Below are 144,179 nucleotides of genomic sequence, written 5' to 3'. Positions count from 1 at the left end.
TATTTTTATACCTTAACGGAAGAAGATGTACGGGCAAGAAATGTCTAATTATAAATATTATCATACCCGTGCTACATCTCCAGTGAATATTTTAAAATGATTGTAACTTCGAAATAACAGTTTAAAAGTTGTCATCGACCAGTATTTTATGAGAATTTAAGTTCTGAGTGATAAATCAATCACTCTATATACTGAGTGACATTTAACTGTATAAATTATTTTTTGTCATTTGCCAAGGCCAAAGTATTTCAATTTAGTGTTTTTATATACATATATCAATCATTAATACAATAATAAATTTCAACCGTAACTCTCAGTCAAAATTATTATAATTTAAAAATTACAATACAAAACATAAAACACCTTCATACTTCACAAAATATTTTTTTATATTTTTGTTTTTATAAAAAATTAACCTTGTTATGGTGTTGGCTATAAGGAAAAAATTTCTTAAATTCAAATGACTATGAGATCCTGAATTTCTATCTAAATATTGAATAGTGCACCAGTCCATATACTAACTTTTATTTCACTAAAATATTGATTCTACAAATATAATTTTGGAAAAAAATTCACATTATCTTTTAAAAACTTTAGACAACTTATTTTGAATCATATGACTAAAAAGGATATTAACAGAATTTTTGTTTTTTGTATTAGTTGATTTTATTTTTTTTTTTATTTTGAAATTCCTTTAAGTAAAATTTAAAATAAAAAATTTAATTTTATCAAAACTACAATATTAAATGTTTTTTAAACTGTAATTTTTTAATGTCATGTAAAATTAAATAAAGCATGTGCTGCAATTATTTTAAAGGATATCGTTCAATGAACTCGTGATTTATAATATAAACATATGGTTTTATTGAAATACTATGACAATTTTTCAGTTTATTGATAATTATCATAGTTTAAAATACTTATCAATATTAATATTGAATTACTAATAATTTTTTTTGTATTGGCAATACAATACATTTCTCATTGATATATTGATACCTATATAGATTTCTCATTCTATAACAGTTTTAAAGGTAATTCTATTTTTTTAGTTGATTACCAAGTGTATTTGTTTCGGATGGTAAAGTTTAACTACTTACTAAATAAAATTTTACAGCAATTTTCTTTTTCTTGAGAGCTCAATATTAAAAAAAATTAATTAAAATAATGTAAACGTTAGTTTAACATTTTAAAATTCAATTAATTTATTTAAGTTTAAATTATGTAATTAATTTTGGAGGTCTGATAAAAAAAATGTCACAAATTGTTCTGTATACGTTAGCTTTATATCTTAATCCGATTCTTCTAATCTTACTATATAATAAAATATTTTAAAAATTTGCAAATACTGTAAAAATTACTTTTTCAACAATTTTTTTATTAATGAAAGAATAGAACATTTTTTTAGCGTTCTTCTAGCGTTTAAAATGATCAGACTTTTTAAAAGAAAAACGCTCATTGCGTTTAGCGTTTATAAATTTAATACCTGTTATTATTACCAGGCTAGCCTATAATCAATCAGAGATACCCAAAATATTTGGTGGAAATCAGTTGATTTTTAACCGAGTTATAAGCTTTTTTTTTTTAAGTCCACGTCCAAAGTTTTTATTAGGATACGTTTTTATATCAGCGTATTGCAATATATTATGTATATTTTATATTATAATTATAAAATTATCTTTTTCATACCTGCTGTGCTAAATAATTAACATTCTATTATTATTTAATATATTTGTGCATACACCGATGTTCCTTAATATTTTTGTAGCAATATTATTATTATATATTTTTTTTCAAGTAGATATTTAATTAAAAAATATTGGCGAAGCCTAGCCACAAAAAAATGACTTTATTTTTGTAATGAACACACATTTATAGCTTCAAACAATGTACAAAACATTTTTTATTTTTGTTTCTTTCATTAAAATTACATTTAATATTGCTTATAATGGGTTATGAGAAATATTTGACTATTTCATGAAAAACTGTTTTATGGTTAATATGACTTCTTATCCGTCGAAGATAAAAATACAGTACAATGTAGTGAAATTTTCAAAATATCTGCTTTATAATTTTAACGAAAAATCTTTAATTTTTTAGTTTATTCATTAATGTAGTTCTATGTCTGAATTATTTGTTGTCATGAAGTTTTCACATAAATCGTGTAGTGATTAAAGTGGGAAAACTAAAAAAGGGAACAATAGTTCCTCAAAAAAGTGGAACGTTTTCGAGTCAAACCGAATTGTTTCCCCTTAAAGGCTAAAAATGATATTCGTCATAAGCAAATATACTTTAGCTTGTAAAAAAAATTTATCTCAATAAAGTAATGGATTAGTTCCTACTTATAATTTTTGTTTTTCATTAAAAATCAATTAGAAATGAATATTATACAAAACATCACAAAGTCAGTATCAACATTTTAATATTATATGAAAATAAATGGAAAACTGTATTTTTAAATTTTAAATATTATATTATAACAGAAACAAGTTGAGAAAATAATATTGACAGTTACCAATTTAGGTAGGTATCTACGCATAAAAATATGAAATAACAACTATTATAATATAATTTTTTAAGTATTCAACAAATTAAAATATATCAACAATGATAGTAGGTTCTATTCATATAACAAATATAAAAGTACATTTAATTTTTATTTTTATCACTTTGCAACCCTTAATATAATTTAGTTCTATTTGTAGTCATAAATTAATTACATTTTCTTTTAAACTTATATTAAAAAAATAATTAATTAACATTTCGAATAATCCAAAAACAAATAAATAACAATTATTACGTCATAGTTGACTGTACTCTATGTACTTATATTATCACAGTCATATTGTCATATTCTTATAATTTCATAATTTAAGTTCTTCTGCAATTCATTTTTTTTAACAATTTTAACCATTCGAAATAAATATTTTATATTAACGCATTTCACTCTTCAACGCTCAAAATTAAAACTTCCCCCAGTATTTTGGATTCTACTTAAAGGAGACACTAGATTATACTCCAAATAAAAAGGGGCACTCCGTCCTCATCCGCCTATCATCATTTTAACTACCGAGATAATGCAGAGTAAAGATTTTTTGTAAAGATCACCAACTTAATAAAATTATTAATTTTTTTCAAGTAAATGAAAATTTAAAAAATAATTATAACACAAATTTTGTTATTGAAATAACCGCATCTAAATTTCAATACATTGGAATTCAATACGTATTAGCAATGTTTAAACGTATAATCCACGTGTGGATAAGTATAGTTGATATCTGACAGTGATTTAAATCGCAATCATAAGAAACACTTTGATGAAAATCTGTAGATATTGTTTAATTGTAAGAAATTGATGGATTATTCCAAAAGCAAAAAGGTTTTTTGACTTATAAATATAATATATGTAAAATAAAGGGTCAGATTTTCAGAAAAATTATGTCAAATAAAAGGGAAATACGTAAAATGTTTATATAAAAAAATTATTTTGGTACGTTAATCTTTAAAAAAGTTATGGTAGCTTTAAGTATCAAAATAACATAACAATAAAAGGTGATTTTTTTAAACGAAAATTACATATTATGTTCAACTTCAACGGCCATTTGCACATTAAAGATAGATCGACAGGATAACATTTTTTTTATTTATAGTACGTAATATAAGATTTCATTTAACATATAATTAAAAGATATATTTCCGGATCATTTTCACAGGTTAAGTTGAAAAAGTTCTACTTTTTACTCGAATATTTCAAGATTTGAACTTACTCTATATAAAGGAATCAGGTCTGATTTAACAAAAAAGTACGTTGGATGAAAGAAGATTATATAAAGTATTTATAAAAAAAATGGTGTATATTCATTTATTTATTATAAAAGTTATAACAATTTAAAATTGAAAATCTAAAATAAAAAATTTTAACACAAAAATAGCTTGTTTTTTAAGTACGGAAGCTATTTACACATAGAAGATAAGTCGTCAGGATAATTTTTTTTTTATTCATAGTACATAATATAAGCTTTAATTTAACATATTTTTAAAAGATGCAGTATTTCCGGAACATTAAAAAATCTCAAGTTGAAAAAGTTAAATTTTTGTTCAAAAATTACTATTTAGAATCCTCCCTTGTAGGCAGACTAATTGTCAGATTTAAAAAGAAAGGAAAGTACATTAAATATTTATTAAATGTAAACATTTAATAAATGTTCAAAGTTTTGTAGTATTTCCGAAACATTTTCAAAAATTAAGCTGAAAAGCTTAACTTAAGTAGCATAATATCGAATCTCCCAGTGGACAGGTTAAGGGTCGGATTTTCAAAAAGTAATTATTATATCTTAAGAAAGGAATTATCTGCGGTACTTAAAAAAAAATGTTTTGATTCATTCATTTTTAAAAAAGTTATGATTGTTTTAAATAAAAAAAAGTATTAAAAATTTCTTAATTTATAAATTTTAAAAATAGTAATTTTTTGGGGATTTTCACGATTTACGAGGAATGAGGGAAATTTTTTGATTTTATGAAATATAATGTTGATTAATATCTTTAACTATTTGTGATATTTTGTCGTATTGTTAAAAAAATCGATTCATTGAGAGCTGAAAAAAGTAGTGATAGAGAAAAATTTTTTTTTTATTTTGTGAACTTGGTGAAAATATAAAAAAGCTAACAATAATTTATTATAGAAATATACGCGAAATTCTATGATTATTATACGAATTATCAAATAAGGTTGCACTTATTATAATATAATTAATGAATAATTAACTACTTCTTTTTGAAGTTGGTTTCTTATTTCATTTGTAAACCTATTTAAAAAAATGTTTAAGTTGATAAAATACAATATTATTTTTACCTGTAAATTAATTAAGCGTTATGTTAGTTCATTAAAGCCAATGAAAAAGAGCTACAATAAAACGCACAAACGAGCACATATTAATTTGAATTAACTCTATAACACTGTCCAATAACTTAAAAATAACAAGTTATAATATCTTTGAAATGATCCACTTAAATATACAACTACACGAACTCAACTATCGCGTTCAACGTACACTATCCAACAATCAGGTGTTGCACAGGTATAACTATTAACTGATCTAAAATAGCAGTCGATGGCTTACAGTGTTTGTTCGTATGCCATTAATTTAGTGTGATCGACATTGTGACGAAATAACCGCGCTGCTTAGTGTCTGATCATACTGGTCAGGAAGTGTAATGAAATAACAGATTATACACCTAAATAATATGTTATATGATATCGTTGTATAATTATAAATCAAACATCATTAATAATCAATCATCAATTTTTAATGTTAATATAACATAATTCTTTTACTGATACTAATCTACACAATTAAGTTATAATGTAAACTTAAAAACTTCTTTATTAGAAATAACAGAATTACATAATCTTAAATTTAAGTAAGGTCAATGACGATAAATGATATCAACAGCATGTTTGATCAATATTTATTTATTTATATAACATGAACGGGTGAATCGCCCTTTTTATAAACAATATTTTCGCTGATTTCAACTCTTAATCTTTCGTATGATTCATCTAGTTATAATTTTATTGTGTAAAATAATATATAATTCTAAGTTTTAAATATTAAAATGAAAAATTCAAGAAAAAATTTTAATAGTCCAAAAAATCAAAAATGTATTGAAAGTCATTGTCCAGACGAAAAAAATGGTTCCCCGATTGTTAACATTCTAACAGAAGTAAGTTGATATTATTCATGTTTTGAATTTATATATATATTGTAAATACTTCATATACACAATATTATAATTACCAATTAAAATGAAATTTACAAAATGAAGAATTCAACACACAAATTAGAAGTTATTAATTTTTGTTATAAGATAATCAAAATAAGAATTGTTACACTATCGCTTTTTGTTATGGGAAAAATAAACATATTTATATAAAAATACTTCAAATTAATTTTTTGTTTTTAAATTATAACGATCATTTTTAACAATTTGTTGTATGATTTTAAAAACCTTGTATTTACAAAAAATTTAAATTTTGATAAAATATATTAACATTTTAAATTTAGAAAATATCAATTAATTTAGATAACACGAAATGCATATTTCGTTTTTTTCACATAAAAAGTTTGACATGCCAAACTACGCAATACTATTTCTCAACCCTTAGTAAAAATATTTAAATTTTGTCAAAATATACTAATGATAAATGTTATTTTTGAGAAATAAGTCTATTACAAGGACAATCCAAGAGATAATCATTGGAGGGCGTTGAAGAAATTTTGCTAACTAGAAAACCTTAATGACTAAAAAATAAATTGTTATTTTCAACAAAATTTTTTCAATTTATGAATATGTTCCTAAATTGTTCATATATTTTTCCAAATAAGTTTTTTCAATTTATTCGTAATACTTGAGGGGGAGAGAAATTATTAGGTATATTAGGTAAAATTCTAATTTCCTCGTATTCCTTATACATCGTTTGATAGAGCAAATGTTTAACTTTTTTTATTGGAATTCACAGGTGAACTCTAATACTATAAACTCATTCATGGTAAAAGAACCTATAGCATCAGATGATAGTTCAAGTTATAGCATGACACTCAGTGAATTTGAAGAAGATCGATGGCACAATCCAACATCTTTAACCAATGAGACAACTGACGTAGAGAATATTCAGCGATTAATTAAATATATACGAGTAAATGCATATCTATACATAATTAATTATATAGGCGAAATCGTGCAACGAGTATTTTTTTATGAAAACCTTTTTGATTCATTTTTAAAAATGTGAATAGTTTTAAGTAAAGAAAATTAAAAAAATTGTCCAATTCTAAAATTTAAAATAAAATTATAATTTTTTTGAGGACATAGATAAATAGAGGAATTTTTTCAAATTTTTTAAGTTTACCTCTTCAACTAGATATGATTTGTGATCATTCAACGTATCGTTGAAAAAATGGGCCCAGTAGGAGCTCAAAAGAAGTAGCATCAGACCTAAAAATAAAATAATAGTAAAATTAATACTTAATCAGCTTCGAAGTTAAAATATTGAAATCATCTTTCTCTTAAAAATGATGAAATGTTGAATTACGTGCTTAAACCATAATTTATCACCTAATTAATTCACAAGATAGTAAATTGTACTACATTATACTAATAAGTATAATTATAATTAATTAAAAATCATTTTATATTTTACCTAATAGTACTTCCTTACAGGTAGGCAACCAAACTGCCACGGCGATAGCACTGGCAGCTCTAGGGGACTATGATCTAGGTGATGAAACTATTCAAAGTATTGTAATTTCATTTGGAGGAACTGATCTATTAATCAATTTATTAGAAACGGATCACAATGAATGTCGGGTAAATGTTCAAATGATGTTATAATAACTAAAAATTTTCGTAAAATTACAACATAATAGAATTTTGCATCATCAAAAAATGAACACAAATATTGACGAAGCAACTGAATACACACACACTAACTTACGTATACAAAAATTCAGTTTACTTTATCATGTGATGACAAATTTTTTTATTATATGGTAGCTTATAACAATAATTTGTTATAAGCACCAAGAGGATTTTATACATTTCGTTTTGATCTATTATTCTTTAAAATAACTAAGGTGATTCTTTTGAAATTTTCAAGATTTATAATAATTAGAGTTATTTATTATACAAATAATAATCGTTCAAATAAACTTAAATATATTTCCTCCTGTACTAATAATTTTATCTCGCCAATATTTTTTCTAGTCTTAAATAATTTTTTTAACACTTATTTTTACTTCAAGTTATGATTGTACATCAAAAAAAAAAAAAAAATACGCATATTTTTAAATATATATTAACAGTTTTTTTCAATCTACAGTTTTCCATCAGCTGAATAACTCAATATAATGCAAATATTATCTGTAATGTTAGGTGTTGTATTGGATATTATTATCTTTATTCCGGATGGATTTATGATTATAATATTATTATTGAATATTACTTTTATAATTTTTAATTAATTTTTATATTAATAATTTTATTTAGTTATTTAATTATATAAATAAGTATATTTTTCTTGACTTTTGTTTCATTTGTTACAAATAAAGGGATGTTAAAAATATACTAAAATTCTATAGTAAAAAGTATGGTCAAAATATTCATGAAACATAAATTTATTTAAAAAAATACATATATTGCAAATTAAAGTTGATTGCATTAATTTATGAAATTCTTTGAGTATTATTGAATGATAAAGAGTCTCTCTCTATGGTTTCAATCCGTAGATTGGTTTGCAGCCATCTTCCAGTCTTCCCTCTTATCCGCCTTCCTTTTCATTTCCACATATGAGTCACATCCTTGGTCCTTTATTATCTGTTGAATGAATTCCAATCTTGGTCTACCCCTACGGTTCTTTCCTTCTACTGTTCCTTCTATTATCAATTTCAACAATCCTTCATGTCTCATTACATGACCTATCCATTCGTTGCGTCTTCTGACTATGTTATTCCATAGTAACTTTCCATCTGATATTCTTTCCAGTACTTCTACATTGGTTACTCTGTCCATCCAACTTATCCTTAGCATCCTTCTATAGCACCACATTTCAAACGCCTCAAGTCTTTTTTTTTCTTCCATTGCTATTGTCCAGGTTTCACACCCGTACAGAGCAATGCTCCATACATACGTCTTTAATAGGTTTTTTCTTATTTTTAGACTCATGCTTCTTGATGTAAATATAGTTTTCTTTTTGTTAAAGGCTATTTTAGCTTGACAGATACGTTTTATAATTTCACTTCTGTTTCTTCCATCCTTGCTGATTGCGCTTCCCAGGTATGTAAATTCATCTACTTGTTCTATTGATTGGTTTCGTATTTTTATCTGTATTCTTGTATTATTTTCCCTTTCACATACCATTACTTTTGTTTTCTTCACATTTATTCTCATTTCCAACTCTTTTTCGAATGTTTTATCCATAGCTTTAATTAGTTGAGCCAGATCTTTCTCGCATTCAGCAATTAAAGCTATGTCATCGGCAAAGCGTAACATACTTATTTTTTGACCGTTAATCTTTATCCCTAGATTGGCATTTTCCTTTATCATATCTATTGCTTCTTGAATATATGCGTTGAATATAATTGGGGATAATGTACAACCTTGTCTAACTCCTCTGTTTATTTTTACTTCTTCTTCCTCATCTTGGATCCTTATAACTGCGGATTCATCCTTGTATAGGTTATACAGAAGTTTCCTATCTGTGTATTTTAACCCCAATCTTTTCATCATGTTAAACATTATCTTCCAATTTACGTTATCAAATACTTTTTCGATATCCACAAAAGCTATAAATGTTTGTTTGTCTTTCCTAATCCTTTTTTGAATGATTATCCTTAACGCCTATGATAAAGAGTAATATAATAAAATTTATTATTATAAATTGAATGACTTAATCATAAAATCTACGAAGAGTGTTAATTTTCTTTTATATAAAATAGAATTTATAAACAAAGAAATTGATCATTTTTTTTTTATTTTTAATTAAAACATTAAATCTATGTCTAAACAAAACACTAAACTAAAATAAAACATATTTATTTTTAAAGACAGAGAGATTTGCAGAATTATTTTCTCAGTTAAAGAAAGATAATAATGTACTTTACTGACAATGTTTCTTACCTTTATTGTCGATATATAATTTAATAATTTTAATAAAAGAAAGTTAGTAACTGTAATACAAGTATTATAATATTTTTGAAATTTATAAAATATAAATAAAAACTAAATAAAATGAAATTTTGATGGAATAAAAAATTAAAATTAATAATAATTTGAAAAAAACAATTAACTTTTACCTATAAATGTTTTTTAATACTATAAATTCTGATAATATTTTTATTTATTTTTTTTAATTTTAAATTGTGAAACAACATTTTGTTTGTTATTCCTATGGTTTGCGAATTAAAGAACAATTTTTTACCAACAATAAGGAATGAAATTATTGGTTAAGGATTTTTAATATTTTCGTGAAAGTTTTCAGATGTTTGGATGTTAAAATTGACTATAATATGATATCCAAGTTAAATGAATTATCTGCAAATACAGTAACTCTAAAAAAATGTAAGCCAGAAATTCTTCATTTTTCAAAGGCATAGTTTGAGTAAAATATTTCCCAACTCTCAATATATATTAAGGTGTCTTAAACGATTTATTTTTAGAGGGTTCTAAAATGGCTCTAGTTAAAAATTAATTAGTTATTATTATTATTATTATTATTTTTTGTGTAGGTATCATAGGTATCATTTTAAATATTAACTTTTACATTTTTGTTATATTAATTCAAAAGGCGGTCTTAAAATGCTTCCCTAGTCAAAAAGTAACTTAAAAATTAATTTATTTTTCTTATTATATTACTACATTTTTATAATATATTTTAAGTAATAAAAACATTTAAAAAAAAAATGTAATAGTGTATTCATTAATAATATTACAATAATTAATTTTTTATTTAGGATCCTCTTTAAACCTGCTTCCCAAAAATCTCAAAGGTTCTAATCCCTGCATTAGCAAAAACTCTTGGGAAAATAAGTTTATCTAAACTACGACTCTCAAAGTGAAGAAGTGCCCACTCACATACTTATGAAGAATACTTTATTTCAGATAATTAATTTAACTCGGACATGACATCATTGTTAATCATGATGATCTAATCCAATCATCTGAAAATTGATCAGAAAATATTAAAAAATTTTAAACAAACATTTCATTGTTTATTGTTAATAAAAAATCGTCCTAAAATTCACAAAACACGGAAACGACTAACTAAATGTCGTTTTATCACTTAAATAAAAAAAACCATTATCAGAACTCGATCATATAATATTAAAAAACATATATCGGTATGCTCAACGAATAAGGTAACGACTTACTTTTTCTCACTTCTTAACAGGATATCGAAATAAAAATTACTCTCTGACTACACGCTATATGTTTATCAATTTTCTTAGTAGTTTAATCCAAATGATTAATATTATAATGAAAGTTATTATAAGAAGAGTAAAACCTAAATTCAAATACCTTATAATCTCAAAATTAATTTTTTTGAGTTAGTGTCATTTTTGTTGCGCATAGAGATATGAAAATTTTTTCAAATTAATATCAATTTCGTTTTCCAAGTAAAAATTTTCTTACTTAATTACATACAGATTTTACTCACTGAATCTAATTGAAAAAATAAATTTTGGAGATATTACTGCATAATATAATAGAACAAGGAAAAAAACGCTTTTCTGGAAAAATTACTTAGCGTGCTTGGATTTTCAAAATTTTTTTTTTCAATGAAAGTACTCGGTTATTATACTCCGGAAAAATTATTGGCGAAGGTCGGAAAATTTTTACCGATCGCCCGCGAGCGTTTTACGATTTAAGATTTGAAATTTTCATCATACCCGCCTAATAACAATCCTGATATATGACAAAAAAATCCGTTCATTATTCACCGTTTTACAAGCTTTTTTTTTTTTTTTTTAGTCCATGCGCATGGTTTTAGTATGCGCATTGATTCATTTCTTCTCATACGTTTATTATGAATCTTAATTATATGGTGTAATATAAATTTTTATTAGGACACTATTTTGCATTTGCACATAGCACTATATTTTATCGAGGAATATTATATATTATATATAAATTTCAAGACGGTTATAATTATATAAGTTTGTACATTCATTATCAGAACAGTACATTATTAATAATCTTTTTTTTCTCATGTATGATGTATGAGTCTATGAGTTTATTGATTAAATTGGGATTCATCTATTCATCTATGACAACTATGCTGTCCAACGTTAAATCGCAGTTACCAATATTTTTATCAACATTTAATTTTTTACACAGTCCCACGTATAACCTGCTGAATTTGTTTGTAATTATTCTATAATATAAACACAATTATTATAATTAGAATATTAATAATTTGTGTGTATAACAGGGGTGTATTCAAGGGAGATATGGGCCCCGTTGAACCAGCGCTATCAATATTTTTTTAGGCAACTTCTAATAAATAAGGACCTATGTCCTTTCTTTTCAACATATCTTTGATTTTTAGCAAACAAAATTCTATAACATGTTTAACAAAGAAAAAAATATTAAATACCCTCCTAAAATAATTTTTGAATAGGCCTAAAGGGAATACCTCATTAACAAATGTCAACCTTATACCCAATACATTTTACTATATTCTCTTTTTGAATTTTCCTGATTTTAAAAATAACATTTTTAATATATTTTTGTTACACTGATTCTTATGTAATATTTTTTCTGCAAAACGCTTATCTTTAGTACAGTCTGGGTGGCGATGTAATAATTACACAATAACAAAAATACCTTAGATAATCTAAAATATGAGTTCATGGGTAAAAATTGAAGGATGCACTATATTTTTATTTTATTGATTAATTAAATATTGTCATGTATATATTATTATAGTAAATATAATTACATAATTCACATTACTTTACTTGTGAATATAACATAATATGAATTTGCAATCATTTATAACATCGTCATGTAACTAATTGATTTTGATTGAATACAATTCATTCAACTTTATTATATAAATGTAACATAATTACAATATTAATTAAAAGTAAAGCATATGTCATGAAGCATCAAAATATCATCATATAGACACAAATTTGTTTCGTACTACAACGAATTAAAATCAAAAATTTCATATTGCATATTTTTGTATACTTAGTTTTTTTTATTTTTCATCAAATTTTTGATAAGCAAAATTGTATTTTATGTTTTTCCTTTTTAACCTTTTTACTTATTTTTGTTTGAAATGTATAATTTTTTATTTGTGTTGTATTATTAAGCATGGTGCCTTAGCAATTCTTCATGAAATGTCATTTTTATTGGGTACTAGAAGAAATCTAACCAATTTGGGTGCCATTCCAATTTTAGTAAATTTATTATCAGATAGATCCTCCGATATTCAGATTTTAGCAGCAGAAACATTAGCAAATATCGCTATGATAAGAAAAGGTCGAAAGTTTATACGAAAAGCAGGTGGTATAAAATTAATGGTATGTTTGAAATAATAAATTATTGAAATTAAATATATAAAAAAGAATTTATAGTATAAATATATTTTTTTAGGTAAAATATATGGACGTACAAGATCATATTTTGAAAACAGATAATGACCTTTTACTTCCTGCACAACAAAAATCATTGACTTTATTGTGTAAGTGTTCACAAGCCATATGGTTTATTTCAAAGTCTGATAAAAATAAAGATGCAATGAGATATTCAGGTATCATACCAGTAATGGCAAAACTTTTAAATTCAATACACAAAAATGTGGTTAGCTCTATTATGGGAGTTATAGTTAACTGTGCAACTCAAGTAGGTTGATTTGATAAAGTTATTTTGGACACGTTTAATATTTACTAACGATTTTCATAAGAAATATACATTATTTTTTTTGTTTTTAGTCTGTTTTTCGAAATGCTATTAAAGAAGAAGGAATGTTAATTGATATACTTAAATTACTAAAAAGTCCAGATCCTTTAATGTTACAAAATGCAGCTGAAATAACACTTTATGTGAGTAAACTTGGCTTTTAAATCTAAATAATAAATTTTTAACACTCGAGATCCACTAATAGTGTGCTGAAGATCTTGAGAGCCGGAAGCTAATAAAAGAACAAGGAGGCTTAAATTCATTGGTGAATATTGTAAAAGTTGAATCACATAGATCAGATGTAAAATTAATGGAAGCTGCAACTGGCGCAATATGGAAGTGCTTAATGAATTCAGATAATGTTAAACGATTGGAAGATATTAATGGAATACATGTTTTAGTGAAGCTGCTAGATTCTGATAGCGAACAAGTTAGAAAATTAAACAGAAATTTTTAATGTCAAAAGCATAAGATTCTGTGTATTATGACTGAATGATGATATAGTATTACCCTTAAGTGAAAAATAAGTAACATCCCTTTTCTGAAATTTTTAAATTAGCTCTTTAAGTTAACTTAACATTTTAATGTCTATGTAGAGTTGCTTACACCTTTCATTATGTAACTTTAAAACTTTTACTACTATACGATGATATTTTTAAAAAATCGTTGAGTAATTATTTGTTAAAGTTTTTATAAATATCACCAGTTCGATTTTCCTAAATCTAATGTCTATTTGAATATTCAAGTATAACGACTACTGGCAATTAAAATATTGCCGTAGCAAAAAAGTTTAGTAAAGTATAATGTGGTTATAAAAACTTGTGAGAACATTTATAATATAAATATACAAAAAAAAATCATGTCAATATTATTAATTATAAATAGATATTGACCGAATAATTTCTCTGGGTCATCTTTATAACATCACAAATATATCACCCCTATTATACACTCAACAACTATTTAAGAAACCATAAAATGCACAGGTAATGAATCTTACACTATGACGTATGCATGACATTCAGTGTCACGCATTCCGAGTGTTCACATTGACAATTGATAACTGATTAAAATGTACAATAATCAACATACTAACTAATGAGGGATACGCCTTGATTATTGAGTTTTTATGTTAATAAAGAATATTATAGAAAGTAATAAGTGAAATGTAACATCAAACATTACAAATTGGAATGTAATCAAAAAATTAACTTAAACATGATATCTCAATATCATCACATAGATTTCTTTATAACTTTTAAAAACTTTTGAGTTCTATGCGAAGTCTTTTAATTTCAAAGTAATAACTATTAATCTTGCATAGTACAGTTTTTATGAACTTAAAATATTTAATATTACTCGACCAGGCATTTGACATATCAGGTATATTGCAGAGATATTAATAGGCTTTTTTTTTGTAACTTCACATCATTAAAAAATAACTCTGTGTAACCTCTATTTCATTGAATTATGCACATAGGGACTATACTAAAAAGAAAAACTAAAGCACACATGAATCTTAATTTTTGCCAATTTTACTATGAATTTGAATATATTAATTAAAAAATTATAACAAATAAATTAAATAAATATTTTATTTGAGGTTATAGCTAATACTGTGGCATCAATGGCAGAATGCACCAAAATTTGTCGAAATAAAGTAGCTCTAAGAGCAGCTGATGGATTGGTTCCTATGATTAAACTATTGCAGAACTCTAATCACGAACAACTTCTCATAAACGTATGTCGAGTGGTCAACAATTGTGCTACTGATCCACAGTGCATTGAACAGATAATTAACAACGACGGTATACGTTTGGTGTGGTCTATGATGAAGTTCGACTCTACAATGGTTCAATCCACTGCTGGTCACACATTAGTGACATTACTTAAAAATACTAAAGTATGTAGATTAAGATTTGTGTGCCCAATTAATTTTATTAATATGCCAATTATTATAAATGCTGAAGAATTCTAGCGATATCATGAGTTCATTAGTGACTGGATTAGTTATGTTAGTTGATCTATTAAAATCATGTGATACGGATGTTTTGGCAGCTACTTGTGCCGTTATTGGAATATTAGCTAAAGAATCTGAGAACTTAGCGATCCTCACTGATTATGATATTGTACAACGTCTCTCAACCTTAGTGTATACGGTACAATCAAACCGACTTAGAAGTAATTATAGATTATTTTATGATTCCATGATTATTTCATAGAACAATGCAGATCTCCAAGCTCATTTGTCACGAGCTATAGGTTCATGTTGTCTATTAAGTCGTAACTGCCATATATTTGGGAAACTCGATGTAGTACTGCCTATTTCCAAATATATTTATTCAACTTCTGAATTAGTGAAAGAAAACGTTACTTTTGCTTTATATGGTCTATCTGGAGATGCATCAAATTGTATAGCTATGGAATCATGCGGAGTCGTTCCAGTGAGTTTTTCGTTAGTATGATAAAAAAAACTATTTAATTAATAAAAAAATACAATTTATTTAACAAAAATAGTATTGTTCATATATAAAATTGAGTTTATTTTACTGAAAAGTTCTTTCATGATACGAATATTAATACAAGATTACAAGTTATTAGTTTTAAGTTTTATATGATGGAAAAAAGTTAAGAATATAACCAAAACTACATATTACACTTAAATAAATTTACTCCTTATATTTTTATGTTTAAGTGCACTATCTCAAAAAAAAAATTTTCTCTTTTAATTAGTATACTTATTATTTATTAAATTTTCTATATTATTACAAATCATCATTAAAAAAATTAGTCTTTCAAACGTAACGTAAAATTAAAAATTAAATAATTAATTAAAAGATAATAATTTTCTATTTTATAAAGCAGTTTTTAATGGAAACAATTTCATCAAAAGATCCTGATGTTCAAGAAGCTTCTGCTGGATGTTTAGCTAATATTCGAAAAATTGCTCTAAACATTAGAAATTATCAATAAATAAATATGATGCAACAAAAATGAATCGTTCTATTTAATTCTTACTTTGACCTATTCCTACTTTTAAGCATGTCTTTGCAGTATGCGTTTTTTTCGTTGATTTTTGAAAAAAAAAATAAAAATGAATTTTACAAAAATGAAAAAAAAATTTATGTGTACATCGAGTTCATATAATTTAACATAATTATACGACCTGAAATATTTTAATATAAATATAAATTATTTAATATAAGACCAGAATTATATGCATTTATTAATATCGTTTAAATTATTTATAAATGCATATAGTCCCCTGGTCCCTAATTATGTTAAAACCTGAGATGTATTTAAAAATGTTACGCTTAAACTATGAAAAAAACATTTCGAATAATAATGATTTGGAATCACTGTCAATTATCATCTATACTTTACTATGCGACGTCCACACGTGCTGCGATCCCACTATGCAACCGTTTTTAGCTTCGATGCGAAGCTGAGAAGGTATTAATTTTACCATAATGTATTTTTTTTTTCTTATGTCTGTTGCCACTTTTTCTCAGCTCTCACTAGACCGATTTCTTTCAACAATACGTCAAAAGATCACAAATAGTATCTAGTTGAAGACATTACCCTTAAAAATTAAAAAAATTTTGCCTCGTTCCCCGCAAATGGGGAAAATCTCTAAAGTAATTACAATTTTTAAAATGGGTAAATGTTGTCATTTTTTTCACTTTTTTTTCTTAAAACTTCCATAACTTAGTCAGAAATCAACAAATAAACATAACTTTTTATTATATTAAAACCTTAGATATTTTACTTTCATTTGATATCATTTTTTTGAAAATCTAACACTTAAACTGCTCACAGGGGTGGATTTAAAATAGCAACTTTTTTACAAAAATTAATTTTTTCAACTTAACTTTTGAAAATATTCCGGAAATATTGTGTCCTTTAAACATATACCAAATAAAAGTTTATGTCATGTACTATAAAACTAAAAAAAAAAATTTGTCCCGACAACTTATCTTCTATCAAAAAATGGCCGTCGAATTTAACAAAAAATGTTAATTTTTATGTAAAAATCACTGTTTAACATGAAATATTTTAATACTTAAAAATTCCATAACTTTTTAAAAAATTAACAAATCAACAAAATTTTTTTTTTTTATTTGAAACCTTAGATATTTTCCTTTCATTTAATATCATTTTTTAAAAAAACTAAAACTTAACCTGCTCACAGGGAGGGATTTAAAAAAACAATTTTGGTTCACAAGTTAAGGTTTTTCAATTAAATTTTTAAAAATATTCCTGAAATATTAACACTTTTATTTAATCTTAAATTAAAGCTTATATGATATACTTTACTATGAAAAAAAGAAAAAATCGAAATATAGATTTTCTTCTTGGTGAAAATGGCTACCGTATTCAAAAATATGCTATTTTTGTGTTAATATTCTGGGTTTTGTATTTCATTTTATTTAAAAACATCTTACAAGGAGAATCCACTGACTGATTTTCATGAATATTATATAATTTAATTGACATAGAATAAAATTCATAAGACATAAGAAGTTAAACTTATTTAAATTTTTTTGCTTTTTTAAAGTTGAAACAGTAATTTTATAATTTGAATTAACTTAAATTGTTAAATTTATTGTCGGAAGAAAGCGATGTACAGTTACCGAGTCGGTAACACTTATGTCTATCAAGCTTACGGTAGGAGGTTCGAATCCGCCTGTGGCTATTATATTTTTCATCTTTTTTTTAGTTAGAGAAAAATGTTGAAATCATTTGATTTTTATCTCGTTTAGATTTAATAACTTCAATAAATATCAAGGTCCCACCACTGTAGTTTCCTTAGTAAGAACAAATTTCTTATTTATGTTAATATTACTTTATTATTTGTTTTTTTTTGTGGCTACGATTTATTTTCCCAACCTTCACTTGACCTACTTTTTTCAAATGATTACAATTCGTATTTAGTTGAAGATATTACCCTTAAAAATTGAAAAAAAATCCCTTATTCAAATAAAAAGTAGCCTAACCCGCTTTTTCCATACAAACAATTAAAATCATTCATTTCTAATATTTTTAAAGTATTTATTGTCGAATTAGATTTGATATGATAAAAGTATTCAACTACAAAAGTAAATTATTTTATTTTGTAATTTATTAATTTTTTAACTCAATTTGTGTGTGCTAATACCAGCCTATAATATTCCAATTTTTTTTGTAATATGTTGCTATATAAATCATAAATCTAAAAAAGAAAATGATTTTTAGTTTCACCTGAATTTAACAATGGATTTTTACAATTATAATCAAATTTTATAATACACGCAATTAAATAGATCTTTTTAACAACTTTTTTTTTATTGGTTCTTTTAGTTAATGTAAATCATTAAAATTTATCAAGTTCTGAATATTTCCATGTAGAATCTTTTTAAACACCAAATGTTAATTAGAAATGATTACTATGATTTTTATTTAAGCGATCTATTGAAAAAAATCAAAAAAAAATCGACCTTTTCTGATAAATTTACTGTAAATAAAATAGTAATTATAAAATTTCCTGACTACTTATTAATCTTAACAATTTCATTTTTTTCTATTTAATAATGTCCATTTTAAACTTACAAGTTGAGCTAAAAGTTATTGTAATAAATTCGTTTTTTTTTTTGTATTATAAACTTTTACTTTAAAGGACGAAATAAAGAGGTTAATAATTATTACTTTTAACATATTATAAATCAATATCAATAATAATTCGAAAACAATTCAATATAACAATTAATTAATATATAATTTTATATTATATTTTTGAATCTAAGAATTACTAATCTGGATATAATTAAGGAAATAGTTGATGTTGCTTTTGTAATAATCCACCAATTTCTTAGAATTAAACATTATCTACAGATTTGGATCGAAGTGTTTCTTATGATAGTGTGTTTTTAATCACTGCCAGAGTAAGTCTATACTGGACCCAATTATTCCACGCCCTCACTGTGCCGCAATCCCACTGTGCTAGGTTTTTTTATTAGTAATTTAATTCAAATAAAGTTCATACTTAACATATAAATGAAAAAAAGGAACTTCCATAGTAATTAAATTTTAACTTCGATGCAATGCTGAGAAGGTATTGGTTTTACTATAATGTGTTTTTTTTGTGTGTGTCTGTTACCACTTTTTCTCAGCTCTCACCGAACCGATTTCTTTTAACGATACGTCAAAAGATCTCAAATCGTATTTAGTCGAAGTCATTATTCTCAAATATTGAAAAAATTCCCTCGTTTTCCGTAAATGGGAGAGGAAATCTCCAAAAAAAATTACAAATTTAAAAATCGCTAATTATTTCATTCTAAAATGATCAAATCAATATAATTTTTTTATTAATATATTGTCTTTATCTATCATTTGATATTTTTGTATGAAAATTATCGATTTTATTTTTTACATTTTTAACTTTATAATGTTATAACTTATTGAAAAGTGTATGGACCAATACAATTTTTTCAGCAGAAGTAGTATTTATAATACATCTTTTTGATTCCAATCAGACCCATCCAGACAAATTTCTGACCATTCTGTATGTTATTTTTTTTCATGTCTATAAGCATATTTTTAAGGGGATGTCTGATGTGTGCATAATATGTACTGCATATTTTCATTTTCCCTGAATTTATTTTTTAATAACTAATTCATAATAAAATTAACTTGTTTTGATGTATAATCATTTATATGAAAATTTCAATGCAATGTTATCTTTTTTTGCATACTTGGTATGCAGTGAGCAATCATTTTTATGTATTTTATCGATGTCTTAGTGTAAAAAGAAGAAAAGTGTATTTTTACCTTTTTTTGAAGAGCAGCCTAAAACATTTTTTTTTCTATAATTTTTTATGCAAGCTACAGACTTAATATTGTGTTTTTATTTTTTAAATTTATACAAAATTCATTTTTCTCTAAGGTTAATAAAATTAAATGATTATGTCAAATTCATTAAAAAAATACTTAACTCTTAAAACACTTAATTATTTTTCCGTATCTCTTTTATATATTTAATAGAGGTATTTTAAGTGTTGTACCACAGATTACATTTCATATATTCTTTGTATATATTACTGTAATAATACAGTGATAATCAATAATTGATTATCACTTTGCTCTCGAACACTTATCGAGACTGTCGTTGCCGGGTCTCCTAGAAATTACTGTTCTATCGAGAGAACGGGACGTAGGACCTAGCACATTGCTGGCACTTAATAGTTAATGTTTAGCTATGTATGTTAAAACAAAGCAAACAATTTTTTAATATAAGTTTGTTAATTAGATTAGCTTATTCTCTAATGTATTTGCAAATTTGATATGTGTTCAAAATTCATACTAAAATGTGTACATGTATTCAACCTTTTTCAACAATTCGACTCTTGAATGCATAGCAAAAAAATTGTACTAAAGAAATTATTATTTAGAAGAGCGATGTTAACAGCTGGACTATTGATTATTTTTAATCGTTATCACCGCTTTCATAATTTCCTGATAACAACAATGTCATAAAAAACATTCTGTCATATGATGAGTATGTATGAACAGTTATCAAATTTTCATTAGAGAAAATGTGAAGCAATATATATTAATAAAATTTACATTTATTAATGATTGCGCAAACTGTTGTAATAATTTTTGATTGGTGAATAGTTTGCTTACTTTCATAGTAAAATTTTAACTGTAATTATCAGACTGTTTAGTTTTTCTTTAATTTGTACTTATATTTAAAACAAAACAATTGTAATGACATGTTACAAAATTGTAAGCCGTCATAAAAAGCAAAAGTAAGTTTACCTATTTAAAATTTATTTGATTTTGAAATAATAATAGCTAAATAATTTAATTAATCTTTATAATTCTGCCAAAATAATCATGACACTTTATTGTTGACCTAGAATCTTAATTTTATCTTTAGCTATAATATTTTTTCTCATTTTATTTTAACAATTTTGCTATCCAAATAGCATAAACTAAGGTATTAAAATTATATATTATTCATATCTCTTAAAAAACGTAAATATTTATTGAATAATTAAATTAAAAAATTGATAGTTTTTATCCTAACAATAAACAACTGTTTATGAGTAACTCTTTTTTAAATAAAAGAAAGGCTTATTTCATTGGTCATTTCACCTGATTTATTAAACCTAAGATTTTAGGAATTAAATATAGATTAGAGATTCATAATTAAGAAATAGGTACAATTACAGCATCAAAATAATTTCAAATAAATCTAAAAATATAGCTATTATCCTAAGAAGGAAAATTAAATTTTCGATTTTATTTATTTACATATAGGTCTTTAATCTTATTAATTCAACTCTTTTAAACATTAGATTTGATTCTTGATACATTTTTGAAAAAAAAAAATAATACAACTAACTACTTACTTTAAAAAAAATATCAAAGAACATTTTTATTTTATATTTGAAATTGTTGCTATTATTAAATAATTATAATAAAATTTAGACCATTTATTTATAGTTTCTTTGTAATAGAATCTATAAAATTTTTTTTTAATCATATTTTCTATTTTATTTAAGTTACTGATTTTGTGGCCTACCTAGCTCAGTCGATACACTTCATACCTTAGAATGTACGTACCAGTGATTGATTGTATTGTGCTGGGCAATATAGGTTTAACGATTCTTTATGGCACAAGCAATAGCTTTTAGAAAAGATTTTAAACATAGGTAAACATTGAAAATTTAACATTTCTCTTATAGAAACTTTTGTGAATCTTTTCTTGTTTTAGTTAGCAAGTAATAATATTTTTAAGTTAATATATTTATATACAGTATTTATATTTAGTTCATATACAGAGGGATTACATTAGTCAATTAATATATTTTAAAATAATTATTTTTATGATTTTTTTCTTTTGTTATGACATATGTTATTCTATTTATCTTATAAGTATGCCAACTTAATTTTTTTAGCAAAATAAATAAATAATTATTTTATAAAATAGAAAAAAATTAATTAAGATAATGATTGGTTCATGATTAAAATTATTAACATTTTCTTACCCATATAAGAGGAGAAATGAGGTCATAAAATGTCTAATGATAAAAATAAACCCACCTTTTTTTTTAATGTAGAGAAATTACACCAGTTAGTTAAATTAAAGTGTCTAATTCATCTTATAAGAATATTGAAGAAATTCTGATTAGAATAATAAAAAAATCTTGGAGTGACATCCCCTACACTCTCCTTGCAGAAGCCAGATGTATTTATATTTTTATTTAAATGCAACTCTTAAAATATAATGTATTATTTTACATTATTTATTTTAAATTATTGAGTTACAAGGATTTTCGTACATAGAATGGGTATGATGTTTTACAGTAAAAAAACTTGTTTTATTTGAAATTTATAATCCATACTTCACTCACTCTACACATATTAAAATGCTTGTACCTCAATAACTATTTGTTCTAAAATTGTTATCGACCCATTAAATTTTTTGCTAAAAACAGGTTATTTTGACATTAAAAAAAACATAGAAAGAGACATTTTCCAAAACAAAATTACAAAGAATTTTTAATTGTTTTAAAAGTTCTCAATTGAATCAGTGCTACTCAGTATATATTTAAACCCAACCCTCTATATATGTACACATATTTTGACCCCTCCCGAAAAAATATTCTGGATACGACCCTGAGGGCATCTTTTTAAAGATATAAATGAGAGTAGCCAAAAAATTTTGCTTGGGTAGCAAAATATTTTTGGTTTTTGTATTATTTCTCACAATTAAATCCAAAACACTAATGTTCAATTATTTTGAGTACACACAAAATCTAGAACATTTATTACACTATTAAAAGTAATTATATTATTGATTAAAGTTTAAGGTAACTTCTTTTTGCTTCGTACTTTTTTTACAACTTTTTAACCTAAAAGTTTCCAAACACACTATTCTTATTATAATATAAGATAGGAGCGTATTTAAGGGGAGGACAATGGGGGTAACCGCTCTTTCAGACCCGCGCTATCAATACTTTTTAAAGTTAAAATTTACAAAATATGATCTCAAGACCTTATTTTTCACTTTACTTTTTAGCAAAATAATGATCTCTAGTATGCTTTTATCTAAATAAAAAAAATAAGTCAACCCCTTAAAATGTATTCTAAATACGTCCCCCTTTATAAAAGTTGTACAAAAGTCAATTAAACAGTATTATGCTTATCATATAAGTCCCAGCGAAAAATTGTTATCAATGTTATTTAACTTTTTTTTAACCGTTTTTTAACAAATCGAGACGAGAAAAGTTTTTACTTCATTTTTGTTTCTTTAATGTATTTTATTAACTTTTTATGGTATATTAAAATATTTTTTGAATTGCATTGTACAATCTTTCGTATTAGTTTAACTACATTTCACTCCTACTCTTCAGTATTCGACATAAAAACTGTGCGGCACATTTTTCTTTCAGTTTACTGAACGTAATACACACATCCGGACCGTCTTTGTTTACTTTCTTCTATTTAGCAACTACTTTCTGATTATTTAACGCCTAATAGAAATTTTAAATCGAGTTGATTTTTGTTTAATCTTTTATGTTTCAAATGGTGTCGTGTAGATTGTTCATTGTTGGTGTTTTGACCTTCATATGACCATTTATATGTTATTCAAATTGAGAAAACCTAAATTTTGATATAACATACTATTATAAAAAGGTAACGTACAACAATTAATAAATACCATTGATATATTAATGATTACATATAATTTTTCACTCGTTATATTTTTATGAGTAATTATAATTATAAAGTCTGATAGACTTAATTTAAATTAACAGTCTCAAATAAATAATAATTTATCTTATGACTAAATCATATTAATCATATTTTGCTTAGTATATTAAAAGTTTAATTTTTCATTTCATATTAATACAGTTAATTTTTTCGGGAATTTTTCGATTCAACGAGATTACACACACATACACAAATGTTGTTTAAAGAATAATAAAAAAACTAATCATTTTATGTGATTAAATAATATGAAATGCACTCTAAAATTTTAAAACGGAAAATGTGAAATCTCTAATAATATTAATAAAACATCTCTTTCTAAATGATAATAATGCAGAGTTGCATTATGTTGGAGTTCAGAATTTTTTCATAGGATTAATTCATTTCCTAGTCTTCCATTATATTAAGTTATTAATTTGCAAATATTCGTGTCTATTTTTATTTTTTAAATGTACGCCTTTACATCATCATTAATTATAAATATTAGACTTATTAAGTCATTAATTACTGCTGGTGCAAAAATCTAAATAGGGAATTTTTAAATTCCTCATTTGTCATTGTAAATAAATTTGTTATAATATTTGCTTATTGTACAACAGATGTATAGATTGTAATTTTCCTATAAATAAAAAAAAGAAAAATAATTTTTCGTTCCTTAGAAACAATAATTCATAAATGATTTTTAATCTAAGTTAATGTGACATTTTTTTAATTTATGATTATGAGGATTTTTTTGCTTCTTTCTGAAAAATTCTTTTAAAAAATATCTGTTGAAAATAATCATTAATGTTTCTAATAAAAATTATGTTAAATATTATGAATTTTACTATTTTTTGTTATGTAGTAATTTTGTTACTTTTTTAAAAGTGCTTACACATTGTGTTGTAATTCGTTGTTTATGAATGACAAAATTACTGTTAGAGTATCTAAATTTTTTTAAATATTTAAAAAAATGTTCAATTTTCAGTATTTAGCTTCAATGCGATACTAAATAAGGTATTTGTGTGATAAATTAAAATGCCGAATGACATACTTTTGCCAATTTTCGTGTTTTTACCAGTAAATGATCTTTTAGTCATAATTTACTGTACATTTGAAGTGTTTACGCGTATTTGTAGTACAATATAGAAGCAGAACTAGAGTACGATACAGTCTTTTGTTAAAGAACAATAGATAACTGTGTATAAATCATAAATACAACAATATAGTATAACTAAAGGTGGCGATAGAATTATGGAACAACCAAAATGGATACTTAGCAGAAAATTATACGTGAATAAATTTTGTTGTTTAAAAAATTATTCATTGAGCCATGAAATAAAAAACGAGTTTAGTCTCAATAATATGTTACTAATTTTTGATAAAATATACCAATTTGTACATCAATTTTAGTCATATTTATTTTTTTTAATTGAATATTATTACAGATTGATTGATTCCTATAACTAGTTTATCTTTAGAAACTTTAAAGAGTAATTTGTATATTCGATTTCTATAAATTATATTTACTGTATCGTAGAAAAATATGAACTTAAAGAAATCAATTATTTAAATTTGCTATCATACATTTGTGACAGGAATGGTCCGGCTATGGAGGCAAGTGAGCAATTTCTTCTTATCCATATACCGACGAGGGTCCCTATGAATAGGGCCGGCTATATTTAATATGTAATATTTATTACAAATATGTGTGTATGTACTAAATTTTCATACTTGAAAACATAAAAAGATGGATTTTTAATTTTAGTAAGAAATTTTAATTACAGGGTGTTATAAAAATGTTGAAGATTTTTTTCATCGCATTTTTTTTTTTTTTTTGAGTAATGCAAACACTTTTTAGGACGAACAGGACCGCCACAATTTTTGTGCTTCTGTATCGTTGGCCTCATTTTCTGCTCCTGTCTTGTAATAAGATTTTAGATCATTGTGAAACACCCTATGTTTATAAACAATAAAAGTTATATAAAATGTAAGTTTATGACTTCTCATGTTCTACTTAAACATTCAATTACGTCTTAAAGTGTAGAAATTATTTTGAATGCACAGGGTTTTTTATTTATTTATTTTAATCTTCTTTCTCCTCGCTTTTATTTTGGGTCGGTCACCCTTCGTTTATTTTTTTATTCCTTTAAAACTATTTTGTGAATAATTTTGAAATATACAATACATTAATTGTCATTCTTTAAATATATAAAAGTATAAGTTTTTATATAATTAAATTTTATAAAATAGATAAATTGAAGTTCATTAAAACTAATAACATTGGATGCTGATGAGTTTTGTTAAAAAAAAAATCACTTATAATTGAATAATTAAATATTATCAATAATAAAATGATTGTATTTTTTTAAGTATTGTGAAAATTATAAAAAAACTAAATAATTACTTAAATTTTATTTTTAATTATTAGTTGGTTTCTCTTAATTTATAATTGTTTAGAGTAGCCTTTATAATTTATTTATTTATTATATTTGTATAAAAGAAAAAATCAAAAATAAAACATTTTAATCCTATTACATAATATATTACCCAGTTATATAATTGATTATTATAATAAAATAGTTTTAATATTGTCTAATCGATTAGTATAATTACTGGGAATCGTTTTCCAATGCATAGGGATATACAAACTAATTAAAAGCAACTAAAAAGCAAGTTGTAATAACGAATTGGTAATGGCTTTTGTTACATCATGCTACTTCAAAGTACAATTAACATAAAACTTATATTATATGTGTCATATTCGTTTAATAGTTACTTGATAAAAATATTCGCTGGCAGTTAATAATACTTATTTAATTATTTATACTTTATTTGTTATATCTTAAATATATTATTCAGCGCCAACTGGTCAAATGATTTGTGTATTGGATTTAAATTTTATTATTCTGTATAGATATGCACCATTATATTGATTTTAATTTTTAATAAACAGCTTACTATTTAGTTTAAATACTTTTGAGTTTTAATACCGGTACACGAAATTTCAGGTATTTCAGTGTAATATTCCTATACATTTGAAATTTGATTCTAAATAAGTTATATAGTATAATATAAAAACCATTTATTCTACTTTGTCCACTTATTTTATTTTCGTATAATTGATTTAATAATTCACAATATTAACAATGAATTATTATTAATAATTACGTATAAATCTATTTTCAGAAGAAAAAAATATTCAAAAATATTAATCTGGTACTTATTGTAGTAAATTTAAAACATATTATAACAATTCTTAAATGATACAATGAGATGCGTTTTTTCAGCAGACATCGAGTTAATTTTTTAATTGAACAAGAAAACACAAAAATAATATTAGTATTCTTTCCGTTTTTTCCAAAGCTATGCTTATTTAATATTTAGATCATCTTATTTTACCAAAGTTATGCTCTATGGAAAGTAAACTGCGCTTTCGGTTTCTTGTATTCTGTATGAATATCCTCGATTAGATGCTATTATAGTTTACAGACTTTTTTAGATGATTTGCTCTTTTAAGTATCTTTTAAAAAACTGAGTTTTAAACACTTAGAATAATTAAATGATGCTTTTTACTTAAAGTCTTTGAAGCTCTATGACTTATTTATCCAAAACTAGTTGCTAACTGTAGAATTTATATATAAACTTAAAATTATTTTTAATAAAGGTTTCTGGTTATAACTACTTATAAGAATTTTTATGGGTTGTATTATATTTCAGTTTTTATAATTGCACACTGTCCCCTGTTTAAAACCAATGATACAGCTTAAGATTCTGATAAATTATTAATTTTATTAATTAATCTTAAATAAATTATTAGATTTATGAAAACTTATTATTTGCCAAATTACTGAAAAGTAATCTAAATAATTTGTTTTTAATTTTATCATAGCTTGTAATAGCTTGTAACAAGCTATTAGCAATTTAAACTGCATAGAATTAATCTTTCATTTTTTTATGAAAGTTAAAATGTGTAAGAAAACTGTGACTACAAAACAGAATCAAAAACAAAATAGTATTAGTAGTTATAAGGTCGATGTATAGTACCAAGGTAAACTACTTTCACTTTCTCTTCCATCTCTTTTTATAGTACTTATTTTTTATAAGTAATAGAGAATCTCCGTATTTTTTAAGCCATTTGAAATTTATATTTAGATAGTCTGTAGTATATAACTACAAAAAATTGTATAAGACGATTGGGTTTAATTAATTATAAAAATGGATTTTAGTGTCGTAGAATGTACGTTTGATATTGTTCATTTTTTTTACTGTAATAGTGTTGCTAATATTTTAAGGACTAAGAAGCTCGTTGACCATTGCTAAACTAGGCCGCATTTCTAAAAACATGTACTTGGCCTGGTTATGATTTAGAGTATCCTGAGGGTCAAATTTCTGTAGTTATTGATCTGTATGTTTTAATTTTTAGATAGATAAATTTAAGTTTTATATATTGGTCTTAACCTAATTTTGGAGGTGAGCATCTTCTTAAAAATAAACGATGTATTTTATTATTTTTTGGATGTAATTTTATGGTCTATGATTATTATTTTTAATTAATTCTACCATGTATTCAACTTATGATGAGTGATATTGATTAATAGCAGTTATAATAGGCTGTCGTATTGTCTTGCGTAAAATTATAAATTTGATCCATGCGAAGTTTTGAATGACTGGCCTTATTTTTTTTTTATTTAGGCATAATTCGACAAATATGTAGTTTAATATATGTACCTCAAATACTGTCACGAAAAGAGATTTTTATTCTTATTCTATCAATCACGTATGAACATTTTTGTTTCAGTGAATTTATTAATTATTTTATATTTAATTTAATTCCATCGTTTAGTCAAAAATGTTTATAATAAAAAAAAAATTTTTTATGATTGATTTTTAAAATTTTATTTTTGTAAATATTCTTATAAAATATTATTTGAAAAAAAAAATTATATTTTGAGTGAGTTGAATTTCTGAAAGAGTTAATCTTAAAATGAATTATTCTTGTATTTTCAAATAACTTTTGTAAAAAAAAGTTCTTTAGTCGTAAGCAACCTTCTAATGTAGGTTTAAAAAAAATATAATCCACGATTCATTCTTATGATTTAGTTATACCTTCGTTATTCAGTGGCGTAAATAGCCAAATAATTTTGTGGGTGCTAAGTATCCTCAAATACCTCCTGAATATATAAATTTAGTACGTTTATAGTTATGTATAAATATATTAAAATTTATGTATACTAATATGTTTACTCGTATTATACATTTCATGAACAATAATTATTTTAAAAAAATATTCATTAATAATTGCCATAGAGTATATGAAATATTGATACATTAAACAAAACTATAAATTTTGCCTATAAAATTGATGACCTCATTTTTAATTATTTAAATAAATATCACCAATATTCATTGTTTTCTAAAGTGATTTTTTATTATTATTTATTATTTATTTTAACTGTAAAATTGGTACAAATAGAGTTAAACCACAGATTTAAAATAATATATATATATATTATAAAAATATAAAATATTTTTTAAATATAGACTTATATATAAACATATTAACTCAATACTACTATTAATTAATTTTCAATAATTACTTTTTATTCATTTTTGTTCAATAGATATTTATTTGAAGAATTTATTCTAAAATGTTTTTAAATTAAATTTTTTTTAGATCTCACCAATATGTTTGATAATATTTTTGGTGGTATTGGAAAAGGCTGTGCCAGTCATCCATGGGAGGTGATTGTGGGTGTTTTAACCATCACGGCTTGTATGCTATCTATGGACAAAACACCAGACCCAATACTGTCAGCTGTTCCAAATATACCTCTGCATAGTTCAAAAATTGATGTAAGACATTTTTATCGTACAATTCATAAAAAAAATGGACTATTTATAATGGAAAAAATGTATTGCAGGATGAAACACATGCCATAGATGTAATTTTTATGACATTGATTAGATGCATTGCAGTTCTATATTGTTACTATCAATTTAATAACCTTAGACAATTAGAATCTAAATATGTCTTGGGTAATATATACTTTATTTATTATTTTATATAATACAAATTATTTATAAAATATTATTGTGCTTAAAATAGAGATTAAAAGTGTAGTATCGAATAAAAGCCATTAAATTTGAAAAAAACCATTAATGTAAAAATGTCAATTGCTTTTAATAAAATAATAAAATTAATAATTATGAACCACTCTTTAAAATTGTTCTTTTGTTTTTATTAAAAAGATAATTAAATTATTAAATTTTTTATTACATAGGATTTTGAAAACAAAATTATTTTAAAATCATTTTTTCACTTAGAAATGAAATAATATATCTATCAGTTGTAATAATAATATAAATAAAAATTTTATTGATGAATTTTTTTTAGAAAATAATGCATTGATTTTAAGAAATTAGTCATTAATTAACAAGGTCAATGTAAAAAAAAGCATTGTAATGTCTACTGTTAGCTTTTTATTTTGTTTTGTCATTAAAGGATTATAATTCTCTGATTGATATAGCCTTCTTTCAATTCATTTTGAAGGGACTTAAATATATTGTTTTTTTCTTAAGGGCATTTGTCTTTTCAAGGTTAAAAATGTAAAAAAATTATTAAATCTCAAGGAATTCCATAAAATTGTTGAAAAATGATGCATTTAATTATTAACAATTATAAATATTAACTAACAATTTCTTTTAAATGATTATGTAAAAAATATTTTTACTAAATTGCTGATTAAACATAATTTATCATTATTCATATAATTTTTTTTTTACAAATAATATGGTTAACAATAAAAATTAATTTTTAAAATATATTTTTCTATAGGAATAGCTGCTATGTTCACTGTGTTTTCAACATTTGTATTTAGTACTATTGTAATTCATTACTTAAATGGAGATTTAAAGTGAGATTTAAGTTATTTATAATGGTTTCATTTTGTTATATTAATTAATATACTATTAATTTTTAGAGATGCTATGTTCCTGTTCCTATTAGTATTACTTGTAAACTTAAAAAAAGCTAGTCTATTAGCACAATTTGCATTAAGTGGTTGTTCACAATCTGATGTCATAAACAACATATCCAAAGGAATGTCATTGATTGGTCCATCATTTTCATTAGATTCAATTGTATGTAGCTTGGTTATTAGTGTTGGGATGCTCTCAGGTGTTCAACGTCTAGAAACACTGTGCTTATTCACTTGTATGTCATTTATTGTAAATTATGTTGTAATGATGAGTTTTTATCCAGCGTGTTTGTCACTTGTGTTAGATGTAAGTTAATTTTCCTCATTAAAAAGGAAAATTAAAGATAATAAAAACTTCTATTACATTATTTAACAGTTATTAAGAGGAGGAGACGAAAATGGCATGCCATTTTGGGGTGATAGGTCTCAAATAACAGCTATTTGTAATGATCACAAAACTGATCCAATCACGCAACGTGTGAAGGTGATAATGTCAGTTGGTGTTATGATTGTTCATGCTCAGAGGTAAGGATTCTTTTCATAGTTTCTAAAAATAGTGACTAGGATTTACATAAGAAACACGACCTATCGTCTTAAATCCTTTTTTATATTTTCAATACTTGTATGTTTTCATTATTATTGTTATTATTACTATTTTTTGGACTATTTGTTCTTTGAAGTATTATACTAAAGATTGCTAAACATAAGAAAAGTATTATTTAAATAAATATTACTACAATAGAATGTATTCCCATAATATTTTTCTATTTTTAAGAATAGTAGGGTGATATCCGGTTTTATTTTAATTTATATTATTTACATTGTAACTTTTAGTCGTTGGGCATTAAGTGGAATGGAAACAGAGACTGATAATATGCTTGGAATTCAAGTTACAAAATTTGCAGCTTTCAATGAGACTGAAGAGAATAATCAACGTTCTGTTCAAAACTCTATTATACAGTATGTACAATTTGTTTATCAATTACTATCATTATCTATATACATTAATGATCAAAATATTTTTTTTTTTAATCTTAGTTGGATGGCTAGTGGTGCTGATCATATAGTTATTTTAATTCTTTTGCTGTCTATGATTGTGTGGTTTTGGTTTTTTGGTGATCGAGATGAATTAGCGAATCATTTTGCATCAGTAAACCAACCATTATTATTTAACACATCAAGTATGCAGATATCATTTTTTAAGCAAATTTTTGAAATATTATAAAAAATATTATTTTATCCAAGTATTTGTGAAATGTGTTAAATTAATGTTTTTATTTTTAATCCAAGCAGAAAATGTACTTATAAGAGATGTATTAAAAATAACTCAACACTCAGAAAGTCAAACAGATAATTATATTCAAAATAGTGAATTGTTAGATAAAATAGTACAAACTGATATTGGAAATAATGATGAACATGAAAAAGATTCTATTTTAAGATCATTTGATGAGTGCTTATCAATTTTTAAAACTCAGGTATCATTAAAAAAAATTACAATTTTAAAATAAGATATCTTGTAACTTGGATAAGTTAGAAAAAAAATTATTAAGATATTGTAACTTTGCATTTTTACATAATTTCTTTATTTGCCTCTTATTAATTAATGAAATATTTAATGTTTATTTTAATTCATATATTAATTCATCTTAAAATGTATGTTTAGAAATCTGCTGAAAAGTTAAATGATACTGAAGTTATGATGTTAATAAAAAAAAATTATATTAAACCCTATATGTTAGAAAAATGTGTTAATGATCCTGAGCGAGGAGTTGGTTTAAGAAGAAAAGTTATTTCTGAAGAAAATAATTTAGAAAATGCTTTAAAAAAATTGCCATATGTTGGTTATGATTATTCAAAAGTAAACCAATAAAATTCTAAATTTAGCCAACTTATTAATTGGTAAATTAATCTTCATTATAGGTATTGGGAACAAATTGTGAAAATGTCATAGGTTATGTAGCAGTACCTGTAGGGGTAGCAGGACCTTTACTCGTAGATGATGTATTTTATCAAGTACCAATGGCTACAACTGAAGGATGCTTAGTTGCTAGTACTAATAGAGGTTGTCGAGCTTTAACACTATGTGGTGGAGTTGTAACAAGAGTAGTTGATGATGGTATGACAAGAGGGCCTGTTGTTCGATTTTCATCAGTCACCACTGCTAGGTATAATTTTTAATATATAACAAAGTAAATGTATATTAGTTCATTATTCAATCATTTAGTGAAGCTAAGCTTTGGATGGATAATCCAGAAAACTTCCAAATTATCAAGTCAGCATTTGATTCTACTAGCAGATTTGCTAGACTGACCAAATTATTAGTTCGTATTGCTGGTCGACATTTATTTATTAGATTTACTGCATTTACTGGTGATGCTATGGGAATGAATATGTTATCAAAAGTAATTATGGACAAAATAGTATTTTTGTTATGAATATAGTTTAATAAATATGTACTATTATTAATTAAATTGATATATTTGATAGGGAACAGAGGAATCGCTTAAAGTTATCGGAATGTATTTTCCAGATATGGATGTCTTAAGTTTAAGTGGAAACTTTTGTTCAGATAAAAAGCCAGCTGCAGTTAATTGGTTATTAATAAAAATTGACATTTCTAAATATTACAATTCATCAATTGATTCTTTTTACAGGATTGAAGGTCGAGGAAAATATGTTGTTAGTGAAGCTGTTGTACCATCTAAAATCGTAACAGACGTATTAAAAACTACAGTTAGAGCTTTAGTTGACGTTAACATAAGTAAAAATTTAATGGGGTCAGCAATTGCTGGTAGTATTGGAGGAAATAACGCTCATGCTGCTAATATCGTTACAGCTATCTATATAGCTACTGGACAGGTAATATATTGTGTAAAGTAATTTTTAGAATGAATTGTAGTGTAATTATAGTTAATTTTAAGGATCCAGCACAAAACGTTGCTAGTAGTAATTGTATGACATTAATGGAAGCTTTTGGAGATGATCTTTATGTATCATGTACTATGCCTTCTGTTGAAATTGGTACTGTTGGGGGTGGAACAGCATTGCCCGGTCAATCTGCATGTTTAGAAATGCTAGGTGTTCGTGGGCCTAACTCTCAGTCACCTGGTGAAAATGCCAAAAGACTAGCACGTATTCTTTGTGCTACAGTTCTTGCAGGGGAATTATCACTTATGTCTGCCTTAACAGCTGGCCATTTAGTTCAAAGTCATATGGCTCATAATCGGTATGTATATTGCACATTTTTACTTATTTTTATCTTTCACAAAGTTTAAAAGTAAAATAAATATTTCATTATGCCTTTTATACGTTATATATTTGTCAGCAGAGATATAGTGAAGTAAAATTAATTGATTTCTTAAATTTGCTTTATTTATCTTGCACTATGCATTATATATGAAACAATTAACATGGAAAATGTAATCTAAAAACTGTTATAAATACTACTTTAACTAATATAGATATCTCGTTGAATTTTTTTTTTTTTTTTATATAGTTTTATTTAATAAACTGACTAGTTCATTGTACATAAAATCATTTATTGGTTTACTTTTCTTAATTTAACTATTTTCTTGAACAAAATTAATTATGAAAGTTATAAAAAAAAAACAATTAGTTTTGACACTCAATTTACTATCAATATAGTTTTATATAAATTATGATATATTTTCATAAAAACATTGTTTATTGTATGCAATTATAAAAACATTTATACATATTCTGTTAATTATAATCATATAATTGTTATATGATCTTTACAAGTTATTGATTTTTCATTAAACAATATTTTTATAAATTGTAAATCAAATTAAATTTTATTTTTTTTTTTTAGTTTGATATTATTATATTGATATATTATATAAAATGTGTTATAATAAATAATTACAATCAAATATATAGACTTCATTTGTTATATATTTTTTTATGTAATTTTACTAACAAAGTTTGTTTAATTATTACAGATCATCCACAACAATCAGACCAGTCATAAATGCTTTAGAAACACAATCAGCACTTATACCAAAGTTTACAGACTGCCTATCTAGAGTGACATAATTATGATTATTTATTTTATTTGTACAATTATATATTTTATAGATATTGAATTTGTAAATAAATTTAAAAGTGTTTTATTATAGCAAATAATTCTGTGATGATGTGCTTGTATTATTTTTAAAGAGAATTACCAATGTTTTATTTTCTTTATATTTCGCAAAATATTAATATTATTTTTGTTGATTTCTATTCAAGTTTTTATATTTTAATAAAACTTAATAGTATCATACCCAGAAATTTAGAAAGAAAGAAGTGTTATTGAAGATATTCATCTTCAATGGGTGTTAAATCTATAGTTTCTATAGTCATTAATTTGTATTGTAACTATGATCTTTGACAAAAAAAGATTGTAAAAGTAAAAAGGTATTAATCATAGATACATTGACTTTTGAATCTTTTATAATAGCCAGTTTTTTGAATATACAGAATGATTTTTTTATCATAACCTATTCAATTACGTACAGAGTAAAAATAATTATACATGTATATTAATTTAAAAACGAAACTTCAAAGTTTTATATGTAATATGCAAATAAAATCGTATTATAAATTCAAATGCACTTACTATTAAATTAAAAACTCAAATATTTTATTAAATTTAAAATGTGTTCCCATTTGAAAAATTAAGTTGACATCCTTACAAAGCATAAGAGATGAACTTAAAAAGGATCACATAGTTAATAATTTAAGAATAATGTGTAACTAAAGATAACCAAAAAAAAAAAATTGTTTAAATTATTTTTATTTACTAAGTAATTAAGTGGATTATGATAAAAAGATCAACCAGTATAATGCTGATGATTAAGATAATTTTGTATATTTTGACCAAACAAACTGACATTAATTTGTCACAGCAATTATTATTTTTATAAAATAAAAACTAAATATTATTTACATATAACAATATATATTTTTTAAATTACATGCCTAGTTATTTATTATTGATTTTGTCATTATTTCTTCGACCATCGATTATTCTTTCATAAAATTCTTGTGGTAAACCAACTTTTTTTAAATCTTCGTCACTAGTTTTAAACATCTGATCTTTAAAATAAAATAACATGGCTTCCCAACATATAACCCTTAACTTAGGTATAGTTATCCAAGCGCTAGTGATATCATTTGATCTACCGCCACTACCATCTGCTTGGTCAGATACAATACCTCCATAACAACACATACGACCAGAAGGTGTAACAGCTGTAGAATGGAAGTATACTGGTTTAGGCATAGTACACCTGGTTAACTTTTCCCACTGCAGAGTATCTAGGTTGAATCGCCATACATCTCTAAAAGATCGAAAACCATCAAATCCACCACAAATATATACTAAATTCTTTTGATCTGGACATTGAACACAACTATGACAGCTCCGATTATCTGGAAAGCCTGGCCTTGGAACTCTTACATCATGTTTGGCAGGAAGGAATTCCCAATCTTTTGAAGCAACATCAAATACATGTATTTTCTAGTAAATAATATACATCAAAAATTGTTATTTATCACAATTAAAACAAGTAATGAGAGAACTAAGAAACTAACCGAAAATCCATAATAAACATTTAAAGATCCACCACGTCCACCACCAAATATATATATTCGACCTTTGTAGAAAACAACTTCATGTCGGTATCTAGGTTCAGGTTCATGTACTTCTCCACGTGATTTGTGAAGTAATTCCCATTTTCTAGTACTAAGATCCAAACGATGAACATCCATTTCATATTCATAACCAGATGTACCACCAATTGAATAAATATATTTTCCATCCATAACTACTCCTTGTCCATATAGTGGCATTGGAATTTCACCAGATACTTGCAATTCCTCAAATTCCATTCCAATTTCTCTATACTCATTTGCTAAATTGCCTGGAATTTAAAAATGTTTTTAATGTATATAACAATTAAAAACATAAATATTTTCCCTAAATATCGAATGAGAAATTATTTGAAGCATTTTAGATTTTAAGAATGTATACCTAAATACATTCGATTACTGCAAAATGCTCCAAAAGGAACTCCTGTACCACCATATATTATAATTATATTGCCAGATAATGTAACTGAACTTGAAGCTAATTCTTGAGGTACATTTTTACAAGTAATTCTCTTCCATTCACCTAAATCAAAGCAATACTTCCAAAGTTCTCGCATAGCTGATGACAATCTGACACCTGTAGTATCCTATAGAAAAGAACAATCTAATTTAATAAAAATTAAATAAAATTTAAATAAACATATAAGGAAAATAAAAATAACAAAAGGTACATAGTAAGATTTAATAAAAAACTATTATCTAAAAAAATTAGATGAGGAATGATTCAAAATATTTTTAACTTGTCAATAACCAGCTATGAAATATTATTTTTATCAAAACTGTCAAATGATAATATTACAATGGTGTGCAACTCTTTATGCTAAAAAAAAAAAATAATTAAATTTAAAAGAAGTACACTTTAATGCTGTATATGTTGCACTAAAAATCCAAAGGATATAAGTGATATTTTTAAAGAAATTGAATTAAGTAAGCAGTCAGACTAAAAATTAATATATCTATTTAGAAAAATATTTTAAAAAACATAAGAATCATAAAAAAGGATTTTATATTACAAAGTGTATTGTGAAAAACAAAAACTTTAGGTAAAATTTCTTAAATGAAACTTATACCTCATATATTCTAAGTACCTTGTATACTTTAATAAATATAAATATTACAAATATCACAAGTATAATCTACACCATTCACTTTAATATTTGAATTTTAACATGAACTAACATTTGTTTGTGGGTTGAATCCTCCATATGAAAATAAATAAGCATCATTACAAACAACACGGTGTCCACTTCTTGCTAATGGTCGAAGTAATGGATCATGATTCTTTTTTAAAACAGTAAAATGGAAAGGTTTAAACTTATATAAAGGTATTATATTACTTGTCATTGTTATTTATTTGTAGTTGAATCTGTTAAAATACACATACTTTAATAACACTGAATATAATTATACTCATATTTTTTTAAAGTAGTTAGTAAAATATTTTTCCTTACCTTAATTAAATAGTTTTATTTCAAAATTTCACACATATTATTTAATCTAAGAAGTTGAGAAAATTATAAAAAAAATTATAACAATATAATGTACTTAAAGTATATAAAATACTGATAAATAGTGAAAAGTAAAATTTATATCAACAAACTTCCAAATGCTGTGAATACTGATTCGTATGTACTAAAATTATTAAAGAAAAAAAATTACAAAAGTACATAAAAAATTATATAAATGGCAAACATTTACTTAGTACATATTGATTTCCAATAGATCAATAGAGTAATTTTTGAAGAAAAATACAGTTTTAAAAATTTTTTGGTAAAATCCAAGAAACATTCATAAAACATGTTCTATCTAATGAAAATAATTTTTTTTATCAGTTGATAACATTTATTATCTAATAATATGAATTTCTCTGGTGAATACTTGATAATAAACATAGTCGCATTATTCATACAAAAGTGATAATAAACATATCAAATTCATTTTTAAATAAATATTTAGTTCTTATCTTGGTATACTTGTCTATGGTCTTAATTAGAACTTAATATAACTAATTAATTTTTATACTTATTTTTACATGTCCTTTAATTAACCAATATCAACTAGATAGTTATTTTTTAAAATTGCGTAGCAATAATATCTTATTCATTGTCATTAATTGTTGAAAGTTACTTCAGTAAAAATTACATTTTTAATATATCAATATTATCTTATGTAAAAAATTTTTCCGTAAAAAATGATTTAGTATTTTTATTAACCTGTCATCAAAATACTCAACTTCATTGAAATTGGAGTATTCAAAATTTTATTTAATTACTTAGTATCCTAGGAATTAAGAACAATTAATAAAAAAGCACAACATTTTTATAAGTATTAATTTATTACAATATAATTTACATTTAAGAATTCGACACTTTAGGATTTTCTTCTTCATTTTTATCATCTTTGTGCTTATTAGGATCATCAGGTTTCATTGCAGGGAAGAACAACACTTCCTAAATCAAAAATATTATTTTATTAGTTTTTAATAAACATTAAAAATATTTTGACTTCTCAATTTCCTCAATTGTTATCAAGTTATCTGTCAAAATAATAATGATGTATGTTTTTGTATTAATTATAAAATTATAAATAGTTTAAATAACATTTGATAAATTTTAAAGAATCAAATTTATACTTTTATATTGTTTGAATCTGTTAAGAACATAGTTAAACGATCAATTCCAAGACCCCAGCCAGCTGTAGGTGGAAGACCATATTCTAATGATGTACAGAAATTTTCATCAATTAATTGTGCTTCATCATCCCCAGCAGCCTTGTCCTATAATTATAAAAACTATTAAGACAAAACACATAAATAATAAAATTAAATGATTTGTACATAATTATTTTATTTTATTAGTATACAGAATACAAAAATATTTTCAAGGTGGATCAAATTGGTTCCCATTAGAGATATTCCAAGAAGTAAATACATGTATTAAGTACCGAATAAAAGCTGCAAACAAAAGTACTAGGTCTTAAAAAACCTGGCAAATTTCTAGTTTTCATACAGTCATCCATTCGTGAACTTTAATGATAGGGTACACCATATCCTCTTTTTTCAGCAAATAGAATATGGTGTTTATATTCTTGAATACAAATCTATTTGCCAGGATGTACCTTAGGATGTTATAAAAGTTATCACTAAAGGGGTCAAGGATCACAACAAACCAGAAAAAAAGGTAATTGTCATAAACTCTGTAGATATTTTCTTGGTGAAAATAAAATGTAGTGTAATGTACACATACAAAATTTTATTTAGACTAAAGAGAATTCACATTAAACTTGTATTAATTTTTACCATTTAGCTCTACATTAGTCATTCAATTTTAAAGGGGATCATATTAAGAACCCTTGAATATTTGCATGAAATAGTGGATTACCTTTGCTTGTTGTTCAAAACGTTCCCTTTGAATCATAGGATCATTTAACTCTGTATAAGCATTACAAACTTCTTTTTTCATAACAAACAACTCAAATCGTTCAGTTAAACCAGGTATTGAACGATGCCATTTTGCCAAGGGTGACATAACTTGAGGGTGATCGCATATAAATGTAGGATTAATACATTTTTCTTCGAGAAATTCACCAACCAGCTATAATTGTGATAAATTTAGTAATTTATACTTTTAAAGATACTAAAATTTTTTACTTTATCTAATAATCTTGCGGATGTTTTAGGAGGTGGGCATTCTACTTCATGTTTTAAACATAATTCTTCAAGTAGTTTATTTGATTCAGGGGAAGACAAATCTAATGGATTTGGTAATTTTACTGATAAAGCTTCTTCCAAAGCAGGGAACATGTACATTCTTTTAAATGGTGGTGTAAAGTCCAATTCTACTGGTTCGGTGTCTGAGTCTACACCATCTGGATGATATTGTATTTTATACGAGCCAAAAATACTTTTAATAAGACCTATTACAGACATACCATATTTATAACAATAGAGTAATATTTTAATCACAAAAAAATTAATACCCGATAATAAATCTTCTGTTATTTTCATTAGGTCATTGTAGTCTGCATATGCCATATAAAACTCACAAGTAGTAAATTCAGGGTTGTGGGTTAAATCAATTGCTTCATTTCTAAATTGTCGTCCAATTTCATAAACTCTATCAATACCACCAACTACAAGCATCTTGTTAAAAAAAAAAAAAAGAGTTTTATAAAAATATAAGATAATTTTTTTTAATTTACATAAAAAAACATTTGGTTATTTCAATAAACTTTGTCAAAAGTTGTGTCAGGATCCAAAGTTATAAAATTTTATTAGACTTTGTTAATAAATAGAAAGCTAAAGATTTTAAGTTCAAAATAACTTAGTATTTAAATAATAATTAATCAGATAGCTTTTTTAATGTATAAGAATTTTAATTATTGGTACATTAAAGGACTCAACTAAAATTTTTTTTCATGGTTATGATTCATAGTACTCATTCTATAAAAAACAATAATATATATTTCTTTTAATTACTTTATGATAAAGTTCTGGTGCAACTCTCATAAACAAATCCATATTTAAATCATTATGGTGAGTAATAAAAGGTTTAGCTGTAGCTCCTCCAGCTATCATATTCATTAAAGGTGTTTCAATTTCAAGAAATCCCATATTATCCAAAAAACGTCGAAAATATGAAATAATTTTGGCTCTTATTATAAACTTATTCCGAACATTATCATTAATAATTAAGTCTAAATATCTCTGCCTGTATCTAGTTTCCTTGTCTTTTAAACCATAATGTAAATGTGGTAACATATGTAAACAAGGTGTTAATAATTTTATATGTTTTGGAAAAATTGATAACTCTCCCTTCTTAGTCTTTCCTGGACTTCCTGTAACACCAATTATATCTCCTCTTCTAATCTTTGAAGTATCTGCAAAAAAACTATCTTCAGAACAATATTGTTTTGCATTTGCCATCACTTGTATTTTTAGGCCTTCGCCACGTAAATCATAAAATATAAGCTTTGGACCAGATTCACGAATTGCGTGAACACGCCCTGAAATTAATTAGAATATAAACATTTGGGTTCAGTAAAATCATAAATTAGACAATTAAACATTAATATGAAGAACTTGTTATGATAGTACCAGCAACACTAAGTTCTTTATCATGAAAAATTTGACTTTCACTGAGTGATTGATATTCATTTATGAAATCTTCCAATGATGATGTAACATTAAACTTATGAGGGTAAGGTTCATCACCATCTTTTTTCATTTGAGCAATTGCTTGTAAACGTAAACTGAAGAACTCCTATAAATAGTCATAGTGTACTAGAGTATAATTTATTATAATTTATCATAATACAAATTAATTATACAATAATATAATTATTACACAATCAAAATTTGATAGAGTAGTAAGAAATATACATACATTTGGACTTATATCCAGAGCTTTAGTAGCTGCAGATAAATCATTTTCATTTTTAGCATTTTGTTGTTTTTTTGGTGCAGCCAATTCTTTTTCAAGTTTTTCTTTTGCTTTTTGTTCAGCCTTTAAACGTCTTTTAAGCTCACTAAAAATTATATTTGCAAATATTTTTTATGTATAATTTACTAAACAAAACTGGCTGGAGTGAACGCATATAGTAGGGTTTTATAATTAAAGAAAAAAACAATTAAGGCTATGAGTAGCAATAAATTACACCATTATAATCTCTACCTTCATTTTTTATTGTTACCTAGTTAATAATTTATGAATATTACTGTAACATAGAAATCAATAGATAAACATATGTTACTGTACAATTACCTATCTACTTAATTATATAAGACACAATTAACATTTGATTTCAACATTTACATAGTTATTTATGATACTTCATTATTTGATTTGTATAATTCAGAAAAAATCTTAATTAAAAAGTAATATTTTAAATTTTACTGCTATTTACTTATTATGTTATATTTTTAAAGTTCTACAAAATAATCAAATTTTTGAAAACTGCATCTTTATATATACTTTGATATGAGCACACAACAGGTAAATTTTATCATGTAACATTCACTCCGATACCAGTGTTTCTGTGAACTGTTACTATACCTTTGTGCCAAATAAGAAACATGGATCAATCTTGATTTATAAATAAATTGAACAAAACTTCGCTTCACTATGGCACTCATTATGTAAAAATATGCTTATATTTTTGTCAAAAGTTGTGAAGATAATACTTTATTATCTAGATATATTAAATGTGAAAAAATCTATTGAAAAATAAAATCCTATGTATTTTTTATATCAATAATTATTTAAGAGATAGGTTCCTTTGTGGCTTTAGATGACTTCATATCTTTAAAAAGTGGTAACAGACACAAAAAAATATAAAAAATCATAGTAAATTTAATTCTCAATTTGCATCAAAGCTAAAATTTTAAAGAATACATACTTTTTAGATATAGTTTCAGAACCTTCCATTTTTTCACCTAAGATTTATTCTCACTTCTAAAATAAGTTTTTAAAATTAAAATACTGTAAAACGTTAATACTTGAAGTAACACATTACAAATTATCTTTATGTAGGTTAGGTGTACTAAAAATGATAAAATTCAAATGTAAATATCGATATTTTTACAATCGGACTTCGTTAAGATTGGAAAATTTATTTTAGTATCTGTTCAAGCCACGTTAAACATAAATTTAAGGAAAAGGTTTACTATTGGTGATTATTTTTTATGTTTTCAAATTTTGCAACATGGCATTATTAATATTATATTCATATAGAAAAAAATCGATCTTTATTAATACATATTAGATAAGAATATGATGATAAGGAATAAATTATATCGTGGAAATTGGAACGTTTTAAACAACTAATAAAATAGTTAACTCAGCATCATTATTATTCAATAATATCATCTGTTTAGTCCGTAAAAAATACTGTTAAACAATCATTTGAATATTTTTTGCGGTAGGAATAACTTAGTGGCATTTGGTTGATCAGCAATCTGTTTGCCAATTAATTAAAAATATGCGCCGTATTAAAATAATTATGTAATTCAGATTTTACACTTGGAAATTTAATATACGTAACATTTTAAAGGGTTATTCTTAAAATTTTATTGTTTTAATTATACAAATGATGAATTGTCGTGAAATTAAACACAAAAACATTAAAGTAATTAGAAATAAATAACAATTAAGTTTACATAATTTCTAGATTTTAATGAAAAATGTTTATTTTGTTTAATGGAATAAAAGTTAAAAATTTCATTCCATAGTATTTTTACTTAAATATTATACTTATTAATAAATGTAAAAAATTGTCACTTAATGAAGCATAATTTATTTCATAAAACAATACTAATTCATAGTTAAATCGATAAAATGCAACTTTAATTTGAGGAGGTCTCAATGGATTCTGAATTTCTTTTCGAATTTTTTCTAATCTATATCATAGTTTAGACTTAAATTTGAATTGAAAATAACGAGTATACAATATTTTCTTTAAACAACATATGAAATAAAATTAAGGTTATTTGTCTAGGAAATACTTTTAAATTGAGACCTGTAAATAATTTCCTTATATTCTAATCCGACTAGATAAATAAGTAAATTAATGATTAAATAATTAGATATGCAAATACAATTGTGATAAATCAATGATTAGGTTAAAAGAAAGTATATTTTAAATCTAAAGCACATAAAACCTTTTATTTACATTTTACGTATTAAGAAAGTACAATAAACGTACATCCTCAAAACCTTTAAATTTTTACCACTAGATGGCAGTATAAATTGAACAATTTTATGGTCAACTTGACGTATTTTACCATTTCCATACTCCCTTTTTTTCTACCCGTTGTTTTACCTCCCTCCACTTAAATGATTCATCATCTCATACATAACTTTTAGTGATAGGAAATCTTCGTTTTTTATTTCGTGGCACTAAACACGCTTCATAATCTTAGATATTAATTTACGATTAACTTCTAGATTATTTTGTTTACAAATATTTTATCTTAATACTAAAATACATTTTTGATTATCTTTGAAATATTTTAACGTGACATTAACATGGACGCTGTGAACAAACTTAAGACCGTCAAAACTATCCATGCACGTTTAATTGAAACGGTAAGGTTATAATAAATACTAAATATAGTATATTAATTTAAATGGAGATATTATTCATAATGGATTTAATACATAAATTATATATTGGAAATTAAATCTTTAATTTTGATGCAATTTAAATCCTATTTGAATAATATTTTATGTCGGTGTACGAAGGTGTAAGATTTCAATGTGTAGTTGTAATTTTTGATAAGAAATTTTGATAAGAAGTTTTCAATTTTTCTTTTCTTTTGTGTGCATAATAAATTATTACATCAACCTACACTGGGCTTACACTTAGTGCAAAAAAAAACCAACAATCCTTTTGTGTATACATGATATTCATGATAAATTTATCAAAATCCATTTTGATAAACAGGAAAACTACTATCAACAATTCTAAAACTATATCATTTCATCATAGAATTAAGAAAACAGTGCTGCTTATTGCTCATTACAATACTTAATTTGATTTGTTCATAATGGCGAAGACCTATGATTATCTTTTCAAGCTGTTGCTCATTGGTGATTCCGGAGTAGGCAAGACTTGTGTTCTTTTTCGATATGCAGAAGATGCATATAATGCTACAACCTTTATATCTACCATTGGAATTGATTTCAAAATACGTACTGTAGAATTAGATGGGCGACGTATCAAATTGCAAATTTGGGATACTGCTGGTCAAGAACGGTTTCGCACAATAACTACAGCTTATTATAGAGGAGCAATGGGTATTATGCTTGTTTATGACGTTACTAGTGAACGTAGTTTTAATAATGTACGTACATGGATGCGCAATATTGAAGAAAATGCTTCAGCAGACGTAGAAAAAATGTTATTAGGTAATAAATGTGAAATGGATAGTAGTAGACAGGTTAGTAAGGAACGTGGTGAACAGCTAGCTTGTGAATATGGTGTTAGATTTTTAGAAGTTAGTGCAAGAACTGGCCAAGGTGTAGAAGAAGCGTTTACTACTTTAGCAAGAGATATCAAAGGAAAAACAGAACGAAAACTTGAAGCATCTAATGCAGGAAAAACACCAGCTCAACAAGGTAGTAGAAACGATACAAGAAAATTAACTGGGACGTCATCCAGTTCTAACAACATTAGCACATGGTTACAACAGCGCTGTAATTTACTTTGACACTATATAATAAGAATCTCATTAATGTAAAAAAAAATTATATACTTATAAATATATGTATACATCTAATCGTATAAATTTTTTATTAATAAAATAGATAAAACTTATTATAAATATTACACTATACATTTAAATGCTAGCTGATTTAATGGTATATAATCATATTGTTTTTATATCTACTTATTAAAAAAACATTATTTAAGTATACTTAAATTATTATTGAGTCTTACAATTTGTACAGTAATGATATTTTATTTAAAACTTTACATATGTGCTTTTAGTAATGGTTTTATTATTATTTATTTAAATTTGATAATTTTAGACCTTAGGCCTGAACTGTGTTACATTAATTTAACATTTGTAGAAATTATTATTTCATTGTTTTCTATAAATTGTTTTAACTAATAAATAGTAAATATTTCTAATAGTTAACTTTTTTTAATAAATAGCATTAAACCATATTTAAATTTCAAGCATGAAAACAATTTTATTATTTAAATTGATTTTAAACTCATACCGACATATTTGATTAATTTTTATTATGTTTTTTTTATCTAAATATTTAATTTATACATTCATTAATTTATGTCAATAAAGTTCTAAATCTTAAAAATGATGAAAAACATTAGTTTAATTTACATAATATTCAGATTGTAATTATTTATTTATTTATTCTAACATTAAAAAAAAAATTATTAATATATCAATTTTCCTTCCTTCCTTTCAAAATTTTAATTTACCTGAAAAAGACTATTAGGACTTTGTTGTTATATAGCTCTCAGATAGTTACTTATGAGAAATTAGGGGTGTAAATTTCAACTTAATATATTTTTAGTTAAATTAATTATTCAAATGAGTTAATACTTACGGTTATTTAAAAATTTCAGAATTTTTTAAAATTAATTTTTAATAAATATTTTTGTATGTAATAAAATCTTAAAACGTAATTATGTTTCATAGATTATTTTTTTGCTATTTTGTATTTAATAGTAAAACAGTCATTGTTACAAACAATGAGAACAATAGAAACCCGTTTCCTGACTTACTGAACACCCTGTATATACTTTTATATCTTCAACGTCGTTCTATATCATTTTTTTTTTTTTTTTTAACTGATGAATTCTATACTTACTCAAGTTTTTTTATTACACGTTTGAAGGGAAATATTTAACATTTTTAAGATTTCTGTTGTGGTGCCTTATTTATTTATAATATTTATACGGTACGGGAGTGTGTGATTGCTTTTTTCCGTCACTAAAAAATATTTTTTGTTAAATCAACAATAAATTTTGTTAATTTGTTATTGAAAACATTTTTTAGTAAAATATCTAATATAATAATTATAGTTTCACTTAAGAATGCTACACCCTTAATTTTTTACAAATGTAGTCTTATGTCCTTTTAAAATTTATTTTCGTTAATATTCATTTGGAAAATTCATTTTGCGCTAACAAAGAATATATAACAGGTGAAATGGCACAAAAAAGAACTGGCAAATAGATATTCTGTCGAATGTGAACGTCTCAAAAAAGAGCAAGAATCATTAAAATCACAGATACAAACCGAATTAGAGAAATTAAAAAAAATAAGATCTAACAATGGAGTTAATTATCAAGTAAGTGTTAAAATTAAATAATTGGGATGCTAGTAAATTATATTTTATCTTAATCGTTTTGATTAATTTGAATGATTGATAACATTGAAGCGTGATTATAACACCGTCCTATTAATGTTTTACATTTAATTTGAAAAAATCTTTTAACCGTAATTAGTCATGAAATTATTATGGTGTATAGAATTTTCTTAAAATAAAAATAATTGGTTTTTATGCAATTTTTGTTTGTTTGAAGGGTAGCAAAAATAAGTAAATTTTATGTATATCCATCTCCTGGCTAAAATTTGTCTAGTCTTGTTCAAACCCTTTCTGTACTTAGGTTTTACATTGAATTTTCACAAAAAAAAAACATACCAATTGAAAGTTTGTTATGTCTTGTATATTCTATTAAAATTTCATTTTTAGAAAGTTATAGCAATTTTAAAATACAAAAAAATTGAAAAAATAAATTTTATGAAGTGTAATTTAAAAATATGTGTCTACATTTCCAAAATAATGTTTTTTTTTTATTTATGACGATGGTGGGTTTATTTATTTAAATGTATAATTTAGTCAATGAAATCACATCCCTTTACAAGATTTCATCTACGCTTTGAAAAATAGATATGAACATTTTTTTTATATTGTTTGAAAAAGTTTTGAAATTGCAAATTTTTTAACTAGTGGCAACCCTAATCCTATAATTCAGTAATAAAAGTTTCTGCGCTTTTTTTGAATTACTAATGTGCCGAAAATAAATAATATTTTTGAACATGTAGTGTATATTCATAAAATTTAGTTTTAAGATTGTCCATAAGCATTTTCAAGAGTGATAAAAAATATTTAAACATTATTTAATTGCAGCTTTACTTACTAACTTTTGTAACTTTTAACGTATGTTATTGTAATGATAAGTTGCTGTTAATAAATAATATTATTTTTCGATTGAAAAAAAGCCGAAATATATTAAAAAAATATTTACATTTTTTAGGAATTATTTTTATGATAAGGGGAGAGAGGGTTTAAATTTATTTGGCAAATTAACACACTCATTTTATAAAAATTATATTAATAAAACAAATATTTTCCTATCAATTTTCATGAAATCAGATTGAAGAAAATGAGAAAAAATCTGTCTCTGTTAATAAAGACAAAATTACTACCGATAAATGTACTGCTGATAAAAAAAAAAGTAAAGACACAGTTAAGAAACAGAAGAATAATAATACTGGTGGTGGTAAGTTAATACGAATGTTTAAGTTTTAATTAATTATATCTTGAAAGGACTTAAATACATTCATACGAATAAATTTTACTGTTGTATATTATATACATTTCGTGTGTTGCTTATAAAGATAATACAAGAACTACCAAGAAAACATTTACCACTGCCACTGTTAAATGATACATAATATTTTGAAATAAATAAGGCATTTAACTTAAATAATTCACCTTTAAGGTCTATTATAATTTTTAATGTCTGATACGTCTCCGTATCCAGCACCTTAATTATAAAAAAACTGTACCACATAAAGTATTAATGGAAAATAGAATGGATACTTATATGTTTCTTTTTATATTTTTTTAGACAAATCAATTTATGTTTTATTTTTATGTTAAAATTTAGCAACAAATGTCCAAAAAAATGATAGTCCTGTAGATATTGGTCGATTAGATTTGAGAGTAGGGAAAATAATTAGTGCTTCTAATCACCCTAATGCTGATTCACTATACGTTGAAATAGTCGATCTCGGCGAAGAAAAACCAAGAAATGTTGTACGTATAATAAGTTGTGTTATTAAAATTTTTTTTTTTTTACCTAATAACATATAATGTAGTAGTATAATAATAAAATTGCATATAGTAAAAATTAGAGTTCGTCAATGATATATTTTTGGATATCGATATTGCACTGAATTTGAGCGTTATTATATTACTAAAAATTAATTCATGTTATATAAATATATTCAAAAATTAAATTAATATTTAATATTCAAATGTTTTCATAATTTTATTTATTTTCACGAATAACGTTAAGTAACCATAGTTGTAAAAATCAAACAGCTTTATACCAACCTAATCAAATAATAATATTAATATAAATAATATCTATATCTCTTAACGATAATCAAATATTTTCAAATTACTTTTTATTATGAAGAAATACATTTTTTTGTTATAAAACTGTATCATTATATATTTGTTATATTAAATGTATGAAATTCTTCTTTATTAAATAATAGTATTATAGTTTCAATGTTTTGGTTTTAAATAATAATAAAAAAAAAGTTTATAAATACTGTTTATATATTTTTATTGCTTTATCATAAGTGAAAATTATTATTTTTCTTTATAAAAATAAAATTTAAACTTACAGAATAAATCATAATCATTACTCATCTAATAGGAATTTTTTTTTTTTGTGGGAGGGGATCAACAATTTTATTTTACTTTTCAGATTGAATTTCAACCAGTTGTTGCTGTATATTTTCTAATTCTTTAATTTCTCTCTCTCTAATTCGTACATTATTTTTTTTTGTTAAAAATAGGAATAAAAACAATGCCATAATAAAAAACCTAATCAATAAATACATTTTTCGTCTTATCTCAATTCTATATATCTTAATACAAAAATATTAACAAAATTATCACGAACTGTTTTTTGACTAATATCAAATAATATATATTTTATAACAGTGACCAAAATTCAAACATTTTTTCTCCGATTATTGCAATATTTCAAAAATAATCGATTTTGTGGGAAAAATGAAAAAAGTTTGCGATATCGATATCATTGACGGAACCCTAGTAAAAATACTTTAAACTTTTTTTATTTTTCCGCGGATATAACTTAGTCCAGTTTAGCTTATTATGATGTACAGAATATATAGATAATAATTTTGTAGGTGAGTGGTTTGGTAAAATACGTTCCTTTGGAGAAAATGTCTGATCGCATGGCTGTATTGTTGTGCAACTTGAAACCATCTAAAATTAGAGGAGTCGTTTCTGAAGCAATGGTAATGTGTGCTAGTACACCTGATAAAGTCGAAATATTGGAACCCCCAGCTGGTGCAGTGCCTGGCGATATTATAAGTGTTGAAGGTTACATGAGATCTCCCGATAAAGTTTTAAAAGTGTTTGATCAAGTAGCAGAGGATTTAAAAACAAATGACGCAAATCAAGCTACGTACAAGGGAATTCCATGGACAATAACTAATAAAGGAATTGTGGTTGCGCAATCATTGAAAAATGTTAAAATTAAGTAAAGCTTTTATATTTTAATGTACTCTGTTATTATAAATTTTCCTTTAATTAATTAGTTAATATTCATTCACATGTTTATGAGTTCCATTATTTATTAATGCAGTGAAATTTAATATTTTAAATGCATTGTGTCTTCAATGATTATTTTATTATTCTTGTAACTAGAGTATTCTGATTAGTTAATTATAATTGTAATTTACATTAATAAAACAAAATTTTTCCGTGATATTTTATCAATTTAACATGAAGTTTGGTAGACATAATGTGGCATTTATGTAAATAGATTGCGTTAAGTTAAAATACAGCGCTTTAGACAAATTATCAAAATTATGCAATTATTTTAATCAAGTATCCCTTCATTATAACATAAATTTCTATAGCATAATGTACAAAGGTGTAAAAATAATTAATAGCAATAGAGTCACCCTGTTGATTAAAGACATCTTTAAATATAAAATTTATTTTGTGTTTACATATAGTTGCCGGCTATATTCGTCAATCACCAATTAATTTTATAAAATGATAAGAATTTTTGTTGTATATTACTTCTAAAAAAGTGATGATAAAAAAAATGATGTACAATTCATGAGCTATCTCCCTGCTCGTCTCCAAAAACCTTTGTATTTTTAATCCAAATAGTTGTGTCGGAACAAGATTTTCTATAGGGGAAGTGGCCCTCAAACAAAATACGGGATGAAAAAAATAACATTTCATCCCTTCACAATAAAATTTAATAAAAAAATTCTAGCTAAAAAAAATAATTATTTTTAAAGATTTGAGGTGAGTTTTATAATTTTCATTTTAATATATGTTTATAATTTTATTTAAAAAAATCGTTTATTCCCAGATTTAGTGATTCACTCATAGTATTATCTCTATTGTTAAGATATTATCAATTATGGCCTAGAAAAATTTATTATTCAATGTAAAATTACAATCAAGTTTTTGTTTAAAAATTTTATTTGTGTTTTATTTAGTACTTTATTTATAATTGTGGAATTTTCAATATTTTTCTGGGAGTTTCTAAGAATAAAATTACTTGAATTACGCATCAGTATTACCTTACATATTAAAAAATGTAAAAATATCTATGTCCTCCTGAAACCCCCGTAAATTAATAACTGATTTATATACTTCTAAATTTCAATTTTGTAAAAGTTACTTTGTTTAAAGAATTTGATTTTGAATTTACATAAATTGATATAATAACAATTTATCAATTGTGGCTAATTTTATTTGTAATTACAATTTTTCGGATTACTTCATCTTAAAAAACAATAATAAAAAGTAAATGACTCACTAAAAGCGCAGTCATAAATACATACAAATAACTATTATATAACTATTACTAATAATTATACATCGTAGCTTCAAATAAATTTTTTAAAACACTTTATGACTGTTTTTATAAAATACACATCTTTATAATTTATTGTTTTTCTATTTAAGAATGATGTATAATATTTTTTAAACTCGTATCAACTTTTGAAATGTATGAAAGTTCTTTGACAATTTTATTTGTTGGCTTTAAAACTTTTAAATGTCTTAGTATTCACCCAAACATATATGCGCATAAAATTAGAAATACAATAGATGTGCTTAACAAATTTCTCTTGTTTCATTTATGTGGGCTTATAGTACCTACTTGGTTATTCTGGACATCGTTATATCCATAGCTATGTTAAAAACGTGACAAGTTTTTTGTATTATGCGACAACGACAATAATTTGTTTTCATTGTTGTATGTTGATTCATTGTATGTTTATATTGTATATAGATTGTCTAGAAAGTATCACAAACCATCTCTCGTTCAACAAAAATATTTTATAAAAATCAAAATGAACTGATTTTTGTCGTAAATAAATTATTTTGTAATTTTTAATTGTACTAAGTAAAAGTGATCGTATGTATACGCTTATATCGACATAAAAATCGACGGTTCTTTGGATAATCAATAGAGTGCTCTGTCAAAGTAAAAAAAAGTTTATATCATGCGTGATTCAAAAAAATCATATGACTTATATTGGTAAAACTATATGAATCTTAAAATAATTTAATATGATATACTATTTTATGACTTATTATTTCATCAAACAGACATTTTAAAGTTATGTTTTTATAACTCATGATTAACACTTTTTTCTAAGTAGCACAATACTATTTGTTGATAATTTTAACGCAAAATTTAAACCATAAGATCAGCTAATAAAACAAATTGTTTATTGTTATTAGATAACACATATTATCTAATATACTGGTGCAGTTATATCAGCAGGTTTAAGTTAGTTACACTTAGTTTTCTCTGTTAAAAAATAAAGATATTTTATTTATTTTATCTAAACAAAAATATAAGTACTTTAGTTAATAACTAATTTTTTATTATATAGTAAAACATTTTTACTAAAATATTTCTCTTTATTCTATATTAAACATGATTAACTTTATGTACAACCAAGGCAGAACATTATTATCCCCATTAGGCACTTTGTCTAGGAACTACAAAATTTATTTTAAATATTTTTTTGATCATTACCCATGTTAAAAAAAAATTTTTTTCAGTTAATGCCTAGGATCAACGAATAGTTAAAAGAACTTAGCTGGCTCTGAACTAAGTTTTATTTTAATCAATCGAGGTAAAATTTATTACATTATAATTTAAAATAATGTAATATATATGTAATTTAATATACAGGGTGTTCAGTAAGTCAGGAAACGGGTTTCTATTGTTATATGAGTTGGGTTACAAAAATTTCGCTCTAATTAAATTAAGACATATTTAATTACAATCAATTAAATATAAAAAGTCATAATGTAAAATTGGGTGCTCATTTTAAAAATGTTTTTCTTAAATAGATTATACATTTATGATATAGTAACTAAGTAATAGCTTAAGGAGGATGCAAATTTTTATAGGCATCTACGTGTAGGTTTTTATAGTAAATTAAGATTAACATAAAATGGTCACTTAATATCACGGGTAAATTGAAAAATGGCATAATACCCTGAAGGATCACTTCATGATCCAGTAACTGTATTATAATGCTTAACATTATTTTAACAGTGAGAATATCTCCTAGGCCGTTCAAAATGCCTAGCATTAATACAAAGGTAGTTCAGTTTCTAAATGTTGTATAAATTAAATATTTACTTAATATAGAAATTTAATATAAAAATCAAAAATTAGGTTTTACAAATATATTAAATACCTTTTTTGGGATTGAACACAATTGTTTGCAATTGGCTATTTAATATTTATACTGTATTGTAATTGTGTATTATTAATCTAAATAATAACCATTAAACATACACTACCTGTGTATTTTCTGTATATACCTGGATATCTATTGCTGTGAACAGTGATTTAAAGTGGAATATATTTATAGGTATCAAAATATTAAAGTAATATGATAATGTTGTAGGTAATAAAATGTCACATTTCACCAGTCACTTCCGCGTTTGAATTGACCATGCCCGCATTTTTACTTGATGTGGGTATAAACGTGGCACACATTGGTACCCATTGGCTATTACATTGAGCTTAACGACCTAGTTATATTGATAAAAAATTTTTTTTAGCTCTTATGATATAAATATTGATTTATATTCGATTTTTTAAATTAAGCAGCTCAAGAGTTTTTTGTAAAAAAATTATTGATTTATTGTTATACTGCTAAACAAAGAATAATTCTTAATTATTAAAATCTCATTGGATTTTTATGTTTTTGTATACACATAGTTCTTTTGTTAAATGTTTTATAATCAATAAGGTAACCTGACTAAAATTTGTAAAACTATTTGGAAAATAAGTTAAAATTTCACCTAAAGTACTAGTAATAGTCTAGTAATAATTAGTCATGTGTCACTTTTATTAATAATTTTAGAGAATAATTATGGTAAAGTTATAAATTTAATATAATTAGTGAAAAAATACGTTTCTATGCGATTTCTACATATTTTGGCATTAATTGATAAATCAAATAATTTTTCATACAAATAAAACAGCTGTAAAAAATATTGAAACTGTAAAGCATGTCACAAACGAATTAACTAAGAATGGTTATATTATTTATTTATTCAATTTGGCGCTTATTTCACTAATATTTTGTACTAAACTTATTTTTACTAAAATACTCTTTTAGAGCTGGATATACAGCTCCTGATTGTAAATACTCTCTTTTTTAAATAATAATGTACATAATATATATTGTTGCGCATACTTAAATGATACTTGTTTTATGAGAAATAATAATTAAAAATAAATGATATTTGAAAATATATTTCATAATTCCATTATTTCTACCATTTTATTATGTATTTTTAACATCGTACATATTTTGTAATTTGTCATTCTAGTAATCGTAGTCTCTTCATTATCGGAGAATTAAACACACTATTTGTTTAAATTTCACTTTAATCAGTTTTGGGATGTAAAAAAAGTATTATTGGCGTCTTGATATAATTGTAAAAAAAACAAAATACATCTCAAAATTACTCGGGGTTTTTTTTATTCATATGTCACATAATAGCATTTACAGTTCATCAAATATTTATTATTGTATAATAGTTCCTTGACATTTTCATAGAACGCCTACAAACCTGAATATTACAGAATCATTAATATTGTATAGTAAAATAATCTGGGTCATCTTTTTAATGTGCCTGTTTTATATCCTTAAAGATGTTTTTATAAAACATCCTAATTTGAAATTAATACTCCTTGTACTGTTGTCTATAATAGTTCAACTATTTTAAGTGTCAAATTCATTAGGAATAGATAATATAAACATAAATGTTTTAATATAATCAGTAATAAAATCAAAATTAATTTTTTCTTGTTGTATTCTTCTATTTCCATAAAGTAAAAACACTATTATTCTGTGTTGATAAATAAAAGTAGTGTAAATCAGTACTTCATTTGAACCGATAGTAGATTAAAACACGTCGAAAGTTACTAAATAGAGCAAAATAATGTTTATTGTTTTTTATATGTCAAGGGAAAATTGGAGTAGTATTACGAAAAATTGTTTTGTTTTTTCTTAAAACAAAAATTTATGAAAAATGAATGTTACATATTATTATTTAAATCCAATGGTGTATATTGCGGTCAAAATATCGTGTCATTGACTGGTGGCCCAACAGTCTGTCTCTGCTTAATACCTGCCCCCTCTATTCTAAAGTCGCATTACTCAGTAACTTGCATAGGTAATACAAGAGTATTAGAATGATGCACGTTAGTCAGTTTTGTGTTATCATTGTGTCTGTACGTGTATGTGTAATAGTAATTTTTCTCTCGTCAAATCGTAAGTGATATTTCCACATTTTGGTTTTGGGGAATACATTAAAACTTATGATAAAATACTCAACAACTGTGATTAAATAATATTGTAGTTGATGTCAATAACTTGGTGAGTTTTGGATTATTTTTATGTATATTTTAATTACTTTCAGTTTATCTATTTTACCATCTTCAACTAAATAATAATTAAATGTTTTTTATGTGTACTAATATCCAAATACAACAATTTGATTTATTTATTTTTCAGTAATATACTATAATATATAATCCTATTATAAACAACAAATATTATTATATCAATTCCCTGTTTCAATAGTTTATACACATTTGTCGTTTATAATCGAATAAAACTAAGTATTTTCTAAATGAGTGGTTTTAAATACAATATATGTCATAAAATTTTAACGATAAAAGTTATGATATTGTATTGTAGGATTTTTTATTGTGTGTACTAATGGTGACCATGAGTTATCCATCATGTGTGATGTTATAATTTGATTTTATTAATGAAGTACTCAAAACAATAGTACCTATTGTTGTTCTTTGTTATTTATTTCTTTTATAATTATTAGATATTTATTATCATATGGGCACCAGGAATGAGGAAATTGGAAACCATTTATCTAATTGCAATTATATCATTGATAGTAAGTAACAAAAGAAAATACATAATTGCTGAAAAAATGTAAAATAATTATTTAAATTTCAGTATGTTATTTATTTCAAAAAAGGCTAAAGTCGTGAATATTTTTGTTTTTCATTTGAGATATTATTCGAACTGAGTACCTAGTAAATAATTTTGTTTTTTACACAAACATGACATCATTTTATGACGTTTTAACTTAGTAGGCTTTTATGCAACAAATATAAATGAGTCAATAAAATAAGAAGTTGGAGCATATTTTCCACAAAAACCATGACAACACTTATTTCATGAGTCTAGAATAAAAAGAACATTAACCAAAATTGGGATTTTTCGATTATTAGTCTATTTTAACCAATATATGAAATATTTTTTAACGTAAAAACGTTGTACCTTCAGTAACATTAAATGTCATTAAATTTTTAAGAAAAATAATATTTTTTCATTAACCTAAATGGAAAATGAAAATTTAATTTTGCTCTTCAAAAAAGTATAAAAATTGATAAAATGATCATTTAATCTTAGACCCTCGATTTGTTTCTTATGAAAGTAGCCAGGGAAATAAATAAATACTTGAGGATGTTTATGAACCAATAGTTTCAAATTTTATATATTTCAATAATCAATATTTTTTGTAACGGTAATACCAGGCACTTCATTAGTTAGTAAAAAAATAGCTGTACGTATCGAATATTATTTATAATCTATTGACAGTTATAAATATTTATATTACAATCAAGCAAATGAAAACACAAATTAAGTATTCATTGTTATTCATATTAGAACCTATTCATTATTTTATCATAACGAACATCATTGTTTTACTTGAAGGAACATAGCACCAGTTGCTTGAATTAGTATTATTATTTTTGGTTTACACCTGCATATCCTAGCAACATAACGTATTTCCAGCCCTTTTTATGTACATAAACGCGAGCATACATTGGTAATATATATTTATACATTTATAACACTACCAAGTGTAATTGCTGAATTATTATTATTGCTAATAATGATCTTATTGAAATTGAAGTACCATGTTTTTTTTTTTAATTATTTTTTCAAAATTAATTTCTTTTAACTCAAATTCATCAGAGTTCTCACATGTTAAATGACCACAACCTAAAAATTATTCGAGAGTTTTATCCAAAAAGAGATTTATAAAAATTCATAGTTTGTTTTGTTTTTTTCTAAAGTAAATTGTTGGTTTCTTTTGTGCCCAGAGGTTATTATTTGTCTGAAGTTTTGTAAATTCTAACGCTGGTACTATAAATAATATTTACTAGTATCACATAACACTTATTACAAATCTGAATAATTCTGTTAATAATAATAGAATCACATATTAGAAGTAGAAAATTTCTAATAATTCTGGGGTAATGTGAATCTCGTAAATAATTTTTTAAAATAGACATATCTATGTAAATTGAATTTTATCTTAGTGATAACGTTAATATATTATCATAATGTTATTTTACAATAGTAAACAAGTGACAATGCAAAAGACAATCGTCGTCATAAACTGTTTTTGTGATGTCTTAGATTTAATAGAAAATAAACGTACTCTTAATAATTAAGAGTATGTTTATATTAGCTAATTATTAGCTAGTAGTAGTTTTTTTTTAATGACGCAGGTGTTTTTAAATATCTTATCCACATAACTGTACTTCTTTCATTTTTTTAGTTTTAATTAAAATCATGAGCTAATCACATTTTTTCAATATCCTTTAAATTTTGTTCAATTGTAAACGTTTTCTTATTTTTTGTCAAAACAACTAAACAAGAAAACAATAATACATATTTGGAAAGACGGTTTAGTTGAAAATAAATGCATGTTAAATTATTTTATTTTGAAACAATACACTTTTTTTTGCTTTCGATATAACTTTAATGCATGTTAATTTTATTAATTAAATAATTATATAATTTATACATACGAATATGCATTGGCGTAACCTACTATTCGACAGTTCGAACATCTAGTGAGTGCTTAAGGGCTTAGCCCCTTTAGCTAGTAATTAGCTCCTTGACGTCATGGTTGTTAGATTTTGGTAAATTTTATAGATGGTTACTTAATATTTCATTTTATATTATGTTTAAAATATATTCGAGATGTCATAAATAAAAATAAATAGACATTTAGCTGAAAATATAATTAAAATAACGTGTTAAACAATAATTATAATTTTGAGAGAGCAACAAAATAGATGAATTTTACTAGTGGCGTAGTTATGGGGGGATGTTTGGGATAGATACCTCCAGAATAAAATTGTTAACATTATAAAGATACAATTTTTTTTATTTAGAGGGGGTAGTGAAAAATTCTCTTGTGTTATCCTCCCTAGCATAAAACCATAACTACGCCGTTGGATTTTACATATAATAAAATTAAAAAATATTTAAAAGTCGTAAAAAATGTCAACCAAGCTTTAAAAAGTAAATTAAACATGTAAAAATATTAAACACAACATTTACAATTTTAATTTGTTATAGTATAAAATAATTTGATTCTAGGTGGCTTATTTTTATGATTACGCAAAAGTATTTCACATTTTCAAAGTTTTCTCTTCTGCAAATAAGAGCAAGCTCTTCATTTTGATCAAAAATCAAATGATATTGTTTTTTTTTTTTTTTGATCAATATTAAATATCTTCTACTTAGTGCGACATTAAATAGGTCTCGAAAAATTATAGGACTTTAGTCTGCTAATTTCTATTTATACCCATGAAAAATATTTAAAAAAATTGACTTTCGAAATGATATAAAAATTTTTAAATTATAAATAACTAGTAAGTTCTTCAGAATGAAAACACATTAGGGTACCTTTACTATTAAAAAAAGAATTAATCGTTCTGTTTAGCTTACTATATATTTTTCGAAGGAGTTAGTACATTAAGAAACCGTTCTTGAAAAAACATAGAAATATTTATTTTCTCTTAGTGTTGACATTTTTAAACCTTCCTTTTTTGTGATCATAATATTTATATCATAGTATGCTAAATGTATACGCTAATAAATTCAAAGATTATTTTTTTTAAACTTGCTAAATCTAACCCCATGAAATTTTAGAAAATGAAATAAATAATAAATTTCTATATATTTTTAGAATTACATGCAGTACTTATTTTATTTTGATTACACTCTACCTCTTTTGCCTATGGTTTTTAAGAATATTAAAAAAATCAAAGATGATTTTTTTTTTTTTGTCTAATTTTCATGTACACTAATTTTGTATTCTTTAAATAGTTTTTTGATAGGATATTATTTTAATGTTAGAATAAATAATAATAACTATAATAATAAAATTAAACAATAATAAGAAAATAATAATTTTATGAATTATCTTCTAATTTAGATATTTTCATTACAGTAAAACTGCATATTGGGCAACTATAATATGTTCGAAACTGGTCAATTGTTACAAACGATTAGAACAATAGAAACACGCTCTTGCTGAACACCTATATAGGTGATTCATTTTAAATCGCTGAACAGATTAAACAAAGCTTATGATATTTTTTTATAAAAATAAATTTAACTATTTCGGATTAATTGATACTAAAAAAAATTGTAGAAATATGTTTTTTGTTGATTGATATTCAGTTATGCTAAATTATGTATGTATACATTCATAACTGAAGTGAACATTTGATTATCTTTTGTAAACAAAATTAGTTGACGTGTGATACAATATTTAATTAATACATAATCAATAAAAAATATGTTTTCCTCATTATTTTTACGACAGCAATATTCATGACCATCTGTGTTTGATTAGACTCGTGAATATGAATCTTCATTTGTATACATTTTGACATATGGTTCTCTTTATGGTATATGCTGTTATATTATTCATTACTAGTTTATATGTCAAATTCTTGATAATATCTAGTGAGGTTTACTACTTATTAAAAATAATTACGTCGAGATTGTTATTAAAAATGACCTAAGCAGTAGACGTACAAATTTAATTATATACATATTGAGACACAACTTTGTTATTTATTTTAATAATTTTGAAAGTTAAACTTAAAACTAAGATCTGTGTGGTCTTTCAAATAGATAGAAGTCTACGATACTAAATATCTAACTACTGTAATTTCCTTTGTTCTTCTTGCTTATATATTTTTCTTTCTATCTTGTTTTTTAAGTATTTTATAGATGTTTTTATCTCCTTTTAATTAATATGGTTTAGAACTGTTTCATTTTTTTGGCGATTTATTTATAATCTGTTTAATAAAATTATGATACTAACGTTAATAATATTTTATTATACATTTTTTAATAACAAGTATTGAATAAGATATCTATTTTAGTATATATATTTATTTGTTTTTTTATAAAATAGATATTTTATTCATCATAGGTAATATTTATTGTGCATTATTAATTGATGTGCTTGGAAAACATCTGCACAAAATAACTAGAGGCTTAATGTATATGCATGCGACACAACTTCGTCATCAACATTAAAACTAATAACGTTTGTAGACTTAATTTTATAAACTTGTATTATTAAAAATATAGAAAACATTTCGATTTCAAATTCTATATTAAGTTTCTGATGTCAGAAAGTTATTATTCAATTTAAAATAGTTTTTATTTTATTATCATCATCATTTTTTAATTTTAAAAGCGCTAAAGTTGTTGAACCCAATTCTTGATGTAACTGTGTATTTTTAACTAGATATTTTATTTTCATTTTAGAAAAATACTTCATGTGAAGGATGAAGTGGTTTCATAAAAATGGCGAAGATGCATCGCCTCGTTTACTAAGTTTATCACCAATTAGAAATCATGAAACAGGAGTACCAGACTATTCTGCCGGAAGATATTATCAAATACCTCAAGGACCCAGAAGATCTAGACTAGGTTAGTAACACTATTAAATTTAATTTATTTTATAACTTTCAATTTCATATGTAATGATAATGGTACAATTACTACATTTATTGATAGGAAACTTAAATGAAAATAACGGTAAATCAAATTAAAAACAAATAGTTTTTAATGTCGAAATTTTATCTCAAAATTTTCACATTATTGTTCTTTCATTACCTTATATATTGTTTTGTGTACAGTAGAATTCCAAATAAATACTTAGGTGTAAATCCTTATAGGCTATTGTAGCTATCAATACGTAAGTCATTTAGCATTACTTAATTCTCTGCTTTCCCTTAAATTACTCACTACATGCCATCTGTTTGTCGCTTTCATAAAGTATATTTATTAAATCTTGGTTTATCATTAAATCCAATATTTTTCTAGATTACGAAAATTTCGATAAAATAACATAATATCCTATTAAAAGATCAACGATATTTTAAAAAATATCATCATATACACACTCTTAAGTAAATACATAAGTGTTGCATTTATTGAATATCTATTACGCGTTTGTGTTGTGCAAGCCTAGGGCTAGAAAAAGCAATAAACTTATCGATTAAAAAGATGAATTATATCTTTAAGGTAGAAAGAAATTTCTAATTGACACTTGTTTTGACGTATGAGAATGTGAAATTAAAAAAAAATATCAGGTCAAAGTCTAGTGATTTTTTTTCAGTCAGCATGATTTCAATCAATAACTTACCGAGGTTCTTCCGTTATATTAATTAGCTTAAAACCAAAAAAAAAATGTTTTCTTCTACTCTTTTAATTATTAAAAGGGACAAAGTAAAAAATTTCTTATTGATTTTTTTATAATTCTTTATATGTAAGAAAATTAAAAAAAATAGAATCTCAATGCTTACAAACTATTTAATAAATATTAATAATTAATATTTGTATTTTTATGTTTCTATATATTGAGAATCCATGACTAACTTGAAAATACGAACTTATACATTATTTCGTATCTATAAAATTAATCTTCTTTACTTAAACACATTTACTAATTTTATATTAACGTATTGAAACATTCGTCAGATTGGAAATTAGGTCATATAATAGACGAACAATATACAATGTTGTAGGTAGAAGTGAAAATATCTTAAAAATTCTATTGGATGGCATGGCCAACATCTAGTAAAGAGATTGTAAATTTATAATATAAATTTTAGTATCTCTTGCAATTTTTTTCCCAATACACGGCGATTAATTTTTAAAATTTTATTCACATGTTTAAAAATTAACAAATTTATAAAACGTTGACATTTTAATAATCCGCTAATAATAAATTAGTGTATTAATCTAAAAATTTACAAAGGTAATGCTTTTTAGATTTTTAAACTTTTAAAATTTGTTTTTGTTAGATATTCACTGTTTTTATTAAAATGACTTCCTGCTTTTAATTAATTTTCTTGATATTTGTTTTTCGGTTGATTAGAGTATTTTTTGTTTATTGTATGAATTCCTGTCCTACACTTAAATGGCACTTAAAAATATGTTAATTCGTAGAATTTATTTACATTTGAGTTTTAATCCTTTTCTAGATATAGAAATTTTTTTTAAATAGGTTAACTGATCAAATTTTATTATCCTAAACTTGTTCAAAACTATCCACTTGTATTTTATTTTTAGAGCCAACCCAATCAATTATCTATTAATAAGCTCTATACAATTATAATATTAATGAAAATTATAATCAGCGTGAAACTTTTACTTCATAATTTTATTTCCACCTTGTTCAATGAACTAACGAATAGAAAGTCAAATTCGATTGGTGATTACTGCGCTAAATCACATTTTTATGATGTTATGTCCATTAAGGTAATTCATTATACGGCATCATTTAGGAATGCGGATAACCTGTAGTATAATTTGTTTTTGACCTCAAACAGCTTATAATTTACTTTGAAATAGATTTTCGAGCGTTTAATCAAATTTTTTTTTGGTATATTAGTTATTGTAATATTTAATACGTATTATTTTAGTATAAGAATTTATATTTTTTGATGATTAATTGAGTGAAAAATGGGAAGCGGGTTCAGCAATACTAAAAATCGGTAAATAATTTTTTTAAGAAAAACATTTTTATCCTACATTTTCAGACAGAAAGAAGAGTTTTAAAATTTAAAATTATTTCCAACTTCCTAGTTCATGTTGCTGGCTATGCCTTATATCTGATATTTTTGGAATTCTTGTAGTTTTGGCAATTTTACCTAAAGTAGATTTCTTATATTAGATGGTTATAGTTAAACTACGTGTATAAGAACACAGTAATATTGTTTTTATTGATATAATTATAAATACAAATAGAAAAAATAGTTTGTAATTTTTTTTAAATACTTTTGAAAAGTGGACCTATTTATATTATTTTTAAACACAGGCAGAACTACAGCCCGAGTCGACTTGGTCATTGTTTGATCTAATATTTAGGACTCTTTCAGAATAATAAGCGTAAATTGCAAGCAGGGAGGATCCACAGGAAAATTGTCACAAAATTGATAAACTTAATCGATTATAATGTAAGAATTTCATACGAGCCAAAATAATAATAATAATAAGGAAAACATTCCAAACAAAATGAGAGCGTATAAAATTTATTATTAATAATAACAGATCTTGGAACAAAAACTAAAATGTTCAATCTCCTATGGACGTTTTATATATTAAAATATCAAAGTATAAAAAAAGTTTAGGAGGGTCAATTTACTTTATCTCTTTAATATCCTTCTCCAACTGGTAGAATAAGTTCTCCTAGTTTCACTTGAACAAAAAAAAGCAAGATATTGAAAACTCAAATCAATTTTTTTTTTTTGACCTTTCCTTGCACAAAGATCTTGTTTTGCTTATGTTTTTTAAATAAATTATTTTTTTTTTAAATTTAATATTACCCTGTATACAAAAAATATACCGTGGCTTTATTGGTTTTAAAATTTTCTTATTTTTAACATAATGAATTCCTTATATATAATCTAATTTACTTTTTTATTGTAATATTAAAATACCTTTCCAGCTTCGCATTGAAATTAAAAAAAATTGAAATTTTGTATGTACAATATGTATTTTATCATAACTACGTTTTAATTGAAACATTTTTTCAATGTGTTCGAATTGTTTTTTAGAATTTTATTCTTGACTTATTAAGTGATGAGTTTTTAATATTTTTGCCCAAGAAATAATTTATATATTGAAAATCGCTTAAAACTAAGATAATAAATGTTCACTATGGTTTTTATTAATGGTTTATGTGCACAAAATTATTAAAAATAAAATGTAAACATAAGTGGATCATGTTTTAAATTTTTGCATTCGTGAATTGAAAAGTGCGTTTCTTAAATCTACAAGGATTGGATCTAAAAATGTAGTCCATAACACAATATTACGAATTAATGCTATAAATATTTTCCGTTTACTTATACATAGATAATAAAAGAAAAACTATTATTCTATTTTGAATAAAAATAAATAATTAGCGCATGTTTCAAACTGAATTTGAAAAACTGTTAACTGAACATATTAAAAAATTAGTCATACTTTATACTATACGTTTGATAAAATATGACTTTAGTGACAATAAAACACTGTCCTCTATAATAGTGTCTTCGAATAAATTTAATCTATCATTTTTATTGTATTATAAGATTTAAAATATAATATATTTTGTTATAATTTGTGATTCTAAAAATTCACAGTTTCATTATTATTCCTCGTTTTACTTTTGCAATATATACAGGTTATATTTATTAGCTCTACGATAATATTATTATATTTCATTTAAAATGTACACATACTTAAATAATTATTTTTAAGTTTACTTTAACAAAATAAAAAAATTTAAAAACGTATTCTACTTTTACATATTTTATAATTTTTTGTAAAATAATATAATTAATATTAAGTATATTTAAAAACTTGTTTTAGATACTTCTGCGACAAGACTAGAGAGTATAGACTGTAATGGAGATGTCAGCTGTTATAATGTACGAGACCGCACTATTCGAGTGCAAAACGTACGAACTAGACAACAAATTAAAGAAAAACGAAATCCGCTATTGGATCAAATCAAGCATACAGGTCTAACACACTTTAAACCTACAGCTACCAGCAACAATAGTCATGATGACTCAATATACAAAGGGAATCTCACGGAAAAAAATGAAGAAGAAACTAAGCCAAGCAGATTAAAATCTTTATCAGATAAATACCTTAAGTCATCCACTCAAAGATTTTTAGCGAAACTTTATAAAAATTCGCCTAATAAAGCTCATTCCCAAAATGAAAATAGCTCTTCAGCAGTTGAAGAACCACCCCCAAGAAATAAGGTATTTTTAATAATAGTAATTCACAAGCTTACATATACTTCAATGTTTTTTAAACGATCTAAAAATAATAATTACAACTAATATTGTTGATAAGAAATTATAATCAACTGTTTTTTTTTTTTACTTTGACTAACTATTCATTTGTATATTCATTACGATATGTTTTAAAATATATTACGTATGAAAATTTGGTAGTTAACTAAATGATTCACCGCCAAAAAACGTTTAATATAGTTTAAAAAATTGTATTAACCAAAATTAATTTAGATGATACCCTAATATTATTAATGATCACAAAAATTGATAAGAAAAATCGAATTCGTCAAAAACATTTCTTAAACTTATTATTTGACAGGGCTCGTAAGTCAGTGTACTTAAACATTTTGTTAGAGTAATATTAAAAACAATTAAATCTGAATGAATATATTTTTAGTAGGATTTTAAATTAAGTAATATACAGCGTATTAAATAAGTAAGGAAACAGGTAAATTGTTACAAACAATTAGAACAATAGAAATCAGTTTCCTTACTTACTGAACACTCTATATGTAACTTATAACATACAGGGTCATAGGAAGATCAAATTCCTCAATAGAATTTTTTTAGTGTTATTATTTGACCTATATATGAATTTAGCTATATGAGCGTAGTGTGGTGCAGTAGATCATTCAATGGCCGCATTTGAGCTGATGTTTAGTTGTTGAATTCCTGACGGATGACTAAACAGGAACTTTAATAGTGACACATAATTAGTCCACATATTGGTTCCCTTAGCTATAATGAAGTTGCGACAGGTGCCGATTGTCTAGCTGACGTAAAAATCGGTCAAATCGCTAAGGTAGAGCCGAGTTCAAATAAATGGGATAGAGTCTATGGTGATAATGATGATGAATTTAGCTCTAACTTTATTTTTTTTAAGATGGCTCAATAAAAAGTTATATTTATGATGGCCGCTAAATTTCTCTTAAATAATAATAAAAAAAAAAAATTATTTGATATTTTTTAATATAAAAAAACTCTTATTCCTATTAAAGATACTAATTTTATATTTTTAAATGTTTACATACATTTTTTAATAGATTAAAAAATGATCCAACATAGAAAATAACTGGTTAATTTGAACCAGAATTTCAAATCTTATTATTTTTAAATCATTTTTAACCTTTTTAAAACGATTTTAAGATTTTAATATTTGCTAAAGTTTTCCCATTTTTTTAAATTTTCTAAATGCACAATAATTTACTAGAGCTAACTAAATTAGTTGATAATTTGAAGACACCGATTAAAGTAGTTGACACTATATTTAACAAAAAATAAAAATAGCCCTAGTTTAAAATAACATATTTTATAAATTAAAATTCAGATATATAAAAATAAAGTAACTAAAATTATATTAATTGAGTCACCTATAAAAATAAAGTAAAATTTTTATGAAAGTCGAAATTATGTGAATTTTTAGACTTTTTATTATATTATTTGGGTTTTTGCTTCTTGAGCATTAAATATTAGTTTTAGCCGAAAATAGAGAAAAAAAATTTGTAGACAACTATTATATTTTATACATTATTGTTTTCTAATATTTATTTTGAATTTTCAATATTCAAAAAGTTATTGACAATAATAAATAGTGATTTTAAAAAATCAATAAAATTAGAACTTTAATCACGTATGAACTATATCGGATTTGATTCAAATTTTACAGTTATAATTTTTGTATTAATAAGATCAATAAAAATGTAGGCACTTAGAAGAATGAACAAATTCGTAAAATAAGTAGCACCCTTTTATACTATATATTTAGTATAAAAATTATTCTATTTGGATTTAGGTTAAACTACGAAGTCTTTCTTATGGAGCATTGCCGGGATTAGAAGAATTCCGAAAACGCCTTACTGAACTGCCAACAGACAAAACTACAGCACCCGAAGATGATGACAGTGGGATACTTATTAATGATCCGCCTAATGAATCGACTACTCCGTCTCCTGATTTAAGTAATCCAGATCGAAACTTCAGGAGTGCATCTCAATATGTTATAAAACGAAACTATGCACTTAGTTTACCTTCCGATGGCAATTCAGTTACTACAAATTTATCTTCCAGGGAAAATTCGACCTGTGATTACTGGGATTATAGAACAATTCACTTACATAAAAATCATCCAAAACAAATTCTTGGTGTACAAATTAAAGAAGTTCAATCTGGAGGTAGTTTCGGTTATGAAGTTATAAACGTTGTTCGAGGTGGAATAGCCGGCCAGTAAGTATATACTGCGATATTTTGCTATTAAAGCTACACAAATGACAAATAAAATTTTTTAATTATAAATTAAATATTTAATGAACTTATAAAATATTTTACATAGTTGAAATTAAGTGAATGTTTTTTTTTTTAGAACAAGCGATTTAAAGGTTGGTGATCATATCATCTGTGTAAACGGTCATCGTTTGATTGGAGTTAACTCATCTGAAGCTGATAAAATTCTTAACGATGGCAGTAGTCCAGTTACATTAGTAATAGCTTCACGGAGATCCAATCAATCAAAATATCAACAAAAAACTAAGACGAGATTACCTGAAACGTTGGTGGATTATGAGAATAATGAATTAAACTGTTCTAATACGTTACAAAAATATAATAGAAATTTCCATACAACAGTTTGTGTAACACCTCCGACACCTTCAAGACCACAGTCTTTAAATAAGAAGAATGTCACCAAAGTATACCTTAAAGGAGATAGCGACGCTACATATGTTGGGCCTGATTGCGTAACATTTTGTACATTACCGAGACGACCTAAAACAATAGTGTGCAAATTTCACACGTTTGTATTAGAAAAAGGTCCAGGAAAAAAAGGTTTAGGCTTCACAATTGTTGGCGGAAAGGATTCGCCTAAAGGTGCGATGGGAATTTTTATTAAAAGTATTTTGGACAATGGACAAGCAGCTGATGACGGCAGACTAAAACCAGGTATGTTATTTGTAACATTCACTTTCTGACTTTATGAATATAAATGAAAAGGATTCTTTGTTAAAAATGTATTATTAACGATGATTGCAGGGGACGAAATTTTAGCAGTTAACGGTACTTTTTGTCATGATCTGACTCATTCGGAAGCCATAACATTGTTTAAATCATTTAAAAGTGGTTCTATTGCTCTTCACGTTTGTCGAAGATATAAAACACCCAACGAGTAAGTTAATATTGTTTCATAAGAAATATTTAAAATAAAAGAAATTATGTTCACTGAAATTTACGGAAAATAATTTTCTAGTATAAATAATAAAATAATTATTTATTTAGCTTTAGATTAAGTTTTATTATTTTTAATAGTATACATCTTTTTTAGATCAATCAAAGCCCGTTCGTGTACAAATCTTTTAGATAACAACGAAGATGAATCCGATTAAGTCAACTATTAACTAACTACAATTTATCTAGTCGCCAATGTCTATTAAATTGTTTTTCTAATTGTGGATATTTGTCGAAAATTATCCATTGAGCTATTACTCACACTCTATTTATATAATTTGTATTAATTTTTACCATTGTGTACAGTAGCATTTAGATAAATATTAGCAATTGCTTTAAGATTCAGCAAGTGAATTGAAAACCATGAATATCTTAATTATTCTGTTCCTATGATTATTGTAATAATTTATTACTAATAAATAATCAATTTTTGTTATTATTGTAATTTTTTTAAATAAATATGTCCTATAATACGTTTATTGGTTTTATTTTAGTTAAATTTAATTAAATTAAATTTGGTACTATATTTTTTATTTAACCGTATATAATTCTACTAAACGATTAGAAAAACTTTTTTAATGAACACTAAATAATGTAATGTTTTAGATAAGTTCTATGTTTATTTCTAACAACGACTAAAATTTCATTTTTTCCATTTAATAAAGAATTCTAAAATTATAAGTTAGTTTTTTGCTTTGCAGGTATTAATTAAAGATTTCTTATAGATATCATTAATTAAGTATATTTCAATTTCCATTTTTGCATCATTTTATCCAGAAAGATCTTGAAATTAGAGTTTTAAAAATGTACCTCCTCAAAATGTAAAAATATAAAATCATTAGTGTTTCTTTAATAACTTAGCCTCGTAATGGAAGATTGAAGTAAATAGTAGTCATTAAACATATAGCTAGTGTTTTATCACTTATTTTCTATTATAAACAAATTTGTTTTCTTATCTTTTTATATAACTAAATTTCCCTCCATTTTTTCACTTAATAAGTTCGGTTTAATTTATTCAAACTAAAATAGTCAATTTTCAATGTTTAATTTGAAGAATCATAAGATTGATTGATTTAAATAATAATTTTAAAGGCTATTAATATTTCTCGTTCTCATAAAATGTTAACTAAAATAAAATATATTTTTCTTATTGTGATGAATCATTGTTTTTAATCGTAACAATTAATATATCCGTAATGATTAAAAAGGGTGTTTTCATTCATTAAGAAAAAAAAATCCAAATTTATCATTTCAAGGGGGGAAATAAAACACCTAACCCTCCTGAATATGCTATTGACTATTATAACATATTTATATTCTAAAACTCGATTATTTTATTATTATAATATAATCGTACATATATATGGATACCAAAAGTGGACTTTTCATAAGGTACAACAAAATAGACTTATAGTGTTTGAAAAAAAGTTTGAGGTTTTTAGCTTCTGTATATGAATACAAGAAAGTGGAGAATTAGACATAGTAAGGATACTACAAAGTTATATCAGAAACCAAACATAGTCGATGATATAAAGAAGAGGTGGCTTTGTTGAGCTGGCCATACGTGATGAAAGGAAAGCTCCTTTATATGAAGTGGTTCTCCAGAAGACGTAAGACTAAGGTAGGAAAAATATGTGGAGGATCGTATGTAGATTAGCAAGTCCTGTCGGAGAATAGAGAAAGATAGTGTGGTATATGTTTGTCGGTTTAATCTTGTAGGCTGTTAACTGCAAAGAAGAAAAAAAATATAGTAAATTAAAGTATTGAATTTTTTTAAACAATTTACTCCAGTGAGAAGTTAATTGTGTTTTTGAACTTTACATTAGCAGGCAGTATGATCCACTATAGTATAATACATATAGTTGCAACCTCTTATACGGCCAATTATAAATATGTATCAAGAAAATGTTGTTCTGGTCTTATTAATTATTGCTGCGGTGTCAGTAAAATGTCAAGTTGTTACGGCTGTACTTGGAAATTTTTATTGTATAAACAAATATTATCATCAAGAATAATGTATACATACCATATTAATACGTATTTTAATTTTCACAAGTAAAATGTGAAAAGTTTAGTAATATTATAATTTTAGATTCGCGGAGCCGTTACAACTTCCCTTAATGCCCCCGAGTCATTAGTTATAAACGTCAAATTATTTTTAACATTTTTTATTTAATGTATTATTTTATTTTTCTCTATTTTGTTATCAAATTGAATTTAACAAGTATCACAGTTAGTGCTATTACAGATTTAAAATTTTTAAATAAAATACTATGATAATTATAATTTAATTTAAAAAAATTAGATAAAATTCGATATTCTGTGTCAATACGTTATTAAATAATTAATAATAGAAAAAAGCAATTATTCCTTTTTTTATCTCTTTTTGTTTTTAGATAAATAATTTCAATAAAGTAAATTAATTGCTAATATTTGAATTACATTTCCATATTTGTGGAATAGAAATTATAATACCGGTAGGATTCAAATCACCAGTTGCCAGGATACCAAAAGACATCTTCCAAGATATTTTTAAGTTATTCAGTTTTCTTTATAAGCACTTCAATTTAATTTCAGAGTGATGTCTTATAAAGTCTATTTGTTCAGCATAAGTATAAAATAATTATGACATTAAAATTATTTGTAGGCTTACAATGTCTCTAGCTATCGAGTGTTACATTGACAACAGTCTGGGTGGTTAACTAAAAGCAATAATGTGTTTCGCGTTCAGATAGATCTGGTTACTTAGAATAATTGGCAAAAATTCGCTACATTTTTTATTAGTAAATGGAAAAAAGCTAAATAGTTGGAACAAAAATTTAAATCATTACCTAAACTGAAGTCATGTTGTTTGTATTGATAACAGATTCAAGTTTATTTATATAATAGCCATAATACAATGCGTATTATGTTAAAGCATTGAAAAAATTGTGACAATCTTTTATACAAATTTTGTTGCATGTTGTTCAATAGCGTCATTATTTTATCTGTTAGATAAATGCAGTTATTTTTATTATCATTAATATTTTTTTCTTTATATCATTATAATCTGTAACTTACTTTTCATTACTAATCATTCGAAAAAAAAAAGTTTTAAGGGGAGAATAGACGATATACTTGTTTGATAAAAGAGGTAGCAGGGAAAAACTACAGTGCAAGAATTTTTAAGCTCATTTCTTGGTGTACAAAATATTTGAAATTAGATGGTAAGTTTGTGAACGAGAAATTATACACTTAAAATACCTATTCTGGAATTTTAGCATAGAAAAATTTATTTTTTTAACGAAATAGAGCGTTCGCATTTATTTTCGATGTGCCCTTTAATTTAGCGTTTTGAAATGTATATTACGGATGAATCCTTTATACATTATCATTTATTTTTCATTTTAATATAGTTTATAGTTTTTAATTTTTTTCTAATTATTAACACAAATAATTTGATTACAAATTGCTGTTTGTTTCATATTTTAAATATCACAAATTAGATTTTGAAATTAAAATGGTAACCTATTTTTTTTAATAACAATAATATTTTATTATTAATTAAATTAGATAATTTCACCATAATCCAATTAAAAATGGAGTAACAAAATATGGTTTATGTATTATGAGAATATGAATATGAACACAGTTTTAATATTTCCTATGAACATATAAGGTAAGGCAAACTTAATTGAATTGATAATTATAAGATTATAAGAAAAAATTATGTCAAAGAATTAAGATAACAAAAATTGTAAACAAGTGAAAAATAAATTGTTGAAGATATGTAATTACTAGTACATAGAAGTTGATCTAGCAGATCTTAATAAAAATAGTTATCGGTAATTATATACAATATTGGATGGAAAAAAATAAAAAGTCGCTAAATAAAACGATTAGAGATTTATAACACTGTATTACTATTTAAAAAACTATTAATAATAAATATAAATGTATATATTATTAGTAATTCATAAAAATATTAAGTATTGTTTTTATTGAATTTTGTAAATTATTTTAAAATTTTTGATACTTAATTTAAAATTTAGATTTATAGAATATTTTATCACGCAAAGATTATTAGAAAATTTTGTACTCTCTAATAGTTTCTAAAGAAATAAAAATATTCATGATAGAAACATTGATGGTGACTCTTAGGATAAACTTCGATTCCTTGAGATAATTTAGCAAATTATGTTTAAACATCGAGGCTAAAAAAAAAAAGGTATTAAGTGTTTAAATTGTTTAAATTCACAGTTAAGATCGAGTTTGAATAATGAAATTGTCGATTATCAAATTATAAAATAGCGAGTAAAAAATTTAAAGGTTTTCCATATTCCAAGCCAGTAAATTAGAATGACATACTTTATACGTCTTAAATGATATAAAACAATAATTTTAAACAAATATTATGATTAATAATACAAATAAGAAATTTTATATCTAACTTTGTATAAACACATGCTAAAGACATTTGAAATAGTCGGCTTCTAATTATTGTTTTAATTGATAAAGTTCCATAGATAATAATACATGTATTCAAAACTATAGACTTTTTGAAGTACTAAATTATAAATTAATAAATCATAGCACTAAAACTATTTATTAGATTACTATGAAAGGTATTAAAGTTCAGATGAAAAAAATACAACATTCTTAACATTATAAACATTCACGTGATCGTTTTTTATTCCAAATTACATTTTTAAGTGTTTATAATATCTATAGTAATTACAGAACTTTATATTTTTTAATTACTTAAATTATCTTATAAGGTTCTTTGGAAAAATATTCTTTTTAGAGTTTATTAAGTATGTGTATACAATATATTTATTTATTTATAAAGCTAATAATATTTTTATTGTTCGATATCACATTTTAAAGATTACAATTTTGTTTATTTTATAGAAAAATAACATAACACTAAGGCGTAATTAAAAGGGAACGAAGTGATAGCTTACACCTAAAGTAATCTAAACAGGTAAAATATATTTTTTATTAATAAATTTTCTATTTCTGATAATTAATTATAAATTTTCATAGTTATTTTAAAATCAAAGTTTTTGAGTGTCATTCGAAAACTTTACTTTTATACAGCTAAAAATTTTTATCTTTTAGTTATTTAAGTTAAAGGGTACATTTAAAGTATAAAAGTTAATACTTCAATATAATGTTAGGGTTTAACAATACTATACAGAGTGATCCATTTAACATTGACCAGCAAATATCTCAAAAACTATTTATTATTTTTATAATTTTTTTTTTTAATTATTTTAGTTACATAAAACTCTACTGCATATAAAACTGTAGAGTTTTATGTAACTAAAATAATTAAAAAAAAAAATTATTAAAATAATAAATAGTTTTTGAGATATTTGCCGGTCAATGTTAAATGGATCACTCTGTAGATAGTGAACTAAAGTTCAACATCTTATTAGGCAATATTGTTATTGTAAATTTTATCACTTACTTTTTTCATCAATAAAATTCATTACCAATGAATCGCATTTTAATATGTAGTTATGCAAAGGAGTTACTAATAATTGTTCTAGCTATTTCTCCCACTTCTGTTCAAATTAAACGATAAAACGTGGTAATCACAAACTGGTTTATACCGCACACACACTCATTTATCCGACACATTAAGATTTCAGTACGGTTTGTCCGGATTAAGATCGTTGTTGTTCGCTGCAAGATAAATTCTTGACTTTCTTATTTATTTATTAGTTAATAATTTAACTAATATACTTCACAAAATACTCTAGTCGTTATTTACAATAGCGTTGATAATTAATAATATGGATTAAGAAATTAGTATTTCAAATGATGTATAAAAGTCAGTCAGTCTAGATGAAAATTATTTAGTAGTGAAGTGTTGTTATTAAAAACACAGTTAATAAGTTCTACTACTAATATATATATTTTTTTTTTACTCAGGTAAGTGTTACATCTCAGCTATATTAAATAATATTAAAATTGTTTATTATTATTATATTATTATATATTTCTTAAAAAAATTCAAAGGAAAAAGAATATGAATTTTTGAGGTATAACTATAAACGAATCATACTAAAAATATTTATTTTATATGTTTAAGAAAAAACTGTTATTTTTAAAATAGAATACTTATTAGTTAATTGTGTTCTCGTAAATTTTATGGAAATGAAAGATTTCATACGAAATTAAAAACAGGAAACTTTAGCTCCCTATTTAATATGATAATATAAATAATTAGAATTAATAATAAAATATTGTAGTATAATGTAATAGCAATATTTTAGCAAAAGGTTTAATTATATAAAATATTAATCAAATCATTTAAAGTAAACTTCTGTAATTTTATATTTTTTAAATTAGGACAACTATAAATTAAGTCGAATTCTCCATGGTACAAGTGTTATAAAAGTAAGAATGTCGACTACAAACTTAATGCAGGGCAAACTGTCTACGAGGGCAAAGGGACAATTGTCCCCACTGTTAATAGAGCAATTAGTATTGCTATGGTTAGAGTAATTCGGTTTGTAAAATTGATTTTTGACATCATTTTTTTGTTCGTCATTTTTTTTAGAGCAATATAAATATTTTTTATTTTGAAAAAGGCAGTCACAATATTTTGTCTCTTGGGTGGTTTGCCATCCAGTCAGTCCACCCCTGACATAATTTGATGAATTTAATTGACGAAAAGAACTGGATTTTAAATAATATATATATATGTACATATATATATATACGTCATCCCTTATGTAATTTTAAATGTATTTTGGATGAAGCTATTAAGTTAAACACCAATTATATAAATTTAAAATTTTATGGGTAAAAATATCAACTGAAGAAAATTGAAAAAAAGAAAAACTAATCACCCACAATACTTAAAAGTATATTTTAAATAACCTAATTAGTTCAAATAATTTTAAACAATTTATTTAATATAGGAATTCCATATAAATAGTTTAAAATAGTTCAATTAGGTTGCTGTCAGAACAAAAACTTTTTCTTAGTACTCCCATAGAAAATTTCTAGATTCCGTACTTGATTATATATAGGTTTACACTAATATTATTTTCTTCGTATTTTACATTGTATGCTCGTTATATTTTAATAAAAAAAACCGCATACATTCATACATACGCCCCAATCTTTACCCTATTTGAAGTTAAAATTCTAGAAAGTATATTTAATAATAAAATATTGCTTTTATTTTATAAATTAATTATTCAATTGATACTAGGAAATTAATCAAATGTGTGTGGCGATAGATGTGTGGCGATCAGCTCTTGAAGAAAATGGTTTAAGAATAAGTAGAAGTGAGACAGAGTATATAGAGTACGAGTTTGACAGAGGAGAACACGAGGTAGGTGAAATGAGGAGGTCAGTGACAATAGGCAAGGACGTGATTGGAGAGGTGGAGAGTTTTAAGTATTTAGGGTCAGTTATGCAAAAGAGTGGTGGTATTGACGAGGATGTAAGACACAGAATTAAGTGCGGGTGGTTGAAGTGGAAAGAAGTATCTAGCGTCTTATGCGATAAATGAATTCCAATGAGGCTGAAAGGTAAATTATACAAAACTGTAATAAGGCGAGCTATGATGTATGGTCCAGAGTTTTGGGCGGTTGATAAGAAAGTAGTGCAGAGAATGAGTGTAGCAGATATGAGAATGCTTAGATAGATGAGTGGAGTAACTAGAAAAGATAGAATAAGGAACGAGCATATAAGAGGGAGTACAGGTGAAGCATAAATCGTGGATAAGATGAGAGAAAATAGACTTAGATGGTTTGGTCATGTTATGAGGAGAGACGAATCGGAAGCTGTAAGGACAGTTATAGAAATGAATGTTGAAGAAAGAAGAGATAGAGGAAGGCCAAAAAAGAGATTGAGGGATATTATTGAATGCGATATGAGGACAGCTGATGTGAGCGTAGATGATGGGGAAATCGTGTCAAGTGGAAGTTTTAGAATAAGGGTGGCCGACCCCAAGTAGTTGCGATTAAAGTGAGGAAGAAGAAGAAGAATTGATACAATATTAATAAGTTGTTATATGTTAATTAATATTATGCCCATAGATACACTTACTTAATGATTAAGTAATGTCAGAAAATTTCTTAGAATAAGTTAATTATTTTGATGCTCCAAGTTTATGGTTGTCACCAGTTTTTGTTTAGAATAAAATAAAAATAAAACGTCTAAAAACATAAAATAATAATGAAGAAATACCTTTTTAGTATTTTAGGGGTCACAAGTTAATTTAATTTATCCGAGAAGTAATTTGCATTTTTGATACCCTCTAATACTATTGACACTAATATTAATTTTATATATTATGATGCTACGGGTAAAACATTTTAATAATTTAAATGAAAAAAATTGAGTTAGATATACATTCCAGACTTTTAACGATGCATTATTAATTGTTATTAATAATAAATACCAAAATATATTGTCTNTGTAAAACATTTTAATAATTTAAATGAACAAAATTGAGTTAGATATACATTCCAGACTTTTAACGATGCATTATTAATTGTTATTAATAATAAATACCAAAATATATTGTCTGCAAATATATTAATTACGAGAAAAATTATGCATTTAAATATAAATATACAGAAATACACAATAACATTTAAGTAATTGAATATTATTAAGATTCGCAAAATTATACTTTTGAGTAAGAGAGAGACTAAATTTTGATATATAATGGAAATATATACAGACATATTTTAATGTTTTTTTTAATAATAAATTTTACTGCGGATAAAATATATTTTGATAGAAAAAGTTAATAAGTTATAAAAGAAATAGTTAATGTGTATCACAAAAATTTATTTTACAAATTAGTGCAAAAATTAAAAAAACAGAAAAAGATTAGATCAGCTAAACTTGCATATTTAAATTATCGAAATAATTTAATTATTTAGAAATTTAGCTCCCTGTTAAATTCAATTTTATAACTTGTATAATTTTGTGAAAAACTAACGTTTTCGAAATGCGTTATACTTTGCTTTTGCTAGTATACTTTTATGACTTGCAGAAATTATATTTTTTAAATAAATTTTTTAGTTTAAAAAATGTTTTATCATCAATGTAATTCTAACGTCAAGATTAGTTTCTTTATTTAATAACTATATTTATAGAATATATATCAACTGAAAAATGGTGAAATTAAATAAATATATTTAGAGAATTTATAGAAGTTTTATAATACATATTGCTATTTTATAAATTTGATTCTTTTAATGGAAAAATTAAATTTAAATAACCAAAATACATTTGATGTAGATTATTAATTGTAGTGCTATTGATATAATAATTATTTGATTAAGTACTTAATTACATAATATTTCCAGACTGGTATACATGGACAATTTTTTATAGTATACTTCACATGTTTTCATAAAATATGTATGTAAAAAATCGGTTAATATACAGTATAAATTAATTTTTGAAATAATAATGTGTTGTTGAATAGTTCTTTGTGTTCCAAAAAAATGGAAAATTGGAAAAAAATTTCTTTGTTTGTTGGTGTGTTCGCATTTGCCAGAGAGTTCAGACCTATTGAACCTTTTTATGCGGCTTATATGACTAGTCCATATGTAAATTGTACAGTTGAACAGGTATGTTCATTGTCTATTATTTAAATAAAATTAATTTGTAATAAAAAATTGCTTCATTTTCAATAAAAACATAATATAATTACTTATATCTTATTAATTACTTAATGTATTTAAGATTCCTAAGGAACTTTATGCTGTGGGATCATATTCTATGTTTGTTTTAATAATCATTATATTTTTGGTAACTGATTATGTTAAATATAAGCCAGTATTGATAGTGGATGGACTTGGTGGAATAATTCACTATATAGCCATAGCTAATCGCCCTTCAAAACTTAGAATACAGGTAAATATTAATAATTGAAAATAGATACTTTATAATAAAAAAATCACGGACAGAAAAAAAACATAGTGTTACATATTAATTAATCATCGAATTATTAAATTCATCAATTGAAGGTTATAATTATTTTAAAGTACTTTGTTCTATTATCTCTCAAGAAATTGTTATTTTTTTATAGTTTAATACTATCTTATTAAGTGAACTAAATATGTATATAGATTAAATAATTTATAGTATATGGTTCTTGATGTAAATATAATTTTAAGAAAGAATAAATAGTTAGAAAACATTGTCTATTCATTAGGGTAAATGATAAAGTTGACAACTAGTGTTGAATTTAAACTTTTTCTTCAGGGAGTTTTATAAACATTGAAAAACAAAAAAAAATTTTTTTTAAATAATAATTTTATGAAATTGCAACAAATCAAAGTCTATGAGTAAGTAAAAAAAGTTCTAAATTAAAAAATAAATTTCCAGAAAGGCCCAGATACTCTTAAAGTAAAGGTTATTTCATGAAGAACACAGTTTTTAATTTTGTTTATTGTATTTTATAAGAAATACACTATTTATGATACATATTGTTTCACTATGAGTAACTGGATTAAATACTGTTGACAAAATTACTTTATTATTTGTTGACATTCCTGCAAGGACGTAAAGGTGTTATTACATGAATAACAATAGTATATAATTACAATAATGTTCGTTTTACATGTTAAATTAACCAATGTCTTAAATTACATTTTTTACTGAATCATTGTCTAAAATATATAGATCGTTGTTTAAGTTAATATTATTTTATTTTGGTATGAGTATACAAAATGAAAAAGATGAACAGAATTTGTGAAGTTTTTAGAAAATTTGTATTACATTTTCCAGTTTGGACAAGCGTTTTATGGTTTCTTCTTTTCTGCTGAAGTTGCACTATTTGGGTATTTATATGCTATGATTGAAGAGAAACAACATTATCAAAAAATAACAGGTCATGCAAGGGCGGCAACATTATCTGGAAAATTCTTTTCTTCTTGTGTATCTCAAATTTTAGCTATAATTTTTGGAAAACCGCCATTCAATTTAATAGTATATTTGTCTATATTTGGTAAGATTTTTATTTCATAATATATTCTTGTGTTGAGTAGAAATCAATTTAAGATATTATCTAAGAATTCTCTACCGTAAAGACAAAACTTACCAGAAATTACTTTACAAAAAATCTATGTTTTTCTTTCACTAGTACAGAATTTTCGCATAAAATTATTCCTGATCCTCTTAATATGAAAAATTAAAAAGTTGCTTTAATTTTTTTACTTTTTAGTGGGTTGACCCCATTATATTAGTGATGAGCGGAATATTGTAATATTATCATGTATTTTTTTTAATAAATTATTCTGTACAATTTATGTATTAAATATATTTTTTTTAGGAATGAGTTTTACAGCTTTATGGGCAACTATACTACCTCCAGTTAAGCAAAGTCTTTATTTCCACAAAAGGAAAAAAAATAGTAACAACACAATATCTCAATCAACAGCGACCATATATAACCCATCAATGTTCACAAATTCTAAATTAAGCGTATCAGTTGAATCGAATTCTAACGTTGATAAAGTAAAATTTATTTTTATGGTGCTAAAAAATATTTTATTTTATATAAATTATGTGCACTAAATTATAAGAGCATTTATGTTAAATGAAATTTTAGTTTTAAATTTACATTCTACATTAAAGAAGTTTTCTTAAATTTTAGGACAATTCTAAAGTGGAAGAAAAAAATGAATATAATAGTGTGGTACAAACATTATATAATGATTTCAAACAATCATATTCCGATCCGTATGTTATAAAGTTATGTTTTTGGTGGGCTATAGCTATGGGAGGTTATTTACAGGTAAAATTGTTACAAACATTTTTAAAACTAATGCCCTATTGCCATTTTTATAATACTGTAGGGTGTTATAAAAATAGCTTCAGGATTTATTTTTTTATATTTACTATTTACAATCATTTCGACTTTAGATTATCAAGTTATTTACTCGTCCTTTTAGCTTTGATGCGAATCTGAGAAGATATTGGTATTACTATGATCTGTTTTTTTTTGTGTCTGTTACCACTTTTTCTCAGCTCTCACCGAACGGATTTCTTTCAACGATACGTAAAAAGATCACAAATCATATCTAGTCGAAGACATTACCCTCAAAAATTGAAAAAATTTCCCTCGTTCCTCGTAAATGGAGGAAACATCCAAAAAAATTACAAATTTATAAATCGCTAATTTTCAAATTTTTTAAAATTTTTTTACTTAAATTACCATAATTTTTTTTAATTGAACAAATCAATATATATATATTTTTAATAGATGCATAAAGTTCTTTCCTATCATTTGGTATATTTTTTTTTATAAATCTGACCCTAAACCTGCCCACAGGGGGGAATTAAAATAACAACTTTTTCACAAAAAATTAACTTTCTCAACTTAACTTTTGAAAGTGTTCTGGAAAGTCTGACACTTTTATATATATCTTAAGTTAAAACTAATGTAGTATACTTTATCATTAAAAAAACAAATTTCGGACTTTATTTTATCTTCACGGTGAAAATGGTTACCACATGCTATTTTTGTGTGAAAATTCTCGATTTTATTTTTTACATTTTTAACTTTATAATGCTATAACTTATTGAAAAGTGTATGGAGCAACACAATTTTTTTATGAGAAATAATATTTTTTAATAATCCCTTTTTCATTCGACATACTTTATCTTAATCAGGATATTAATAAGAAACATTCTGATATGCCTTATATAATATTTTCTGTTAATAAATATTAATAACTTATAATTGAGCGAATAAAAATTTTGCTTAAAATATAAACCCTATGATGTAGATCTTGTGACATAAAAAAAACAATAAATCATTGTGTTTATTTGCATTTTATTTGTTTTCTTAATGTTATAAATCATATTTTTAGTTATTAGGATCAATTTAATTATATTTTAGGTTTATGCATACATAAACGTCCTATATACATACATATTAGAAGAAAATAATGATGACGAATTCACACTATACAATGGATTTGCGGAATCCCTTAATACCTTGTTAGGTAAGTAAACATGTTAGAATTAAATTAACAAAAACATTTTTTAGAAAAAATAATTTTGATAAATTTTAAATCATATGCAAACAAATTTTGAGTAGTTTCATGGAATTTTTACTTACATAAAACAAGTAAGGACGTATTTATATATAGTTTGTTAGTATTATTGCTCGAATAAAAAGGTTTAACTCTGCTTCATAGGACAAAATAGTTTTTCCAATTCTTAAAAACTTAAATTTTTAGTATTAAAGGGACCATTTAGTACAAATTTTGAATATAACTTTTTATTACCATTTAAAATGAATTTTAAGTGTTGTCTATTTGAAAAATATTTAATTGTTTACAAATTTCCTGACTATCTTTGTAATTTTTAGGGAATATTTAATAATATTCCTGGAAAATTATAAATTATGGTCAATCTAAAGATTATTTTAGTAATTTGAATAATTACCAAGTTAATGGATATAAAAAATGGTTATAAATGTATATAAAATACCACTTTTATAAATGATTTATCTATATGTGTATAATAAGAATTAATTATTTGTAGCTAATATGATCTAATATAAAAAAAATATATAATTAAAAGAATTACTAATCTGGGTATAATTAAGGAAATAGAAGTTGATGTTGTTTTTGTAATTATCCATCAATTTTTTAAAATTAAACACTATCTACAGATTTGCATCGAAGCGTTTCTTATGATAGTGATTTTAATCACTGTCAGATTAAATCTATACTGGACCCAACTATGCAACGTCTCCATTATGCCGCGACCCCACTGTGCTGGGTTTTTATTCAATATTTTTTAATTTTAAACTAAATGTGTAAATATTTTTGGAGAACAGTAAAGTATTTACGTTGAGTAGATGGAGTACAGGTAATTTCTCATTTATATCACGTCAAAATATAAATTTAAGAGCAATAAATATATATTTAACGAGATTAAGAAAAAATTGCCGTATATATCTACATCTCCATCCATTATAAAACTACTAAATAAATATTTAATACAGAATATTTCTATTTAAACGTATTGAAAACTATAAATATAATTTCATTTTAAATTAAACCGTTCAAATAACTACTAGATTAGAATTTTTTTTTGGTAATTTTCAGGTGCTATTTCAGCTTATATGATAAGTAGAGTAAACTGGAATTGGTATTTAGTAGGAGATGCTTTTTTTGCTATTGGATCATTCATTGCCTGTATTGTGCTGTTTTGTTGTACATATAACAGAAATTTATACTTAATATACGCTTTTTATATCATTTATGGCATGATGTATCAAACAATGTTAACGATTGCCGAGTAAGTTTATTACATATATTAATTAAGTTATCATTATATAGTGATTACATAAGAAAAATATTTATCCGAAGAGAATATTTACATTTATTATACTTCATAAAAATGTTTAAAATATTTGTTCATGATATTGTTTTCAATGGTTTTGATACAATATTGAATCACAGTACTAAATTAAGTTATTTTTTTAATTCTAACTTCCAAACTCATATTAAAAATTCATTTAAAGTTTAAACGATTTACATCTATTAAAAAAGTTATATTATGTAATTTCATGTACTGACAAAAAATTTGTTTTTAATGCTTCATTTTATAAAGAAAAATCTATACATTTTCGATTATATTTAAGTTGGTATTTTAATTTAAAAAGGTCAGAAGTTGCAAAACGATTAAGTGAGAAATGCTATGGTTTAATTTTTGGATTCAATACATTTTTGGCAGTGTGTATCAACACTATATTAATTTACGGAGTAATTCAAGGTCATTTCATCAAGATAACGGTTGCGCAACAGGTGAGCATTTATTTATTATTTTATATATTTTAGTATTCTTAATTTACAATTAATTAAAAATCAATAAAAAAACAACAGATGTTATGATTATTTTTTCATTTAAAGAATCAATTAATTTTCATAACACTAGTAATAATATTGATTTTTTATTAGCAAACAAAAAAATGTTCCATTTTTCAATAATTACTTATTGTAAACTCTCGTAATTATTTTTAGGTAGAATATTTTGAATTAAATTTTAAACTTTTTCGGTGTACTAACTATTTATTAACGTAATGTATACATAAATATATTTATATCTATTTATATTTTTATTCCAGTTCTTGATCTATGGTATTTTATATGCATTTTTGGCAGTTGTATTTTTCGGTTCTGGAATTTCGAGAATATTTAAAGACGAAGGAATTGTTGAATATAAATAATTAAATAGGAAAATAAAATATGCTAATTTTACTTAATATAACTTATTTAATGAAATTAAATATTAACGATTTTGTAAATTGTTACAACTATATTATATTAATATAGTTGAATATTTATACAGTATATTTAAATACATTTATTAAGTGTACAGTGTACATATAAACCTATTTTAAAGGTTTTATAAAAACTACCAATGTCCTATTACATATTAAATTATTATTGTATTGTTACTAAAAGTCCTATATAGGATTCAATTTATCGTTGTTAATTTTTCCTAATATCTATAAGTGTTTAAATAGTTAAATTGTTACCAAATTTATTAAATAAAAATTTATAAATTATTTATATAGTTGACATAATATTATGTTGTTATTAATACAGAAAACTATGAATAACCTATTAATTACTCGTATAACAAATTATGTTCAATGTTATAATGTTCAAAAAGTTAATATTTAACTAACTATGTACTTTTTCTATGATAATAGTAATATCTCGTATATGTATATATATATACGAGATATTCGTATATCTTAGAGGAAACTGTTGGACAGGATGGCGGGTGTTCTAATCATTTGGATGTTGCCAGGTTGAATTTAAATAAATTGTACCTCAGGGGCTATATTGATAACATAAAATTATAAATACGCTAATGTATTCTCTATGACCTGCAAATAACACCCCAGTTATACAATAGCGTATTTAGAAATTTTGTATGGGTGGTTTAAATAACTTTTAAAAAGTAGAATAGTGAGGAGAATCACTTTATCACTACCTTCAACTACTATGGATCATAAGAACGGGAGGGGGGTACATTGGGTTTAGTCCCCCATGAACCAAAAGCGTAAATATGCCATTGATGTAATATAAAGATAAATACATATTACGAACTATGGTAAATATTATACCAATATAATTAAGAAATTTTATAATTCTTACTTATCAACTTAAAATCTAAAGAAAACGAACCAAAATTTTCCCCTGTAAATTAGTTTATAATACAACTTTTAAAAACCCGTTTGAAACTGCTTCTGACGAAAAAAATAAAAAATTGAGAACCTAATTGGAAACTCAAATTATCATCATATGGCCTCATAATGATTTTCTTACACTTCTATAGCTTCTTAATACTTTTAGAATGTGTTGGATCAATCAGTCACTGTCATACTGTTTGCTGTAGATCCCAGATGGGTGAACATTAGGGTGGTCCTTAATTTTCATTTCTTTAAATTTGAACAGGCTAACCCGGGAATTTGTTCAAAACTATAAAAAAATAATTTGTGTCAAATTTCATTAATTTTGGTCAACCCTAAGCCGTGCCTCAAGAGGGTTGAAAATTCAATCATGAGGGCAGTTTTTCAATAATTGTAGTTTATCTCAAAGTTTATGACTTTTACATAAAAGTTTATAAGAAAAAAATTGTAGATATGAATATTTTACATAAAAAAGTTATTACTAAAAAAGTCATAAGTCAAATATTTACCTCGCAAAAGTTAAAAGTTCAACAAAATTGAATTCCTGGTACTATTTTTTCAACTTTTTTTTTTTTTGTAAATTATTACATTATGCCCACCGTCATTGCTTTCCTCCTGAGTCCCTAGTACCGTTTCAAAATTTTTCTCGATTGGTAAATACAGTGCGCGTCTACGTCACTTGCTGAGGACTTGAAAGTTAGCTTGCCTATACGGAACGCCTGAACTCATAAGTCATCGAAACATTCGTTCAAACTTAACCATCAGTGAGCGTATCATAATGTTTACACTAATAAAATTGTAGCAATTGAAATCAATTTTACTAATTTGTATAAATGTAAATTAAATTTATGAAATAATTTCTTTATGTAACTCAGACAAATTGTATTATTCCTTGAATAACACATATTGTTATATAAAAATAACGTTATTCCGGATTATTTTAGTGATAAAAATAAAGTTATCAAGTTACCATTTAGAGTTAAGAAAAGTTAAATTGCCAAAATTAAAATCTTTTTACTCGAATTATAGAAAATATATTTTTTTATTATAAAATACTAACGGTCCATACCAACATAAAAAATACTCCATGACTGATAAATTGCATATTACATCTTAAAAAAAAAATTTTAATTCTAATATAATTTTTATTTTACAAGAAATTAAATGGTTTAGAACAGTGGTCGGCAACCGGAGGCCCGCGGGCTGTATCCGGCCCGCGTGGCTATTGAATACGGCCCGCTTTAAATTCTAAATCGACTAATTTAATTGAATATCATTAAGCATTTTACCAATACATTACATTCATACTTTCATATTATAATTATATTAAAAACTGTAATTTTTATTTTATACATTTTATTATTTTAAGTTTTAGATAGTATTTTTTTGCATAATAAATAATGTAATTATAAATTTTTTTTTTTTATCTGGCCCGCGAACTCCTTTTAATTTGTAAATGTGGCCCGAGAATTAAAAAAGGTTGCCGACCACTGGTTTAGAACAAGAATCAATATCTGATCAAATTAGAATGACTGATAAGACTGATAATTAATCATTATTCATAAGAGAAATATTCATATAATAACTATGTCATCCCTTTATATTTTGTTAATTTCACGTGAGTTTATAACTAATTTATCTACCTTAAAATTTTTGAAACTTATTTATGTTGATTTACACATTTTTGTATTTCAATATCTCAAATACACTTATAAAAATATAATATGCAACAATAAAAAAAAATTTATATGAAGGAAATGGAAATTTTACAAACTTTTACAACAATAAATATAATTTTAATTTTTCTGGCTAAAAGTTTTAATGGCCAATGTATTTTTCGTTTTACATAATGCAAAAGCGATTGTCTATTCCAATTTATTTGTTTTTATATAAATTTTTCTTCTTGTTTCCACGACTACAAATTTATATTGTTTAAGTTAATATATTTTAATAGTCACGGGCGATTTAGGTGTGACACGGAAATTTTCTTAAGCCCGAAAAACCCACAAAAGTTGCCCAAAACCTCTTTAATATTTGATTTTTTGTAGTCAGATATTTAATTTATATCTCTGCACGAAAAGTTAAATATGAAAAACAAAACCAAAAAGACTATAAGCCATCTAAANTATGAAAAAGAAAACCAAAAAGACTTTAAGCCATCTAAAAACTGGACATAGAAAATCAAATTCTATTCTCGTCAACATACGTTCAAATCCTCATTATATTGGAAAACGTCCAAGTAAACGTAAAATTATGAAATTTTATAAAGATCTATTAACATTTTATGAAGACGAAGATACAACGATTCAAAAGCCTAAAACTTCCAAGACGTTTCAATCAAAAAAGACACTTAATGTTGGCCATGTTAAGAAAATTACTAAAAAACAAACAACTATTAATAAAAGACAAGTAAAAAATTCTGATGCGTTAATTTTGAAACGTAAAAATCAAACTCGCAATAAGACAAACGCTAAGATATCTACTAAAAACAAATCAAATTCAATTAATGTGGAAATACCATCCGAAGCTGTCAAACATATGAGTAAGATTAATTTATTTTATATTAATATATTTTAATATACAATTTATATATTTTACATAAAATATTTATAATTTTTGAATCAATAGATCCGATTGTATTGATCGAAAGAATTCCACAAGACATTATAGACTATTATATGTCTAGTAAAAAAACTAATGCAGACGAAATAGTAAATAATTCTGGTGAACAAGAAAATGTAAGAATTAACAATTCTGAAACCCACAAGATGTATCGAAAAAAGAATAGAACTCCTGTCATCNTTTTATATTAATATATTTTGTTTTTAATTTACAATTTATATATTTTACATGAAATATTAATCAAAAAAATATTTATAATTTTTGAATTTAAAGATCCGATTGTATTAATCGAAAGAATTCCACAAGACATTATAGACTATTATATGTTTAGTAAAAAAACTAATGCAGACAAAATAGTAAATAATTCTGGTGAACAAGAAAATGTAAGAATTAACAATTCTGAAACCCACAAGATGTATCGAAAAAAGAATAGAACTCCTGTCATCGACATCAACATACGTTTAAATCCTCATTATGTTGGCAAACGTCCAAGTAAACGTAAAATTATAAAATTTTATAAAGATCTTTTAACATTTGATGAAGACGAGGATTCAAGGATTCAAAAGCCTGAAACTTCCAAGACTTTTCAATCAAAGAAGAGAGCTCATCTCGACGACGTTAACGATTCACGTAAAAAACTTAGACTAACAAATAAATATTAAGACAAAGTAAATAATTCTTATACTCTTAATTCAAATCGTAAGAATAAAACTCCTGACGTGTCAAACGTCGAGATATCTACTGAAAACAAATCAAATCCAATTAATGTGGAAATACCATCCGACAAAGTCAATCATATAAGTAAGTGTCATTTTTTTTATAATAATATACACATGTGCATAGGATGAGTGGGTTAAGTATGTCAGCTGCCCCCCACTCTTGATATTTTGTGTCTTGCTAATATTGCGATTTAAAACACTATACGGCCCCAATATGTATTGAAAATTTAGACTGGGTAAAAAGCCTAGTTGTCTCCACCCAAATAACGCCTTTGTTTTTCTTATAAAAAAAAATCGAATTCCATTTTTAGATTATATATAATAGTTTGATAGTAACAGCTAATCAATCATTCATTTTATACTAGTATTAAAAATATATAAATAATATATTTTTAAATTTTGTATTAATGTATTTTAGAGTTATATTTTGTTTTAATGTTTCAAATAATAAATTAATGAAGTATATTTCATAGAGCTTTAGTTTTTAATAATTAAATTTAGTCTAATTAAGTCACTTAATTATACATATAACACTTAAACCATAAAATAATCTAACATTTAACTAACATTATGGAGGGTGCTAATTGGATTTTCTTCTTACCCCAAACAATTATACAGAATGTCCAACTAGGTTAGACATATTTTATAATTTTTGATCAAATAATAATTTCGTTGAAATAATAACTTAATATGTACTTGTTCTAAAATAATCATCGACCCACAAATTTTTTTTCTAAGATAAGGCTGAATAATGGCTATTTTAAAATTTTGAAGAAAATAAAATTTCAACAAAATTATTGTTGTATTATAAGTTATAAGATATATCAAAACATACGTAAATTAAAAAAATGTTGGGGGTAATTTTGTCCATTGAGGGGCGTAGCACCTNTTGGGGTAATTTTGTCAATTGAGGGGCTTATCACCTTCTTATTTTCTAGTTGCGTTTATGACAAGAAACCCTAAAGGAGTTCCTCGGAAACCCTTCTACACTAAGTCTATTAAGCGAATAGCAAAACCACGTTACTTTAAACATATTTTTCATTTTTGTTTTGAAAATAACAAACGAATTCTTATGAAATTATCATAGTAATATTTATTTTTATATATTCTTTTTTAAAGTTCCAATGGTGTTTATAAAAAAGATTTCGTCATTTTGTAATAATATAATTACTTTTTTATATAAAAATGATTTATTTTGTATAAAATTGTTATCAAAATATTAATTCATAATTTTGGTATTTATAGATCCGTTTGTGTTGCTCAAAAGAATTCCGTAAGAAATTATAGACTCCTATATGTCTAATAAAACAATTAATACAATCGAACTAGAAAAATTTGTAAATAACATCGAACTATTTACACAATGTTGATGGCATAAATAATTTTGATACACCAACTGATAATCCTACAAAAAATAAAAGGTTATCTACGAATAGCTGTACAAAGAAAGTTTCTAAGAAAAAACGATCAAAAAGATCTAGATTCAATTGATGAACTCATCTAAACATTTAATTTTGATAGATCATGACCAAGCAATTTACCTTATAACTCTTACATTTTTTGCCGCAGAGACTATAGATTTAATTTAAACAAATTTTTATTGAACTATACTCTGCGGATGACTTATAATTGTTGAAAAATCAACAGTGTTGTATTATAAACAACTTTCAAGTCGGTAATAATTTCCGTGAACTTTCGTTCAAGAATTTTCAATTTAATAAATAGTTTCGTTTCTATCATTGATTTTGTACATTATATTTTTTATGTTGTTGTTCTAATCATAAAAATTGTTTTTTTGAATTTTTTTTTTTTATTTAAGATCTAATGAATATTTTTCTCATTGGATGTTTAATGATTACACGATGCATATATTTTTTTTTTTTAAAGATTTTTTGTGGTATAAATATTTTTAATTGTTCTTTTTCAATTATGTAATTCAATTAAATTTTTTAATATATTTTTGTACTTATTTGAAATTTGTAATTATTTAAATAAATAGTGATAAGATAACATTTTGCTAAAATATATGTAATAAGAACAAATATGTTTTTATTTTTATATTATACAAATAATATTTTGTTTATTATATTATACTACATCATAATTAATGTAGAAAAGAAATCTAAAAAGTAATAAAAAATTAAATATATATATATATATATATATAGATATATTATTTAATTTAAAGATCTTTATTATAAAGTAATAATTAATACTTAATGAAATTTGGTAACAAAATGAAAAAAATGGGTGTATTTATTTTTTCATAGGTTTTTGCGATTATATCCTAAAGTATTAACGATAGGAAAATATATCTTATGATAAAATATTTTTTGAATTAAATTTTCAATAATATTTGTCTTTAGTACTTTTTCCATAAAACGGCTCATTCGATTACAAAATTACAAAAATTAATTTCTAGAATTTTTTATTCTAGTATCATACGTTTATATTGACAAACTAATAGATTATTTTTGTTTGTTGATTTCTACAAGGTATAAATATTATCGAAATAGTATGGTCAGATTGGACATTACCTACTTAATCTCAGCTCTCGATGGACCGATTTTGATGAACAATACGTCAAAAGATCCCAAATCGTATCTAGTCGAAGACATTACCCTCAAAAATAGAAAAAAAATTCCCTTGTTCTCCGTAAACGAGGGAAATCCCCCAAAAAATTACAAATTTAAAAATCGCTAATTTTCGACATTTTTTCAATTTTTTTTACTTAAAATTGCCATAACTTTTTTAAAAATGATCGAATCAATATAATTTTTTTTTTNTTTTTTTACTTAAAATTGCCATAACTTTTTTAAAAAAGACCGAATCAATATAATTTTTTTTTATAGATACCTTAGGTATTTACTTATTATTTTATATATTTTTGTGAACATTTGACCAAATACAAGCCCACAGGAAGGGTGTCAAAATGGTAACTTTTACAAAAAATTAACTTTTTCAACTTAACTTTTAAAAATGTCCTGGAAAGACTGGCACTTTTATATATACCTTAAATTAAAGATAATGTAATTTACTTTAATTTGAAAAAAAAAATTGACCTCTAGACTTGTCTTCATGGTAAAAATGACTACCCTATGAAAAATATGCTATTTTTGTGAAAAAATTCTTGATATTATATTTTACATTTTTTATCATTATGTTGCTATAAGTTTTTGAAAAAATGCATGAATCAATTCTATTCTTTAATGATAAATACTTTATACATACCTCTTTCATTCGACATAAATCGGACCATTTCCCTTTATACAGGGGGGGTTTGAACCTTTAAAAATGCGTATAGAAAGTATATCTTTTCAACTTAACTTTTGAAAATGTTCCGGAAAGACTAACACTTTTATATATACCTTAAATTAATGATTATGTAATATACATTAATTTTAAAAAAAAAAATTTGACCTCTGAACTTGAATTCGTGGTGAAAACGGACATCAAAGTTAAAGAATAACGTACGATTTCCGTGAAAAAATTCTCGATTTTATATTTTATATTATTTAATTTATATTTTATATAACTTTTGGAAAAATGTATGGATCAATATTATTATTTTTTTATAATAAATATTTATATACTACTTTCATCTGGCACGCTTTTTTTGTAAATCGGATCATACCCCTTTAACAAGGGGGGTCAAAACTTTAAACATGCGTATTGTTACTAAGATATTTTCAATTTAATTTTTGAAAGTATTCCGGAAATACTGACACTTTTATATATATCTTAAATTAAAGCTTATGTAATATACTTTAATTTGAAAAAAAAAAATTTGACCTCTGGACTTGTCTTCGTGGTGAAAACGGACATCAAAGTTAAAGAAAAACGTACGATTTCCGTGAAAAAAATCTCGATTTTATATGTTATATTATTTAATTTATATTTTATATAACTTTTGGAAAAATGTATGGATCAATATTATTATTTTTTTATAATAAATTTTTATATACCACTTTCATCTGACACGCTTTTTTTGTAAATCGGATCATACCCCTTTATACAAGGGGGTCAAAACTTTAAACATGCGTATTGAAACTAGGACATTTTCAATTTAATTTTTGAAAGTATTCCAGAAATACTGACACTTTTATATATATCTTAAATTAAAGCTTATGTAATATACTTTAATTTGAAAAAAAAAAATTTGACCTCTGGACTTGTCTTCGTGGTGAAAACGGACATCAAAGTTAAAGAAAAACGTACGATTTCCGTGAAAAAAATCTCGATTTTATATGTTATATTATTTAATTTATATTTTATATAACTTTTGGAAAAATGTATGGATCAATATTATTATTTTTTTATAATAAATATTTATATACCCCTTTCATCTGGCACGCTTTTTTTGTAAATCGGATCATACCCCTTTAACAAGGGGGGTCAAAACTTTAAACATGCGTATTGTTACTAAGATATTTTCAATTTAATTTTTGAAAGTATTCCGGAAATACTGACACTTTTATATATATCTTAAATTAAAGCTTATGTAATATACTTTAATTTGAAAAAAAAAAATTTGACCTCTGGATTTGTCTTCATGGTAAAAATGACTACCGTATTCAAAAATTTGCTATTTTTGTGTTAAAATTCTGGGTTTTGTATTTTATTTTATTTTAAAATACCTGACAAGGGGAGTACAGATTTTCATAAATATTATATAAATAAAAAATTGATATAGCATAGAAAGTTAAACTTATTTAAATTTGTTTGCTTTTTTTAAGTCAACAAAAAATAACTTTGAAATTTGAACTAGTTTAAATAGCCATTTTTTTCAGTCGACGGTGTCATTTTCCTTATTTTTAACATATTAATAATCAAAATCAGTATTAATTTAAAACAATTTTTTTTTGTTCTTCATTATTTTTTTTTTATATGTAAATACTTATTTTTTAATAATAAGTAATAATATTAAAACTTAGAAGTAATAGAAAATGCACATTTAATTGCACATTTGAAAATATCGTGAAAAGATGATTTAGAAAAGTATATTTTTGTTTCTGATGAAAGTTCCTTGTAGTCTAGTGTTAAACAAAAATAATTCATAAGTAACAAAATTTTTTTATTAAAAAGTATTGAATCAATCCCTTTAAATTTTTATACGCGTTAAAAGTATATGAATATAAACTCCTTTTTATTTTATAATATCTCCGTAAAAATAAGAAGATTATTGAATATCAATTTCATACTAAATTTAATTACTATAATTATTATGTATTTATATATTATAATTATAAATCGGGATAAAATTAAAAGAATAAGAGTTATGGTTGCTTTTGAAATAATCTACCAATCTCTTAATATTAAACACTATCTACAGATTTTATCGAAGCGTTTCTAATGATAATGATTTTAATCACTGTCAGATATCATCTATACTTGTCCCATCTATGCCTCGTCCACACTGTGCTACCGTTTTTTACAATAAAGGTGTAGACACTGTCAGTATTAATTTACATTTGGTGATTTTGCCGCATATTGAAAGCTAGAAAACATTTAAATTTTTATTAACCCTAAAATTAAACTATTATTATTTTTATTTCCATACTTAGCAAAACTAAATTGTTTTGTATTTAAAAAATTATACTTACTAGGTTTGTGCAACATTTTTCTTTCTTTAGAATATTGGACCTCCGATATCAGAGACTTTTTTCTTTTCAAGCCAAAGAGTTTATTTATATGTGAAATTGTTTTCAATGAAGACGCATTGTACGATTGCTTTAAAATAAACAAAGTTATGTTATAAACTTTAAAAAATATGTATTACTGTTCAATTTAATTTTAATCATTATAAAAATTTAATGAGTACATATAAACACTAAGGACAGAATCCTTAGTGTTTTATATGTTCTAAGTGCTATAATAATTATATATTATAATATATTGTCGTTTAATACAGTTATTAAACGTTATCTAAATACTATACATAATCATAATCATAAATGTTATTATCTAAGGAAAAATATTGATGAAATAATTCTTATATATTGAAATAATGTTCTGTTTTTTTGGTTATTCCGTTTAATTTCTTTTTTAAGCCCCGACCCAAAAATTTATATTAGAAGATACATTGATACGGTAAATATGTTTAATATAATCATAGTTTGATTAAATTTAAGTGAGAATTGAATAGTTTTAAATTTCACAAACTTAAGTTTTATAACTTGTAAATTAACTATTCAATGTTTTTTTAATCTTTTAGGTAATATTTTTACTTATTTTAAGAAAGTTAATAATAAAAAATTCATTTTGATATCTTGATTCCTCAGTCATTATTTTTCTTATAATTTTATGAAAGATTTCTTCGACTTAAAGCTATAAACCGTCATTAATAAAATATTTTTCCGATGTGCCACTTACTAATGGAATGCTTTGATTCACTTCGTAATAGTAGCGTACCGTTTGGATTAATTGAGAAATATGATAATAATTTCTTAACTAAATTTAACTGTGTAAATATATAATGAAAAAATATGGAATTGATGAGGAAATATAAGAACCATCGAATGAAAAACGCCAATTGAAAGAATTGACAACATTATATACAAACTGGTATCTAACAAAAATTGTAAAAGTTTTCACTGTTCTAGTGGATACTATAATTTATATTATTAATCAGTATGGTTTTTTTGTTTCAAATATCAAAATTAATTACTTAAAACTCATAAGGTTTATTGTATGTGATCATATATTCAGGTGTCTTAACGGAAAGTATTGATAACATTCTTTTAACAACGAATTGATACCTAAGAAAAATTTGTAAATTCAAAAATAATAACTTTTGAACATTTAAATACGTTATTGTTTATACAAGTTTTAAATGAAAAATACATTTTTAAAATAGCTAATAAATATTACTCTGCCTTTCGCAAATTTCGGATCAAAGTTTTAAATACTGAGAAGTGACTGAAATCACTATCAAACTACTTTACAATGCTTTTGATATTTATGATAATATTTTATTTAAAGGATTAAATTTATCTAAAAAAATTTTTTTACCAGAACTAAGTTATAGATTAATAATCAAAATATAAAAACATAAATTTTATGGTACAAAAAATTGTCATTTTTATTTCTAATGTTTTTTTATTTTTCAGAACCCAGTACACTTAGAAAATAAATCGTCCGAACAATTTTTATTAACTTAAAGTATATTACATATGCTTTAATTTAGATATATATATATATAAATGTTGGAAGTCTACGATCTCACTAGTCCCCCTAGTTGCATACAAACTATCATATTACCTAAACGAGTAAATTAGTAGTTCTTTTGTTTTTTTAAATATTTCAAAATACGTAAAAAGTCAATTTTATTTTTCACTTCACTTATTAGGCTTTTTATTGTAACATTTTTGTATGGATTTTTAAAGATATAAAAATATGTAATGTTTGGTAAAATATACATAACGTTTTTTTTATGTAAAACAATCGCCCATATTCATACATAATTGGGTATTATATGGTAATTTTAAATATGTTTTGGACGAAATATAAAGAAATAAAATACTTAACATCTTTTCTTCTTTATAGAATATTTAAATATCATAATAACTTCATATTTAAAAAAAAAATCAGTTTCAGCATCACCATTTCCCCATATTGTTTGTATATACTTACATTTAAAAAATTTTATTTAAATATAAAATAATTCATCAAATTAAAAAATAAATCAAAGACTATTCAGTTTATAAATATTTGTTTCATTAATTTAGTAAGCCTTTTTTATTCGCTGATGATTTAAAAATATATAAACAAATTATCTCTATCAATGATTGTGCTCTAATATAGCATGATATTAACTCATTCTATAATTGTTGTAAAATTAATGACATTACTATAAACATTAATGAGTGTTTTCAAATTTATTTTTTCAAATACCGTATTATAATTTATTTTGATTATTCGATTAATACTAATTTTTTTGTAATTCAATTAAGAAAGTAAGATTTAGGCATTGTATTGACGAGTAATTTAACTCTCACATTAGTACAGTTCTTACCCATATTCAAAAATTAATGGGTATACTTAGAGCAATTGCAATGAATTTATTAAGGCTACATGTCTCAAAACCTTTTATTGTGCCTTAATACGTTCAACATTAAAATACGCAGTCCTGTATAATGGAGTTCTTAACAATCGGTGAAGTTAAGTGATTCACTTGATTCCGTTCAATGTAAGTTCCTGTAAATGGTAGCATTTAATTGTAATAAAGTAAATACATCTGTTGACAAATTAGCCAAGAGCTTTGGCCTTAAACCACTAACCAAGAAGATATGTTTAAATGATTTAAGTTTTGTTTTCAAAATTGTAAGTAACATTATTCAGTGCCCAGTTTTACTTTCTTGTATTAAATTTTTAGTTCCATCACACAATATTAGATCTCAATCACTTTTTCATACATAAACTTATTTTCAAAATTAGTTACTTAAAGTAACTAATTTAAACAAAAAAGTTACTCGGCCCAATTAATAGATGTATATTTGCTAATAACATTAAGGATTTCGATTTTTTCTTTGATTATTTAGTATCGCTGAAGTGTATTATTTATTGGTGTAATTAATTATATCTGTAAATGTTTAACATTGAAATATTTAATCAATTGTACTTAATGAACTTATCTATGTTGTAAAATGGTCTCTTTGTCCTTCAGAACGTCGTTTCTTAATAAATAATAAATAATTATTAAAGATATTACTATTTTATTTTCTTCGAAAAAATTTAATTATTTACTGAGTATTTTAAGGTATCACTTGAGATATAATTATACCCTAAACGGAATACTTATAGTTCCATTCAAGATAATAATTATATAAAGTTAAATTTTTAACAGAAGCAACAACCGCTTCTGATTAAACAAATTTTGTAAGTTAAAAAGTTTCTTTTAGGTGTCTTAACATTTTACAATTTACACATAAATACTATATGAAAAACAAAACATATTTTTGTAGAAATTTATACTTAAAATGTAGTAACACCTAATCAACTATCTAGTTGAATAATTACAACACAAAGTAATTACAACTTAGTAAAAGTTGTGTACATTTAAGCGTATAATTTGTCCAATGAGTATAAATTGATGTACAAAACAATATTCAATTTACTTGTGAAAATTTACGTCGCGTGTCTAGTTGTAATTTAACAATATTTTTTTACAGTTTAGAAGTTTTAGTATAGATTTACATTTTTAATAGTTGTATAAGTTCTATCAATACATTCTTACTTTAATAATTTAAACTACTAACTCTTGTAAAATTAATCATTATTGAAATGTTCACATAAAATTTTCTTTTTTTATTATCTCTATGTATTTTTATTCTTTAATTAATCAAACGATAACTAATAAATTATAATATTAGGTTGTCAATTTATGTCGTTTCGTCCAAATTTTATTATAAGATGGAAAGTTTATGTTAATATTCACTTAATTGTCATTATAATTATTTAATAATAGACGCATTAGTATTGACATAAAAATTTAACTTGAAGAATAATAAATCATGAAAGAATGGAAGAAAATTTCACTATTTGTATGTGTATTTGCATTTGCAAGAGAGTTTAGACCCATTGAGCCTTTTTTTACAGCATATTTAACAAGTCCAGCATTAAACTTTACGTTAACAGAAGTAAGAACTAGTTTATTAGATAGTCAAAACCATAGGTGAACTTAGAATAAAATAATTGAGGGTATTAAATTTGATTCCTTTTTCCATAAAAATATATTTGTACAGTAATGTGAAAAAGTTTTTTTTATTTTTGGGTATTAAGACAGAAGTTGGAGTCCATTTAACTAAGTTTTTTCTCTTAATTCACACTTATGATTTAACCTTTAAAATTTAATAATTATATTTGATGAATTATCAAAAAAATTGAAATATTTTCTTTACAGAAAAAATGAATTACTAATACTGTAAAATATACAAAATGAGTTATACAAATATTATATAAAATATATGTATTTAATAGTAATGTGATGGATTTTTAATGTAAAGATACATTCAAAAGATTTTTGATTAAAATATATTTATTTTTTTAGATATCTCAAGATATTTATTCAATAGGAGCATATTCGTGTTTTGTCTTAATTATTATTGTCTTTTTAATTACTGATTATGTAAAATACAAACCAATTTTATTAATTGACGGCTTATGCGGCTTAGTTACTTATATCAATATCATTGGTACTCCTGGCATTTTACGAATGCAAGTAAATATTATTCATTTTGTACTGTTATTTTAAAAATAAAAATCAAAATCAAAATAATTACAAGGTGCATATTTTGTGTTTTAAAGATAGGTCAAGTATTTTATGGATTTTTCTTCTCATCTGAGGTTGCCTATTTCGGTTATTTATATGCAATGACAGAAGACAAACGTTATTATCAAAGGATTACTGGCCAAGCTAGAGCCGCATGTCTTTCTGGAAAATTTATATCATCACTGTTGTCCCAGTCCATAAGTCTTATAAATGGCGGCTCCGTACCTTTTTTGGCGTTGATATACATGAGTTCTTTTGGTAAACATTTACTATTATATAATTAAATAGGATTTTATCAAATTTTTATATCTTTGTTTTTAAGTCAAATTTCCAACTTTTTTTAAGGATATTGTATCTAGTTTAAATTTTACTGTATTTAATATTCTAAGTAGTACAAATCTGAGATAAACACACTTCTAATAATTAATAATAAGTGAAAAAAATCGTCTTAAACTTCTTTTTTATGGACTCAAAGATATAATGTATGAATTATTATGAAAAAATATTGTCATGAATTTTAGGTATGCTATTCTGTGCTGTGTGGGCCATTTTAATGCCTTCCGTAAAGCACAGTGTATATTTCCATACTATGAATTCAAAATGTATTGATCAATCTGCAGCAAAATCATCAACTTCTCATCCGCAAAATAATATCGAAGAAAATTCACCAAAAAAAATACATGAGGCGAATCAAGAAAAAAAGGTAATAGTTAAAAAAATATATAAATCAAATACATAGATATATTTATATATTTTAGACAGAAGTCCAGAAAAGGGAAAATGTGAATTTAAAAAAAGCGTTTTTACATCTTTGGAATGATTTCAAACAATCTTATTCGGATCCTTACGTTGTTAAATTATGCTTTTGGTGGGCTTTAGCTTTTGGTGCTTACGTTCAAGTAAAATACATCAACTTAATATAAAATAAAATTTATACATTTTTTTTAATTAATAAAAATATTTTAGGTTTATACGTATATCAACGTTTTGTACACATATGTTTTAAATTTAAATAATGATGGGGATTTTACTTTGTATAATGGTGCTGCAGAATCATTAAATACCCTAATCGGTACAACTTCACTATTTTTCAAATCTAAGTAGCTGATTATATTTTTCTTTTGATTTTTTGTTATTTTCTTTTAGGAGCTATCTCTGCTTACTCAATCGGTAGACTAGAGTTAAATTGGTACAATGTCGGAGATGCATTTTTTGCAATCGGTTCAATATTAGCCGGGATAGTTTTACTTTGTTGTTACTATTCAAAAAATTTATGGTTTATTTACACTTTTTACATAATTTATGGTTGCCTTTATCAAACAATGCTCACAATTGCTGAGTAAGTGTTATTAATTTATACAACATAACACAAACCAGATCTTTTTATAATGACTTATAATTAAGAATGAAAGATATAATATTTAGATATATATTTTAGATCTGAAGTAGCGAAACGATTAGGAAAAGATAGCTATGGATTAGTTTTTGGATTTAATTCATTTATAGCTCTCTTTTTACATACATTGATGACCTATGGAATGGTCCAAGGACATATTATTAGTGTCACAGTAGCTCAACAAGTAAATATTATTATTTTCTTTTATATGAACATTTTTAATTAAAGAGATAAGTATATTTGGTTAAATAATTTTTTTATTTATTATAATAAAACAAAATATTTAACTATTCAAAATTACTATTAATCACTAAAACGTATTACTCTTTGAGCTTAAATTATTTGAAATATTTAATGCATATATTAAGTAAATATGTCTATGAAATATTTTTTTCTTACAGTTTATTATTTATGCTGGTTACTACACGTTTCTTGGATTACTATTTATTGGATCCTTAGTTTGTCATTTTTTTATAAAAGAAGACAAAATGGTTGAATGTAAACTTTAAATATTGTTTTAAAATAGTATTACATAAACAAATGCTTTATTATAAACTTAAATTGTAATTTTATAATTTTTTTCTAAATATTTATATAAAAAATATAAATAATTTAATTTATTATTCTATTCTAATTATTCAATTTATATAAAATAAATAGAGAAAAGTGGGTGTTTGCAACCTAAGGATAAAAGTGTCTATCGATGGCAAAACTTTCATACTCATGAAATCCTTTAGAATTTATAAGATTGAAATCCAAACGCTATTTACCTTCTTTATACTGAATATTTAATTATAAATTCATTATTTCCTTCATTTTTTGAAGTAGATTTATTTTCTAAATAAAATTATCAGACACATATTACTTCCAATGGACTTCATTCTCTTTTTTCGTACTTTATGGACATTTTTAGAAATAAAATTTATAATCTTAAGGGCAGTCATCTATATTTAAACCTCCTGTAACGTCTTTTTTTTATTCCATAATTTTTCAAAAAAAAAAATAGGGAGCCATTTTTTTTTCTCTCATTATCTATAATAAGTAAGTAGATGTTTATTCCCAAATGCTAAAACGCTAAAATGAAGAAGCCGTAGAAACGCTAAAATGAAGAAGCCATAGAAACGCTAAAATAGAAGAAGCCGTAGATACGCTAAAATGAAGAAGCCATAGAAACGCTAAAATAGAAGAAGCCTTTGAAATGTTAAAATGAAAAAGCCGTAGAAACTCTAAAATATAAGAAGCCATNAATAGAAGAAGCTATAGATACGCTAAAATGAAGAAGCCATAGAAACGCTAAAATAGAAGAAGCCTTTGAAATGTTAAAATGAAAAAGCCGTAGAAACTCTAAAATATAAGAAGCCATAGAAATGTTAAAATGAAGAAGCCGTAGAAACTCTAAAATATAAGAAGCCATTGGAAAGCTAAAATGAAGAAACCATAGTAATAAAATAACAAAACATTGTCATCAAAACCTTCGGTTGATAAAAAAAAAATTATTTTAAATGTTACAGAACTCTTCATCATCTAAGACACAAAAAATTAAAGCTATTTAAATTTTTATAATATGGCTTAAAAAAAACTTTTCCAAAATTTGTTTTCTATTAAAGTTGTTAAACTACCAAAATAAAACATATTTTTCATAATTTTATTCTAGCTTCGATGCAAAGCTGAGAAGATATTGGTTTTACTGTGATGTGTTTTTTTTGTGTCTGTTACCACTTTTTCTCAGCTTTCAACGAACGGATTTCTTTCAACGATACGTCAAAAGATCACAAATCGTATCTAGTCGAAGACATTACTCTCAAAAATTGAAAAAAAATCCCTCGTTCCCCGTAAATGGGAGAAACCTCCAAAAAAACTACAAATTTAAAAATCGCTAATTTTCAAAAATTTTTCAATTTTTTTTACTTAAAACTTCCATAACTTTTTCAAAAATAAACAAATCAATATAATTTTTTTTTATAGATGCATAATATCTTTACGTATCATTTGGTATATTTTTTTTGTAAATCTGACACATAACCTGCCCACTGGGAGGATTTAAAATGACAACTTTTTCACAAAAAATTTACTTTTTCAACTTAACTTTTGAAAGTGTTCTGGAAAGTCTGACACTTTTATACACATCTTAAATAAAATATAATGTAATATACTTTATCATGAAAAAAAAAAAAATTTTGGACTTTAGATTGTCTTCACTACCAAATGCTATTTTTGTATAAAAATTCTCGATTTCATATTTTACATTTTTAACTTTATAATACTATAACTTATTGAAAAGTGTATGGATCAACACAATTTTTTATGAGAAATAATATTTTTTAATAATCCCTTTTTCATTCGACATACTTAATCTTAATCAGGAAATTAATAAATAAATAGCAAATCATGTAGCTTTTGGAATAATCCACCAATTTTTTAAAATTAAATACTATCTAAGATTTGCATCGAAGTATTTTTTTTTTTTATAGTGATTTTAATCACTGTCAGATATCATTATACTTGATCCAACTATGCTACGTCACCACTGTTCGGCGATCCCTCTGTGCTGAGTTTTTTTATTAATCACATTGAAGAGTTTTTATGATAAATGTGACGATGTAAATCACTGTTTGTTATCAATCTATACTGGAATTAACTATGTCGAATTATTTCGTGGTGAGCCCAGATGTACTAAGTTTTTTTAACGTTAAAATATAAATTTGCTGTTTTCATCATGAATAATTTGCATTTTTATAAAACTAAAACAAGTTTCCTAATTTGTTAAATTACACAGAAAAGTATATAATATTAATTATGAATATATAATTGTTGGATACACACTGGTCGAATATGCTGTCAAGAAATTGTATTGTGATTATTCATGTTATCGTTGTGTTACATCGAGTTGTTGTCGGTCTTCTCTGTATGTCTTTATGTCGCCGCCATCTTAACGCTCCTTCTGCTTTAAGCTCTATAGTGTTTGCGAGCTAGTAGTTTTGTATTCATTTTGTTGTAAAAGAAAAATATCACTTTTGCGATTTTCGCACCCTGTGTGTTCAGTTTATCGCTGTTGGGTCTATATATTTTCTGAGATACATCACAGTACCGTTCACAGCATATCGTACACGTTGGTCAGCTACTTGCAATCGACTTTAATTGAGACTTTCAATATTCAACCATATTATCATCAGCCGTTTCATTTAGCCGATGAGTGTAATGCTTGTTCATCTATCTTTCTAAGACTTACTAACTTGTATATTTTATTATTTGTTTATATCAGCGCCTTTGTGGCATTAGTATTAAGTGTCCCCCCTATCCACATTGGTGTATATAAAATTTTATATTTTTTGTATAATACATTTAATTTTTATAATTATATATTGTAAAATTCATTCTACATTCAAACATACAGTCCACTCACCTCATTCCTTTTCCACGACATAGCTAAAGTCTTAAGACCACGAACGTTAATGAACCCGCGTTCAAACAATAATTATGGTAAAATTTAGTTTTCTTATTATTTATACTATTTATAATCAAACCGGTGTTTTTTTTGTTTTTCTATATAAACATTAGCATCAATGTTTTTATGATAATAACGTTACTGTCAAATTTTTATCTATAATAGAGTCTAATATTTTTTTTTATGTTAACTAAAAATAAGTTATATTTAAAGTTTACATGTATTGTAGAAAATAGAAACTTTTGAATACAAGTTAATTTTTATCACAATTATTTTGAATCAAGATTAAATTATTTTTTTATAGATAAATTTGCATAGGTTTTTGTTTCTTATTAAAAATTGAATTTTTTGACTAGCAAAAAAGAAACCTTAAAGAGGAAAATTCATAATCATAATTATAGAGTCTATAGTAATACTATTTATGTTATTATTATTATGATTATAATCACAAAATCAAAATATCCGATATGAAAATCCAAACATTACATTTTTTTTTACTTTATAAATAATAAACCTTCTATTACACATTTATTTATAAAAAATTATAATTAAAAAATAATGAATTTCTAAACTTTAGAGATAAATTATATTATATTCGTTCAAGTGCAAATATACTTATAAAAGAAATACTAGCTATGCATAATAATAGTTATATTAAAATGTTAATATTGCAAACATTTTAATAAAAATCAGTGGGTAACAATATTTACACCACTGATTTATTTCAAACTATTTTGTCGTTCTTGATAAAAAACTTGTCACACCAGTGTTCTTTACTGGTTGAACTATAAAAAGCAGCACGCAAACCTCTATTTATCTGATTACGTTACCATAGTTACTTTCATACAAACTATTGTATAGTAAACATATTAAACTATACATGAACCAAAGCTACGACTAGAAATACACATAAATATTTGTTATTAAATTGAAACGATTAGTTTTTAGTTATTTTTGAGTTGTTGAAGTACTTTTTTCTTTCATTGATTTATTTTAATATAAATAGTAAAATGCGTCTAAAATCAACAATTTCAGAAGATAATATATCATCTTCTGTTGAATGCATTTCTTGGATTGGAAATTATGAAATTTTGGTTGGAAGGTTGGAATTTTTCTAAATAAATTATTAAATATAGTATAAAAATAATAATAACTACCTATTATACAATTTTTCATATGCATCAACCCTAAAATATTATAAATCAATGTAATTTAATTGAATTCATTATACCATCGAATATGATTTCTAAATAAAAAGATTCTATTTTTTATCTAGAGATGATTGTATGTTGTATAAATGGAATCAAACAACACGAGAACAAATAAAATTATGTAGTTTGCCAGAAAATTCATCACCAATTGACTTGGATGTAATATTTACTAATCAACGCCAAGCAAATAAGGTTACCGGTTCAGAACAAATTCTATTAACTTCTTCAAATGGTTTGCTTATAAAAAATTGTTAAATATGAGGCATGGGTAGCTAAATGATCTACATACTAAAAAATTAAAAACAGCTTTACTTAATCAAAATTATCTACATACCCACTTCAATACTATGAAAAGAAAACCAATTTCAATAATTATTTGTAAATTATAAAAACGAGTACTCAACGGCAGAGATTTTTATATCTCTTTATTGGACTTTCTTTTTATTTTCAAAAAAAAACATAGTACTTAGATCATTCTGCCCCTCCATACCTAATATATTATATTTATTAGTATTATATTATGATACTTATAATATAAAATATTGGTTGCAAGTTGCATTATGGTAAAATATTTTATTTTTTGAAAAATTTAGAAAATGTGAGCATATTGAAGTTTGTTAAAATAATAATTTATTTGATAATATACTTGTAAAATACATCTGATGTGTTACGGAAAAAGTTTATCGTTTTCATAAATATATTATCTTTTATTCGCACTCCTCTTCAATTCAATTCCATTGGCAATACCAAAATAAACACAAAACCCCAAAATCACAATCTTAAAAATAAAACGACTTCAAACCCTTTATTGAAAAAAATACCAGAAAAAAAACTCCTTTTTTTGACATTTATTTAAATTTTAGATTAAAATTATCAACTTGAAAATATCTCATAGTAGTCAAAAATATGCTCCACTCTCTTCTTTATTTATTTCTAATCTATTTCATTCAAAAACGCATTAATTTTGTAGTAAAGTCTATCCTTAAGATTTATAGCCAAAAATCTAGCATAATTGTGACGCAGCATAGTTGGGATAAATGATATGTGACAGATTTATCATCTCTATTATAAAAAAACGATTCAATGCAAATCAGTAGATAGTGTTCATGTTTCAGTATTAATTTTGAATTATACAAAAGCAACATGAACTCTTATTTCCTTAATTATTTTTAGATTACAAGTCTTATGAATTATAAGAATAATACATGGATAAATAATTATTATAGTAATTCAATTTATTGATGTCTCAAAATTTCTGTAATCGGTTAGCCTATACTATTTTGTTAAACAATTAATTGCTATCTTTTGGGAGCTTGAAGTACATGAAACCAATTTTTTATAGCTATGTTTCACTAAATTCTTTTGACAACATTAACATTTTAGCTTCGACACGAAGGTGAGAAGAAGGCATTAATTTTACTATGATGTTTTTTTTATAAACACTGGCTCGTTTGTAAATATCTTAAATTAAAGCTTTTATAATGTAATTCAATAAGAAGAAAAAAAATGTCTAACTTTATTTCGTCTTCATGATGAAAATGGCAATTTTAACACAAAACTATACTATTTTTGTGTTAAAATTCTCAATTTTGTATTTTATTTTAAAATACCTTACAAAAGTTTTTGAGTTAGAAAAAAATGTTTCACTCATTTGATTTTTATCTCATTTAGAATCAATAACTTCAATGAATATCAAGGACCCCATCACTGTAGTCTTCTCTCGTGAGAAACATTTCTTATTCATATTAAAATTATTTTACTATATTGATTTTTTGTGACTTTCATTAATTTTCTCAGCTCTCACTTAACCAAATTTTATTTACAATACATCAAATGATCAGAACTATTATCTAGTTAAAGTATTATTTTCAAAAATTGAAAAAAATTCCAATTTTTTTACTTTATTTGTGTGAGTTATTACTATACTAAAATATTCCAATTTTTTTGGTAACATATTGCTACATAAATCATAAATAAAGAAAAAATTATTATTAGTTTCATCTGATTTTAATCAACATTTTTTACAATTATTAAAATATTATAATACGCTAATTGAATAGATTTTTTCAACAACATTTTGATTGTTTCTTTTAGTTAAAGTGAATAATTAAAATTAATCAATTTCTGAATATTTCAATTGTAGAATCTTTTTAAACAATAAAAGTTACTTAGAAATGATTACTATAACTTCTATTTATGTAATCTATTACAATAAAAATGCAAAAGAAATATTGAGTTTTTCTGATAAATTTACAGTAAATAATAGTTATATAATTTCCTGAGTGCATATTAATCTTAACAATACCATTTTTTTAATTCTCATAAAATATTCTATTTAAAAATATGGGTTAAAATGATATGTTGTACTAAGTATTTTTGATATATTAAAAATCGATATCAGTAATAATTTAAAAACAATTTTTTTTTTGTTTTTATATGTAAATACTCATTTTTTAATTGATTCAATGAGAGCAGAGAATTTTTATAAAAAGACAAAAAAAACACATATTCTCACAATATCCAACCTTCTCAGCTTTGTATCGAAGCTAAAGCATAATAAGCACTAGAAACAGTTTTCAATTTTTTTTTATTTAAAATAAATTAGGCAGTCTTCATTTAATGAATAAACCAACCAAAATTGACAAAAGTATTGAAGCCCACGAAGGGAATATTTTAGTTGGCAAATGGAGTGCCGATGGGTCTACTCTATTTACAGGTAAACATTAAGTTTAATTTATTTATTTATTGAAAATCAGCGTTCTTGATGTTTTTTTACAATAACTGAAAACTTAAATTGTATTAAATGGTAAAAAATAATTTTATTGAAATTTATAAGGTACTAGTAAATATTCGAGATTTTTTATATTTTTATGAAAATCTTAGTCAATAAATTTTAATATTCATAGTTATTAATACTTAATATTTAAGTGCATTTAATTAAAAGTTTTCAATGATAGCCGGAGAAGACGGTAGCATAAAAATTTGGTCACGCATTGGCATGTTAAGAACAAAACTTGTTGTCAATGGTGAGCCAATTATATCAGCTGATTGGAATTGTGATTCGTCTAAAATAGTTTATACACAACATGATTCAATATGTATAAAATCATTGAAGCCAAATGTTAAATCAATAAGAGTATAAATACATTTATTTACAATTGAACTAATACTTGACTTATCTGTATAATTACAAGTTTCTTATTTCGTTAATGTATTAGGTTCGTGGACACGATGGCATTATATTAACTGTATCATGGTGCAAAGCCAACGACATAATAGTATCAGGAGGTGAAGATTGTTGTTATAAGGTTAAATATTTATAATTTAATTTAAATTATTTTTTTACTTTATTATTATATCATAGTTATTAGGAAAATTGAACTTTCATACTATGATTGAATATTTAATTATAATGTAGGTGTATAATTTTATAAAACCAATTAAAATAGTAACATTATTAGTGTTCAGTAACACTACAAGAAAGCATACAAATATTAAGTATGAAATTGTATTCATAAAACAACCATCCCAACTCTGTAAATAGATTATGATTATTGTAAATTACGGTTGTTACTGTTCGAGAATCATTTATAGTCATATTTTTCAGATTTGGGATTCTTATGGAAATTCAGTGTATGTAAGTGAAATTTTAAAGTATCCAGTCACTTCGACAAGTTGGAAAGCGGATGGTAAATTATTACTCATTGGGTCGTTCAATACTATTTTACTCTGCAATCGATACGGAGTAGGAAACATTGCATTATAGTAATAAAATTAATAATGTATTGTCTTAAAAAACTGTTCAATGTACAGGTAATTCAATCGATTAACTATACGGATTGCGGAAGTATTCGTATGTTTAGTTGGTCTCCGGATAATACTCAAATTGCAGCAGCTTGTGCCGATGGAAAACTGTTGATTTCTACAATTATAAATAGGTATTAATCACAGCTACATAAATTAATTTTATATTTATCGATGAATGTTTTTAAAACCTGCGTTTTTTGTATATAGAAGCTACTATTACAAAAATATACAATGTTTGGTAAAGTCCCGTAAAACAATGACAGTCAAAGATATACTAAACGAAACGAAAGAAAATCTTGATTTCCCCGAACGAATCATTCAAGTTGTGTTGAACCATAATAACTTAGTGGTTACAACATGTTCGCAATGTTTCCTGTACAAGATACCTAACTTTAATACTCCACAGATCATCAGTTTAAAAGATCAAAACGTTCTTCGAGTACTTTTAACAGATAGGTAAATGCAACCCAAAGACTATTGAAAATTACATTAAACGTTTCAGTGCTAATTTAAATGTTTTAAGAGATTGAATTGAAGTAAAAACGATTTTAAGTTTGATTACTTCTTAACAAAAATAACATTTAAAATTAATCATAACTCAGAAGCGTAATTTGTCACGCAGGTGATAAACGCCAGAAAAGTTTTCCGAAATCATAAATATTTTTTATGAAGATATCGTCACACATTTTGAAAAATAAATGTACGTTTTTGAGATAAACTCGATAAAATGTTTATTTGAGGAATCTCTTATTTACATATTTTTTGTAGATTTTTTGCGATTCATTTTTCGAGGTACGTAGTTTTACTCATCGAAAAGATATGATTGTAATATTTTACTAGAGAGCGTTGGAAAACCCGTTTCAACTAATAATCGTTGCCATTGATAATATTCTTAATACGTTATTACACTTTATTGAGTAACAAATTAGTAATTCATCTCATAACGTGTAATTTTAATTGAAACATGAAATCACAAAGTACTTCAAATAGTAAAATGTGTCACCATTCAGGTCAATTTACCTTTTTGTACGAGTTATTATGCTCTATAAAGTACAATTATATATATAAGTGTATGTTTAGCACATAAAATACGCCATTGAATATAGTTATTAATAATAAATGTATTAACTGGATAACAATACAGTTATAATAATAGAAAACTTATACTTTATTCTCGTTTAATATATCACTTTATTAGAATTTTAACACAAAATATTATTTAATCAATAGTACGAAATAAAGTTATTCATTCTAAATTTATCTTAGATTGTTTGGCCAAAACTTTTCGGTCAACTGGACTTTTAACATACGAAGAAAAAAATACTAAATTTTAACCCAGAAATATTTCATTGATTTAGCTTTAATAATTTCCGCTAGATAGACTTACAAAAAATTAATTTATGATTAAATAGAATATAATTTTATTTTGCCTTTCTTGTAAAATTTGTTTTTTTTTTTTAGTTATATCACTATTATTTTTAGAAATATTATATGTAACGATATATGACCTAATTACTTTTCTGAGCATTTATTTTATATTAAATTATTGATTTTCATAGATACTTTTCTATATTTATGAATTCGGCTGTAAATGTCTATTCGTACGATGGGAAATTGGTATCAAGTCCCAAATGGCCGAACATGCAATGCGACCGAATTCAAGAAAACTACGTTTCCATGTCTAGTAAACTATTGGCCATTAGAGATCAATTAAATGACAAAAGTAACTTTTCATAAATTAAGGCAATTGTCATTCGCACAAACGGTAAGAACACGATAGTTTTTTTTAGTGGTTAACATGTGTGAGGTTGTTCCGTCCAATTTGCTACCAGTTTTTAAACATGAATCGCCTATTAACAGCTTACAATTGATGAACACTAAAGATAAAAACTATTTAGCAATCATCGACTCAAATTTGAATATTTGTGTCATTCAAGTTGAAAAGAATGACTCTTACAAAATGTTTAAATTAGGTAATTGAGTAACTAAATTAATAGTTGACAATTTAAATTATTTTAATAAATCATTGAGTGATCAATTGTACTATTTTTTTTTTTAGTATGCATTCATTAACAACTATTTAAAATGCTAATATATATACAGAGTGTTCAGTAAGTCAGGAAACGGGTTTCTATTGTTCTCATTGTTACAAACAATGAGAACAATAGATACCCGTTTCCTGACTTACTGAACACCCTGTATATATATATATATATTAGCATTATAAATAATTACAAAAACCTTAAGATTTTAATTGAAATTGAAANTATATATTAGCATTATAAATAATTACAAAAACCTTAAGATTTTAATTGAAATTGAAATATTAACTCTAAAAATTGTACTAATCAATTAATTTTAACAAGATATTAAATTATTGTATCATACCTAATTGTAGGTTCAATGTTTAATGGAATGTCTTGGAATGAACAATTGGGATCTTTAGCAGCTTTGCAATATACAAATTTAATTGTATGGTATGACCCTTTGTTGCTTCTCAATGATCCGATTCTCACACGAAAAAGTATAGAGAAAATTGATTTAAGGTGATGACATAAAAAAATTAATTAACTACGAAAATTTATTATGAATTGGACGTCACATAAAATATTATGTTTTTTTTCAGTATTTATGGTTCCAACTTAGAAATCGAATCCTTCGAAGATAACTTATTAAATTTAACTAATGAAGAAGGTATTAGAGTAACTGTTCAAATATCTCCTTACTTGGAAAGCTTGAAAAGTTTTATAAGTAAAAGTAAATGGATGGAATGCCGTACCTTATGTCGCTCTATAAATAATGAAGCGTTATGGGCAGTACTGGCGGGTTATTCTGTTTTGGATAAGCAATTGGACACAGCCGAAGAATGTTTTATTTCGATTGGGTACATGGAACGTGCATCATTTATTCAACATTTAAGGGTAAAACATTATTAAATTATTACAATCGGTCGTGTGATTGTACATATTTATATTTACATGTTCTTAGAAATCATCTGATAGAACGATTAACGAGTCTTCGCTAGCTTTACTTTGTGGGAATTTAAACGAAGCCGAGACAATACTACTTAGAAGTGGATCCACCCTTAAAGCCATAATGTTTAATATAAAAATACATCAATGGGTAAGGTAGGTAAAATTTAAAAATTTAAAAATTTATATTATATTTAATTTAATTTATATTAAAAATTTATAAAATAATTAACAATAAATAAAAATTAAATAGAATTTTAAGTATTAATTATTACATACATTGTTTTTCTGTGTTGTAGAGCATTAGAATTAGCATTAAAACATAAACGTTTTTTAAATGTCGTTATAAACGAACGTCGAAAGTATTTAGAATTATTTAAAAAACCGGAGAACAATGAGAAATTTTTGAAATACTCTGATGTAATAATTTAGAATAATATTACTTTATTAAATGTATTTTATATTACTACGGCAACTAAAAGTATATATATATTTTAGGTGGTAGTTGATGATGACGATGAAACTGTAAAAGAAGTCGAAAAGGAAATTCTTTACTCAACGCTTATTATTTAATATATCTTTGTTTTTTATAATAATAGTTAATAAATACATTTTAAACAGAAATTTTAGTAAAATATCGATAGAAAATATTCCTCTCTTTAAGAAATTCACTGAATAATTGAAAAAAAAAATTCAAGTTAAAGAGAAACTAAACTAAACTATTCTAATTAAGAATACTATAAATTATCTCAGAAAACAGCAATACTGAATCGAAAGAGAAATTTTCTAGGGAATGAGCTACATTTGATTTTTTACTTTTAAAATTACTTGTAAAAACAGTATAAATTATTTTATAACTTTTATAATACTAATTATCTGCTTCTACTTCCGTAAATCAGCTATGAGGTGGGAAAAATTGTTCAGGTTTATCGAAAAAAAATTAATTATTGAAAAGTAAAAGTTTTCAATCTCTCTTGAGTACTGTTTAGCAACTAGAATACCTAATGCACAGAGTTCTAGTTGAAGAGTATTCCCCTTCCCAAAATAAATAATTTTGAAAATTACATTTACTGACGTATAAAAATATTTTTAATGTGAAGAATAAAAGTATTCAACTCCTCGTGATATTTTTATTATATAGTTACGCCTATTTTAATCTTTTTTACATTTATGAGCATATTTTAATAAAATAGGAAATATAATAAAATACTTGTTATGCGTATGTACGTATTTAGTAGATACTTTGGTTTTATGTAACACAAATTGAAAATGTATTAAGAATAAAACTGATAAAAACCAGATTACTTTAAAGTTGGTCCGGTGTAAGGCGTTTTGTGTAGGCAACTTAACCACCAAGGTTTCTCGTGAACACACCTTGTTCATCAAAAATAAAATATTTGGGAAAAATAGTACCAGGGAATCAGGAAGAGTACGCTATTTTTGTGATGACTTCTTTAAACGCGACACTATGAAATAACTATTAGCCCAATTTGTTCAAATTTTAAAAACTTAGTACTAGGGATTTAGAAGACGAAAATTATTGTCTTGAAAGTCGTAACTGTGACGACATTGACGAAACGTCTTTATAGTTTTTGTCGGTTGAATTTTAGACAGCCTGGCTTGTTCAGTTGGGTGATCCAAATATCTACTCATGATATGGTACAGAGGGCGTGGTGTGGCACAGCACATAATTTAGCACTGATGTTCCGCTGCGTTGTTTACTATTAGTTCTTAGATGAGTAATCATACGGGAACTTTAACGATGACACACGCCTTGTCCCCATACTAGTTCCCTCAGCTATAATGAGGTTGCGTCAAGTCGACAGCCGATATAAAATCCTTTCAGAACATTAAGGCAAAGCCGGCCCAATTAGTTGGGATAAAAGCTAGGGTGATGATAATATATGGTACATACATTTTATTAAATTAAATTATTTATTAAATGCGTTTTCAAAGATTCAATTACTCTCTCCTCATATCTTTGAAAATATTTCAAACTAGGCGTTCCAAACTCAGTGATGCACAATGCACACAATTATCGGGTGTACCCATTACTCGAACGAGAGACATGTAAGGTGCTCAACTGCACAGAATATCGCGCAAAATAAAAATTTCGATAAATGGCATTGATAAATGTTCGTCACGAAACTAACTAAACGTGAACAAATTATTTTTATTGACTGAACATTTTTTTTTTAATTCTTAACTTAAAATGTTTATTTCGGTAACAAGCTTATTTATTAAAAAATGACCCATCAAATATTTTGAAGTAGAAAAATGGGATAACCCCCCTGTTTGTGATTTCTCTGTGCCTTGTGCTATTTGGTGGATTGTTTTTGGTAAAATACGAAAAACTATTTAAGTAATGTCATAATCTGTTTCCGTGGAAATTTATCAATAATTCATTTGAACAGTTACTACATCACAAATACATTTTTTAAGTTTTTATACTTTATATTATTCATAAATATGAAAAAACACGCTCTCCTAGCAGAACATTATAAAAAAGAAAAACTATTTCAAAATGTATATACGACATTTCGACCAAATTTAAAAGGTATTACATCTTAAACTACTTCATTAATCTAAGATCTTATAACTTTGTCTCTATTTTTTAACTTAACGAATCATACGTAATAGTTTCGCCAATCACTGGAAAATTTTATGCATATCACGAGGCAACAATTAACAAAGGAAATCCACATGAACACTATTTACAACTTTTGGCGTTAGCAAAATTATTGGGTCCGAAAAATAAATATGATTCTCCTAAAACTGAAAATCAAAAGTTAGATAACTATTTAAAATTAAAGTTTATATGTAGTATAAGATGTTAACCAACATCATTATAAGCGTTCACAAAATTTTGATCCAGGGAATGTATGAAATTGTTTTCTAGTTACAGCTCTAACATTTTTACAGTAAAACATAATACATATTTGTTATTAATTATTTTTTTAGACATATTTTTTTTATATTGAATTTTAAATAGAAATATTATAGCTTTAATCTGAAGGAACTAAATTAATCCTCATGGTCTATAAATATTAATTATACCTAAAAATATACTTATTCATATTAATTTTTCTATCTTCATAATTTTTAATTCGCATACATAAACATAAGTTTCTACAAAAAAATGAAATTAAAATTATATTTGAAACATCATTTTTAGATATGGATGGTTCGAGACAACTTTTACTCCACGAAATAAAAATATACTACTTTTTCCAAGAGTTGAAACTCCTGAAATTAAATTAGAAATTATTTTAAAGAAAAATTTAAAAAAATAACAAAAGAATTTATTATATTACAACTTACAAATATAATTAAAAATATACTCATACACAATCAGTATTACCTTAATAAAATAACATATTTATGTTTTGATAAAAATCAAATAATAAATTTTAATAATTCCTCTAAAATAACCATACATATGTTCTTGTAAAATATTTAATTTGTGATATGAAATACACAAATTATAAATACATTATTTTTGTATTAATTTCATTAAATGTTTAGAACATGATAGCACTTTAGAAGGTTCTGAATTTGAAGCCATTAAAGCAATATAATCTTTAATTTGCTCTGATAAATCAGGTTGATTTTTTAATATCACTAATGTTCCAATAGCAACAAAACAACGAAATATAGCTTCAGGTTCAGAGAGTTTTGGACAAACAGAAGAAATAGCATTATTGACTGCTTGTATAGCAATATCATCATCAGACTGTTTAATCATAACACTAAAATTCAGCAGTAGTGTAGCGAGAGCAATCTAAAAAAATAAATAATATATTAAAAAATTAATCTACATTAATAAATTCAATTTAAACATTTTCAGTTTAGCTTAATGACAAAAAAATGTTCATATAGGTTTATGTACTGTGAAATTTAAATATATTCATAAGCCAATTTTTAGTTAGGAAATGAAGAACATCCGAAATTAGGTTTTTTTAAATTAAACAATTTTTAACATGATAAATTTAAAATCAATAAATTTCAACGAAAATTCTTACTTGGAGATGTTTTTGTATAAGGTTCACTTGAGATAAACTTTGAATAACAGTTAGTAACTCTTCATAATTTCTTAAAACTAAAAGTTCTCCCTCTTCGTGTTGCATAAGATTACATAAACATCTAAATGCTAACATCTGATTAGTAGGTACTTTATTATCATAGATATGAGGTTGCAATTTTGTCATTATCAAATTATTTGCACACAGAGTAACATTGACATGCTTATTTCGCACAGCTAATCTTGTAACATCCAAAATTGGAAACAAAATGTCTAAGTAATTACAAACACATATTTTTCAATGATTTTTAATTTTAGAATAGGAATGTGTTTAATTTTTTAATATTTAATATAATATCTGAAAACTAACCTTTAGGCCAGTCAAGAAGATGAATTAGAATATTTATTGATGTGTCATCAACATTACTTCCTTCATTACACATTTTCATAACTGATTCTAATTGGTGGTCTTCTAGTTTATTATTGGAATCATCTAGTTTTAGATTAAACTCTTTAATTTTACCTAAAATATACCAAAACTATGAAAAAAAATATAAGAATTTTTTTTAAATCCACTAAACATTTACAAATGTTGTATTCATTATTGGTTAAAAATTTTAATATTCCAATTATAAACTTACTGAAAATACTTGAAATATTAGCTTGATCAAATTTAAGGTAACTAGTTTGAGGAAAAAATGTGTTGTAGCTGATTGGAGTATTAGGTACATGACGAGACTGTCCAGTAAAAGGATCTTGGCCATTTGAAGATGACGTGGTAGGATTTGAGGTTGGCACATATCTAGCAGCTCCTGTATAGGGATCAACATAATCTTGATTGGCTGGTAACAGTGTAGGAGCAGAAGTTTTAGAATTTGATATTATAAAATTTGCTACTGTTTCTAAATATGATTGGGGTAGATCATGTTTATGAATAAATGATTGAGCTACAGACCAAGGATCTTCATCTTTATTATAAGGCAATTTTAAAGGTGGAGCACCATCCTCAATGTCAACATTCCAGACAAAATCATACTCCTAAAAAAAAGTTATCTTAATATTTACACAATAAAATAATTTTATTGACTATAATGATTAAATACCTTTCCATTATGCATATTTTTATTAGGATCAGATGCACTTAAAACATCTCCTACTTTATCCCATTTACACTCATTAGATAACCACTTATAACATATTGCTTTACCATTTTCATTTATCATGATTATTTGACCATCATTTTTTCCTGGTTGATAAAGTACTTCAGGTCCAGGTAAACTAAATAAAAATGTAGGTTCAACTTTAATAAGTTTATACTATATTTCAATATTAAACTTTACTTCTCTACTTTGATTCCTCCAATTTCTTTTTGAGCTTGCTGGTTAATATTGTCAACTTGCTCTTGAAATGATGCTAGTACTTCACTAGAAGCTTGACGATTAACATCTGTTGTAAATATTCTTATTATACCATCACTATAAATAAAATACTTCGATCAGATATATAGTATCATATAATACTTTGTAAACACAAATGTTTATAAAAAATTTAAAGAACAAAGCAAAATAAATAATTGATCAATAAAAGATGGGTTACAATATTTCATAAAGATTATTATTAACATTTAATAATGTTTAACAAAAATTATATAGTTACTATAAAACATGACTAGGAAATGAAATAATTTTGGTTTTGGGAAATCTTTCTTATAACTAGTACATTAGTTTAGTTATATCAAATTTTTTTTTAGTAAATCTTCAAAAATGGTTATAGAAATTTAAAATAATAAGACACCACCTTTGAAACCTTCATTTATATTAGTGATGAGCATTTTCGAATATTTTAAACTATCGAATAGTATTCGATAGTTTTTGAAAACTATCGAATAACTATTCGAATAGTTTTTATACAACCGAATAGTTTATTTTTAGCATAAACTTTCGAATAGTTTTTAAAACTATTCGAATATATTGTGTAACTATCGAATATTTTTTGAATGACTATCGAATAGTTCAAATAGTGGACAACTATCGAATATTTCGATAGTTTCTATTCGATATTTCTCATCACTAATTTATATTTAAATTGGACTTTACCTTTTTTCTTAAGGTCTTAAAAATTATTTCATAATATTTTCGGTTTTTACAATTAATAACCTTACAAATTCTTAAAAAAAATTTAATATAGATTAACTAAGGTAAAAATTTTTTAAAAAAACAAAATTAGTTCAGTTTCTAGTCCTGTTATAAAAACTCACTAGTCCACTAGTCCACTAGTTGAAAATTTAATTTTCAGAATAATAATAATAATATAATTAGACATTATGTTTAATGTTAATATTTTTTGTTAGCAATACGACAAATCCCATACATTGCAATGTATTTACTGCTTTCCCTCCTGTTATTCCTAAGACATATACATAATTTTATAATACATAATATAACAATTTATTATGTATATATTCATATACATAACCATTAACTTACTCAAAATATTTGATAATTAAGCAAAAATTATTTAAGAAATAGTACTAATAATAAAACGTTCATATGAAATTATGATAATTTAAATGAAATTTATTTCTAATAATATAATTATATTTATAAAAATACAGTAGATATTATTATTTTGACATAAATATTAAATAAAAAAACCATAAACACTCCCATTAATTGTGATAGCAAGATCTCTTAAAAATAAATGTTAAATGCTATATATATTGTTATAAGAAAATATTTTTTGGGAGAGGAGAAATTTATTTTGTTCTTCCAAAAATTATATTGTAAAACTTATATCCCATAATTACAGAATTACAAGTTAATCTCTTACTACAATAAAAATAAAGACAGAATTTTACCTTGAGCCAACAACAATATCTTTGTTAGGAAGAATAGTCACTGCCCATATACTTTGGGCTGGTTGGAGTATAACTTGCTGATCTGTACACATCCAAATATTTAAATACCGATCTTCACCACCGGTTACTACAATTGAACTAGCCATATCAATGCCAGAAAATACAGCAAGACTAAAAATTCAAGCTGCTATTAAATACTATTAATGTTAAATACATTCCAAGTTTTACAATAATAAAAGAACACTCAAGCAGTAGTATATTTAGAAATTTATAATGGGGGAGGGAGTACAAAAAATGTTCACGAATAAGTTACCATAAAATGACTTCTTTTTGCTCATAGTTTTTGTTAACACACATTTTAGATTTTTTTGAAAAAAAATCTGTTATTTGTTTTGTATCAATTTTTATTAATAAAAATGTTTCTTTTTATACAGTATGTATCTCTACATAATAAACACTTTAAAAATAGGTGATAACATTAACAGGACAATTGTACGGGCATCAAATTTTGTTCTACAAGACAACTATATTGACTAACATTTCATAAACCCATATTATAATTGATAACCAAAAAATAACTTTTTCTAATGATATTATACATTATTACAATATAATAAAATATTTACATAACTTAGTCAATGGAGGGACTTTAAACTCGCCACTGCACTCCAGGATTAATTCTTACTTTTATACTATATACATTTTTTTAAATTTCAATTTCAAAAGTTAAACAGTGAAAAGTATAAATAATGAATTTTATGATCATTGATGTTTATAGTGATAAATTAAATACTCATTGATAATTTAATTTTTTTGTTAATGAAATACTTTAAATTTATTTACCAATAAATATAGTTTGGATGGCCATAAAATTTTTCCAAACATTCTCCTGTTTCTGCATTCCATCTTATAACTGTAGCATCATTGGAACATGAGAGAAATTCATTGCTTTCAGTATTTAATGCTGCTAGATCTCTCACACAATCAGTGTGACCTGGAAATTATAATTATCAAATTTCAATTATTGAACAAAAAAATTAAATAAATTTTTAAATTGATACAAGTCAAAATTATTTATTTTAGAAGCATAGTTTTTTTTTAAGAATTTTAACTAAAAGTAACTTAAAAGTTGTTTAAAGGTAATTAAATTATGTGAATTATAATTTTCTAATAACAGATTTCAAGAGTTTTATTTTTTAATTTTTGGAATATAATTATATCACTTACCGGTTAATTTTTTTATAATGACAGATGAATTTTGAGGATCTCCTGGTATAATATTATGAATGAGTATTGTTTTGTCTGCTGAACAAGTAATCACATACTTTGAAGACAACTGTATAGCAGACCAAACAGCTGCAGTATGCCCTTTAAAAATTGATAACAATACTGGTTGGTAAGTTTGATCAGAGTCAACTGTTACTTTCCATAACATAGCAGTAGAATCCCATGATGAGCTTATAAATGTATTTAATAATACACCTGGGTTAATTTTACACACTATATACAAAAAAGAAAACCATGAATTATTCGAAGAATATTTTTTAATTAAGTGTAAAATAAAAATATTTAATCTTTTGTTCAACATTAAAAATTTTAAAAGTAATTAGTAAAATTCCAACATCTGAATTAAGATTTTTACAAAAATATATTTTTTTGTTTCTAATATTTCTATGCTAATTATTATATAAGTAAATATAAATATAAATAAAGAATATACAGTATTTATTTACTTAGGCCATTATATTCAGCTGCATTTATATTTCTCTGATACTTTTATATATTATGTGGATAATCTAAAAACAATGTGACAAAATAAAAAAAGGTTTTATTTACCAGTATTTTTATGTCTTGTTTCAACAAAAATAGGTTCAGATGATTCAGGTAAAAATCCACACAACATCTTGTCATTTCCTCCAGTAATAATAAGACCACTAGGAAGAATACTAGATTCTTTAAGAACTGTTACAGATACTACATAATTAGTATGACCACTAAATGTCTGAACCTCTGTGTAACCTGCGTTTTCACTATAATTTCGAGTCAAAAATATTAATATTAAGAATTATTAGAATACCAATATTAATTATACAATAATGTATTTTTTAGTTCGTTACGTTAAAAATTTAAATACCTATTTGGTTTCCAAAGTTTCGCCGTTTTATCTCTAGATACAGACACGATATATCCATTACTGGTTGAACTTAAACCACGAACATCCAACACATGACCATAAACAACCGAACTTAATTTATAAGCCATCGAGAAAATATTTTACTTTAGTTTCTAATAAATTGGAAATTTGTGTTCAATTGTATTTTAATTTAAAATTAAAAACTACTTCTCTAACGTATGGATTAAAATAACAATTAATACATAACGAATATTAAGAGAATTCTGTTAATTCATTTTACCAATAAAGATAAGAGTGTGTTATCACCTAGTTTTGTCGTATTATATTACTGTTTGATATACTCTGCCATGAAAAAATTACCGGCTCAAAGCTTCCATATTATCAGTTATGTAGGTACCTCCATATAATTTTTGAAAGGTTACTTACGAGAAAGTGATTAATCAGTTAAAATGTTCATTCTTTTTTGATAATTCGAAAGCAATTATTTTTCATTACGTTATACAGACTAGGTCCTATATTATTTTTTAAACAAGACAAAGATTTATTGTCATTTAACGAATGTAAATACTCTTTAAAGAAAAATTGTATAATTATTATACCTAACCGAAGCTATTGTCTATTTTACAGCATTAAATTTGAACATAAATTAATTTACCTAATTAAACTGTAATGTCTATTACAGTAATTTAATATATTTTTTTAATACTCTGTGAAATGTATTACTTAATTATTGTGTCTAGTATTGTCCATAAAAAAAAAAATTAATTTAGAAATCATGATACAGGAATAAAATGTTTAGGGATAATAATGGGAATATTTTAAGTACACAAATATGTTTTTATTATTATTAACACGAAAAATTTGCAATTATAATACTTGGTGCAATGATTATTAAACAAATAACCACTTATCTATATATTTAAAATATAATAGACTACTAGAGTAATTCTTCAATGTTATTGAAAAAATGAAATGACTATGTTACATAAGAAATTATTTAACAATATTTGTGTAGGTATTTTTATAACAATTATAAATTGAAAATTAGTATACTCCCTATACTGAATTAAAAGTGGTCATCAAATGTCAACATTTAATTTAATAAGTAACTAAGCAATTTAAAATTGAACCAAAACATTATAAGTTAAACACATACTTCAAACAGACAAGTCCAAATTAAAAAAAAATAAAAATTATATAATAATAGCAAATACAAAAGCTTAATAGTATTAAATATTATGTTATGACTACCGAAAATATCTTGAAAATTCTCGCAAAGTACGACATAATTCTCCTTCATTTTCATAACTAAATAATAAAAAAATATGAATTAGCATTTTTTTTTTAATTAATAAAATGCACAATTTTTAATAAATATGTTGTAATGATACTAAATATATTTAGTTGAAAGAAAAATGTGCTAATTTATAAAATATGATAAAAATAATATGTTTAAATTATAGACTTAAAAAAATTCCTTATTGTACTAAATATAATGTAAAAAGATTGTAAAATTCAATAAAACAAAATGATTATTAAAATAAAAATTTAATAATATGATAAAATACAATTTAAAAATTGTGCTTCAAAAATTAATGTTACACAACAAATTTTAAAATAATATTTTTGTATTCAAAGAATTTCCTTTAAACTAGAAATTTATTTAAATATTCTGTACTAATATATTAAATTTTTAATTTATTTGTAATTGAAATAATTTAATATACCCAAATTCTCTTACTTATGAAATGAGTTTAAAAATTGTAAACACTGTTCATTAGTTGCTGTAACTAAACCAGCAGAATTTTGCTTTGGCAATTTCTCTACAGCTCTATTTAGCCATTGTAATGTATGCTAAATATAAATATCATTTACAAATTATTAGGTTAATAATTTAATGATAGGAATACTTTTTACTACTTACATCTTTATCATATGCTATTAATTCAACTATAACATCAATAACATCTGGAAGCATATATGTTTGTAGAGAAAATACACTAGCTTGAATTAAATTTTCTACTAATTGTTCTCCAATTGAATTAACAATTGTGGTAACATATTGTTTACGTTCCTCATAATTTGAACTATCCTATAGAAATATTTTTTTTAATATTAAGACAATCATCATTAAAACTTTGAAAACTATAAAAAACTTTGAATTACTTTTTTTGATTTGCCACATATAAGCAAATCTAATAGGAATTTCATTACAGAAGCATTTGCTTCTTTATGGTCTAATGATACTGCCATAATACTACATCTTATAACACTTTCCAATACAGGTGATTGCAGAAAAGGCATAGGAAGCTTTTGAATAAATCTAAAAATTTATATTTAATACAAAATTTAAAAAAAATCTTAATAGTTATTTTTCAATAACCTCTAGATACAAAATTAAATTACCTGCATGCTAAACGGAAAAAATCATCAACAGTATCAGGATAGTTTCGCAGACCATCTTTTTCACTAAACAATCGGAATGCTGGTTCAATAAATGCATCAATCATTTCTAGTAAAATTGAATGACACTGGGTCATGACTAAAGGGTTATCAAATTTCGAACCATATTCATCTACTAAAATTGACCCAATGTATAGATAACAACTATGATGATACTCTTTGTACAAAAATGCCATCTAAATTTTGATGAAAATTTCATTATTGATTAGTTTCAAATTATTATTTATTTAGAATTATAATTATTAAATAAATAAAAGTTTTGAATATACACACTTGCTCTGCAATTGGAGCTAAAAGAGCAATAGTTGAACGACTCACTAATCTTATCATAAATCTAAGGCAACGGCAAAAATGTTCCGTTATTCGAAAGTCTGTTTTATATCTATTACATATTTTCGACATAGATGGCCACATCTACACAATAAAAATATATTTATAGAAAAAATATGAGTATTGCTTATCAGAATATGAGTTAATAAAAAATACAAGCCTCTACTACAGCAACAACACATGGATCTTTTTCAGAATGAGTTTTTGTTACTAAATGTCTTAAAACTGCTGATAATCTATCAAGCCAATAAATAGGATCTGATGGTGTATTAGTTTCAGGAACAGTTTTTTCAGTAGTAGACTAAAACAATAAAATTAATTATTATTGAATCTAAAGATATAGATTAAACTTGAGTATTAATGCAATAGATAGGTATAAAGTAAAAATAGGTGCATAAAATATTAAAACATTTACTGGTAGGAGTAGAGATAAGAAGTTCTTACTGATCTTGCTGTAGTTAATACCTATTTTAGGAAGAGGGAAGAGCATAACTTATTAAAGTGAGATCAATAAATCACAGATTAATTATTTTATGTGAAAGAGATAGAATATAAAGCAAGTAATAGATTATCCCTGGCGAGGGTATGATAACACAACATAGATTGATGACCATAAAGTTGTGGTTAAGTGGAGAGAATGTGTGAAAAAATAGTAAGAATACAGGAAGATAATTGAGGATTGGATGGTAGAAATTAAGAAGAAAAAGAAAAAAGTTCTTAAAGAAAGTGAAAGAAAGAATAGTTTGTAATGCCGAAGGAAATATAAATAATGTGTGGAATGAAATTGCTGCTTATGTAAAAAATACTACAAAAGATATTATTGGTAAAAGTAGGAAAAAATTTCAGAATAAAAAGATGATAGTGGAATAAGAAAAGTCAGATAATTATAGCAAACAAAAAATGTAATATAAATTATGACAAAAGAGCAGAAGAAAAAAAGATTGGGTAGAGTATGGTGAGTTGTACGATAAGTCAAAAACAAAGAAAGGTAAAAAAGAAATTTATAGATTGGTTAAGGTTACAAAAAAATGATCCAAAGATTTTCAAAATGTATGGTGCATAAAAAATAATGATAAGAGTGTGTCAACAAATGATTAGGATAACAAAGAAATTTCTTTTTTTTTACACTTTATAAGCCCATTGAGGGCTAAGCACAAAGAAGATGAATAACTTTTTTAATAAAATTAAGAAGGAAAAATGCCAAAAGAATGGAGGAATAGTATTATGATGCCAATATTTAAAAGCAAACGAAATAAACAGGAGTGTAGAAATTATAGAGGTATAAAGCTTATGAGTCATGATATGAAGATTTGGGAAAAGGTAATAAATAATAGACTAAGAAATGAGACATTGGTATCTAAAAACCAGTTTAGATTTATGCCTAGTATGCCAACAATGAAACTATTATTTTGTGAGAGACAACTAATAGAAAAGTAAAGGAAAAAGAAGAAAAAGCTGTGTATGGTATTTATAAATTTGGAGAAAGCGTATGATAGAGCACCGAGAGAGGTTTTAAAATGGGCATTAATGAGAAAAACATAAGAGTAGAGTCAATCGTGGATAAGATAAGAAAAAATAAGCATAGATGGTATTATCATATTATGAAGAGATAAAAATCAGAAGCTGAAAGAAGAGTTCTGGAATGAATGTTGAAGGAAAGGGAAGACGAAAAAAAGTTAGACGTCATTGGGGGTGATATGAGAACTACTGGTGTATAAATAGATTTGGGAGTTTGTGTCAAATAAATAAAAGTCGGGATAAAGGCAAGGGAAAAGAAGAAGGTTATTGAATATTAAAATGAACTAATAATTATTAGTCCATCTTTAATTATAATTAATTTTTTTTAATAAATTGATTGATACAAAATCATTTGTGTTAATCAACTAAGTATAAATTATGTAGTAGCAGAGGTCCCCTTTAATACAGATATTTTTAACAGTAATTAATCTGATAACTTTTTTTTTATATTTATCTAATATCTTAGTTGATGTTTTGGGTGGTAAATAATTGTATATTGTTAATAAAAGCATGAATTATAAAAACCTCTACAAGTGTCAGCAATGGATTTAACTGTCTCCAACAAATTTCTTTAATTGCTTTGTAAACATGTTCTTCGGGTACTTCAGCAACAATAACAGAAACACCTAATATATATATATATATAACATATAACATATAATAATACATATTTAGTAATTTTTGTATTTTTTATATGTGATTTATGTTTTTTCTAAATACCTTTTAGTAGTCCAATCGCAACATCATTAGGTAAATTCAACATATCAACTACTTTTAAAATTTCAATTAAACCACTAAGATGCTTCACCATATGATGACGACAAGTGGTGCATATATTATGTAATGATTTAGCAGTAATTGCAGCTAGATTCTGCTGTCTTAAACAATACTGTAGATAGTTTAATATTGGTTCTAAAAAAATTATAATTAAATAAGAAAGTAAATTAGTAAAAATAGTAAACAACTAAATAAATTTAATTGATATATGATACAAAACTATTCATTTTACAGGTCAAATTATTATATTCATTAATTAACTCAAGCTGTCAATGAAAAGAAAATTTTTATAAAAGAATACTAGGAAAATCACTAGAAAGTCACGTCATAATTGAATAATATGATATTACAAAATAATAATTAAACATTTTTTAATTACCTAATGATTCAGAATGACTTTCATGCGAAATCCACTCACATAATTCTCCTAAAAGCATCACTGATGTGTACCTCATATTAATATGAACAGTGTCAGGCATATTTAGTATTGCTTCAACTACTTTGGGGACTACCTCATTCTCATCCCTGATAAGTTTGTTACAGTTATAGAAAAATATAAATGTAAAATATATATATATACTTATATATACAGAGTGGTCCTGGATGTTTTGACAAATATAATAACTTTTGATACAAAAACATTGTATTATTATTCTTATTTAATAATTCTTATCGTATTGAACTATGTTAAAAGCATATTTTTTTTAATAAGAAAAAAAAATATTTCCCTATATTTTTATTTTTGAAATTTCAAAGTAGCCATTTTTTAACATATTTCTGACAAAAAGTTTGATGAGCTGATATCAACTTTATGATATCTAGTTATTTAGTTATAAATATTTTAATATATTGAATGAACATGTAGTGCGGTTAGATACAGTTCATACTGTTGCACTTATCATATGCACTTTCTCTACACCATATACTCACTCTGTGTATTAAAATACTAGTAACTAAATTAGGTTGTTATCAACAAATTTTTTTTAGAAACAAATAATAAAAACCATGCTACTAACACAGTCTAACACTGAAAAGATTATTAAAGAAAAAAAGTAAGGTAAAGTATTTTTTGTATAAAAAGTTAGATTAGATTCATGAAAAATAAGTTTTGATGAAACATTGTAGACCATTTTGTATATTTACTTTTTTAGATAAATATTTACGGTAATATATTCCTAGCTATAGCTTGCATAATAAATAATGCGGCTTCCATTTGGTCCCAAGTAACATTGGAGGTAGATGCTGTTTGTAGTAACATATACATTTGTTGAAAAACAGCTGATGAACTAACAATGAAAACTACATCTTTAATTAAATCTGAACATTTCAAACGAAAATCTGCAAATTCTTCTACACTTTCATCTAATAACCCTTCCTATGATACAAATTGAATAAGAAACAATTATTTCAATCAAAAATTGTAATACTGCTTACATGGTCAGTCTCAATCATGCAATGTTTATATAATGCACTAATTAATTGTTCAAAATATGGTTTGAATAATTCAGTTAAATTGTCATTGTGTATTTTGTATAATTCTTCAGATAGTCGAAACCAAAGATTGAATGTTATTAATAAAACCTGTAAAATATGAACCTTTAAGTAAACTTGATAATAATTTAACTTTTTGAATGTATATTTTATTAATAATTTCATTAGGAATATTTAAAAAAATTAATTTAATTAATGTTTAATTAAAAATTACTAATTTATATGTAGATATTGAATCTATGTGATAATTAAACAAAACATTTTGTAAACTAATAATACATTTGATATGCTATTTGTAGAACACAAAACAATAAAACTTCTTAATCTTTTATGTTAAAAAAAAAATTATTCAAAATAATATATTAATAATAATTATTTATAAAACAATGATTAACAACTATGCTTTGAGTTTATAAACATTGTATAATTTACTACTAGATTTAAATTACATCATCACGAATATAAGATAATTATCATGATAATCAATATTATCTATTAACTACAATGTTAATCATAGTTTTAAACATTTTTTTAAAGTATTATATATATATATTATTAAAATTACAACATCTTTTTAAATACAATATTTTAATTTTTTTTTAGTGCAAAAATATTTCCTTTTTTATCTATATTTAATAACCTTAATGAATAGTTAAAACAATTGTTATAAAATCAAAATCCAATTTATAGCCAATGTTATTATTTACAAAATTATATTATTTGTGCATTTTATTTCAAAATTAACTCTTAAGATAAAGAACAAATAGACTCTTAAGTCTATTTATAATGTGATTTAAACAGACACTGACCTCATAATCATGATGATTTGCACATAAAATAACTAAATCTAGTGCTTTGATAGTAAAATGTGGATGACAGTTAGCACCAAGACTCTTATTTATCATAGTTGTTACTAATGATTCTGACAACTCAGTAAAAATTCTACAGTAATTAACAGTTCTAAAAATAGTAGTTTTTATTAGTATATTAAATGATACATAAAATAGATGTAAGTTTCATTTTCTAATGTATTTACCTATCTAAGTCTTCATTGGTAACAGATAGCATATAAGCTTGTTCTAATCTTCCGACTGAATTTAAAATTTCAGCTTGTATTTCATCTTGATTGTTATTATCATCTAAAGTTTGTAGAAATGCTATTACTGCATCAGCAGCTGCTTCCTGAACCATATTTGAACCCTAAAATATGTTAATATACTAATTAATTTGAAATTCACATAGTTAATTCTATACCCCACATAGAAAACTCATTTATAGAACTTAAAACGTACAAATTTTTATTCTAATAAATAAAAAATAATTTTAATTATGAGTAACTTTATATTACTTACATCACAGCAACATAGTACATTAAAAGCATTTGATAGAACACTACTATTCCAAACTTGCGATAGAGATATACTTCTAATGTTTAACCAAGATGCAAAACATTTATAAGTTCTAATTTTCACACGCTCATTATTTGGTTCAGACATTAAACACATTTCAAGAAGTTGGTTAACAGAAGATAAATTTTCACTAAATTCTGTATAAATTTCTGATCTACGATTGGCTCCTAAACGTAATGTTCGCGAATTAACTTCTTCAGGTAATACAGTCAACAATTCAAGAATAAAACATGTTTTTAATGAGTTATATCTTGAAGCAATATCAACAGCTGCATTTTTCCATGAGCCCATTTGAAGAGCAAGATGGGCTAATGCAACACATAACTAAAAAAAAAATTACTTTAGTTGACATCTAGAAACTAATTATTTATGTACTTGCAAACATAAATATATATATATATANAGTTATTAAAAGATTTTTAATAAAAATTAATTATAGAATATTTACTTGAGTAGCTATTTCACATTCTGTTGAATCATCAAGTTTCGATAAATGATTAAGTAGCGCATCTCTTAATGATGCATGCGAATCTTGAGGTAATTCATGAAATGAATTTTGTAGTTTTGAACGCATTGTTTGTGCTGCTAAGTAACATGAGTTTTTATCAACTTTTCTTGCAAGTAGTTCATCAGCAATTTTCCATGCAAAAACCTATTTCAATAGATACAAATTATTTTACTAAATATCATGAATTAAGGATACTCACAGATTTTTGCATTTCATTTAGCCAATTGGAAGCTTGCTGTTTTTCGCTCGGATTATTACCTTGATTATATAGCGCATAAATAGCTTCATATACAGTTTCTATAGGCGGCGAAACTTCCATTTCTAGTAGATTTTATACAAATTTTTTTTTTGATACTTACATAATATTGAGAAAAGCTTCTAAAGGTTTTAATTAATTTAATTTAAATAAATTGTTAAAATATGTATACCAGCACTCATTTAATGCCTTAACCCTAGATTAGGAGCCTAGAGTCTCGTCTGGACGATGGACTTCAATCTTGAAGTTGCGTTGATTTACTTAAAAAACCATATCAGTTACGGTGATATAACTGATAAGACAGTCATGTTAAATAACAAATACAAAATTATAAATTATCTAAATTTTTATGATGCTATTTATGTTGGTATTCTGTTCTTATAAAATGATTATCATCCTTCCTGTTACTCTATGGGATAAATCCTATTTGACATTATTATAAAATTCTTATCACAAAATTTGAAATCAAAATATTATAGTAAAAATGTTATTTTCTGATTTATGATAAAAAATCTTCATGATACCGAGATCATGAAGTGCAATTGAATCATCGACGACTAATTTACAACTTTATAGCTTACGCTGATACAAATAATAATTATGGAATTTGAAAATGTAAGTTTAATAAAAATTGTAACAACAAGTTATGCTTTACTGTGCAATATTATTTAAGTTATTTTTAATTTTAGGCTCCAACATTGGAAGAACGTCAATTGGTTACATTTATAAATCATTTTATAATAACTTCAGTCACATTCCTAAATAATTTTATGGTTCATTGTGATAGCAAACTTATGGAAGTAGAACAGAGACTTCAAAAAGTAGCTGCAACATTGTGTATTTTAGAGACAAAAGTATAAATTTCCTCTATTTGATTTTTTCAAAATAATATTTTTTTATATTTTAGTTAAATTCTATCCCGGATTTACGAGAAATTGAAGAAAAGCAAACCTATCATTCAAATGAAACTATAAAAACTGAAATAAATGAAAATTTAAAAATTGAAGAAAAAGAAAATTCTTTAAAAAAAGAAGAAACATTATTAGACAAAAATAATTTTTCTGATAATTCTGAAGAAAAAGTTTCTACCAGTGATCCAGTTATACTAAAATATCGCAAAATGTTACATGTTGGTGTACCAAGGGGTGCTGTTGAACTAAAAATGTTACAAAGTGGTTTAGATCCAAAATGTTTATAATCAGTTATTGTTATGTTATATTTTTATTTTATTTTTTTACTTGTTGAAACATATATATTTAAAAATTTTTTATAATTTTGAAACCAAAGTAAAAGTATTAATAATATTTATTATTTGTTTCAATTTCATTGGATTCTAGAATAACTTTTTTGATTTACATTTCTTTGCTAGCTTCAAAGTTATTGGTTTTGTCATGCTGTGGTTATTATTTTATATGTGTGTGTGTATGATAGTATTCACGATTATTCTTCTTCTGACCAGATTCATCAGCAATACTCTAAAAGATCACAAAATGTATATAGTTGAAAATCTCAACACCTGATTTTTTTTGAAATCGTATCATTTACCAAAGTACTAAGAGGGAGCATAATCATCATAATAATTGTTTTTTTTTCAATTACTTAATATACTTTATAAATCACACTATATGCATATATAATACATAAAATTATATTAAGAGATTTTTTTTTTTACACTTTATAAGCCCATTAAGGGCTAAGCACAAAGAAGATGAATGACTTTTTTAATAAAATTTTATAAGAAGGAAAAATGCCAAAAGAATGGAGGAATAGTATTATGGTGCCAATATTTAAAAGCAAACAAAAGAAACAGGAGTGTGGAAATTATAGAGGTATAAAGCTTATGAGTCATAATATGAAAATTTGGGAAATTGTAATAAATAAAAGAACAAGAAATGAGATATTGGTATCTAAAAACCAGTTTAGATTTATACCTGATAAATTAACGATTAATGAGAAAAAAAGTCCCGAAAAGGTATATTAATATAATAGAGAATAGGTATTATGGCACTTGTACCAGGTTAACAAGTGTGAGCAGAGTAACAGTAGGTTTTAGAGTAAGAGTAGGAGTGCATAAGGTTCTGCTTTATGCTTTTACTTATTTTCTATAGTGATGTATGAAATTACTAAACAAATACATGGAGAAGTACCGTGGTGAATGTTGTTCGTTTACGAAATAGTGTTAATAGGAGAAAATATGGAAGAAATTAATAAAAGTCTAGAGGTGCGAAGATCAGCTCTTGAAGAAAGGGAATTGAAAATTAGTAGAAGACAAAGTATATAGAGTACGATTTTGATAAAGGAGAACACAAGGTAGATGAAATGAGGAGATCAGTGACAATAGGCGAGGACGTGATTGGAAAGGTGAAAAGTTTTAAGTATTTAGGGTCAGTTGTGCAAAAGAGCGGTGATATTGACGAAGATGTAAGACACAGAATTAAGTGCGGGTAGTTGAAGTGGAGAAAAGTGTCTGGAATCTTATGCGATAAAAGATTGAGGCTGAAAGGTAAGTTCTATAAGACTGTAATAGATCAACTATGATGTATAGTTTAATGTTAGGCAGATGAAAAGAAATTAGAGCAGAGATAAAAATTCTTAGATGTACGAATAGGATGACTTGAGAGGATGAGATAAGGAAAGAACATATACGAGGGAGTATAGGTGTCACGTCAATCGTAAATAAGATGAGAGAAAATGGATTTAAATGGTTTGGTCATATTATGAGGAAAGAGGAGTCTGAAGCTATAAACACATTTATACAAATTAATATTGAAGGTAGAGGTAGAGGAAAACCAAAAAAGAGATGGAGGTATGTTATTGATTGCGATATGATGACGGTTGATGTGGGATATCATGTTAAGTGGAAGTTTAGGATAAGGATGTCGACCCCAAGTAGATGGGATAAAGGCGCGGTAAAAAAAGAAGAAAAAGATGGATGGATAATATTTTTAGTACATTGAAGTATCGATATATCATTTTATTTAAGCAACTATCTTGCTCAGTTAGTAACACATTTTACCTTAGTGCGTAGGTACCGGGTTCATTTCCGTCACGTAGACCGTTTGTAGGACTTTACACCACGACGATAACGTGTATGTGTAACGGTCCAGTTACTGTGGTGCAGTGGCTAAGATTGAGCTGTCATGACCACGGAGTGTCACACAGGTAACGATTCGGTGGTCGTGTCAATTCTTAAATTAATAAAAAAAAACATTAAAATAACAAAGACTTAAGATGTGTTTCACTGAGATTATAGCGCAAATTTAACGAACGTTGAACAACAGTTTTAGTTTGCGCAATTTTTATTTGATATTTAATTTTAATGTGACATTTTTGCAAATCAACAACAATTTAATCTTTTTTTGTCATTTATTTTTTCTTGTGATTTCAAGTTCCACTATAAATAACTGCGTCGGTACAAGTTACAGTGCATTACACAAAGCAGTAGCATAATTAGAGTTTTGTTTTTTAATGGGTTATACTTAAAAACATTGTTTATTACCCCCTGAAAACAAAAAAAATTTTCTATAACATTTAATCAATTTGACCTGGGAGGATCTAACCCTGTTCAATTTCATCTCTACTGGCACAGGGCAAAATCTAGCGCCGACACTGATAAATAATACTTTCTAAAACCAATCGTCTTCGTGTAAGCGATAAATTTTGTACATTTTTTTAAAATGCATAATTAACAATTTGAAAAATTTATTTCAAGTAGAGTATATACTTTATAATGTAAACGGCTCATTCTCTATCATTATTGAAATGACATTGAGTTTTTAGCTGTTTGTAATGATAAAATATTTTAGTAAATCTTTAGTCATTACAAATAGCTGTAAACTCAATGTCGCAACAATAATGATAAAATATTTTTAAATACTATAACAAATTTATTAGAACTGAAGAGTAACTATTTATTTTCAAAACAAAATTTTGTTGTTTAAAGTGGCTACCATTAAGAGCATTATGAGCATGTGTGAGAACAAAATTTGATCTGTGCATAACCAGAGTCTTCAAATTTTAAAAGTACTTCGCGGTAAGAATATTAAATTGTAATAAATTGAATATGTTGATATATCGACAGTGCTCTTTTAAAGCAAACCAAATCTGAACGGCTATTTTTGAAACTCCTGAGAAAAAATAATTTTTAATTTATACTGCATTTTTCATAGAATACTTGAATTATTTCGAGGTGTCATGTGTACAGATCACGCTATGTTGGTGAAAATGCTGTCATTGAATACACCATAATGTTTCACACAATATAAATATTGTTGTTGTAAAATTCAAACAGACTTACTCGTTTTCCCTGCAATGAAAAAGTACTCCTTTTATCACGGTACAACCAGTATTTTTATTATTTTCTAAATAGCAATTAAAAAATCTTTGGATAAAAAGATATGAAGAAAATATTAAAACTTATTCTGTATAAAATCCTAGTGATAAATTTTAGAGGGATGTGAAGTGAATTTTGCCAATTTATGTACTTTCATTAGTACGAAATTTCATAATTAATTTTAATAATTCTTCTTATGAAATTGATAAAAATTTGGGGAGAGTGACATCCCCACACTCCTCAATGAAATCGGTCTTGTTTCTATACAGCATATTTTGCCTACGCTAAACCATCTGTAGTATAGATATGTTACATATTCATTAAATAAAGAAAAACAAGTCAATTATTACTAACAATAGGAACTATTTTCCTTAATTTTTGAACCCCTAAATAATAGAGATTTTTAACGCCCCCCATCTATATATTCTATACAAATATATTTACTACTTTAATGTATGTTTATTTTTTAGATGCTATGTCTGACTAAAATTACAATATATGATCACGAAAGATTATTTAACATCATAAAAGCCAATATTTTAAAGCATTCTGGCAATAATAATGCTTAAGTACGACAGCAATAAAATTCCTACAATTTTTTTTTTGTTATTCAATTAATTTTCATTTTGCTAACTACATTATTATTATTTAAAATTATCTATTATTATTGTTTATATTAATTTTAATTAAATTTTATGTATGGATTGTTTATACTTAGTTAAGTAATTTTTTAGTTTAAAAATTATCAACTATAGTTAATAATTTTAGTTCTAAAGTTAAGTGATAATACATAAATAGCTTTTTTTTGTTTTGAAATATTTAAAAAAATTATAATTTACAACTCAAAAAATAAGTTAATATATAGCCTCATTTCCAATACTCAATATTTTCGATATAATTAGTGACTAAGATCATAATAGATTTTAATTTTTTAGTATATAATTGTTTTGGAAATAAACTCCTCAATTATTAAAAAATAGTTTTTCAATAATTATTATTAAATCAAAATTTCGATGTCTTAATTAATTTATTATAAAAACATTATAATATTATGCCAATATATATTAAACAACATCACATAAATTAAAATTTGTAACAAAAAATAATATAATATAAGTAATTATAATTTAAATAATTTCAAAACATGTTTAAAAATATTTATAATTAAAATTATCTAAAGTAAGTCAATTTTCCAATAATATTGACTCAACTAAGATTAACAAGAAAGAATTACAATAATCAATTTTATTTACAATAGTTTTATTAAAAATTAGTTATAAACTAAAATTATATAGAATTCAAATTGATTTTCCTTGTGATGTTGAGCACATAGTAGTAACTTTGGAAGCTGTACTTCGTGTAGAACATATTTCGGGTCGCCATAACTTTGCTCGCATTATTCCAGCACTATTAGGACAATTTTCTTTAGCTCTAGACCACGAAAGAGAATGTAATGAATATGGTGTACCAAAGGCTCCTGTAAATTTAATTTTACATGGCATAAATATAAAATAAAATTTATATTTCACAATTAAAATACTAATAAAAAATAAACAGATTAGTATTAAGTTCAAATTATTAAAAACTAATAAATAAAAACTTACTACTTTACTGCTTATAGGTATAAGCAGTAAAGTACACTAAATAACTTGGGGGATTATCTAATTAATCGAAATACATTAAGTGATTATTGCGTAAATATTGGAAAAAATTGATCATTCTATGGTTTTATTTCGGTTTTTTTTTTCAAAAACATCATTTTAAATTTTACTAGGAAAGGGCCAATTTTTGAGCCGCTCATTATTTTACAAAGCCACTCGCTTTGCTTGTGATTTATTTCCTAATTACTCAACCCTATTACACTTAATATAAGAAACGATAGCACAGTGGGGTAGTTGGCACAAGTATAGATGATACATGACAGTGATTAAAATCACCATCATAAGAAACGCTTCGATGCAAATTTAAACAATTTGTTTAGTCCGATTTTCATAATAAAAGAGATAAATGTTAATTGAGTAAGTTAAATTTTTTTTCTCTTAGGAATTACCATTTTTTGATAATTTCCACAAATGAATTATAAAAAAAGGTATGTCACAATAAATTTTCTTGAAAACTTTAATAATTAAAAATTATTATTTTTGTAGTATGTCTACCGAAAACTTAAACTTATGTTAAGAATGATGAGATTTAAATGCTTGAAAATAACTTCAGTTATTAACGTCAGCAAATTTCACTAATACTACTTTCCAAAATAAAGTTTTAGATACCCAGTTCATCTGAATTAAAGTGTAGCAAAATTTTTATTCCAATAAACAGCACATTTTTAAAATTAACAATAAAATAGTTCTTTTTTGTAATCCCATAATCAAAGACAACCTGAAAATAAGTTAAAATAAAGTTATCCCAACTTTATTCAGGCCACATTTTACACAACATTTTAACAGTCCAGACCACTGGGATTCTCATGGCAGCCCAGTGGACGAAACCGTCTCTGCTCTTAATGCACAGCATAAGTTATTTTTATATTTTTATTAGTAATATTTTTTTTAAATAATGCGTTAACTAACCTCTTACAATAAATTTTTTAACCGGTTGTTCTTTTACTTGGACTGGAGGTCTATGTAACCGTCCAGCAATAGTTGTGAGTTTTGCTACATTCAAAGAAGAAACTCCATTTGATGATGAATTAGATCCTCTGGTTAATTCGGACAAAAAATTGATATAGCCTATAGCTAATTTGAGAGTATCCACTTTAGATAATCGCTTTTCGTATGGTAAAGTAGGTATGTGTGCTCTTAGACCTTCAAATGCTTCATTGATACTTTGCATTCGTCTTCTTTCCCTTAAATTTGCTGCTTGGCGCTGTTGAGTTTTCTGTCTATGACACCGAGAGCCTTTTTTACTACCTGAACCTATCAGAAAATAAAAGTGAGACAAATTCTTTAAAACGTACTGATACTTTCAAGGCAAAATGACCTGTGACTCTTTATAATAATTATTTTTATTAAAACTAAAGAACACCACAAAATATTTATTAAATATATCTGATTTTATTTTAAAAGTCAAAAAAGTAACGAAAACAATACATGTGTAACAAAAAGATAACATAACCTACTTTTTCTAAATGTTCTTAATCACAGGGATGAAGGTAGGTAACATGGACCAACGCTAACAGACTTAAGAGACATTTTCAGGAGAACAAAAAAAAAACAGTACTTTAATTTTTTTTTTAATTTTATACACCAATAACTTTTTTTTAAACATCTATCAAAAAACTTTTTAAATAATAAATTAAATAAATTATTATCGCGTTTAATCCCAACTAAATAAATAATAAACAATTTAAGTATTAAAAAATTCAAAGAAAATCAATAGGAGGAAGAAGAATATTTATGGGTGATATAGTATATGAAGTAGGATTGACCAAAAGGTCGGCAGTTTCATTTCCTGCAATGTCCACATGACTGGGTCCCTAGGAAAACTGGAATTTTTTCCCGAGAGTATTACTAAATAAAATAAGCAATCTAATGTTAAATATAATAAAAGAGAAATTAGTCAAAAGGAACCTGTAAATATGGCTTGAAAGCAAGATTGGAAACCTGAAAAAATAACATAACAGTTCCTAAGAGAAGAAATAATACATTAAAGGGCAAAGAAGATATCATTTTGAAGAACAAAAAAATCTTAAGATTGAAAACAAAGAAAGAGTAGCGCGCAGAATCTGTAAAAACAAATAGTAAAGGGATTTAATGAAGAGAAAAATGAATCCAAAAAATTCTATTTGGCTTTTTCAAGGATGTGAATGGTATTAATTTGAACTTTGTGAAGTTCAATATAGTTATTAAATAACGATCATTGAATGACCCAGAAGTGTGGTATTTCTTAAAGGTCTGTGTATGGAGGTAGTTGATAGCAAATATGGATCCAGTAGACTATCATAAAGAAGTCCGAGGAAATTTTTTTTATTTGAGGTATTGAACTAGAAACGGCTATAATAAGAGAGAAAACTATTAGAAAGAGAAAATCAGAGAGTAAAATAGATATATAAATAGAAAACAAAGACGTTTATTGAATTTAATTTAGTAATTAAATATAGGAATGCGAGAGTTAAGGGGTAAGGCTAGAGAAGGTTGAGTAGTTAGAGTAAACGACAATAATAGGATAATGGTTACTATCATGTATACAGTCAAGTACATTTCACGAAAAGGACTAAAAGAGATTAGGAGAGATAATAATTAAATATATGGATATGTTTGAGTAAGGAAGACAATTTGCTAGAGTAGGTTCACTAATATTAGGTTTACATAAAAAAGGGAGTTGATGGACGAAGAAATGAGGTTAAAAGTTGTTATTAGACAAGCCCCATAAAATATGATGACCGTTAAAATCACCGCTCATAAAAGAGTTACCAAAGGTTAAGCTAATTATTATAATTGGCAAAGAGAAGAGGACACTTTTGTTTTTGGGAGAGAAAAAAATGAGGCAAGATGGAATTTTTTTTTTATTAGCTTTTTTATTTTGTTACTAATGTAGAATAAAATAGAAAGAGAAAAGGTAGGAGGAAAAGCGTGAGGTTTGTGATTTACATCTAAAAATATTAACCATTTAATTATTATTTACATCGGAAAAAAGAAAAATATTATTTATTACACTTAAGCGTTTAATTTGAGAAGCTTCAGAAAAATATATATTATTTATAGCCATACTTGTTTCTTTTTGTTTCGATCATTCTGAACAGTCGGCGGGTTATTAAGATTTAAAAAATGCATGTAGACTGAGAGGTAGATTTTTCGGGAATTCTGTGGACGAAAATTCTGCATAAATTACACTGTACTTTGCTATGGTATATTTTTTTGGGTGTGCCTATATCTATGTATTTAGCAAAATACGACATAAAAGCAAAAATAGACGGCATAATGCATACACTATACTAATATCAACCGTTTGAGAAAACATTGAATGGATTTTTAAATATTTTTCAAAAAGTCATAAAACATTAAATAACATGTAATATTTTATTATATGTTGAAAAAGTAAATTAAGATTTTCATAAGAAGGAGCTAACATTTTTAGATATCAAAATCTACATTTTGTAATTTTATCGTTTGATAGATTTTACTTTTTTTTAGTGGGTGGCAACAATTCAACGTTTTAGGCATATGCAGAGGGTATTGAAAGATGCGTGAGGTCTCTCACTTACTAATTGTCATTATTCAATTACATTAATCTGTAATTGTTCTATATATATGGAAGAATGCTACAAATAAAAATATTAAAAAAAAACACACAACACAGTGGGATCGTGATATAATTGGGACTAGTATAAATAAAATCTCTAACAATGATTCAAAATACTAACATAACAAAAACTTCGATGCAAATTTGTAGATAATGTTTACTTTATAAAAGGAATTAATTATTTTATTATTTATATCCTAATATATAAGTTTTTAAATTTATAAGTATAATACATAAATAAATACTTATTATAGTAACTAAATTTAGTATAAAATTTATATTTAATAGTTTAGTATTATTATTTTTACGGCGTAATTATAATAAGTTATAACGTTGTCGTGTTCATAGCAATTATTTTTATATTAGCCACTCAATTTGTTTTAGATAAAAATTTTGCTGAGAAAAATTGTTTTGCTTTTTTTTTTAATTGTATATATTTCTCAATTTATTAATTATTACGTTTGTTTTTTAATTCTTCCTTTATACTTTATGAAGGTATCAACCATATTTTTTAAATAGCAATATACATATTAAACTATTTAATAAAATAATAAATTTTTTAATTATAAAAATGACTATCCGTAAACGATTTTTGAAATAGTACTTAAGAATTTATTAATATTCTTAGATATAAAGGGGAGGAAGATCGCGACAGTGTAATTTATAAAAATATTATAACCTACACGATTCCACGACTCTATACTTTAAAAAAGTTATAACTTCCGAAATAATGCATATAAAATTTGGACTAATACTTAAGAAGATATTTATATTTTTGTACATGCTTGTGGTTTCCAAAATATTGGTGTAAACATTTTTATCGACCAGTCATTATCTTAAATAAAAATTTTTTTCTAGTTAAACATGTATATTGTTATTAAAAGAAGGAATTGACACTTTTATTAAGGTATAAGGGATGAATTAAACGTAATAATTAATAAATCAAAAAATATATGAAGATAAAAACATCAAAAATAATTTCTTTATCATAATGTTTATTTAAAATAAATGGACTGGATTATATTAACAGAATCGCCTTGTATATGCCTGTAAATATTAATTATTATTTAAATTCAAAACGATATTTTAAAACCTAAACTCATTTTATCTGAATTTTAATTTTAACAGTCACTGGTAAAAAAAATTAAAATAAATAGTAATTTGATGTTATTCATGACTTACCACAATTACTAGATTCATAATCGCTATTTAATGAACTCCCATCTGACTCAGAGCCAGATGAATACTCGTAGAGAAAATAATCTCTAGAATAAGGTGTATGATGTTGATGTGTAGAATTATGATGTAGCTGATAATAATGATCCATTTTGATCTACAACTTATTTAAATAATACTAACGTACTTACTTTTCAATGTATGTACGAATACTAATAGTTTCTGTCGAAGAAAGAACAGTATAAGGCGTTTCAAAGGGATGTCGCCATGGAACCATAAAACCACGCCCAGTGTATCCCACAACTATTACACCATGGCTTTTTATTTATGATTATTAAATGAAAAATATTTAACTTAAGTTGTTATAGTTCATGATTTAATTAAATTATGATAACTAAATTGAATACCTTCTATTTGAAGTTTTTAGAATTGCTGACTAATTACCAACCGGGTAACCCTAATAATGGTATTCTAACATTATTACTCTATTTAATACTCATAAAAGTTATAAATGTTAAAAAATTATAATAATAACTGAAAATGTAATCGTTATTTAAAAAAATAATTTTAATTAAACAGTGATAATCATGATTTTTACGTTTTTATGATTTTATTGTTTTTATTCTCTTGAGTACCATATTACAATAAATATATTTGAGATATTATTATAATATCATTCATTAATCCAAATAGAACTTCTATTTCGTGGAAAAATTAAAATAAAAACTGTTTAGAAATTGAGGTCAGGCAAGTTAATAATTATTTTAAGAATTATAATAATTATAACAATATTTTTACTGAAAAAGATATAAAGTTCGTAAGTAAAACAAGCGGAATTAAAAAGAAAGTAGAAATTATTCAAAAGTATTGAAAGTATCTATAATCTTGAACGGCCGAAGACTATGATTTTAAATGTAGCCGAAATCAAAATTATAATCAAATCATTATGAGTTCCATTTTTTCAAAATGTTCAAACTTTAATAGCCGTATTACATTTTTAAAAAAATTTTTAATTAAAATACTATAAAAGTTTATTTATTTCTTAAATATTTTTCTCTAAATTTACAATCATAAAATCTATTTAAATATAAAATAATTATAAGTATAATTATTTTATTTACTAATTGAAAAAAAATTAATTTTAATAAAAATTGAATATTTGAGTTTATACCTAGATATTTATATATTTATAATATACAAATTTTATGATTAAAATCATAGAAAATGATACATTTTGTTAAATTATTAAACCACCATATATTATTTCCTAACTATTAAAATGATTTAACTTATTGCATCAGCGTGTGTGTTACTCATAAAAAAAAATTATTAGTGAGAACATACCTAAGTATTAGTTAAAATTCAAACAGTTTTTTGTGATTTAATACAAGATACTACAAATAATAAATTTTATGTTCTTAGGCACTTTCATTCTGTGTTTACATTTTCAACTGCTGCGTTTTCAGTCAATATAAACAGGTGTATTCTTTCCCAAGGGGTAACGTTCAAACAAATCAATGATACTCTTATTTTGTACATAGAATCAGGTTGAAAAATTTTCAAAATAAAATAATTCTATCACAAATTATAGATTAAACAGTACATTGTCTTTGATATATGTTTAACTAAAGATCTAAAATATTTCAAAAAGATAAATTTCATTATTTCAAAATTTTAATATTCTTATAAATTTTACCTAAGATTTTATAAAAAAAAATTATTTCATTTCCATTCGCTAGTGTTAAAGCCCTTAATGTAACATACTTCCAGAGGAAGATAGGACATTTTTTTTGTTTAAAAAATTTGTTTAACACCTCTTGATATTAATAATGATTTTTTTAATTTTTAAGAGATCTAAGAGCAAAAAAAGGTCATGAAAATGATTTTTAACTAAAATTTCTATAGAAAAATTGTTTGATTTTTGATACTTAAGCACCCCTAGTTTAAAAAATACTATTTACGTCTATGGTAATCAGTACATTTTTTAATTTATCTAATGTATCAGGGGAGGATTGCTTCAGTGGCCCCCTATACACTTCCGGTTCAAAAATACGCCACTGGTACTATTAATTATGAAACATATCAATTATTATGTATGTCATGTGACTTCATTGTTTTTTATTTTTTTTTTTTCAATAGTTTATTTTGTTCTTTCAAATTTTCTTAAAATATCAATATAATTAAAAAAAAATCTATGAAATTAAAGACAGCATAACTAATGCAATAAGCTTATCGTCAAAAATCAGGGATGTGTTTCTTTTGTTAACAAAAAATTTTTATAAATCTTATTAGTCCTAGGATAATATCATTTAGTGTCACGTGCGAGCGGCACGTGCAATACAGACACGTGTATATAAGTGTTTGAAATTAATGTTACACACATTTTTGTAATAGGTCTATCAAAATAAATATACAATGTGATTAAAAACAAATTACCTGTAAATTATTCTGCATTTAAAATTAACTCTAAGCATTTGCATAGTTATTATCATATGATCATTTTCATTTGCTAAATCGTGATGGGTCAATAACAACTTTAAGTATTTATTAAGTTTCAAGAATTTTAATTCATTGAGTGGGTACGTAACCCAAATGGGTACAGCTCTTACTGATGAATATTATTAATATATACTCCACCTTTAAAATACGAAAAGTTAATTTTTTTTTTATTAGACACGAATAATAAAATATATGTTTTTAATGTAGTAAATTTTTATATTGTAAAAATTATTTTTAAAAAAGTAATGTAAAATATTTATTGGATCAAAAGTTATTAAAGATGTCAAAACATGGTGGAAAACCTGCATATATGAAATTACATATTATGTAACTTGATTTTGACAAGTCCCATACAATAAATTAATGATCAACTATTTGATAATTTTTAAATTTTTATTACATATAAACATATATGTTGACTTTTTTGCCATTTTTTGCTTTGCATAAGTGTGTAATACTTTGATTTGATATTGATATTATGTAATAAGCGTATAATGTAAAAATTATATTTTAATTTAATAATATACATATTCCATAAAATAAATAAATACAATTTAAACTATTATAAGAGTCTCTGAATAATAATAATAATAAATAAAAAGTTTATTTTAAATATTAATTTAAAATTAATAAAGTATATGTCAGTATGTTTCTAATGCCAATGATGATTCCCAAATATGTATACTTATTTTTGTAGTATTTTTATGACATTTTGAGTTAAATATTTTTTAACTCTTAATAATATTAGCCACGAGAAATCAACTCTTATTGCGTAATTAATATATAATATAAAAATGTAATATAATAATAAAACTTGAAAATTATTTTGTTTCAGCAATCTGTTATGTGATTGTTGATGTTTTTCATTAAACCCTTTTTTTACTATAAAATGATTCTATCACTGATCCTTTTCGTAGGTTCCGCTAAAAATCGATTTAAATAAGAACCCCCTAGTAGAATGAAGATTATCTAGGTAACTTCAAGAGATTAATAATGTAAATCCTAAAAAAAGAACGATGGACTGTTTTAAGTGTGGGTGTGACGTAAGCTTTATGCAGCTGCAGTACAATTATATATTCTAGGGAAAACGCATACAAAGGGTTTGTACCCTATTTATTTGGTCTGCGTGTAGCAGATCTACACCCTTCATTCGTTTCCCTTTTACACCGCGAAACAATGCAGGAGATAATGCGACCTCAATTTGAACTTAATGTATAATGTATACCAATTGCC

The 144,179-nt window shown here is 24.7% G+C and overlaps 16 protein-coding genes across 34 annotated transcripts in view; 10 read left to right on the top strand and 6 right to left on the bottom strand.

The window, feature by feature from the left end:
- LOC126896432 (uncharacterized) overlaps positions 1-5,109 on the bottom strand; it is a 14,476-nt gene extending 9,367 nt beyond the window's left edge. The window contains exon 1 of the mRNA XM_050669220.1: positions 4,853-5,109. The gene's annotated coding sequence lies outside the window, so the exon portion shown is untranslated. The remainder of the gene's footprint in view (positions 1-4,852) is intronic.
- A 24-nt stretch (positions 5,110-5,133) lies between these two features.
- LOC126896424 (armadillo repeat-containing protein gudu-like) lies at positions 5,134-16,458 on the top strand. Of its 4 annotated transcripts, none has more exons than XM_050669197.1 (11): positions 5,134-5,724; positions 6,521-6,697; positions 7,222-7,368; positions 12,876-13,085; positions 13,159-13,407; positions 13,497-13,607; positions 13,670-13,894; positions 15,068-15,367; positions 15,435-15,623; positions 15,687-15,908; positions 16,330-16,458. In XM_050669197.1, exons 1-11 carry the CDS (start codon positions 5,617-5,619, stop codon positions 16,435-16,437), a joined length of 2,046 nt encoding a protein of 681 aa, XP_050525154.1. In that variant the 5' UTR covers positions 5,134-5,616; the 3' UTR covers positions 16,438-16,458. The 4 variants fall into 4 exon arrangements, with proteins under 4 accessions (XP_050525154.1, XP_050525152.1, XP_050525156.1 ...); XM_050669195.1 differs by having other exon boundaries at positions 16,327-16,458; XM_050669199.1 differs by having other exon boundaries at positions 5,135-5,724; positions 15,687-15,919.
- A 4,577-nt stretch (positions 16,459-21,035) lies between these two features.
- LOC126896415 (3-hydroxy-3-methylglutaryl-coenzyme A reductase) lies at positions 21,036-35,341 on the top strand. 4 transcript variants are annotated; one of them, XM_050669173.1, is made up of 16 exons: positions 21,036-21,251; positions 29,879-30,057; positions 30,126-30,240; positions 31,040-31,118; positions 31,185-31,488; positions 31,558-31,706; positions 32,016-32,141; positions 32,220-32,362; positions 32,472-32,659; positions 32,848-33,042; positions 33,105-33,349; positions 33,409-33,586; positions 33,672-33,778; positions 33,839-34,043; positions 34,106-34,410; positions 35,147-35,341. In XM_050669173.1, the coding sequence occupies exons 2-16, from the start codon at positions 29,890-29,892 to the stop codon at positions 35,238-35,240; spliced, it is 2,601 nt and encodes an 866-aa protein (XP_050525130.1). In that variant the 5' UTR covers positions 21,036-21,251; positions 29,879-29,889; the 3' UTR covers positions 35,241-35,341. The 4 variants fall into 4 exon arrangements, with proteins under 4 accessions (XP_050525130.1, XP_050525133.1, XP_050525132.1 ...); XM_050669176.1 differs by having other exon boundaries at positions 21,037-21,251; positions 32,475-32,659; XM_050669175.1 differs by lacking the exon at positions 21,036-21,251 and adding an exon at positions 22,143-22,160.
- A 691-nt stretch (positions 35,342-36,032) lies between these two features.
- Positions 36,033-38,458, bottom strand: LOC126896433 (kelch domain-containing protein 10-like). The gene is made up of 5 exons (XM_050669221.1): positions 38,291-38,458; positions 38,019-38,205; positions 37,222-37,426; positions 36,783-37,111; positions 36,033-36,708 (listed from the first exon to the last, which is right to left on the bottom strand). The coding sequence occupies exons 2-5, from the start codon at positions 38,181-38,183 to the stop codon at positions 36,172-36,174; spliced, it is 1,236 nt and encodes a 411-aa protein (XP_050525178.1). The 5' UTR covers positions 38,184-38,205; positions 38,291-38,458; the 3' UTR covers positions 36,033-36,171.
- A 697-nt stretch (positions 38,459-39,155) lies between these two features.
- LOC126896425 (lysine--tRNA ligase) lies at positions 39,156-43,534 on the bottom strand. Of its 3 annotated transcripts, none has more exons than XM_050669200.1 (10): positions 43,236-43,534; positions 42,893-43,139; positions 42,224-42,365; positions 41,935-42,100; positions 41,317-41,843; positions 40,818-40,980; positions 40,489-40,754; positions 40,220-40,432; positions 39,472-39,615; positions 39,156-39,289 (listed from the first exon to the last, which is right to left on the bottom strand). In XM_050669200.1, exons 2-10 carry the CDS (start codon positions 42,970-42,972, stop codon positions 39,194-39,196), a joined length of 1,797 nt encoding a protein of 598 aa, XP_050525157.1. In that variant the 5' UTR covers positions 42,973-43,139; positions 43,236-43,534; the 3' UTR covers positions 39,156-39,193. The 3 variants fall into 3 exon arrangements, with proteins under 3 accessions (XP_050525157.1, XP_050525158.1, XP_050525159.1); XM_050669201.1 differs by having other exon boundaries at positions 42,893-43,028; XM_050669202.1 differs by lacking the exon at positions 42,893-43,139 and having other exon boundaries at positions 43,236-43,533.
- Positions 43,535-44,661: 1,127 nt separating this feature from the next.
- LOC126896439 (ras-related protein Rab-8A-like) lies at positions 44,662-51,133 on the top strand. 2 transcript variants are annotated; one of them, XM_050669226.1, is made up of 5 exons: positions 44,663-44,923; positions 47,516-47,662; positions 48,752-48,878; positions 49,269-49,417; positions 50,548-51,133. In XM_050669226.1, exons 1-5 carry the CDS (start codon positions 44,864-44,866, stop codon positions 50,905-50,907), a joined length of 843 nt encoding a protein of 280 aa, XP_050525183.1. In that variant the 5' UTR covers positions 44,663-44,863; the 3' UTR covers positions 50,908-51,133. The 2 variants fall into 2 exon arrangements, with proteins under 2 accessions (XP_050525185.1, XP_050525183.1); XM_050669228.1 differs by lacking the exons at positions 47,516-47,662; positions 48,752-48,878; positions 49,269-49,417; positions 50,548-51,133 and adding an exon at positions 45,282-46,474 and having other exon boundaries at positions 44,662-44,923.
- A 4,996-nt stretch (positions 51,134-56,129) lies between these two features.
- LOC126896426 (PDZ domain-containing protein 2-like) lies at positions 56,130-69,738 on the top strand. Of its 2 annotated transcripts, XM_050669204.1 has the most exons (8): positions 56,130-56,310; positions 56,774-56,848; positions 61,552-61,716; positions 65,650-66,050; positions 67,879-68,309; positions 68,446-69,020; positions 69,111-69,243; positions 69,400-69,738. In XM_050669204.1, exons 3-8 carry the CDS (start codon positions 61,572-61,574, stop codon positions 69,458-69,460), a joined length of 1,746 nt encoding a protein of 581 aa, XP_050525161.1. In that variant the 5' UTR covers positions 56,130-56,310; positions 56,774-56,848; positions 61,552-61,571; the 3' UTR covers positions 69,461-69,738. The 2 variants fall into 2 exon arrangements, with proteins under 2 accessions (XP_050525161.1, XP_050525160.1); XM_050669203.1 differs by lacking the exon at positions 56,774-56,848.
- Positions 69,739-74,247: 4,509 nt separating this feature from the next.
- On the top strand, positions 74,248-84,763 carry LOC126896043 (thiamine transporter 1-like). 5 transcript variants are annotated; one of them, XM_050668472.1, is made up of 11 exons: positions 74,910-75,221; positions 75,642-75,801; positions 78,751-78,895; positions 79,011-79,181; positions 80,058-80,277; positions 80,602-80,786; positions 80,926-81,066; positions 82,174-82,279; positions 83,393-83,585; positions 83,953-84,094; positions 84,415-84,763. In XM_050668472.1, the coding sequence occupies exons 2-11, from the start codon at positions 75,785-75,787 to the stop codon at positions 84,514-84,516; spliced, it is 1,422 nt and encodes a 473-aa protein (XP_050524429.1). In that variant the 5' UTR covers positions 74,910-75,221; positions 75,642-75,784; the 3' UTR covers positions 84,517-84,763. The 5 variants fall into 5 exon arrangements, with proteins under 5 accessions (XP_050524433.1, XP_050524429.1, XP_050524430.1 ...); XM_050668476.1 differs by lacking the exons at positions 74,910-75,221; positions 75,642-75,801 and adding an exon at positions 74,248-74,265 and having other exon boundaries at positions 84,415-84,761; XM_050668473.1 differs by lacking the exon at positions 75,642-75,801 and having other exon boundaries at positions 74,911-75,221; positions 84,415-84,760.
- A 2,855-nt stretch (positions 84,764-87,618) lies between these two features.
- Positions 87,619-88,304, top strand: LOC126895071 (uncharacterized). Its single transcript, XM_050666546.1, has 2 exons — positions 87,619-88,033; positions 88,120-88,304. Exons 1-2 carry the CDS (start codon positions 87,619-87,621, stop codon positions 88,302-88,304), a joined length of 600 nt encoding a protein of 199 aa, XP_050522503.1.
- Positions 88,305-99,691: 11,387 nt separating this feature from the next.
- LOC126895063 (thiamine transporter 1-like) lies at positions 99,692-100,732 on the top strand. Its single transcript, XM_050666535.1, has 5 exons — positions 99,692-99,787; positions 99,861-100,001; positions 100,069-100,202; positions 100,541-100,682; positions 100,727-100,732. Exons 1-5 carry the CDS (start codon positions 99,692-99,694, stop codon positions 100,730-100,732), a joined length of 519 nt encoding a protein of 172 aa, XP_050522492.1.
- Positions 100,554-112,557, top strand: LOC126896041 (intraflagellar transport protein 80 homolog). Of its 5 annotated transcripts, none has more exons than XM_050668468.1 (15): positions 100,554-100,682; positions 105,220-105,386; positions 107,760-107,870; positions 108,112-108,290; positions 108,373-108,462; positions 108,762-108,899; positions 108,968-109,092; positions 109,169-109,417; positions 110,521-110,684; positions 110,752-110,934; positions 111,360-111,507; positions 111,588-111,882; positions 111,950-112,089; positions 112,233-112,353; positions 112,432-112,557. In XM_050668468.1, the coding sequence occupies exons 2-15, from the start codon at positions 105,230-105,232 to the stop codon at positions 112,504-112,506; spliced, it is 2,175 nt and encodes a 724-aa protein (XP_050524425.1). In that variant the 5' UTR covers positions 100,554-100,682; positions 105,220-105,229; the 3' UTR covers positions 112,507-112,557. The 5 variants fall into 5 exon arrangements, 4 of the variants coding, with proteins under 4 accessions (XP_050524425.1, XP_050524427.1, XP_050524424.1 ...); XR_007701760.1 differs by lacking the exon at positions 100,554-100,682 and adding an exon at positions 104,721-105,045 and having other exon boundaries at positions 111,950-112,084; XM_050668467.1 differs by lacking the exon at positions 100,554-100,682 and adding an exon at positions 104,723-105,045.
- A 1,816-nt stretch (positions 112,558-114,373) lies between these two features.
- Positions 114,374-115,334, top strand: LOC126896048 (uncharacterized). The gene is made up of 3 exons (XM_050668481.1): positions 114,374-114,490; positions 114,574-114,721; positions 115,109-115,334. The coding sequence occupies exons 1-3, from the start codon at positions 114,403-114,405 to the stop codon at positions 115,224-115,226; spliced, it is 354 nt and encodes a 117-aa protein (XP_050524438.1). The 5' UTR covers positions 114,374-114,402; the 3' UTR covers positions 115,227-115,334.
- LOC126896040 (phospholipase A-2-activating protein) lies at positions 115,329-121,228 on the bottom strand. The gene is made up of 11 exons (XM_050668466.1): positions 120,946-121,228; positions 120,648-120,841; positions 120,039-120,311; positions 119,655-119,805; positions 118,812-118,982; positions 117,295-117,429; positions 117,058-117,232; positions 116,596-116,992; positions 116,325-116,477; positions 115,956-116,227; positions 115,329-115,714 (listed from the first exon to the last, which is right to left on the bottom strand). Exons 1-11 carry the CDS (start codon positions 121,071-121,073, stop codon positions 115,427-115,429), a joined length of 2,337 nt encoding a protein of 778 aa, XP_050524423.1. The 5' UTR covers positions 121,074-121,228; the 3' UTR covers positions 115,329-115,426.
- A 796-nt stretch (positions 121,229-122,024) lies between these two features.
- LOC126896038 (transportin-3) lies at positions 122,025-129,965 on the bottom strand. Its single transcript, XM_050668465.1, has 17 exons — positions 129,641-129,965; positions 129,382-129,585; positions 128,877-129,257; positions 128,561-128,724; positions 128,334-128,484; positions 127,468-127,614; positions 127,197-127,408; positions 126,413-126,558; positions 125,977-126,168; positions 125,782-125,882; positions 123,899-124,039; positions 123,682-123,822; positions 123,352-123,584; positions 123,112-123,268; positions 122,870-123,037; positions 122,687-122,799; positions 122,025-122,253 (listed from the first exon to the last, which is right to left on the bottom strand). Exons 1-17 carry the CDS (start codon positions 129,758-129,760, stop codon positions 122,193-122,195), a joined length of 2,832 nt encoding a protein of 943 aa, XP_050524422.1. The 5' UTR covers positions 129,761-129,965; the 3' UTR covers positions 122,025-122,192.
- A 179-nt stretch (positions 129,966-130,144) lies between these two features.
- Positions 130,145-131,005, top strand: LOC126896047 (WASH complex subunit 3). The gene is made up of 3 exons (XM_050668480.1): positions 130,145-130,312; positions 130,387-130,551; positions 130,605-131,005. The coding sequence occupies exons 1-3, from the start codon at positions 130,298-130,300 to the stop codon at positions 130,893-130,895; spliced, it is 471 nt and encodes a 156-aa protein (XP_050524437.1). The 5' UTR covers positions 130,145-130,297; the 3' UTR covers positions 130,896-131,005.
- Positions 131,006-135,198: 4,193 nt separating this feature from the next.
- LOC126896046 (pancreas transcription factor 1 subunit alpha-like) lies at positions 135,199-140,760 on the bottom strand. The gene is made up of 3 exons (XM_050668479.1): positions 140,454-140,760; positions 136,601-136,945; positions 135,199-135,507 (listed from the first exon to the last, which is right to left on the bottom strand). Exons 1-3 carry the CDS (start codon positions 140,596-140,598, stop codon positions 135,329-135,331), a joined length of 669 nt encoding a protein of 222 aa, XP_050524436.1. The 5' UTR covers positions 140,599-140,760; the 3' UTR covers positions 135,199-135,328.
- Between the last annotated feature and the right edge of the window lie 3,419 nt (positions 140,761-144,179).

This window comes from Daktulosphaira vitifoliae, unplaced genomic scaffold, assembly GCF_025091365.1.
Source record: "Daktulosphaira vitifoliae isolate Bord-2020 unplaced genomic scaffold, ASM2509136v1 Scaffold_1, whole genome shotgun sequence".
Lineage (NCBI taxonomy): Eukaryota > Metazoa > Arthropoda > Insecta > Hemiptera > Phylloxeridae > Daktulosphaira > Daktulosphaira vitifoliae.
Note: the sequence above shows the minus strand (reverse complement) of the source record. Positions and strands in the feature narration are given on the sequence as shown.

What these genes read in the sequence shown, in the direction of transcription:
- LOC126896424 (XM_050669195.1), top strand. Translation starts at nt 5,617, where the DNA reads ATGAAAAATTCAAGAAAAAATTTTAATAGTCCAAAAAATCAAAAATGT. An exon ending in CAGCTGAAATAACACTTTAT is followed by an intron (nt 13,608 to 13,669) that starts GTGAGTAAACTT and finishes ATCCACTAATAG; the next exon opens with TGTGCTGAAGATCTTGAGAG. An exon ending in AATCATGCGGAGTCGTTCCA is followed by an intron (nt 15,909 to 16,326) that starts GTGAGTTTTTCG and finishes TATTTTATAAAG; the next exon opens with CAGTTTTTAATGGAAACAAT.
- LOC126896415 (XM_050669173.1), top strand. Translation starts at nt 29,890, where the DNA reads ATGTTTGATAATATTTTTGGTGGTATTGGAAAAGGCTGTGCCAGTCAT. An exon ending in GTTTGTCACTTGTGTTAGAT is followed by an intron (nt 31,489 to 31,557) that starts GTAAGTTAATTT and finishes ATTATTTAACAG; the next exon opens with TTATTAAGAGGAGGAGACGA. An exon ending in AAGCCAGCTGCAGTTAATTG is followed by an intron (nt 33,779 to 33,838) that starts GTTATTAATAAA and finishes TTCTTTTTACAG; the next exon opens with GATTGAAGGTCGAGGAAAAT.
- LOC126896433 (XM_050669221.1), bottom strand. Translation starts at nt 38,183, where the DNA reads ATGACAAGTAATATAATACCTTTATATAAGTTTAAACCTTTCCATTTT. An exon ending in GATTCAACCCACAAACAAAT is followed by an intron (nt 37,427 to 38,018) that starts GTTAGTTCATGT and finishes TCTTTTCTATAG; the next exon opens with GATACTACAGGTGTCAGATT. An exon ending in CAGTAATCGAATGTATTTAG is followed by an intron (nt 37,112 to 37,221) that starts GTATACATTCTT and finishes TTTAAATTCCAG; the next exon opens with GCAATTTAGCAAATGAGTAT.
- LOC126896425 (XM_050669200.1), bottom strand. Translation starts at nt 42,972, where the DNA reads ATGAGTGCCATAGTGAAGCGAAGTTTTGTTCAATTTATTTATAAATCA. An exon ending in CTCTGGATATAAGTCCAAAT is followed by an intron (nt 42,101 to 42,223) that starts GTATGTATATTT and finishes GACTATTTATAG; the next exon opens with GAGTTCTTCAGTTTACGTTT. An exon ending in TAAAGAACTTAGTGTTGCTG is followed by an intron (nt 41,844 to 41,934) that starts GTACTATCATAA and finishes AATTAATTTCAG; the next exon opens with GGCGTGTTCACGCAATTCGT.
- LOC126896439 (XM_050669226.1), top strand. Translation starts at nt 44,864, where the DNA reads ATGGACGCTGTGAACAAACTTAAGACCGTCAAAACTATCCATGCACGT. An exon ending in ATGCACGTTTAATTGAAACG is followed by an intron (nt 44,924 to 47,515) that starts GTAAGGTTATAA and finishes AATATATAACAG; the next exon opens with GTGAAATGGCACAAAAAAGA. An exon ending in ACAATGGAGTTAATTATCAA is followed by an intron (nt 47,663 to 48,751) that starts GTAAGTGTTAAA and finishes TCATGAAATCAG; the next exon opens with ATTGAAGAAAATGAGAAAAA.
- LOC126896426 (XM_050669203.1), top strand. Translation starts at nt 61,572, where the DNA reads ATGAAGTGGTTTCATAAAAATGGCGAAGATGCATCGCCTCGTTTACTA. An exon ending in AACCACCCCCAAGAAATAAG is followed by an intron (nt 66,051 to 67,878) that starts GTATTTTTAATA and finishes ATTTGGATTTAG; the next exon opens with GTTAAACTACGAAGTCTTTC. An exon ending in AGATATAAAACACCCAACGA is followed by an intron (nt 69,244 to 69,399) that starts GTAAGTTAATAT and finishes CATCTTTTTTAG; the next exon opens with ATCAATCAAAGCCCGTTCGT.
- LOC126896043 (XM_050668472.1), top strand. An exon ending in AGTATATTTGTCTATATTTG is followed by an intron (nt 80,278 to 80,601) that starts GTAAGATTTTTA and finishes TATTTTTTTTAG; the next exon opens with GAATGAGTTTTACAGCTTTA. An exon ending in AGATAACGGTTGCGCAACAG is followed by an intron (nt 84,095 to 84,414) that starts GTGAGCATTTAT and finishes TTTTTATTCCAG; the next exon opens with TTCTTGATCTATGGTATTTT.
- LOC126895063 (XM_050666535.1), top strand. Translation starts at nt 99,692, where the DNA reads ATGAATTCAAAATGTATTGATCAATCTGCAGCAAAATCATCAACTTCT. An exon ending in CACCAAAAAAAATACATGAG is followed by an intron (nt 99,788 to 99,860) that starts GCGAATCAAGAA and finishes TATATATTTTAG; the next exon opens with ACAGAAGTCCAGAAAAGGGA. An exon ending in CTTTTGGTGCTTACGTTCAA is followed by an intron (nt 100,002 to 100,068) that starts GTAAAATACATC and finishes AAAATATTTTAG; the next exon opens with GTTTATACGTATATCAACGT.
- LOC126896041 (XM_050668467.1), top strand. Translation starts at nt 104,954, where the DNA reads ATGCGTCTAAAATCAACAATTTCAGAAGATAATATATCATCTTCTGTT. An exon ending in TGGGTCTACTCTATTTACAG is followed by an intron (nt 107,871 to 108,111) that starts GTAAACATTAAG and finishes TTTCAATGATAG; the next exon opens with CCGGAGAAGACGGTAGCATA. An exon ending in CAAATGTTAAATCAATAAGA is followed by an intron (nt 108,291 to 108,372) that starts GTATAAATACAT and finishes TTAATGTATTAG; the next exon opens with GTTCGTGGACACGATGGCAT.
- LOC126896048 (XM_050668481.1), top strand. Translation starts at nt 114,403, where the DNA reads ATGAAAAAACACGCTCTCCTAGCAGAACATTATAAAAAAGAAAAACTA. An exon ending in ATTTCGACCAAATTTAAAAG is followed by an intron (nt 114,491 to 114,573) that starts GTATTACATCTT and finishes CATACGTAATAG; the next exon opens with TTTCGCCAATCACTGGAAAA. An exon ending in CCTAAAACTGAAAATCAAAA is followed by an intron (nt 114,722 to 115,108) that starts GTTAGATAACTA and finishes CATCATTTTTAG; the next exon opens with ATATGGATGGTTCGAGACAA.
- LOC126896040 (XM_050668466.1), bottom strand. Translation starts at nt 121,073, where the DNA reads ATGGCTTATAAATTAAGTTCGGTTGTTTATGGTCATGTGTTGGATGTT. An exon ending in AAAATATGCATAATGGAAAG is followed by an intron (nt 116,993 to 117,057) that starts GTATTTAATCAT and finishes ACTTTTTTTTAG; the next exon opens with GAGTATGATTTTGTCTGGAA. An exon ending in TTATACAAAAACATCTCCAA is followed by an intron (nt 115,715 to 115,955) that starts GTAAGAATTTTC and finishes TTATTTTTTTAG; the next exon opens with ATTGCTCTCGCTACACTACT.
- LOC126896038 (XM_050668465.1), bottom strand. Translation starts at nt 129,760, where the DNA reads ATGGAAGTTTCGCCGCCTATAGAAACTGTATATGAAGCTATTTATGCG. An exon ending in GCATGATTGAGACTGACCAT is followed by an intron (nt 127,409 to 127,467) that starts GTAAGCAGTATT and finishes TTTGTATCATAG; the next exon opens with GAAGGGTTATTAGATGAAAG. An exon ending in CATTGCTGACACTTGTAGAG is followed by an intron (nt 124,040 to 125,781) that starts GTTTTTATAATT and finishes TTATTGTTTTAG; the next exon opens with TCTACTACTGAAAAAACTGT.
- LOC126896047 (XM_050668480.1), top strand. An exon ending in TGTGTATTTTAGAGACAAAA is followed by an intron (nt 130,552 to 130,604) that starts GTATAAATTTCC and finishes TTTATATTTTAG; the next exon opens with TTAAATTCTATCCCGGATTT.
- LOC126896046 (XM_050668479.1), bottom strand. Translation starts at nt 140,598, where the DNA reads ATGGATCATTATTATCAGCTACATCATAATTCTACACATCAACATCAT. An exon ending in TTATGAATCTAGTAATTGTG is followed by an intron (nt 136,946 to 140,453) that starts GTAAGTCATGAA and finishes ATTTTCTGATAG; the next exon opens with GTTCAGGTAGTAAAAAAGGC. An exon ending in TAAAAAATTTATTGTAAGAG is followed by an intron (nt 135,508 to 136,600) that starts GTTAGTTAACGC and finishes TTAAATTTACAG; the next exon opens with GAGCCTTTGGTACACCATAT.